Source organism: Pan troglodytes, chromosome 1, assembly GCF_028858775.2.
Source record: "Pan troglodytes isolate AG18354 chromosome 1, NHGRI_mPanTro3-v2.0_pri, whole genome shotgun sequence".
In the NCBI taxonomy this organism is placed as follows: domain Eukaryota; kingdom Metazoa; phylum Chordata; class Mammalia; order Primates; family Hominidae; genus Pan; species Pan troglodytes.
This window is the reverse complement of record NC_072398.2, coordinates 183,821,033-183,965,211: the sequence shown is the minus strand read 5'-3', so window position 1 is coordinate 183,965,211 and position 144,179 is coordinate 183,821,033. Positions and strand designations below refer to the sequence as shown.

Below are 144,179 nucleotides of genomic sequence, written 5' to 3'. Positions count from 1 at the left end.
CACAAGAGGGAAGAGCTGCTACAGCTGGAGTGTGGTTTCTCTCTCACTTGATCTCCCTAGAATCACCTCCATCTTGTCAGGGTCATATAATAGGAAGTGAACTTTGCGCCCCCCACAGCAAGTGAGAACAGGATCACAGAAATCTCTCTTTGGGTAGATTCAGAAATCTACCCATTTCTGAAATTGTTTTAGCTCCTGGTCTGTTGGTTTCTCTGTCACCAAGAGAAACACAGATCAATGAAAACTTTCATTTAGTTCTCATCATTGGATTGGAGTAAAGGGCAATTGATCACAGGGAGATCATTCTGAATCAATCAGCAGAAGTTAGAAATTTGGAACTGTTTCTGTGGACCTGGAAAGTGATCCAGGCTCCTGCTATCTCCCGGCACTTAACTTGAGCCAGAAATTGTCCCCATATTGGGTGAACTGTATGGCTCAGAGGAGCTACCGGTGTCAGAAACCACAGGTCCCTGCAATTTCCATCTCCTCTTAATTGTTGGATTAGGCCATTCTTGAATTACCATAAATACCTGAGGCTAAGAGTAATTTATTTTTAAAAAATATTTAATTGGCTCATGATTCTGCAGGCTGTACAAGCATGATGCCGGCAACTGCTCAGCTTCTGGAAAGACCTAAGGGGGTTTTTACTCATGTCATAAGGCAAAGTGGGAGCAGGCACATCATAGGGCAAAGCCAGGAGCAAGAGAGAGAGTAGGGTGGGGAGGTGCCACACTTTACAACAACCAGATCTCACAAGAACTTACTCACTATTGTGAGCACAGCACCAAGCCGTGAAGGATCTGCCCCCATAACCCAAACACCTCCCGCCAGGCCCCACCTCCAACACTAGGATATTTCAACATGAGATTTGAGCAGAGATAAATATCCAAACGATATCATTCTACCCTTCCCTCCCCACCGTCCCCGCCAAAAAATCTCAGGTCCTTCTCACATTACAAAATACAATCATGCCTTCACAACAGGTAGCTAACAGTCTCAACTTGAGCCAGGAAAATGGGGTCTGGAGACAGAGAACATAAGGCTAATTCATGCTGGCTTCCTAGAACTAAATCAAATGGAAACACTTCAGCTATGCTAGGAAATATCTTCTCCATTTACATAGGGTGTACATCTAGTAAATGTCTTTGTAACTTTATCCTCTTCATTTACATAGGGTGTATACCAAGTAACCAATGGAAACCTGTAAAGGGTATTTAAACCCCAGAAAATTCTGTAACGGGGCTCTTGAGCCCCTATGCTCGGGGCCGCTCCCATCTTGTGGAGCGTACTTTCATTTTCAATAGATCTTTGCTTTTGTTGCTTCATTCTTTCCTTGCTTTGTGTGTTTTGTCCCATTCTTTGTTCAAGACACCAAGAACCTAGACACCCTCCACCAGTAACATATTCTAGTGAGGTAAGCCCAAAGTTTGGGATTTATTTTTCACCTTTTCCTTTCTGCTTCATACAAAGGAATCTCTCCCTCTCTCTCTCTTTTCCTTTCCAACTCAGGACCCTTGGTGGGCAGCACCTAAACCCAGAGGCAACTGCAGATGTCTGGCCATGGCCAGTGAAATTAAGAGGTTTCCAGGTGGAGGTGCCTAGCTGCAACTGCCTGTTAGCTTAAAGGACCTGAGTCTTTTTGCCTTTTTTTTTAAAATTTATTTATTTCTTTTTCTGTCTTTCAGCTGCTGTTTCTAGTAGCTCCTTGGAAATTGAGGCCACCTGGCTGCAGCCACTCTTTTGTGTTGCCTGAAAGCCAAGGAGTAAATGCAGATAATTGCCCTGGCTGGAAGGAGGAAGGACTCTTTTCTATCTTTTCCAGTGTGGTGCAGCTCAGCGCAAATGTGCACATGTTTCAGATTATTTAAACTTTGTTTTCTTACGCTAAATTCTTCCCTTACCCTACTTGACTGGCTAAGGACAAAAGAAACCCACCCAGCCTCCAGTTCCTATATCACTAGTGGAATGGGAAGCCACAAATTATAAGGTGGCTAGAAGTTGAGGCCTTCATCCAGGGACAAAAGGAAAGCTCATGGTAGGCCATCACCTCTGGAGGGAAAACATGTAATTGGCACCAGTGTCCACCTAAGGTCAGAGACATCTGACACTCTAAGATTGGACCTCAAAGGGGGATGCCCTGAGGAATCCTCTGGACCTCAACCTCTCCAAAGGGGATGCACTCAGAAGAGGTTCTGAGGTCTAGTACTAAGCAGTCCTTAGAATTTTCTCTTGGAGTTGCAATACTGTTTGGCCTCAATATTGCTTGGAATCTAGAGTTTACCACTGAATGGGAAAGTGGGATGGTGTTGCATGTATCCAGACTTATGTGCTGCTGTCCCAAGCAGGGGGCTTGGTTAATGTGTGATGCTCTCCTTCGGTGATGTTTGGCCCCAGTGCTCTTTGGAGTCTGGGGGTTTGGCCTTTAAAAATCAAACTGCCATGGAGACTGCTTTACCCAAAATTTTGGATCACAGTCTTTATTGGATTATCTATTGGGGGCAAAGTAAAGCCGGTGAGCTTTATTGCTATCTCATGGCTAGCATTCCAAGCTATTGGATCTTCATTTATATGTGTGTATACAAGTCTAGATGTGTTTATTTGTATGTACACTTATTGTTATATGTTGTGACTAGCAAATTGGCTTATAAGTAAAAGAGTGGTCATATATTAAATGATTAAGTGTAAGCAATTTTCAAGTTCAGGTAACCTAACTATAACTTTACTAAAAAAGTTGGCTTTAAAATTATCGGTGGAACAAAACCAGAAATGCCTTCAGAATTGTCAGCATACATTTTGTCTGAATTTTATATTTGTCTTTGCTAGACATTTTGAGATGTCAGTGTTTGCCATAGAAAGTTATAAAACTATAAGCCCAGTCAAAACAAAATGATTTGACTTGTGTGCCTTTTTTGACAAATGAGAGTAATTTAATGTTAGCTAAATCTCCTGAGTTATTGGCAAAAATACCTATGTATTTAACTTTGAGACATGTACTTAGGTTTAGGTGAGCACCTGATGTTCACTGGCTATTAGAAACATGGTTAACAAGGGAATCACTAACTTTAAAATGATAGTGTCTAATGTCTCAGTTTACAGAAGTAATCTAGATAAACTGTTAAAAGTGAAAGAATCGAGTCCAGTGAATGGGGTAAATGTTTTACATAAACTTTTTGTGTAAATTAAAATCTTAAAATTATTTTTGATACTCATTTAATATCTGGGTCATTTCCAATGAAGAAAGGTTTGTGATATAAGGAAATATGGTTCTAAAAACTGTGGAATTGTTCTTATCTATAAGTGCCCACATCTGATAGTTCAGGATTTCTTGCTTTTTGGGATTTCACTAAAGTTTTAGGTTGCCAAGCATAAGAATTCTAGTAGACACATAATTCTGTATACAAAATGTCCCAGAAAGCGTTATGTTATTAGTGAGAAAAAGAATAACTTTGTCTGATTCAGAAGTTATCTAAGAGAGGTGGAGCCAAGATGGCCGAATAGGAACAGCTCCAGTCTACAGCTCCCAGTGTGAGCGATGCAGAAGATGGGTGATTTCTGCATTTTCAACTGAGGTACCGGGTTCATCTCACTGGGGAGTGTCAGATAGTGGGTGCAGGACAGTGGATGCAACACACTGAGCATGAGCCAAAGCAGGGTGAGTCATCACCTCACCCAGGAAGTGCAAGGGGTCAGGGAATTCCCTTTCATAGTCAAAGAAAGGGGTGACAGATGGCACCTGGAAAATTGGGTCACACACACTCTAATACTGTGCTTTTCCAATGGTCTTAGCAAACGGCACACCAGGAGATTATATCCTGCTCCTGGCTTGGAGGGTCCTATGCTCATGGAGCCTCGCTCATTGCTAGCACAGCAGTCAGATCAAACTGCAAGGCGGCAGCGAGGCTGGGGGAGGGCACCCAAAACTGCCCAGGCTTGAGTAGGTAAACAAAGCGGCCGGGAAGCTCGAACTGGGTGGAGCCCACCACAGCTCAAGGAGGCCTGCCTGCCTCTGTAGACTCCACCACTGGGGCAGGGCATAGCCAAACAAAAGGCAGCAGAAACCTCTGCAGACTTAAATGTCCCTGTCTGACAGCTTTGAAGAGAGTAGTAGTTCTCCCAGCACGCAGCTGGAGATCTGAGAACAGACAGACTGCCTCCTCAGGTGGGTCCCTAAACCCTGAGTAGCCTAACTGGGAGGCACCCTCCAGTAGGGGCAGACTGACACCTCACACGGCCAGGTACTCCTCTGAGACAAAATTTCCAGAGGAACGATCTGGCAGCAACATTTGCTGTTCACCAACATCCGCTGTTCTGCAGCCACCGCTGCTGATACCCAGGCAAACAGGGTCTGGAGTGGACCTCCAGCAAACTCCAACAGACCTGCAGCTGAGGGTCCTGACTGTTAGAAGGAAAACTAACAAACAGAAAGGACATCCACATCAAAACCCCATCTGTACGTCACCATCATCAAAGACCAAAGGTAGATAAAACCACAAAGATGGGGAAAAAACAAAGCAGAAAAACTGGAAACTCTAAAAATCAGAGTGCCTCTCCTCCTCCAAAGGAACACAGCTCCTCACCAGCAATGGAACAAAGCTGGACGGAGAATGACTTTGACGAGTTGAGAGAAGAAGGCTTCAGATGATCAAACCACTCCAAGCTAAAGGAGGAAGTTCAAACCCATGGCAAAGAAGTTAAAAACCTTGAAAAAAAATTAGACGAATGGCTAACTAGAATAACCCAATGCAGGGAAGTCCTTAAAGGACCTGACAGAGCTGAAAACAATGGCACGAGAACTACGTGATGAATGCAGAAGCCTCAGTAGCCAATTTGATCAACTGGAAGAAAGGGTATCAGTGATGGAACATCAAATGAATGAAATGAAGTGAGAAGAGAAGTTTAGAGAAAAAAGAATAAAAAGAAATGAACAAAGCCTCCAAGAAATATGGGACTATGTGAAAAGACTGAATCTATGTATGATTGGTGTACCTGAAAGTGATGGGGAGAAGGGAACCAAGTTGGAAAACACTCTTCAGGATATTATCCAGGAGAACTTCCCCAATCTAGCAAGGCAGGCCAACATTCAGATTCAGGAAATACAGAGAATGTCACAAAGATACTCCTCGAGAAGAGCAACTCCAAGACACATAATTGTCAGATTCACCAAAGTTGAAATAAAGGAAAAAAGGTTAAGGGCAGCCAGAGAGAAAGGTCGGGTTACCCACAAAGGGAAGCCCATCAGACTAACAGCTGATCTCTCGGCACAAACTCTACAAGCCAGAAGAGAGTGGGGGCCAATATTCAACATTCTTAAAGAAAAGAATTTTCAACCCAGAATTTCATATCCAGCCAAACTAAGCTTCATAAGTGAAGGAGAAATAAAATACTTTACAGACAAGCAAATGCTGAGAGATTTTGTCACCACCAGGCCTGCCTTACAAGAGCTCCTGAAGGAAGCACTAAACATGGAAAGGAACAACCAGTACCAGCCACTGCAAAAACATGCCACATTGTAAAGACCATCAAGGGCAGGAAAAAACTGCATCAACTAATGAGCAAAATAAACAGCTAACATCATAATGACAGGATCAAATTCACACATAACAATATTAACCTTAAATGTAAATGGGCTAAATGCTCCAATTAAAAGACACAGACTGGCAAATTGGATAAAGAGTCAAGACCCATCAGTGTGCTGTATTCAGGAAACCCATCTCATGTGCAGAGACACACATAGGCTCAAAATAAAGGGACGGAGGAAGATCTACCAAACAAATGGAAACAAAAAGGCAGGGGTTGCAATCCTAGTCTCTGATAAAACAGACTTTAAACCAACAAAAATCAAAAGAGACAAAGAAGGCCATTACATAATGGTAAAGGGATCAATACAACAAGAAGAGCTAACTATCCTAAATATATATGCACTCAATACAGGAGCACCCAGATTCATAAAGCAAGTCCTTAGAGACCTACAAAGAGACTTAGACTCCCACACAATAATAATGGGAGACTTTAACACCCCACTGTGAACATTAGACAGATCAACGAGACAGAAAGTTAACAAGGATATCCAGGAATTGAACTCAGCTCTGCACCAAGTGGACCTAATAGACATCTACAGAACTCTCCACCCCAAATCAACAGAATATACATTCTTTTCAGCACCACACCACACCTATTCCAAAATTGACCACATAGTTGGAAGTAAAGCACTCCTCAAAAAGAACAGAAATTATAACAAACTGTCTCTCAGACCACAGTGCAATCAAACTAGAACTCAGGATTAAGAAACTCACTCAAAACCGCTCAACTACATGGAAACTGAACAACCTGCTCCTGAATGACTACCTGGTACATAAAGAAATGAAGGCAGAAATAAAGATGTTCTTTGAAACCAACGAGAACAAAGACACAACATACCAGAATTTATGGGACACATTCAAAGCAGTGTGTAGAGGGAAATTTATAGCAATAAATGCTCACAAAAGAAAGCAGGAAAGATCTAAAATTGACACCCTAACATCACAATTAAAAGAACTAGAGAAGCAAGAACAAACACATTCAAAAGCTAGCAGAAGGCAAGAAATAACTAAGATCAGAGCAGAACTGAAGGAAATAGAGACACAAAAAACCCTTCAAAAAATCAATGAATCCCAGAGCTGGTTTTTTGAAAAGATCAACAAAATTGATAGACCACTAGCAAGACTAATAAAGAAGAAAAGAGAGAAGAATCAAATAGATGCAATAAAAAGTGATAAAGGGGATATCACCACCTATCCCACAGAAAGACAAACTACCATCAGGGAATACTATAAACACTTCTATGCAAATAAACTAGAAGATCTAGAAGCAATGGATAAATTCCTCGACACATACACCTTCGCAAGAATAAACCAGGAAGAAGTTGAATGTCTGAATAGACCAATAACAGGCTCTGAAATTGAGGCAATAATTAATAACTTACCAAACAAAAAAAGTCCAGCACCAGATGGATTCACAGCCGAATTCTAGCAGAGGTACAAGGAGGAGCTGGTACCATTCCTTCTGAAACTCTTCCAATCAATAGAGAAAGAGGGAATCCTCCCTAACTCATTTTATGAGGCCAGCATCATCCTGATACCAAAGCCTGGCAGAGACACAACAAAAAAAGAGAATTTTAGACCAATATCCCTGATGAACATCGATGCAAAAATCCTCAATAAAATACTAGCAAACCGAATCCAGCAGCACATCAAAAAGCTTATCCACCGTGATCAAGTGGGCTTCAACCCTGGTATGCAAGGCTGGTTCAACATACGCAAATCAATAAATGTAATCCAGCATATAAACAGAACCAACAAAAACCACATAATTATCTCAATAAATGCAGAAAAGGCCTTTGACAAAATTCAACAACCTTCATGCTAAAAACTCTCAATAAATTAGGTATGGATGAGACATATCTCAAAATAATAAGAGCTATCTATGACAAACCCACAGCCAATATCATACTGAATGGGCAAAAACTGGAAGCACTCCCTTTGAAAACTGGCACAAGACAGGGATGCCCTCTCTCACCACTCCTATTCAACATAGTGTTGGAAGTTCTGGCCAGGGCAATCAGGCAGGAGAAGGAAATAAAGGGCATTCAATTAGGAAAAGAGAAAGTCAAATTGTCCCTGTTTGCAGATGACATGATTGTATATCTAGAAAAACCCATCGTCTCAGCCCAAAATCTCCTTAAGCTGATAGGCAACTTCAGCAAAGTCTCAGGATACAAAATCAATGTGCAAAAATCACAAGCATTCTTATACACCAATAACAGACAGAGAGCCAAATCATCAGTGATCTCCCATTCACAATTGCTTCAAAGAGAATGGAATACCTAGGAATCCAACTTACAAGGGATGTGAAGGACCTCTTCAAGGAGAACTACAAACCACTGTTCAATGAAATAAAAGAGGATACAAACAAATGGAATAACATTCCATGCTCACGGGTAGGAAGAATCAATATCGTGAAAATGGCTGTACTGCCCATGGTAATTTATAGATTCAATGTCATCCCCATCAAGCTACCAATGACTTTCTTCACAGAATTAGAAAATACTACTTTAAAGTTCATAGAGAACCAAAAAACAGCCCGCATTGCCAAGACAACCCTAAGCCAAAAGAACAAAGCTGGAGGCATCATGCTATCTGACTTCAAGCCATACTACAAGGCTACAGTAACCAAAACAGCATGGTACTGGTACCAAAACAGAGATATAGACCAATGGAACAGAACAGAGCCCTCAGAAATAATACCACACATCTACATCCATCTGATCTTTGACAAACCTGACAAAAACAAGAAATGGGGAAAGGATTCCCTATTTAATAAATCGTGCTGGGAAAACTGGCTAGCCATATGTAGAAAGCTGAAACTGGATCTCTTCCTTACACTTTATACAAAAATTAATTCAAGATGGATTAAAGACTTAAATGTTAGACCTAAAACCATAAAAACCCTAGAAGAAAACCTAGGCAATACATTCAGGACATAGGTATGGGCAAGGACTTTATGACTAAAACACGAAAAGCAATGGCAACAAAAGCCAAAATTGACAAATGTGATCTAATTAAACTAAAGAGTTTCTGCACAGCAAAAGAAACTACCATCAGACTGAACAGGCAACCTACAGAATGGGAAAAAATTTTTACAATCTACCCATCTGGCAAATGGCTAATATCCAGAATCTACAAAGAACTTAAATAAATTTACAAGAAAAAATCAAACAACCCCATCAAAAAGTGGACAAAGGATACGAACAGACACTTCTCAAAAGAAGACATTTATGCAGCCAAAAGACACATGAAAAGATGCTCATCATCACTGGCCATCGGAGAAATGCAAATCAAAACCACAATGAGATACCATCTCACACCAGTTAGAATGGCGATCATTAAAAAGTCAGGAAACAACAGGTGCTGGAGAGGATGTGGAGAAATAGGAACACTTTTACACTGTTGGTGGGACTGTAAACTAGTTCAATCATTGTGGAAGACAGTGTGGCGATTCCTCAAGGATCTAGAACTAGAAATACCATTTGACCCAGCTATCCCGTTACTGGGTATATACCCAAAGGATTATAAATCACGCTGCTATAAAGACACATGCACATGTATGCTTATTGTGGCACTATTCACAATAGCAAAGACTTGGAACCAACACAAATGTCCAACAATGATAGACTGGATTAAGAAAATGTGGCACATATACACCATTGAATACTAAGCAGCCATAAAAAAGATGAGTTCATGTCCTTTGTAGGGACATGGATGAAGCTGGAAACCAGTATTCTCAGCAAACTATCACAAGGACAGAAAACCAAACACTGTATGTTCTCGCTTATAGGTGGGAATTGAACAATGAGAACACTTGGACACAGGGTGGGGAACATCGCACACCAGGGCCTGTCGTGGGGTGAGGGGAGTGGGGAGGGATAGTATTAGGAGAAATACCTAAGGTAAATGACGAGTTAATGGGTGCAGCACACCAACGTGGCACATGTATACGTATGTAACAAACCTGCACGTTGTGCACATGTACACTAGAACTTAAAGTATAATAATAAAAAAACTATCGATATTCAAAAAAAGAAAAAACCAGACTGAAAAAAAAAAAGGTCTGGCATAGATGTGAAGTAATACACATGCCAGTCCCTTTGCAACAGCTCCCAAGAGCCCACTGATCCAGGGACCAAGGTTTTTTAGCTTATTTGTCCTTATTTGTGAAATGAGGCTTATACTGCCCTGTATTTCACAGAGTGGTCTGGAGGACTGAAAGATAAAAGATATGTAAAAGTGACATATTAGGTAAGCTCTTATAGTTTCCACTTCCTCGTACTTGGGAGTGAGTTTTTAAAAAATTACAAGTCTAGGAGTCAGTTGCCCAAAGTCGCATTGTCTCTAACAAAAAATAAAGTCCTTTACTTAGTCTTCCTACTTATTTCTATACATTTAAACATTTTTTTCCTACGTTTTGTTGTTGTTGTTTTTCTGTATCAGCACATAAATAAGTAGTTACCAGCTTTCAGCTTCACTCTAGGGAAAAGGTCACCATACCGTTTTCTCGATGGTAGGCTGCTGTGGCTGGTTCATTCCGAGTTTGTTGGTGGTGGTGTTTGCTTTTAAAGTGAAAGCAAGTTTATTGGGAAGGTAAAGGAATAAAGAATGGCTACTCAATAGGCAAAGCAGCCCCAAGAGCTGCTGGTTGCCATAAATTTTGGCAAATTTATGACTCACTATATATGTCTGCGTAATGTCAAAAAGTGGTAGGGGAGAGGTCTTAGGATGCATTGGAGGCACAGTGTGATACAGAAGACAGACTTTGGGAGCCACATATGACCAAGGTCAAGTTATTTCGTTTCTCAGGCTTCAACTTGCTCATTTGTAAAGTGGAAATAGTGAGGCCTACTTGGGACAACAGAGATAGCACATGTAAGATTCCTGGCACATAGTAAGAGTTCAGTGTTATTTGATATTATTATTATTCCAGATAAGAGTCTTACTTGGCAGAAGCTGATGTGTCAGTTACACCATAAGTTACATTACTTATGTGATGTTCAAACAATATTATTATTTTTGAAATACACCCAAGTTGGACAAATATGAGAATTGCTTAAGGCATTTGACTTACTATTGAGTAAGTTAATTGTTTAACTTATTATCCAAAATAGCAATTTATTTAATTTGATGTTAAGCAAATAAACCCTTTCATCAGATGGGGAAGGTGAAGTTTAAATGACTTTAGTTGACCTCAATATACTCTTTTTTTTTTTTTTTTTTTTTGAGATGGAGTCTTGCTCTGTCACCCAGGCTGGAATGCAGTGGCACGATCTCAGTTCACTGCAATCTATGCCTCCTGGGTTCAAGCAATTCTCCTGCCTCAGCCTCCCAAGTAGCTGGGATTACAGCTGGGATTACAGGTACCCACCACCATGTCTGGCTAATTTTTTTATTTTTAGTAGAGATAGGGTTGCTCCAAGTTGGCCAGGCTGGTCTCAAACTCCTGACCTCAGGTGATCTGCCCACCTCGGCCTCCGAAAGTGCTGGGATTACAGGTGTGAGCCACCCCACCTGGCCCTCAATGTACTTTTAAATTTAATAATTTTGAGTTGGCCCATTTGTATTTAATAAGGAAAACAGATACTGGATATTGACATTGTAAAATTAAATAATAGTAGTATTCAAAACTGTCTATGACTGGAAATATTTAATGAGATTTTATACAATTTGCATTTTGTGTTATACTGTGTTGTGGTTTAAAGTACTATAAAATGTGAAACTCTACATCTGCCCCAACCTTTTCTTCCTCCTACCTTCAAGGCCAGTGACTGCACTAGGAATCCCAACCTCACTTACTAGGAATTGGGGGTGAGGTTGGGGTAGGAAATAGAGAGAGGAGGAGAAACCTTAACCTTCTTTCACTCTCAAATCCCTGAGATCCCCATCCAGAAACATTCCAACTCTCCTTTCACAGTCAAACTCTTCAAAGTGGTTGACACTTCTCCATACCTCCTTACTGCCCTCCTAATTTCTTCTCAACCCACTTTATTTTGATTTCTGTTTCTATCATTTCAACATCTCTTCCCAAGTTTACAACTGACTTCCATGATATGAATTCCAATAAACACATTTTAAACTTTGTTTTGTAACTCATCACTCATCTTTCATTTCAAGTGTCTCAGCCTCTTTCTTTGTATCTCACACTGGATGATCCTGGTTTCCTTCACACCTCTCTGCTTGCCTCTTTTCCATCTCCTCTGGAGGTTCTCACATCTCCACCAAACATTTTAAAAACTGGGTGGAGAAGTATGAGCCTTCAGAGGAGATGAAACAGAGTAACACTGTTGGATACATTTAAGATTTCACTGCCCTGTCCTTCAAAGGAACTGGAAACATCAGCACAGGTCGTATAGCCCACAGGTCACATGGAGAAAGGAAAAGTGACCTTGGAATTCTCAGTCTGGAGAAAAGGAGGTTAGGGGTAGTCTTTTTTGTTTTTTGGTTTTTCTTTTGGACTTCATTTCCCTATCTGTAAGATAGGACTAGATCCAGATAACCCATATGGGTCTGTGCAGTTGTAGCATGAATCCGTTTTACCATAACACTGCTTTCCATATCTATCTGTCTTCTCCACCAGATTGTGTGTTGGCCTACCTTTGATACAGTTTTGTATCCTGGTATTTCCCAGCATTGGCAGAGGGACAGTGCAGAACAGTGAGAGTAGGAACTGGTTCTATGCTTCCTTACTGAAACTTTCCATTGTCTTACCTCCAGGATGTTGACTGGAGAAAATGATGGAACCATGTGCTAGTGGCCTTTTGCGTGGAACTTACTATGTAAATTCTACTGGTTCCTAAGTCTTTTAACAGCTTGCTTGTCAATGCCCCCAGCAATAACCATAGCAGCTGTTCTGAATCCCTGCCCCTGCCGTGGCAGAAGATGCCTCAGGATTCTCTAAAAAAAACTCAGGTTATCCAGCATTAGAGATACAATCTGCCTGTTTCCTCTTCCCATTCTTTCTCTTATGCTTATGTGCTTGTCTTCCCAGTTTAACCCCTTCAAAACCAAAACTACTGTGTTAATTAGGGACAGAATGAAGTGATCACTTCCCAACCTTGATGCATCCATAAAAATATCTAGGACTACTCAGGAGGCTGAGGTGGGAGGATCACTTGAGCCCAAGAGGTTGAGGCTTCAATAAACTGTGATAGCACCACTGTACTCCTGCCTGGGTGACACAACAAGACTGTCTAAAAAAATGGCTAGGACTGGCTATCTATGAAGTTTCTGTACCTCGCCCCTTCTGGCTCATCCATTCTATTCAATGCCCCATTCATCCCCTTCAGCCTCCCCGGCCATGTGTTTTCTCTCTTACTGCCCCTCTCTTAGAATCTTCTATCCTTCCTATTAGTGCCACCTCCGTGAGGAAAAACCAACAGGCTCCCTGTCTTGAGAATAACCATCATTTTACTTTACTCATCTTCTATTTATCTACCTTCCCACCCTCTAGCTTCTACTTATTCTCTTAATAGAAAAAATTCTTGACCTGGGATATCTCCATTTCTTCATTGTCCACTTGCTTTGTAGGTCATTGCTCTACATTTCTCACCCTGCTGTTTCTTAAAACTCCCTGACCCCTGGTTGTCTCCTTAGTTCAAGTGAAATAAATGTTTATAAAACATTTATTGTGTGCCCAGCTCAAAGACGGGCTCCAGGCAGAATTCAAGAAATTAAAAAAAAAAGTTTAAACCATCATGGTGTTTTAAAGCCTAATTAGGAAGATAAGCTGAATATGCAAAGAGATACAGAAGGAAGCTGTACAGGATTTTTTTTAATTTTTTTTTTTAATTTCTTTTTTTTGAGATGGAGTCTTGCTCTGTTGCCCAGGCTGCAGTGCAATGGCGCTATCTTGGCTCCCCACAAGCTCCACCTCCCAGGTTCACACCATTCTCCTGTCTCAGCCTCCCAAGTAGCTGGGACTACAGGGGCCCGCCACCACGCCCAGTTGATTTTTTGTATTTTTAGTAGAGACGGGGTTTCACCATGTTAGCCAGGATGGTCTCAATCTCCTGACCTCGTGATCCACCTGCCTCGGCCTCCCAAAGTGCTGGGATTACAGGCGTGAGCCTCTGGCCACATAGTATGTGTATATATATATGGGGTACATGAGATGTTTTGACACAAGACATGCAATGCATAATAATCACATCAGATAAATTGGATTTATTATTTGTGTTACAAATAATCCAATTATACCCTTTTGTTATTTTTTAAAGTACAATTAAATTGTTATTGACTACAATCACCCTGTTATGCTATTAAATACTAGGTCTTATTCGTTCTTCCTATTTTTTTGTTCCTCCACATCCCCAACTGGTAATCATCCTTCTATTCTCTATCTCCATGAGTTCCATTGTTTTGATTGTTGGATCCCACAAGTGAGAACATGTGATGTTTGTCTTTCTGTGCCTGATTTATTTCACTTAACATAATGACCTCCAGTTCTATCCATATTGTTGCAAATGACAGGATCTCATTCTTTTTTATGGCTGAATAGTACTCCATTGTGTATTTACACCACATTTTCTTTATCCATTCATCTGTTGATGGACACTTAGTTTGCTTCCAAATTCTGGCTATTGCAAACAGTGCTGCAACAAACATGGGAGTGCAGATATCTCTTTGATATACTGATTTCCTTTCTTTGTGGTATATATCCTGCAGTGGGATTGCTGGATCATATGGTAGCTCTATTTTTAGTTTTTTGAGGAATCTCCAAACCATTCTCCTAGAATTTCTGATTGTGGAATGAATGACAAATGAAAACAGGGATGAAATATCAAATGAGAGGCATAAAAACCAAGACTTTAATTGTTCATAAAATAGATTCCTGTAGGCTGGTGGTTAAAGAAATATTTGAGAAACAGATAGAAATTTTTTTTGAGGAACACTTTGACAAGGGCAAAAGACACATAGGGCAGGGGGTGGAGATGGGGGGTGGGATTGGGGAAGATAGATTCTTCTTGCCTTTTCTATCTCAGTGAAGAGAAACTATGAAAGGAAAATATGCTGGGCCCCCAAATCACTAAGCTAAAGGGAAAATTCAAGCTGTGAACTGTTTAGGGCAAACCTGCCTCCCATTCTATTCAATGTCGTCCCTCTGCTCAGTGAGATAAATGCGTATCTAATTGCCCCCTTTGGAGAGGCTAATCAGAAACTCAAAAGAATGCAACCATTTGTTTCTCACCTACCTGTGACCTAGAAGCCCCCTCCCTCTGGCAAGTTGTCCCACCTTTCCAGACTGAACTAATGTTCATTTTTAGATACGTTGATTGATGTCTCTCTCATGTCTCACTAAAATGTATAAAACCAAGCTGTGCTCTGACGACCTTGGGCACATGTCATCAGTGCCTCCTGAGGCTGTGTCATGGGTGCGCATCCTCAACCTTGGCAAAATAAACTTTCTAAATTAACTGAGAGCTGTCTCAAATTTTGGGGGTTCACATAACATAGGGATTGTCCTAGACTTTCCTACTATGCCTACATCCAGTCACCAACTCCCATCAAAAACACACCCCAATATCTCCCCCATTCATTCTTGCTTGCCTGTACCACTGTTCCTGGACCAAACTGAGGGTCAGGCTGCTTATTCTTGTGACCTAATAATGAGATGCAGATGAACTGGGGAGGAAGAGAGTTTTTATTTCTTTAACTGGTTACAGGGAGAAGGCCTAGGAAATATCACCAGACAAACTCAAAATTACAAAGATTTTTCAGAGCTTATGTACCTTCTATAAAACTCTTGGTGGGCTTTTGTTACGTTCCAGCCTTTGTATAAGAGTACTGGCTCTATCAGTTTTTAATATGTAACTTAACCATTCAGTCAGTGCTGAAACAGTTGTTACAGAAGCCTATGTTAGTGAGACCTGACCTGCCACAATCTCCACTGTCAATTTCGGCATGATTTCTGTCATGCTTGTATATTTAGTCATCATGAGAATTTTAGTGAGATGGGGTGTAGTGATCTTTCTGGCTACACCCTGATGAGAGGGAGTCACCATTATGGGGCACCGAATGCAGCGCTGGAGTGGAAGAGGTTGACCTGTTCCCAGTAGTACTCTCTGTTTCAGGGGCTTAGAGGCAACACCTGCTGAAACATAACAATATGTAACAGCAACACATATAAATAGGTTGCTGCTGTTTTCTTCTGAAGTTTAAGTTGTCTAGTCTTCAGTTTGCAGGGCTTTAATAAAGCATGGTTTAGGTTTCAGTGAGTTCCAATTAGGAAAAACGGGGAAAAAGGAAAAAAATTGAAAACATTATCTTGGAGACTTGTAGCCAGAAAAATCAGAATTCAATCCAAACTGTAGAAAATGCAAGCCGCTGACCATTGAAAACAGCTCCATCCCAGTGGCTCCTGGCTGCCTCACCAAATTTGTTCCCAGACCAAACCGAGGGTCAGGCTGCTGCTTATTCTTGCAGCCCAATAATGAGATGCAGATGAACTGGGGAGGAAGAGAGTTTTTATTTCTGCAACTGGTTACAGGAAGAAAGCCTGGGGAATATCACCAAACTCAAAATTACAAAGTTTTTTCAGAGATTATATACATTCTAAGCTATATGTCTACGTGTAAGTGTGCATTCATCTAAGACATATGTGATTAACTTCTTTTAATCTATAACTAAGAGCTGAGTCCTGAAGACCTTCCTCTGGAGCCTCAGTAAATTTACTTAATCTAAATGGGCCCAGGTGCTGCGGTGATTACCCTTATCTTGTCTCCTGCTAAATCATGGAGGTTTGTGGAGTTCCTTCAGACCCCCAATAAACTTGTTTGTGGAGGTCTGGGGAGTTTCTTCAGATTCCCAATAAAACTTGTTTAATCCTAAACGGGTCCTGATAAGAATTCCTTCATTATCTTGTCATGCTTCAAAGCCCAGGAAAGGCCTAGGCAAAACTCTTGCTGGACTTTTGTTACATTCCAGCTTTTGTATAAGGGCACTGGCTCTATCAGTTTCTAATATTTAACTTAACCATTCAGCCAATGCTGAAACAGTTGTTATGGAGGCCTGTGTTAGTGAGACCTGGCCTGCCACACCACTGCAACACCCCAGTCCGGGCCACCATCATATCTTATCTGAATATTGCAATAGCATCAGAACTGATCTCCCTAGTTCTAGTCTTACCACTACCTTCCCCATCCCAATTTATTCTCATAAATGTTAAGGTCTCAGGACCTAGAGTTAGACTGTCTGACACCATTTTTTACTCTCTGATGTCCTTGGACAAGTTGCATAATCTGTGTCTCAGTTTTCATACAGGTATGGAATAATGGTAACATCTACCTTGATTATTATGAGGAAGAAATAACTGAGTACATACAAATCACTTTAGAATTGTACTTGGCACTTAGTGAGGATACAAAAACTATTTAGCTGTCCTTATTATATTTCAAGTAGCTTTCAGAATAATCTACTACTTAAGTATGTCATTTTCCACCTTAAATCCTTTCAGTGGATTCCCACGGCCTTAAGTAAAGCCTGAATTTCTTAACTGGGCCTACCAAGCTCTCATGGTCTGACTTTCACCCTATAGGTGGTCTTAGCACCCATCCTTCTCTCTGAGACTTGAAGCTCTAGCCATGCTAAAGAGCTCCCACAGTCCAGTTAGCTCAGGCCATTTTATGCTCTGTTCATGCACTTTTCCACCATGTAGAATGCCCTTTCCTACTTTGTCCACATGAAAGACACTTTCTGACATTTTAAGACACAGCTCCACTACACCCTAAGCCACATGAAGGCAGGGCCATGTTGATTTTGTTCAAGGCCACATCTCCAGTGCTCAGGGCGATACATGGCACATGATCAGTTCTCAATAAATATTCACTCAGTAAGTGAATGAATGGATAAAAGCATCTCCTCAGCTACAAAACTTTTTTCACATTTTCTCCTCACCTGCATCCCCCCTAGCCTGGACAGATTTCATTACTGGCTCCTTTGTCTGGCAAGGATATCAGCATCACTTTCTGTGATAGCTACCTTAAAAGTACTTAAGCAACCCTTGTCTCCCCAGTGCATTGAGCCCCCAGCATGTGCCCAGCACAGGGGCCTGGGACACAGTAAATGTTCAACCCATGTTTACTAGCTGAGCACATGAGCAAATCAGAGAGCAGTGAATCTCTGGAATCCCACATTGGTGGGCTGCAATGCTATCCTGGGATACAGCTCCACAAACGTCTAGACTTTTATCCCCATGGTTCCATGCTCTTAAAATTAATTTATTATTAAGTAATAATATACTTCCACATTTTAATGGATCAAAAATATAGATTGCCATACTGAATTATTATAATTTCGGTCAAAGGTTAGTTACCTTGCACTGCCCTGTTTGTAGACAAATGTATGGTTTTCTTTGGGCTGTGTGTAGGATTGAAGCAGCTCCTCATTGGCCTTCATTTCTTGTCTCTTGTGTCTGAGATGGAAGGAGCCATCAGATGAGCATTGGGAGAGGCACAGGCCTCCTTCTGGGAGTCTCATGGGGCTTATTTCCATCTAGAGGCACCGCTATCCAGGTTGATGGGATTTTTTTTTGGTATCTCCAATTCCCTGTACTGTAGCCAAGAAAATTCAATTCAGTAGATATTTGTGCAGGAATGCCAAAAAAAAAAAAAAAAAAAAAAGGAAGGAGGCACTGCTCTGTTTTTGGCCTCCAGACTCATATTTTTGAGTTGTAGCAAGTATCAAAAGCCAGTCTTTGGCCAGAATAAATAATTTTCTAAATTCCTTTCTCTCCCATTAGCCTGCCCTGTTGGAGTAGATTACAGAACTTTATTCTCCACCAGGGATAGCAAAAACACAAGCAATAACATAAGGATATTTTCTACCACATGAAATGGAGGTTGTGGGGAAAACCCACCTCTTGCAGCCTGGCGGACTGAGGCAAAAAGTGGCAGAGGTCGGGTGGTCAAGAGAGTATCTAATTATCCCCCTCTAGGCTAAAATCCTGGGATTGGGGTTTAGATAGAGTGAAGGGAAAGTTGAGAGCACAGGGAATTTTACCTTGCATCTTTTTTTGGAGAAACCAGAGTGAAAATGGCAGTGAAGCAGAGAAGGCCTGAACTTCAAGCCTCTTCAACACCTTCAAGCCTCTCTTAGGCTCCTAAATATAGTGCAAAAAGTTCCAGAGTTCCTTCGTTACCCATGAAAGCACATGGAACGGTGCTGGACAGGGGCAACTGGCCCTGGAGCAGAGGAGTAACTGCATGGAACTGTCCAAGCCTCAGAGGGAGTCACACCACCAGCAAGAACCTGGGTGGGAGTAGGTGAGCCAAGGGGTTCCCAGGCTCTGACCCTGCCAAGAGAACTCATTAGAAGGTCACCAACCACACATACTATTCCTCAGTCTCACAAAGAACCCAGGCACCAGACCAGGCAAGATATTACAAAGCTGAAACCAGCTCTGGGGCAGAGCATGGATCTGAGGTCTTCAGCCCTACCACCATGCGATCATATGAGGGCCATCATACAACCATCATGATTTGGGGAAGGAATAGGGCATAGAGGAATCATATGAAAAGCTGAAATGCCATGAGTTACCCAGAAGAAGCTGTGTAAGCCAGAGGATTCTGAGACCCTGTCAAATAACAACATCTAGTTGAGGGTTGGAGTTAGGTAGGAGGTAGGGAAGTCTGGGAAAGAAGGAGCTGAAACACTTGCTGTGTGTGGCTTAATGGAACATGCAAGGGGCCGGGACGAACTTGGTCCAGATGAAGTCACCACCCCTGGGGCCTGTCTTTTTTTTTTTTTTTTTTTTGAGACGGAGTCTCACTCTGTCACCAGGCTGGAGTGCAGTGGCGCGATCTCGGCTCACTGCAATCTTTGCCTCTCGGGTTCAAGCGATTCTCCTGCCTCAGCCTCCTGAGTAGCTGGGATTACAGGCGCGCGCCACCACGCCCAGCTAATTTTAGTACTGTTAGTAGAGACGGGGTTTCACCATCTTGGCCAGGATGGTCTTGATCCCTTGACCTCGTGATCCGCCCGCCTCGGCCTCCCAAATTGCTGGGATTACAGGCGTGAGCCACCGCGCCCGGCCCCCTGGAGCCTGTCTTAATCACTTACCCGCCAAATAAAATCTGGCTCCAGAGAGTGGAGCGTAGGCTTAAGGAATGGGGGATGGAGGGGCGGGGAAGGTGGGGGAGGGACAGTGATAGGGAGAACAGGGAATTGTAGCAGAAACTGGGTTTATTGTTCAGAGCTGTCAATGAACACTTACCATATGCCTGTCTTAGCCTAAATCAATGAATAAATGAATGAATAAATAAATGAATGAAATGTGGGCAATGCCTATAAAGATTGCTGGGACAGGGAGGTTGGGGGAGACACCAGCTTGGGAAGTCAGGCCTGTTAGATCCTAGTTCACCACCTGATACGTTACAAATACTAAAACCATCACTTTCAAATTATTTTTACTACATTTTTCTGTTATCTGTACTCGAGTTTATTTATGTTTCTGGCATCTAGAGTCAGCCCTTCATGGACAAGAGACCCAAGCAGCCACACGAGGCTCTGAACCCAGAAGGGCATATGCTCGGTTTAATGCTCTGTCATCTTGGAATTGTTAATAAAGTTTTTATCCCACATTTTCATTTTGCACTGAGATTCATAAATTATGTAGCAGGCCCTGACTGTACCTGTATAGTGGAATTACTATATGATGGTGCGCTACTGTGCATATCTTCCCCGTTCAGTGTTCAGTGCCCTCGTATCGGCAGCTTGAACTAGCTCATGGTACACGCTGGGAATCAGGGTGGGAATCAGTTGTAAACCATTTACCGGAACACCACTAGGCAGGCCACAGGATAAAGGAATAATGATGGTACACCTCCCTCTACCTCTACCACCTGGGAATTTTGGTAGAATGCCAGAATGGAAAAGAAAATCTCTTGCATAGCCATTTATAATTTGTGATAAGGAAGAAAAACAATGACCTCAGCTTTAGCATTATTTTACAATATAAATTCAGATCCCGTGACTGAAAACTGTTGGACTTAAAAGAGGACGCTCCAGGAGCGCAAAAGCAGTTGGGCCGAACGAAGCGTGCGCGCTTTGATAACCGGCTAGGAATCCCGCACGCGCGCCTGCCTCCTCTCCCCAGGCCTGAGCTGCCCCTCCCACTGCCTTTCCTTCTTCCCGCGAGTCAGAAGCTTCGCGAGGGCCCAGAGAGGCGGTGGGCTGGGCGACCCTACGCCAGCTCCGGGCGGGAGAAAGCCCACCCTCTCCCGCGCCCCAGGAAACCGCCGGCGTTCGACGCTGCGCAGAGCCATGGAATTCTCCTGGCTGGAGACGCGCTGGGCGCGGCCCTTTTACCTGGCGTTCGTGTTCTGCCTGGCCCTGGGGCTGCTGCAGGCCATTAAGCTGTACCTGCGGAGGCAGCGGCTGCTGCGGGACCTGCGCCCCTTCCCAGCGCCCCCCACCCACTGGTTCCTTGGGCACCAGAAGGTAGATGGGAGGGAGGAGGGAGGAGGGAGGGGCGGAGGAGGATGCGGCAGAGGAGCCCAGCCGGCAGAGAGACGCCGCTTTCTTCCATCCCTGGGGACCCTCCGGCTTGCACTGGCCTTTCCAGCCCGGCCTGTGGCTCTCAGCATCATTTTTCCTTGCTCTGGAGAATTGCTTTCCCGCAGCCCCACAGAGAAAGGTGACTAAAGAGGAAGCTTTGGGGGCTGGGAGAGAGCTATTTAAAGAACCTGAATATGGAAAAAGAAAGCGAGCTGTAACTCAAGTCTGTCTCTCATTGCTTCACCAAGTCTTCCACATGTGTTGCTTTAAAAATAGCATGTTATTCTAAATAACTTATTAGTTGCAGAAAATATGCAAAATCTATCCCAATCGTTGGCACCCTTAGTCCATTTTAACAAGAGAAAATTTTCTTTTCCTAAGATTCTTGTGAAGTAAGGAGCAGCCCCAGCCAGCCACTCGAGAAATACTGATTGATGGAAATTTGTAAAGGGAGACTGTTAGCTTTTGGTCTCTCCCTTTTTTAAAATCCACTCCCACCCCTAATTAAGGTTTTTATTCATTCAACCGACCCTGAGTGGCAATTGTGTGATAGGTACTAAGATTACAAAGAGAAGCTAAGTCCCTCCCCTGCACCACCCAAGTCAGGTGCAGACTTAGGCCACAGAGAGAAAATGAAAATTTAAGGCAATGGGTGCTTTACTAGAGGCCTAGAGACAAGGGAATATCTGTCGGAGGAAAGTATACATCTCCGCCTAGAGAAGGAAGGAAAGTCTGTGAAGGGCTGAGCCGAGTCTTAAAGGATGGTTGGGTGGTGTGGGGAAGGCATTCCAGCAGAGCTACTACACGATCCTTTGGTTTCCCCACTTTCTAGTCTTTCTTATATAAAGCAACCACTTTCAACTCTTTTATCGGTTTCTTCTGGTATTTAAATACTTATTTGTAAAATAGTATTACCATATTGCATCTATTAATTTAATAAGTTTAGACATCTGCTGTGGTTTAGATATGGTTTGTTCGTCCCCACCAAGCCTCATGTTGAAATTTGATTCCCAATGTTGGAGGTGGGATCTGATGGGAGATCTTTGGGTCATTGGGATGGATACCTCATGAATGTCTTGGTGCAGCTATCTCCTTCATAAGTTCTCACTCTCTTAGTCCCTCTTCAACCCCCAGAACTGATTGTTGAAAAGAGCCTGCCACCTCGTCCCCTCTCTCTTCCTGTCTCTCACCATGTGGTCTCTGCACACAGCTGCTCCTGTTCACTTCCACTATGAGTGGAAGCAGTCTGAGATCCTCCGCAGATGCAGATGCCAATGCCATGCTTCTTGTACAGCCTGCAGAATTGTCACCCAAATAATCCTCTTTGTGAATGACCCAGCCTCAGGTATTCCTTTACAGCAACACAAATGTACTAAGACAACATCCACCTATGAACTTCTTTATGACAGGCAATCACTTACACTTCATCTTCCACTGTCCCAGTAACTATATAGTATTGTATTTTTTAAATAGAAAAACTATTTGTATTATTTTTATTATGCAAATGTTATTTACTGCTGATCTAAATGGTCCTCTTTCATTTTATTTCTTTTCTCATAGAACTTTTCCCCACCCCCACAGTATTGTTAACTTCTTCCTTTTCTAATCTGCTTCATTTTTCAATATCTGTCACTGTTTTTTCCCAAATGCTCTAATAGATCTGTCAAACACATCTAAATAATATTTCCAAATATGCAAACATGCCAAATCTGTTCGTTTTTCTGGAGATATTTTTGCCACAGACCTCTCCTCCTGTTCCAGTCTGGACTGGTTGTTCTTTAAGCTTGGTATGCAGATATTGTTCTAGGACTCCCCATTGATGCTATCCTGTGTTATGTATCTCTACTGTCTCATGGATGCTATGTCGTCTGTTGTTTCAATTGAATTGTTTAGGCATCCTTGTCAAAAATCAATTGACCGTAAATGTCAAGGTCTATTTCTGAGTCTTCAATTCTAATCCATTGATCTATATGTCTGTCCTAACCCATGGACACAGAGAGTAGAAGGATGGTTACCAAAGGCTGGGAAGGATAGAGGGGAGCTGGGGGAGGAGGTAGGGATGGTTAATGGGTACAAAAAAAAATAGAAAGAATGAATAACACCTACTATTTGATAGCACAGCAGGGTGGCTATAGTCAATAATAACTGTACATTTTTAAATAAAGAGTGTCATAGGATTGTTTGCAACTCAATGGATAAATGTTTGAGGGGATGGGTACCCCATTCTTCATGATGTGCCTATTTCACATTGCATGCCTGTATCAAAAACATCTCATTTACTCCATAAATATATACACCTACTATGTATCCACAAAAATTAAAAATTATAAATAAATAAATTATATATCTATCCTTATGCTAGTACCACACTGCCTTACTGTTGCTTTGTAGTAAGCTTTGAAATCAGGAAGTATGAGTCCCCCGCACTTTGTTATTTTCCAAGATTATTTTGGCTGTTTGGAATCCTTGAGTTTCTATACAAATTTTAGACTCAGCCTATCAATTTCTACAAGGAAACTAGCTAGGGTTCTGCTTGGGATTGCACTGAATCTGTAAATCAGTTTGGGGATTATTGCCATCTTAAGAATATTAGGTCTTCTGATCCATGAACACAGAAAGCCTTTGCATTTAGTTAGGTCATCTTTAATTTTTTTGTTGTTTTTTTTGTTTTTTGAGACAGAGTCCTGCTCTGTCGCCCAGGCTGGAGTGCAGTGACTCAATGTCGGCTCACTGCAACCTCCGCCTCTCGGATTCAAGCGATTCTCCTGCCTCAGCCTCCCAAGCAGCTGGGACTACAGGCACACGCCACCACACCAACTAATTTTTGTATTTTCAGTAGAGACGGGGTTTCACCATATTGGCCAGGCTGGTCTCGAACTCCTGACCTCGTGATCCACCCGCCTCAGCCTCCCAAAGTGCTGGGATTACAGGCGTGAGCCCCCACTCCCGGCTTTCTTTAATTTTTTTTAACGATGTTTTTGTATTTTTCAAAGTATACATTTTGCATTTCTTTTGTTAAATTTATTTCTGTTTTGTTCTTTTTAATTTCATTTCAGACTATTTATTGCATTCATAGTGTTTTAGAGTCCACATTCCCTCTTGACTGTCACTAAGTTTTTTTTTTTTCTGTTTTTGAGAGGTTTCTATCAGAATTTTGCAGATCAGAGATGACGGACATGTCAAACTGTCTAATATTACCAACCCTCCCCATTTACTCAGATCAGGATCCTTTTGGTGATTCACCATGCAGGAAGTCACAAGGAAATCTAGTATCTAAGGCTCAAAAGGTGATACTATTTTACATAGGCGGTAACATTTTATTGCTACATAATAACTGTACATATTTATGGAGTACCTGTTATATTTTGATACGTGCATACAATGTGCAGTGATCAAATCAGGGTGTTTAGGGTATTCATCACTTCTAACATTTATTATTTATTTGTGTTTGGAACATTTCAAGTCTCTTCAAGCTCTTCAGAAATATGCAATAAATTATTGTTAACAGTGCTATTGAACACTGGAACTTATTCCTTCTATCTAAAGACAGTAACATTTTAAGTATAGTCATAAGGTTACAGAAGGATAAAGTGTGTATAGGGAAAATTCCCTGCAAGATGAGAAATTTCATTCCTTACTCTTAGTAATACAGGTCTTCAAACATGCCAAGGATATTCCTCCCTTGGAGCTTTGAACATGCACGTCTGTGGTTATATTGCTCTCCCTGCAAATTATTCCTAAAAGAGGCTTGCCTTGACCATTCAGACTAAAATAGCACCTCTAGTACTCTCTATCTCCAACCCTATTATTATTATCTTGGCCCTTATCACTCTCTGACACTATACTGTATACTCTTTTGCTTGTTCGTTTATTATCCACCACTAACTACAGTATAAAATCTGTGAGAGGTAGGATCTTTGTTTGCCACTATAAACCTAGTGCATGGTACAGTTCCTGGTGCATAATAGGTGCTCAATAAATCCTTTGTTGAATGCATAAATATGTTAGGTGCTGAGAAAATTTATTTATTCAAAGATCAATTTACTGCATAGAATAGGCCAGGTGGTTTGACATTTATTCAATAGCCAACATATGGGACCTAGGATGTACATATGCAAGTGTGTGTGCATCTGCATGTGTACTTGGATGTACTGCAGAGAACATCTATGTAGCTAAGTAGTATAAAGCACTTGGGCTCCAGAGTTAAACTGGAGTTTGAATCCTCATTAGTGGTTGCCAGCTGTACACACTTGGGCAGATCATTTAACCTAGTCTGTAGGGCTCAATTTCCTCATCTCTAAAGTAGGGATTCTAATTATATCTACTTCATAGGGTTCTTGATGTAAATATTAAATAACATAGAACATGGAAGGCATTTAGCAGCACCTAGTTCATAGCAGTGCTTGATAAATGTTAGCTGTTGCTATTTGGGGGCACTATGCATTTTCTGAACATTTCTGAACAATGTTTACTAAATATATGTAGTACCCGTTTTCAAGTGTATTTAGATGCTTCTCTGGGGATGAAGAAATATAAATTAAATATAGTACAGTATTCACAACAGTTTTCTGTCCTTTTTGTCTAGTCAGGAGTTACAAAAAGTATAATGAAATACTTTCATGTGGCTGGGGTGTTTATGAAAATTTTTTACCTAAACAAACGATTGTCATATTAGTTTATAATATTCATGAGGGCAAAGACCTTGTCTTTCTTATATTTCTCTGTATCTCTACCACCTGGTACGTGTGATAGACAATAAATACTTGTGTGTTTATTGTTTGTAAATGAATAAATGAAAAAATATTCACATTGTTGAAAACCACTACTCTGGATAGTCAGTGGGTGCTTATCACTGGCTTGAATATGGCAACATTAACAAAAAAGAGTGCAGTATTTTAGAAACTAGGTTTCAAGACTCTCAACCTTTCAGTGGCCTTGAACTATCCAGAGAACACTTTATGGGTTAAAATTGCTAAATGATAACAGAGAAAAATGGGAGCCAGAGTTGTCCACCTCTCCAGAGGATGAGAGCAAACAATCCTGCAGCAGATACCGTGTGATTGGTCACACGAGGAAAAATCTGGCAGCCTTAAGATTACTTTGCAGCTGGGGACTCCCACCATCATGCTCAAGTGTGTAGATGGGCACACCAAAACACACACATGCAGGTGCCCTCCACTTTACACAAGAAGCAAATGTAAATGAATCTTGTTTTCAGTGATTTAGAGAAACAATTTAAGTGAGCCATTACTCATCTGCTTCTAAAAGCAAAAACTCCTTCTCTGGTGGTAGTATTTGCACTCTCATTTGTAAATGTTGGAAGCTGAAAGTTTTGTATTTGAGTTGGCTTTAAGATTCACACATCTGTGTAAATGGACCTTCTGTTGTTGGGGGGAGAATTTGGATTTTCTTTATAGATAGAGTTGGCAATTTTTTAGAGAGAAGCATTTACTGCTAAGCCATGGGAAATAATCACTGGTGCATAATTAGAGAGAGGAACAGGGAGAAGAAATGGTGAGCTGGATGTAGGGTCATGCCCCATTTAGTAACTGTTAGTTTCCCACTTAGGAAATACTTCTTTTTAGCTTCCAGATCCCACTCCAATCTGAGTGTGTGATGTTGGCAAGTGAGGCAGAGAGTGTGACTCGGCTCACCCTCTATTGGGACAAGAGTTCACAGTAAATGTCCTTCAACAGTGACTTGGTCTGGGGGTACACGATATATTAATATCGAGAAGATAAATACACTAACTTTGTTTAGAGAATTATCCCCCAAGCTTAGAAGTCCCAAAGAAAGCATGTTATGTCACTTCCAGAAAAGTCTCAGGCTCCTCTGCTTGTGTGACCTTATCAGGTCCTGAACTCAGCTTGTGTCTATAAGAGGGGACAGGTCCAGCTTGGCTGGCTAATTACTTTTACTTTTTCCACTGCAGTTTATTCAGGATGATAACATGGAGAAGCTTGAGGAAATTATTGAAAAATACCCTCGTGCCTTCCCTTTCTGGATTGGGCCCTTTCAGGCATTTTTCTATATCTACGACCCAGACTATGCAAAGACACTTCTGAGCAGAACAGGTAAGAAGAGGGGGAAAGCTCTGGGACCTATTCCTCCTAGAAGTGAAATGCATAAAACCCACAGGCAAGATTCCAAAGCAAAGATTGGTTTGGGGCCTTTAAGAGACACAGGAGCAAGTATGGGGAGGTGACAGGTTTCCTACCAATACTGAAGGGGATTCCCATATCCTCCCCAGTCCCTTGTCTTGTTCAGGTATGCATGGGCACGTTGAAGTCGGTATAACTTAAAGCCTAGCTGGCATTACCAGACTTGCCAGGCAAGGCTTCCCTTGGCCTCTGTGGGTTTTATGACTTCAGTGTCAGCAACACTTCCCACTCCTACCCCTGGTCTCGAGCATAAGTCTCAAGAGGGTGGGAAATCAGCAGTAACTCTACCTCTGCTGGTTCAGTATGCAAGCCTGAATGCTAGATCATTAATTTACCCATCGGACCTCTTGATAGTGATCCAAATTTTAGCTTTCCTCTCCACATATTTCTCAACTATGTCCCCTTTTCAGGTATGAGTCATCTACTTCCCCACCCAATCCTTTTTTAAGGCTTTCATTGTGGATTATTTCATAGCATAATACTAAAATGTCCAGTTTTTGCCCTGCCAACTTGGTAAAATGAAGGTTTTTATATTCCAATCTTCCCTGTGCATTGTATCCACCACTCCTAATAAAACCTAATGAAAGAAAGAGCCTTGCCCTGACTATCTCCATGTTTCCAGTCCCCCTGCTCTGATTTGTGTCATGAGACTTATGCTCAAGACCAGGGGTAGGAGTGGGAAGTGTTGCTGACACTGAAGTCATAAAACCCACAGAGGCCAAGGGAAGCCTTGCCTGGCAAGTCTGGTAATGCCAGCTAGTCATGTTCACCTGTTAAGGACAAGAACAGTAGAACACCTCCACTTTGGGGTTCACAAAAACACCAAGAGGCATTGACACCTCAATACGTGGTGTCTACTGGCCTCTGCTCTGATCGTTAATTTGCCTTCTGTAAAGGATATGTGTTGTCCCAACTACGGTTATGGAAACTTTGCAACCCTCAGGCAAACTCTGTTCTTGTTGGAGGCAGTGTAAACAAGGGAATAATCAGGGTTTCTGTACTTGTCTGCCTCATAGGGCTTGCTGTTCTCTGAAACTGAGCCAAGACTAACACAAGTCTTTCCCCAGGCTGCCAAAGGCAGCAGGAAGTAAGCCCTGGGCTCTCTTTTGCTCACTTTTTGTGGTTGGTGCAGAAATGCAGAAAACCGTCACCAACTTGAACTGATAATGAATGCTCCCTCTAATGATGTCTTTTGTTTCCTCTGCTTGACTCTGCAGATCCCAAGTCCCAGTACCTGCAGAAATTCTCACCTCCACTTCTTGGTATGTATGTGCAAATGAGAGGTATAACCCACTCTCATTCAAAGTCCCCTTTCCATAGTAGAGCATGCCAAAGAAACTGAAATCTGAATTCAAAAGCACAAAGAGTGCAGGTAGAGCTATACTGAATGTTATCTAGGGGAAAGATTGAAGGGGAGCTCTAAGGTCAACACACCACCACTTCCCAGAAAGCTTCTTCATCCGTTTCTCTCCCACAAAGTCTTATTCTCAAGGCAGCAGATACGTGAATCTGTCCCCTCTCTCTTTAAAACTGCAGCCTTGGCCAGGCACAGTGACTCAATGCATGTAATCCCAGCACTTTGGGAGGCCAAGGTGGGAGGATCACTTGAGGTCAAGATTTCAAGACCAGCTGGGCCAACATGGTGAAATCCCATCTCTACTAAAAATACAAAAATTAGCCAGGCGTGGTAGCATGTGCCTGTAGTCCCACTACTTGGGAGGCTGAGACATGAGAATCGCTTGAACCCAGGAGGTGGAGGTTGCAGTGAGCTCAGATTGTGCCACTGCACTCCAGACTAGGTGACAGAGCAAAACTCTGTCCGCAACCCCCAACAACAACAACAAAAAAAACCCAAACTGCAGTCTCACCATCCCTATTCTTGTTTTCTTTATCCTTTTCTCGTTTTCTTGGATGTTTTCCTTTCTTTTTGGAGTTCCTTTATTTCCACATGCGAGTCAGTAAAATTTTGCTCTAGAGTTTGGCAATATTCTGTCAGCAGATAAACTAAGCTCTTTAATTACATAATTGGTATTTATGTTAAACAAGACATGAATGAAAGAAAAGAATATAGGCTTGTATTAGGAACCATTTAAATTTGAATCTTGCCCCCTCCTGCATTGACTAGTTAAATATGATCTTGGGGAAGTCATTTAATCTCTTCCTATCTCAGTTTTCTCATCTTTGACAATAAGGATGAGACTCACATTGCTGGGCTGTTATGAGGATTAAATGAAATACATATTTTTAGCACTACATGTAATGGCCACCATTGTATGAGTGACAGATCATGCATCATGAGCCTAGAATGTTGTAAGCATTCAATGAATGGTATCAATTATGTATTAATAAACTTTAAAGTCCTTTTAAAGCCAAATCCTAATGACCAGTCTGGCAATAGAAGATTGTGAAGCATTAGCCTTGGTAAGTATTTCCACATAGTATCATTCATAGACCTGGGCTCAAGGAGGAAATATCAGGGGACAGAGTGGACACTCTTGTCTCTTTCCTTGTGAATTTATGTTTATCATATAGTTTATGGATTGGTTTGGAGTGGAAAGGAATTCACTTGCTCTGTTACTAGTGTGAGCTAGGGAGTAGGTTGACTACCTTATGTATTCACTTTCAGTTAACCTCCACAGCAACACAGGGAAAAAGGTATTTAGTATCATAGTTCATTATTGAGAAAACTAAACCTCAGGAAGATTGAGTCACTTATTCAGTTACTACATAGGTAGTAACTGGTGATTTCAGGATTAGCGTGCTCATCTTATAAGGCTTTGAAATTTATTAGACTTTGAAACTGTTTCTCACAATATTAAATACATCCATCCCAGAGGTAAGCTTCTAAATTCACCTTCATCTATTAAATTGCATTGCACATTAATACGAGTACTACTTTGATACTCCACTGTTGCATGACTGCCTGTGGGTCATGGTTACTCCACGCTGCCTGTGTTCCTCATCTATCCTTCATCTCATCTAATTAAATGGCATAAGGTTTTCTGCCTTTTATTTCTCAAGGAAAAGGACTAGCGGCTCTAGACGGACCCAAGTGGTTCCAGCATCGTCGCCTACTAACTCCTGGATTCCACTTTAACATCCTGAAAGCATACGTTGAGGTGATGGCTCATTCTGTGAAAATGATGCTGGTAAGTAAAGGGGGAAAGTGCTCTGTGCATTGCAAAATGCTCCCAGCAATGGACAGTATTAGGTATGTGTTTTGTGGGCCATGAAAATAAAAAATCAGTTTCTAAAAATTTAACCAATGTACAAGTACTTATTGAACAATAGGTGTCTGTAAAAAATTTGTTATGTTCTTTGAGTGATAATATTAATAAAAAGATCTGGTCCTCTGTCTTAGATATATTTTGAGATTTTATGGCAGCAAACCAAGTACCAAATGGTGATAGTTAGATAGTAAGTGCTGCAGATGTGTTTCATGGAGGGCAGGTCTGTACAAACCTACCCCAAAGTCTGAGGAAACTGAGAGGCTGAAGAAAAAGGCTGACAGTTTCTTAAAAAGAAACATTCAATAGAGGCTTTCAAACAAAAACCATGGCTGTTTCACACAGTTGTGAGACAAGATGGTGGATCCCTGTGCCATTACCCTCCAGACCCAGGAATTATAGACCATGGGGAGGGGCATACATGCTTCAGAGGAAATTATTAATAGTAAGAACTTGCCCTAAGGGCAAGATTTATGGTAAGTACACGCTCTTACACAAGGAACAATAGATAAACTGGAAATCTCAGAGCATTCCTGGAACTAGAGTTAATTGGAAGTCAAGATGGCAGATTAGCTTCCAGTATGGAGTTGCGTTAACTTCCACAAGGTGACAGGTAAGGATGGCGGGAGCAGCTATAACAGCTTCAGATTCAGAGGAAACTCAAATTTCCCGTGAAATATAAGCTGGACTTGAATATGTAGGTAATATGGATGAGAGTATTCGAGGCAGAGTGAGGGAGCATGAACAAAGGTTTGGAGATTGGCATGGACTTGCCCAGTGGCTATAAAGGAGCAAGCAAAAGAGAATGTCTGTATTAAAGTTGCAGAAGTGAATTTCCTCTTGTAGATAGTGGAGGATCATTAGGCCCTGACCTACACCTTTCAAAGGGGCCGAAGAACATTCCTGTGAGCGGTCTCTGATTTATAAACGAGTTCTATTCCAAAACTCTATTTGTACAATGGCTTTAATTTTTAAATCATATTTATTTTGAAATAAGACAAGTAATTCACTAATACACTTTCATCATAGACACCTCAAACACCACAAACAAAGACAAAGTTTTCCTCTCACTTCATGTGCAAACCCATCCCTGTTCCCATACAAACCTCTGTTACCAGCTCAATGATTGGGTTCTCAGCCAAACTCACAGAAGCAGTTTGAACCCGAAGTCAGCCAGGATTGTGGTAAAAACATCAGTGTGAGTTCTCAAGGCAGAGACCCAGAGACTGTGCAGTGCAAGCTAGTGAGAGAGAACAGCATCCTTTTGTGACTCTAGTGCTGTTCAGGTGCAGCACAGTTTCAGATCCTCCAGTGACTGCACTGGAGTTGCATTGGAGTTTTCTCTCTATTTCTCGGAGCGCTTCCTCCCCTCCTCATTTCTCAGCCACATATTTCTCCGGGATTTTTCTCACACTTCCTTCCTCTGCTGCATCATTCCAGAGTTTCTCAAGCTTGGAAGCCTCCCTCCTGTTCTCATTTCTTCTACATTTACCATTTGTTCTTAGTAAAACTTACATAATTGAGAAAAAGCCTCTTTGACTAAACAATTTGCACTTAGGGAAAAGTTTTTAAAATTCTCTTTGCCTTTGTGGTTGCCAAGTCTCTGAAATTTTAAAAGTTCAGGTTGACTGATAGGTCTTAAGCTAGGGGCTAGGTGCTTAAGACCTATCGGTCGACCTGAACTTTTAAAATTTCAATTTATTTTAATTTTTACACAAAGTATGCTTATTGTACAAATACATTTTCAACCAGGGACCTTGTGACAGTTTTAAAATGTCAGGCAAAGTATTTCAAGCAGTATAAGTAGGTCTCTTTGTGGGGAAGTTAAGCCAGGTCAGGCTTTACTGGGGGCAGCTCCCTGCAGCAGCTCCTCTCCACACTTGCTCTGTTTCTCACTTTTGAATCCAAATGTTTTTGAAAATGTTCTGAGTTTATTTTAAATGTGGCTATGGTGGTTGAGAGCAGTGGCAGGGCACCTAGCAAGTTTGGAATTGAAGTTGGAGGAAGCCCTGGGGTAAACCCCTTGTAATTATGGGTCTTGTGTCAATGATTGCTTTAATGGAACTCTGGTCTGTTTGAAAGCAGAGTTATGGTAATAATTGAAAAGCCACAGATCTTTAACTCAGCCATTTACCATATATGCAGTTTTCTCCATGCTCCTTCTCACTCCGCTGGGTGTATTTTTCCCTTCCTTGTGCCCTGTGTAAGCACATGGCTTATTTACTCATGTGATCTTTGGTTCCTGCTGGGTCAGGGTTGTCTCCATTAGATCATAAAAACAGGGCCAGGCAGGAGCCTTCAAATGAAGGCAATTTGGTCATGGTGGTGGTGATGATGTTGGTCTTGACCTCCTGTGCCAGGATAAGTGGGAGAAGATTTGCAGCACTCAGGACACAAGCGTGGAGGTCTATGAGCACATCAACTCGATGTCTCTGGATATAATCATGAAATGCGCTTTCAGCAAGGAGACCAACTGCCAGACAAACAGGTCAGTGGTGGGAGAGCAAAAAAGATATTTCTTCACATTTTCTAAGTTGTTTATTAACACATTATCCCAACTTTCTCTTCTAGCACCCATGATCCTTATGCAAAAGCCATATTTGAACTCAGCAAAATCATATTTCACCGCTTGTACAGTTTGTTGTATCACAGTGACATAATTTTCAAACTCAGCCCTCAGGGCTACCGCTTCCAGAAGTTAAGCCGAGTGTTGAATCAGTACACAGGTATTTGTTGGGTTTGGGTTGCCCACGTCCATACGCTGCCATGATTGTACTGTGTCTGTCTAGAGGGATAAACCTTAATATGACAAGAGAAGGAATCTTTGTTATTAATGGAGCTTTTATATAGACACTGCTCCAAAGAAATTTGACTTGAGTCCTTTATAAGACTTTGCTTCAACCATAGCAGTAAGTATTATCAAAATTTATATATATATATATATATATATACTATTTTTATTATGGACAATTATTATTAATACAAATATATGTAGGCACTTAAGAGTTCCAGACATACATGGAATATGGCTTTTTGCACAGCGATTGCAGTAATAATAATGACAAGCTAGAAACATTCATGCAACATAGGAATGGAGAGTGGAACAGAGTAAACATGGACATGCACCCGAAAGAATCTTGATTCAAAAACAGTTTTAGCAAGCATAAACACAAAAGTTGAAATAGATTAAGCTTTTTAAGCAATTCAACATTACTTGTCATGAATGCCATAATGGAGAATCCTTATCAAGCAGTGAATTAATCCTTCATCAGCTTCACCACTTACTAGCAGTTACTAGTAAGTTACTTACTGCTTTGTTTCAGTGTCATCTATAAAATGGAGATTAAAAAAGAACCTATCTCATAGATTTGTTGTTACGATGAGTGGGTTAATATATATAAAGCATTTAGGACAGTGCCTGGCACTGAATAGATGTTAAATATAAAGTATAGTTATGTCAAATGTCTTTGCTTCCAGGAATTTTGCAAGACACACCAACATATGCACATTTACACATACATATATGCATACATGCACATAGATATTATAAAGAGGACACTCAGAGAAGCAGGTTATAAACAATTTAAGGCATAAATGGGCATTATAAATAGCAGCAGTTCCCAAGTCTTTCTGCATCATTGCACACACAGAAAATGTTAATGTTTTTGTGCTTCATTGGAGTAAACAGGAATGGATTTGGGGGAAGCTATACAGAACTTTGTAAAAAAAAATCTTTACTTTTTAAATATTATACAATTATGATGAAAAAGCAAAATGCAAAGTGTTAGGGAAAATATTAGATGTTAAATTTATTCAAAACTTAAAACCTTTTCAATTTTTTTTTTTTTTTTTTTTGAGATGGAGTCTCTATCACTCAGGCTGGAGTGCAGTGGTGTGATCTCAGCTCACTACAACCTCCACCTCCCAGGTTCAGGCAATTCTCCTACCTCAGCCTTCTGAGTAGCTGGGATTACAGGCACTGCCACCACACCTGGCTAATTTTTTAAAATTGTTTATTTTTATTTAGTCAAATATATCAATATTTTATTTTATTGCATCTGGATTTTTAGTAATCACAAAAAGCCATTCTCTATTCCAGGGTTTCTCAACCCTCAGCACTAATGGCTTCTTGGATTAGATAAGTCCTTGTTGTCAAGATGTGTGCATTGTAGGATGTTTAGCTACATCCCTGACATCTACCCACTCGATGTAGTAGAGCTCTGATAGTTATAGCAACCATAAATAACTCCAGACATTACTGAATGTTCCCAGGGCCAAAGTTGCCCCCAGATGAGAACCACTGCCCTGTACCCAGGTTGTAGAGAAAATTATTTATGTTTTCTTGTGGTACTTGTATAATTTCATTCTTTTCATATTTAAATCAGAGATCTAAACTCCATTTAGAATTTATTCCTATATATGGTGTGAGGTATTGATCTAATTTTTCCAAATGTTTATCCAGTTGTCCCATCACCATTATTTAAAAGTTTATCTTTTCAAGTGATTTGAGATAACCATCACATTCTAAACGGATACATGTACTGGTATCTGTTTTGGATGAGAGTATATTTGGATGTTCTCGTGTATTCCATTGATCTATCTACCAATGTACTAGAATCACACTGTTTTAATTAAGGAGATTTTGTGGCTTTTTTCAACATTAATAGACCTTATTTTTAGAAAAGTTTTAGGGTTGCAGAAAAATTCAGCAGAAAGTACAGAGAGTTCTCATATTACCCATGTAACAAACCTGTACATGTACCCCTGTATCTAAAATAAAAGTTGAAATTTTTTAAATAGTAAATAAATATTACCTCTGTTCCATATTTTTGTTTTGTTTTTTTCTCTCAGCTTCTTCAATTATAAATATATTGGCATTTCTTTGCCTGTCTTCTATTTCATTCCATTTTATTTAATAACTTTTCCGTGAAGATAAAATATTAGACTGAGGAAGAAAAGAATAATTGGTCACTTGCATCTAAACTTGAAATCAACTTAATTTTATTGCCCACATACTGATGGAAACTATGTTTTTTATTTGCGTTGTTTATCTTTGGAGCTTTAATCAAAAGTCCCTTTGATGAGAAAATAAACCATCTGTGAAAATTAGATCTATTTAAACGTCTGGAAATCAGGCAAGATTTGAAGCTATTCAGTAACCATGGCTTGCTTTATAATTTATTTGACTTTGCCGTCACTTTGGTAATTGGAAACTATTTTTCTACCCAGATACAATAATCCAGGAAAGAAAGAAATCCCTCCAGGCTGGGGTAAAGCAGGATAACACTCCGAAGAGGAAGTACCAGGATTTTCTGGATATTGTCCTTTCTGCCAAGGTAAATCTTCTAAATTTCTAAGCCTGCTCAAGTGACCAGTTAATTATGTAAGTAGGTGGGTAAGTGGGAATGGGATGGGGAGACAAGAATAAAACCGATTGACTAAATTTAACTGTACTTTGAATTGATGAGTAGCTTCATGCAATTTCAGACAAAGAGAGAATTCTGCAACTCTGTCGCTAGAGGAGGGTTAGTAAAGACTAAACGAACGATTTGACAAGATTTGAGGATTGTCATATGGATACATGGATTTTAGGGCATCATGAAAAAATGGTCACATGGATAAACGTAAAAATTGTGATGATAAGGTCCTGGGAAATCTGGGAGTTTGAAGAGAATTTCTAGGGCCTGTTGATCGAGGGCCCTTTGTGCACGGCCTGCTTTTCTTATCTAACCTTGGTTCTCCTTTATGCTTTAGGCAGAATATGGTTTATACTACATATTTGTTGAACTGAATTAAAATTTAAACCCCTATTTAAAACTCTGATTTTTCCCCTAAAATCATTATTGTGGTCGTATCTCCAAACATTTGTAAACTGGCATTTTATTTAAAATATTTGTATTGTACTTTCTAGGATGAAAGTGGTAGCAGCTTCTCAGATATTGATGTACACTCTGAAGTGAGCACGTTCTTGTTGGCAGGACATGACACCTTGGCAGCAAGCATCTCCTGGATCCTTTACTGCCTGGCTCTGAACCCTGAGCATCAAGAGAGATGCCGGGAGGAGGTCAGGGGCATCCTGGGGGATGGGTCTTCTATCACTTGGTAAGATCTGCACCCCTAAATTTTCCTCCTAGTTTTCCCCCTGAGATTTTGCTTTATTTTTTGCACTGGTACCTTAGTGACCCTAGTGCCTCAGGATATGTGTAGGTGAAACAGAAGAAGTAGGCTACTTTTCTGTTCTTTCTAAAGAGAGCTCCAAATTATTCTCTTGTCTTTCAGGAAAAAAAAAAGTTTATCCATAAATTGTCCGTCATTGGTTTTCTAATCAATGGTGTGTGAAATGTCTTATTTCTTTATTTCACCTTGGCTCTGATGCATTGGAAATGAGGACTTGATCCCTGTGCTGGCACTTAGAACTTAAACAATAGGGTCCAAGTGGAGCTCCTCTTCTGAGAGAGCTAAATGATTAGCTGCATTATTTAAGGCTCATTTTAGACATCTCCCAGCCGCTTGTCACCAATTTTATTCCTCAGGATTGATTTTAGACTTCAGACATAATATTCGATGATATATACTATAGTTAAGTTTAGCAAATATGGACTGAGGACATTTTAAATACTGAGACATTTTTTATGACTACAATTTATTGTGGGCCCTGTCTTTGATGAGCTAATGGTCTAATACAGGAGACAGGAGACAGACCTCCAAATTGCAGTGTAGCATAATGAGGGCAATGATAGAGATATGTGCTGGCTAACACAAAGACATAGAAGACAGGTACCTACCCTGGCATGGGAGCTCAAGGAGACTTCCTTGACATTTACACTGACTGCAGGATAAGTAGGAGTTAGCCAGGTGGAAACTGTCATCTCTATCTTGCTAGACTTTAAGCATATATTGCTGTTAATAAAGCCCAGGTTATGCTGTTTGCAAAGATAAAATGTGTTCCTGACATAATCTGGTCAAAGGGACAGAAAGACAGAAATGCTAAGGACAACTCAGCAGCATGACCAGATAAAAAACACCATATTTCATATGCAAAAGTCAACTCAATTGAAACATTTGTAAAACCAAATTTGACATTATAAAAGTATATTAGAGATCTCATTTTATAAGGAAATAGAAGCCCTTTCCTACCATAAACTAAAGATTTAATCTATATAGCACAAAATACAATGTTGAGTAATCATTTTTAATTTATTTTTAACTGACAAAAATTGTGCGTATACATGTTATATACATATATATGTATGTGTGTATATATATGATGTACAACATGATATTTTGATATATGTATACATTGTGGAATGACTAAATCTATCAATGGACATGTTCATTAACTCATACTTATCATTTTTTTGTGGTAAGGACATTTAAAATCTACCCTCTTAGCAATTTTCAAGTATACAAATTGTTATTAACTCCAATCACATATTGTACAATGCATCTCCTAAACTTATGCCTCCTGTCTGACTGAAATTTTGTATCCTTTGACTAACATCCCTGTAATCCCCCATTCTCCCACAGCCCCTGGTAACCACTGTTCTACTCTCTGCTTCTTTGAGTTTAATGTTTTAGATTTCCACATGTGAGATCATGTGGGATTTGTCTTTCTGTGCCTGGCTTATTTCACTTAGCATAATGTCATCCAAATTCATCTCTGTTGTCATAAATGACAAGATATTTGTCTTTTCTATGGCTAATTGTTAGTCCATTGTTTATATATATACCACGTTTTCTTTATCCATTTATCCAGTGATGAACACTTAAGTTGATTTCTATATCTGGGCTATTGTGAATAATGCTGCAATGAACATGGGAATGTAGATGTCTCTTCAACACACTGATTTCATTTCGTTTGGTTGTATATCCAGAAGTGGAATTGCTGCATCATATGGTAGTTCTATTTTTAATTTTTTGAGGAAACTCCATACCATTTTCCATATGGCTGTACTAATTTACATTCCAACCAAAAGTGTATAAGGGTTCTGTTTTCTCCACATCCTCACCAACATTTGTCTTTTTGGTAATAACCATTCTAATGAGCATGAGGTGATGTCTCATTATGGTTTTAATTTACGTTTCCCTGATGATTAGTGATGTTGAGCATTGTTTTAAATACCTGCTGGCCATTCATGTCTTCTTTGTAGGAATGTTATTTTAGGTTTTTCTCATTTTTAAATCTAGTTATTTGTTTTCTTGCTTTTGAATTGTGTGAGTTCCTCATATATTTTGAATATTAACCCCTTATCAGATGTATCATTTGCAGACATGTTCTCCCATCCTTTAAGTTGTCTCTTCACTATGTTGATTGTTTCCTTTGTTGTGCAGAAGCTTTTTAGTTTGCTGCAAAACCATTTATCTATTTTTTCTTCTGTTGACTATACTTCCAGAGTTGTATCCAAAAAATCATTGCCAAGAATAATATCAAGAAGCTTTTCTCTATGTTTTTTTCTAGTAGTTTTATAGTTTCAGGTCATATGTTTAAATCTTTAATCCATTTTTAGTTGATTTTTGTATATGGAGTGAGATAAAGGTCCACTTTTATTCTTCTACTAGTGCATATCCAGTTTTCTCAACACCATTTATTGAAGATACTGTCCTTTCACCACTGTATGTTACTGGAACCTTTGTAGATCAGTTGACAATAAATGTGTGGGTGTATTTCTGGACTCTTTATCCTGTTTTATTAGTTTATATGTCTCTTTTTTTAGAAGCTCTATGCTGTTTTGGTGACTAGAGCTCTGTAGTCAATTTCAGATCAGGTAGTATGATGCCTCCAGCTTTGCTCTTTTTGCTCAAAATTGCTTTGGCTATTTGAGTTTTTTTATTCCATACGAATTTTAGGGCTTTTTTTTTTTCAATTACTGTGAATAATGCCATTGGAATTTTGATGGAGATTGCATTGAATCTTTGGGTAGTATGGATATTTTAACAGTATTAATGCTTCCAATTAATGAACACAGGGTATTTTTCAATTTGTGTTTTCTTCAATTTCTTTCACCAGTGTTTTTTTCTTAATTTAATTGTTTTATTTCCATAGGGTTTGGGTAACAGGTGGTGTTTGGTTACGAGTAAGTTCTTTAGTGGTGATTTGTGAGATTTTGATGCACCCATCACCTAAGCAGTATACACTGTACCCAATTTGTAGTCTTGTATCCCTCACCTCCCTCCCACCATTTCCCCCAAGTCCCCAAAGTCCATTGTATCATTCTTATGCCTTTGCATCCTCATAGCTTAGCTCCCACTTATGAGTGAGAACATATAATGTTTGGTTCTCCATTTCTGAGTTACTTCATTTAGAATATTGGTCTCCAATTCCATCCAGGTTGCTGCGAATGCCTTTATTTTGTTCCTTTTCATGGCTGAGTAGTATTCCATGGTATATACATCCCACAATTTCTTTATCCATTCTTGATTGATGGGCATTCGGACTGGTTCCATGTTTTTACAATTGCGAATTGTGCTGCTACAAACATGCAGGTGCAAGTGTCTTTTTCATATAATGACTTCTCTTCCTCTGGGTAGATACCCTGTAGTGGGATTGCTGGATCAAATGGTCGTTCTACTTTTAGTTCTTTAAGGAATCTCCACACTGTTTTCCATAGTGGTTGTACTAGTTTACATTCCCACCAACAGTGTAGAAGTGTTCCCTGTTCACTGTATCCACACCAACATCTATTATTATTTGATTTTTTGATTATGGCCATTCTTGCAGGAGTAAGGTGGTATTGCACTGTGGTTTTGATTTGCATTTCCCTGATCATTAGTGATGTTGAGCATTTTTTCATATATTTGTTGGCCATTTGTACATCTTCTTTTGAGAATTGTCTATTCATGTCCTTTGTCCATTTTTTGATGGGATTATTTGTTTTTTTCTTGCTAATTTGAGTTCCCTGTAGATTCTGGATATTAGACCTTTGTTGGATGTATAGGTTGTGAAGATTTTCTCCCACTCTTTGGGTTGTCTGTTTACTCTGCTGATTATTTCTTTTGCTGTGCAGAAACTTTTTAGTTTAATTAAGTCCCACCTGTTTATCTTTTCGTTGTTGTTGTTTTTTGGGGTTGTTTTGTTTTGGCTTGGTTTTGCATCTGCTTTTGGGTTCTTGGTCATGAAGTCTTTGCCTAAGCCAATATCTAGAAGGGTTTTTCTGATGTTCTAGAATTTTTATGGTTCAGGTCTTAGATTTAAGTCCTTGATCCATCTTGAGTTGATTTTTGTATAAGGTGAGAGATGAGGATCCAGTTTCATGCTTCTACATGTGGCTTGCCAATTATCCCAGCACAATTTGTTGAATAGGGTTAATATTTAAAGCTTTATATATTTAGGTGTTCCTATTTTGGGTACATATTTATTTACAACTATCATATCCTCCTGATGGATTGACCCCTTTCTCATTATATAATGGTCTTCTTGTCTCTTTTTACAGTTTTTGTCTTAAAGCCTAATTTGTCTGCTAAAAGTTCAGCTACCTTTGCTCTCTTTTGGTTTCTATTTGCATGGAATATTTTTTTCCAACCCTTCACATTCACTCTATGTGTGTTCTTAAAGATGAAATGAGATGCTGTAGGGGCATATGCTTGGGTCTTGTTTTATTCATTCATTCAGCCACCCTTTTGATTAGAGAATTTAATTCATTTGTATTCAAGGTAATTATTGACAGACAAGGACTTACTACTGCCATTTTGTTAATTGTTTTCTTGATGTTTTATAGATCTTTTGTTCCTTTCATCCTCTCTTACTCTTTTCCTTTGTGATTAGGTGCTTTTCTCTAGTGGTGTACTTTGTGATTTTTACTTTTTATCTTTTGTTGCTCTACTATAGGTTTTTGCTTTGTGGTTACCATGAGGGTTACATAAAGCATAGTTATAAAAGGCTATTTTAAACTGATAACAGCTTAACTTTCAACACTTAAAAAAACTATACACTTTTACTCTACCAACTGCCCTCCATTTTATGTCTTTGATGTCGTAATTTACCTAGTTTTGGAGATGTGTCCCCTTATTGTGTATCCCTTAACAAATTATTGTAGCAACAGTCATTTTTAATAGTTTTGGCTTTTAACTTTATACTAGAGATAGAATTAATTAACATACCACCACTACATTATTAGGGTATTCTAAATTGACTATGTATTTACCTTTATCAGTGAGATTTTTGTTTTCAATTTTCATGTTGTTAATTAGTATTCTTTCATTTCAACTTGGAGAATTCACATTAGCATTTTTTGTAAGATGGGTCTAGTAGTGGTGAACACCCTCAACTTTTGTTTATCTGGAGATGTCTTTACCTCTGCTTCATTTTGAAATATAACTTTTGTTCCATGATTGAAATGGACAAAATTGTTTTTTTAATTATGCGAAGTGCCAGGGTAAGCAGAATTACTCTTTTTTTTTTTTCCTGAGACCGAGTTTCACTCTTGTTGCCCAGGCTGGAGTGCAGTGGTGCAATCTCTCAGCTTACCGCAACCTCTGCCTCCTGGGTTCAAGCGATTCTTCTGCCTCAGCCTTCCTGAGTAGCTGGGATTACAGGCATGCACCACCATGCTCGGCTAATTTTGCATTTTTAGTAGAGGCGGGGTTTCTCCATGTTGGTCAGGCTGGTCTTGAACACCCGACCTCAGATGATCCGCCCACCTAGGCCTCCCAAAGTGCTGGGATTGCAGGTGTGAGCCACTGCACCTGGCCAGAATTACTCTTATTTATCCTGAGCTTGAGGAAGAAAGAATTCAAAATTAAAATTTCACATTACCTAATGGCCAAAGCCTGCATTCAAAATAAGTAATCAGAAAAACATATAAAAACACAATAAGATAAACAGACTAAATATATGCAGTCATTTTATGGAACCAATCTGACTAGATTGGATGCAGACTAGGTAGGATGCAAATTAAAAAAAAACTTTATTCTTCTTCCACTTATAAACTTTAAACCTGCTTTGTGGAGCAAGTTCTTTTTATCTCTGGGGAAAGATCCTGAGTAAGTCTCATAGAGTTCTCACTCATTTAAATCACAAGAACAATCTTATGTCAGTAATTAAACTATCTGGCCCAGTGTAATACTGAAACTTTCAAATACTTATCCACTTGAGCTCTTCTTTCCATCCCAGCTTGGTACTTCTTTGGTCCTAGAAGCCAGCAGTGGGCAAGGGGTTTATCATCGACTTATTCTTACTGACTAGCTCCCCAATACCCAGTAGCTGCTGTTTCTGGCCCCTCCAGGAATGGTTTTAGGAGGAAAGGGGATAAGGAGTAAAGGGCTGGTACTATTGTGATCATGCCAAAGGGCTTGGTGGATATTCATGCTTCCCTTTCTCTCAAGAGGAAACTCCCTTTCTTGGAGACTCTCTCACTAGAACTTTCCAGTGGTGATTCAGGGGACAAGAGAATAATTGTCCTTAGGCAGAATCTTTTTCAAGCTGGTCCCAGAGCTTTCCCTCTTGCCAGTTAATTGGTTTAAGGACACAGTTGCACATCCTTGCCTTGCCTCTGCTGCTGTCCTCTGCCTTTCTGTCTGTTCTGAGTTATAGCCTTTCACATCAGTCCTGTACTCCCCAAACTCCAAGGAGCACAAGTCAGATCATCTAAGTGATCCTCTTGAAGCCTCTTGTTTAAGATGGGGGAAGCACCCTTCCTTTTCCATGGCACTCTGGCGTTCCAACAACACTTTAGATAATTTTTTCTCTCAAAATTCTTAAGCCTCTCCTCTTTAATCCTTCGCCATTTTTATGTATTATTACTTTATATGATGAGCTAAGAGTTACAAAACTGGTTTTTAGAAATCTCCTTAGCAAATGTTTTACTGGTAGTTTAGCAGCTCACTTTATAATAAGGATATATGATATATTTCTTTGGTTCCTCTGCCTCTGGGACCTCAGCTCATCCTGAGGCAGAGAGTCCCATTTTAACATTCTGTTACATAAACCAGTGGCAAAATGGCTTTAACCTGAGGGTAATAGTTACCAGGAACAAATAGAAAACAGAAAAAAAGTAAACTGGTTATGATATCTGAGTCCCTTCCCTCCCTCATCCTCACAGGGACCAGCTGGGTGAGATGTCGTACACCACAATGTGCATCAAGGAGACGTGCCGATTGATTCCTGCAGTCCCGTCCATTTCCAGAGATCTCAGCAAGCCACTTACCTTCCCAGATGGATGCACATTGCCTGCAGGTCTTTACATTCTTTTCCTAAGCAGTTCTTAGAGGCTGTGGGATCCTGGAGACCACAGTGACAAAGATTAGTGAGTCTCTTAGCACTTGGAGAAGACAAAAGATAATGCTAACACGTGACTTAGGTTTTATCACCTATGAGGAGCTCAGAGGATAATGCTTTGGTCAGACATGAATTTCAATTACTTTCCCAAAGGCACATAGCCAGTTGCAGCAAAGCTAAGCCCAGAATCCATGTCTCTGGAATCCCAGCCCAGGGTCTCTTCCATTGTGGGACATCATTTCTAAGATAATCTTTGTTTGGCTGAGTTTGAGACCGAGCTGAAACTTCATGGAAAATAGCACCAGTATCTTTATCTGAAAGACCAAGGGGGATCTTTGGCCTCATCATCATAATATCACCCTTATAAATATACAACATTTAATAGTTAATATAGAGCCTTCAGACCCATTATCTCATTTTTCCCCTTGGAATCCAATGTTAACAGACGCTTATACAATGATTTACAGTTCACTGAACACTTTTAAATACTTTCAATGTGGCCCAAAATCCAGAGGCAGCCCCAATGTGTAGATGACATTAACTGATGTGAGCAGAGCTAGAACTCGTGCGGAGACCCTGAGTCTGGAGCCTAGAGCTCTTCGGAACAACACAGGTTTCTGAGCAGGGCTTATAGGAAGCAGAGGGGTCATGTGAGACATATTATCTGATTCAATGTTCTATTAATTCATGTCTTAGGAAGCAAGCCAACAGGATTGCTTCTGGCAAACACCTACAGCCTGTTACTGTAACTTTGCTGACAGACCCAGAATTAATTTCTGGAAGCTAGAATTATTTCTGGAAACCAAATAACCCTCACATTCTCTCTCCTTTGTTTTGTACTCTCTTTCTCCCCAAACCACATGCATATTTGCCAAAATTCTCCACTTTCCATATGTGAATAGCACCAATGGAAATTTGTCATGGCATCTGCATGACAGAATCACAGTTCTGTGTGTGTGTGTGTGTGTGTGTGTGTTTTCCTCTCGAGACAGAGTCTTGCTATGTAGCCCAGACTGGAGTACAGTGGCGTAATCTCGGCTCACTGCAACCTCTGCCTCCCAGGTTTAAGCAGTTCTCCTGCCTCAGCCTCCCGAGTAGCTGGGATTACAGGTGCACACCACGCCTGGCAAATTTTTGTATTTTTATTAGAGATGGGGTTTCACCATGTTGGCCAGGCTGGTCTCAAGCTCCTGATCTCGAGACCAGCCCTCCTCAGCCTCCCAAAGCGCTGGGACTACAGCCATGAGCCACTGCGCCCAGCCAGTTCTGTGCTTTTATACCTAAATTGTCTCCAGGAGTGCTTAATAGTCCATTAATAGGTATTTAGGCCAGGCACAGTGGCTGACGCATATAATCCCAATATTTTGTGACGCCAAGGTGGGAAGACTGCTTGAAGTTAGGAGTCTGAGACTAGCCTGGGCAACATAGGGAGACCCTGTCTTTACAAAAAAAAAAAAAAAGAGAGAGATAGCCAGGCATGGTGTTGCATGCTTGTATTCCTGCCTACTTGGGGGACTGAGGCAGGAGGATCACTTGAGCTCAGAAGTTCAAGGTTACTGTGAGCAATGCTCACGCCACTGCTCTCCAGCCTGATTGACAGGCCAGACCCTGACTCTAAACAAAAACAAAAAACAAATATTTAAGTAATTTCCAAACATAGCAGAAAATATAAGCATGGTTTATCACTTTGATATGACACCAACAGCTACTTAAGATAGAATCATGAATTCAGTAAATTGTTGTGTGGAAAGCTAAGGTGCCAACCCAAGCCGCATCTTCTTAGGTGCTCCTCACTGTTGTCATCAGCTACAGCAGGCAGAGCATTGCCAGGAGCTAGCTCTTCCCTTCAAGAACAAAAGTCTTGTTTAAGAGCAGTATAACAGTAGCCCACAACTTGCTCTTTCTCCTGCAGTCTCTTTCATTTCCCTCCTTTCTCAGGGATCACCGTGGTTCTTAGTATTTGGGGTCTTCACCACAACCCTGCTGTCTGGAAAAACCCAAAGGTATGATTCTCTCTTGTACATAAATACTTCCAAGAACTAATGCTGTGCAAGTCACTTTTTGGTAGCTAAGCACAGAAGTGGCTATATAATTAAGGGAAATGACACAAATTAAACGAAAATAAACATAAAAGCCAAAAGAAACGTAAAACTATTCTGTGTTCTTGAAACACTCCTGATGCGTATCAGTGATTTCTTTCATATAAGCCACTAAGGTTTAAGATCTGTTACTTGTAACAGGAAGCTGGAGTATATGTCTCTGTAATAATTGGCCACATCATCATTTTGACTTGATTTCTAAGTGGATGCACATCCATTTCTAAGTGGATGTATCTCCATAGTGAAAATAATACCACTTGCCATAGTATTTTTGTTTGCCTGGGTATCAGACAAATCAGCTGTGAAGCTGCAAGGTCTGCAGGTCTGAAGGTACACTGCCCAGTGTAGTAGCCACGGGCCACATACGGCTACTGAGCACATGACATGTGGCCAGTTGGAATTGAGTTGTGCTGTAAGTTTAAAATACGTGCTGGATTTTGAAGACATAGTACCCTAAAAAAATGTGAAACATTTCCTTTTAGTAATTATTTATATTGATTACAGGTTGGAATGGTAATTTTTGGTTAAATAAACTCTATTAAGATTAACTTCACCTTTTAAAAATGTGACCACCAGAACATTTTAAATTACACATGTAGATCACATTATATTTCTATTGATCGGTGCTAGGTGGTAGGTGAAGAAATGTGTTCATGTTGTTTGGGGGATGGTGTTGGGGTTGTCCTCTCATTTCAGGTCTTTGACCCCTTGAGGTTCTCTCAGGAGAATTCTGATCAGAGACACCCCTATGCCTACTTACCATTCTCAGCTGGATCAAGGTGAGAACAATTTGAAGTTGCTGAAAGTACCCAAAGATGTTTACTTGAGAGTAGTTTATTCCTTTCAGCTCCTCAGCTCTATACATTCTTCCAGGGAACCGTAGATCTTGGTGCCTATTTGAGCCCCAAAGGATCAGTTAGTTTTACAAAGGACAATCCTATTCTCTGTCACATCCTTTTTGGCCATGCCTCAAAAGCAGTCCCACAATGTAAGCTACTGCTCATAGGCTCAATGCAGTCCACCTTCAAAGCAAGAGAAATAATTTCATGAGTAACTCTAACTGCCACCTTGTTGTAGGGAAGGCATCATGTTGGAGCCTCCCAGCTCAAATTCTCACAGTGAACAATTTAAGTCTAAAGTTCAACAGTTTCAATGGCATTTGGTGGAAAAATATCACTTTACTGTGTACTTCAGACTTCTTGTACTAGTATTTTACTATAGTCAGAAGAAACATCATTTTTTCAAGTATCACTTTCTTTCCCTCTTGTCTTCAGGAACTGCATTGGGCAGGAGTTTGCCATGATTGAGTTAAAGGTAACCATTGCCTTGATTCTGCTCCACTTCAGAGTGACTCCAGACCCCACCAGGCCTCTTACTTTCCCCAACCATTTTATCCTCAAGCCCAAGAATGGGATGTATTTGCACCTGAAGAAACTCTCTGAATGTTAGATCTCAGGGTACAATGATTAAACGTACTTTGTTTTTAAGTTAAATTTACAGCTAATGATCCAAGCAGATAGAAAGGGATCAATGTATGGTGGGAGGATTGGAGGTTGGTGGGATAGGGGTCTCTGTGAAGCTACACATGATCCAAAATCATTTCTAGGTACACAGTGTGTCAGACTAGATCTGTTTCTATATAACTTTGGGAGACTTTCAGATCTTTTCTGTTAAACTTTCACTACTATTAATGCTGTATACACCAATAGACTTTCATATATTTTCTTTTGTTTTTAAAATAGTTTTCAGAATTATGCAAGTAATAAGTGCATGTATGCTCACTGTCAAAAATTCCCAACACTAGAAAATCATGTAGAATAAAAATTTTAAATCTCACTTCACTTAGCCTACATTCCATGCCCTGACTAATCCTACTGCTTTTCCTAAAAACAGAATAATTTGGTGTGCATTCTTTCAGACTTTTTCCTATACATTTTATATGTAGAAATATAGCAATGTATTTGTATAGATGTGATCATTCCTATATTGTTATTGATTTTTTCACTTAATAAAAATTCGCCTTATTCCTTATCATGGCTTTATGGTATTCTGTAATATGAATGTACTATAATTTATTTAACTATTTTCCTTATTGGGCATTTAAGTTATTTCTAGTTTTAAAAACATGCTTGTCAATGGCAACAAAAGCCAAAATTGACAAATGGGATCTAATTAAACTAAAGAGCTTCTGCACAGCAAAAGAAACTACCATCAGAGTGAACAGGCAACCTACAGAATGGGAGAAAATTTTTGCAACCTACTCATCTGACAAAGGGCTAATATCCAGAATCTACAATGAACTGAAACAAATTTACAAGAAAAAAACAACCCCATCAAAAAGTGGGCGAAGGATATGAACAGACACTTCTCAAAAGAAGACATTTACGCAGCCAAAAGACACATGAAAAAATGCCTATCATCACTGGCCATCAGAGAAATGCAAATCAAAACCACAATGAGATACCATCTCACACCAGTTAGAATGGCGATCATTAAAAAGTCAGGAAACAACAGGTGCTGGAGAGGATGTGGAGAAATAGGAACACTTTTACACTGTTGGTGGCAGGAGAATCACTTGAACCTGGGAGGGGTAAGTTGCAGTGAGCTGAGATGGCGCCACTGCACTCCAGCCTGAGCGACAGAGCAAGACTCCATCTCAAAAAAAAAAAAAAAAAAAAAAAAAAAGGACACCAAACTTCTCAATCTTAATGTTGTCATCTATGTGGTATCTTCCATAATCTCTCCCAGACAGAGTCATCTTTTGCTGATATGATCTCACAGTATTTTTTGTTTATACCATTATAATCTCATGAATTGCAGCAACACAAATGACAAAAGACAACTGATTTCTCCCCTTGGATGATCTAATTTGCTTTCACTCTTCCATCATCACTTACAACATGATGATTCTCAAATTCATCTACCTAAAATCTATATATAAAAAAATCCCTCCCTTGAATTCCAGATCCTTGGAGACAAACACACACGTCTAAAACCAAATTTGTTTAACACTGGACCAGTCGTCCTGTATGACTTTCCATTTTGTCACTATTTTGTCAGCTGGTATACCAATATCCACCCAGTTAAACAATATTTCCTTGTTTTTTTCTGGTACAAACCCAAATAAATTACAAACATCAATAAAAGTAAAATTCTAAAATAACTCACTTTCTCTATATATCTCCTTCTTGCTGGAAAAATGGGTTAGGTTAGTTCTTTTAAAAGCACGCATGATAAATTGTACTGAATACAATATTCAGGTGTGGACATACTAGGTATAATTATCTGTGTCTCTGGGGTCTTACCTATTTGGGGTCAAAATAAACTTAAGTTTATTAAGCTTATTAATATTCAATTTCATTATCTTCTTTAACAATTATGTTCCCTGATAGTTTCATTGCCAATAATTTATTTGTCAGGTTGCCAGGTGCTTCTAAACTTCTCTGTATTTTTTCATGTCCAATTTTACTTTAAATATTTTTATGAAAAGTCTGTTAAATTTCCTAATAATTATTATATTATTGTTTTTTCACTGACATTTTGTGAATTGAAAACCCTTAAAAATATGAAATCATTTTTTCCAAATATGTACCACAGACAATTTTGTTAAATAAATAAGACAGAAACAGGGCATTATCAAGAGATAAATATTCAATGTACCTTATATTTCTGTCACACATTTTTATACCAACTGTGCCAAAAATGGTATATCATATAAATGATAACAAGTTCACAAAGGCATTCCTTTATCCCTTAACTCTCAAATTAGAAACTTTCATAGGTAGGAAGTAGGGGAAGCATATATTTCCTTTGAAAGGCACAAGAAAATGTCATTGGCATTGACCATGGTACTCTTCAAGCTTAAAAAAATGGGCTGCAAAACATTTACAAACATAGCCTATTTATTGGGTACCTTTATGTTTACATAAATATTGAACATATCTCACATACCTCTTTCAATCAAATTATCTCACTGACATTTATTGACCACTTTCTATGGGGAAAAAAAATTGTGTTTGCCCTAGAAATCTTTGGAACTCAGTTCTTGAATAAAAATGTTCTCCTAAATAAATAAATAAATAAATAATAAAATAAAAACTTGTTGGCCATTTATGTTTATCTTTGTTTTGTTCTCTGTGATTTGTCTGTACACTGTTTACGCTTGTTTTTCTGTGGAATTGTCTATTTCTTTTTCTTTTTTAATTTTATTATTATACTTTAAGTTTTAGGGTACATGTGCACAATGTGCAGGTTTGTTACATATGTATACATGTGCCATGTTGCTGTGCTGCACCCATTAACTCGTCATTTAGCATTAGGTATATCTCCTAATGCTATCCCTCCCCCATCCCCCACCCCACAACAGTCCCCAGTGTGTGATGTTCCCCTTCCTGTGTCCTTGTGTTCTCATTGTTCAATTCCCACCTATGAGTGAGAACATGCGGTGTTTGGTTTTTTGTCCTTGTAATAGTTTGCTGGGAATGATGCTTTCCAGCTTCATCCATGTCCCTACAAAGGACATGAACTCATCCTTTTTTATGGCTGCATAGTATTCCATGGTGTATATGTGCCACATTTTCTTAATCCAGTCTATCATTTTGGACATTTGGGTTGGTTCCAAGTCTTTGCTATTGTGAATAATGCCATAATAAACATACGTGTGCATGTGTCTTTATAGCAGCATGATTTATAATCCTTTGGGTATATACCCAGTAATGGGATGGCTGCGTCAAATGGTATTTCTAGTTCTAGATCCCTGAGGAATTGCCACACTGACTTCCACAATGGTTGAACTATTTCCCATTTACACTCCCACCAACAGTGTAAAAGTGTTCCTATTTCTCCACATCCTTTCCAGCACCTGTTGTTTCCTGACTTTTTAATGATCGCCATTCTAACTGGTGTGAGATAGTATCTCATTGTGGTTTTGATTTGCATTTCTCTGATGGCCAGTGATGATGAGCATTTTTTCATGTGTTTTTTGGCTGCATAAATGTCTTCTTTTGAGAAGTCTCTGCTCATATCCTTCGCCCACTTTTTGATGGGTTGTTTGATTTTTTCTTGTAAATTTGTTTGAGTTCATTGTAGATTCTGGATATTAGGCCTTTGTCAGATGAGTAGGTTGCAAAAATTTTCTCCCATTCTGTAGGTTACCTGGTCACTCTGATAGTAGTTTCTTTCACTGTGCAGAAGCTCTTTAGTTTGATTAGATCCCATTTGTCAATTTTTGCTTTTGTTGCCATTGCTTTTGGTGTTTTAGACGTGAAATCTTTGCCCATGCCTATGTCCTGAATGGTATTGCCTAGGTTTTCTTCTAAGGTTTTTATGGTTTTAGGTCTAACATGTAAGTCTTTAATCCATCTTGAATTAATTTTTGTATAAGGTGTAAGGAAGGGATCCAGTTTCAGCTTTCTACATATGGCTAGCCAGTTTTCCCAGCACCATTTATTAAATAGGGAATTGTTTCCCCATTTTTTGTTTTTGTCAGGTTTGTCAAAGATTAGATAGTTGTAGATATGCGGCATTATTTCTGAGGGCTTTGTTCTGTTCCATTGGTCTACATCTCTGTTTTGGTACCAGTACCATGCTGTTTTGGTTACTGTAGGCTTGTAGTATAGTTTGAAGTCAGGTAGCGTGATGCCTCCAGCTTTGTTCTTTTGGCTTAGGATTGACTTGGCGATGCGGGCTCTTTTTTGGTTCCATATGAACTTTAAAGTAGTTTTTTCCAATTCTGGGAAGAAAGTCATTGGTAGCTTGATGGGGATGGCATTGAATCTATAAATTACCTTGGACAGTATGGTCATTTTCACGATATTGATTCTTCCTACCCGTGAGCATGGAATGTTCTTCCATTTGTTTGTATCCTCTTTTATTTCATTGAGCAGTGGTTTGTAGTTCTCCTTGAAGAGGTCCTTCACATCCCTTGTAAGTTCGATTCCTAGGTATTTTATTCTCTTTGAAGCAATTGTGAATGGGAGTTCACTCATGATTTGGCTCTCTGTTTGTCTGTTATTGGTGTATAAGAATGCTTGTGATTTTTGCACATTGATTTTGTATCCTGAGACTTTGCTGAAGTTGTTTATCAGCTTAAGGAGATTTTGGGCTGAGACGATGGTGTTTTCTCAATATACAGTCATGTCATCTGCAAACAGGGACAATTTGACTTCCTCTTTTCCTAATTGAATGCCCTATTTTTCCTTCTCCTGCCTGATTGCCCTGGCCAGAACTTCCAACACTATGTTGAATAGGAGTGGTGAGAGAGGGCATCCCTGTCTTGTGCCAGTTTTCAAAGGGAATGCTTCCAGTTTTTGTCCACTCTGTAGGATATGGGCTGTGGGTTTGTCATAGATAGCTCTTACTATTTTGAGATACATCCCATCAATACCTAATTTATTGAGAGTTTTTAGCATGAAGGTTGTTGAATTTTGTCAAAGGCCTTTTCTGCATCTATTGAGATAATCATGTGGTTTTTGTCTTTGGTTCTGTTTATATGCTGGATTACGTTTATTGATTTTCATATGTTGAACCAGCCTTTCATCCCAGGGATGAAGCCCACTTGATCATGGTGGATAAGCTTTTTGATGTGCTGCTGGATTTGGTTTGCCAGTATTTTATTGAGAATTTTTGTATCAATGTTCATCAAGGATATTGCTCTAAAATTCTCTTTCTTTGTGTGTGTGTCTCTGCCAGGCTTTGCTATCAGGATGATGCTGGCCTCATAAAATGAGTTAGGGAGGATTCCCTCTTTTTCTGTCGATTGGAATGATTTCAGAAGGAATGGTACCAGCTCCTCCTTGTACCTCTGGTAGAATTCGGCTGTGAATCCATCTGGTCCTGGGCTTTTTTTGGTTGGTAAGCTATTAATTATTGCCTCAATTTCAGAGCCTGTTATTGGTCTATTCAGAGATTCAACTTCTTCCTGGTTTATTCTTGGGAGGGTGTATGTGTCGAGGAATTTATCCATGTCTTCTAGATTTTCTAGTTTATTTGTGTAGAGGTGTTTATAGTATTCTCTGATGGTAATTTGTATTTCTGTGGGATTGGTGGTGATATCCCCTTTATCATTTTTTATTGTGTCTATTTGATTCTTCTCTCTTTTCTTCTTTATTTGTCTTGCTAGCGGTCTATCAATTTTGTTGATCTTTTCAAAAAGCCAGCTCCTGGATTCATTGATTTTTTTGAAGGGTTTTTCATGTCTCTATTTCCTTCAGTTCTGCTCTGATCTTAGTTATTTCTTGCCTTCTGCTAGCTTTTGAATGTGTTTGCCCTTGCTTCTCTAGTTCTTTTAATTGTGATATTAGGGTGTCAATTTTAGATCTTTCCTGCTTTCTCTTGTGGGCATTTATTGCTATAAATTTCCCTCTACACACTGCTTTGAATGTGTCCCATAGATTCTGGTATGTTGTGTCTTTGTTCTTGTTGGTTTCAAAGAACATCTTTATTTCTGCCTTCATTTCGTTATGTACCAGGTAGTCATTCAGGAGCAGGTTGTTCAGTTTCCATGTAGTTGAGTGGTTTTGAGTGAGTTTCTTGGTCCTGAGTTCTAGTTTGATTGCACTGTGGTCTGAGAGACAGTTTGTTATAATTTCTGTTCTTTTACATTTGCTGAGGAGTGCTTTACTTCCAACTATGTGGTCAATTTTGGAATAGGTGTGTGGTGCTGAATAGAATGTATATTCTGTTGATTTGGGGTGGAGAGTTCTGTAGATGTCTATTAGGTCCGCTTGGTGCAGAGCTGAGTTCAATTCCTGGATATCCTTGTTAACTTTCTGTCTCATTGATCTGTCTAATGTCGACAGTGGGGTGTTAAATTCTCCCATTATTGTGTGGGAGTCTAAGTCTCTTTGTAGGTCTCTAAGGACTTGCTTTATGAATCTGGGTGCTTCTGTATTGGGTGCATATATATTTCAGATAGTTAGCTCTTCTTGTTGAATTGATCCCTTTACCATTATGTAATGGCCTTCTTTGTCTCTTTTGATTTTTGTTGGTTTAAAGTCTGTTTTATCAGAGACTAGGATTGCAACCCCTGCCTTTTTTTGTTTTCCATTTGCTTGGTAGATCTTCCTCCATCCCTTTATTTTGAGCCTATGTGTGTCTCTGCACATGAGATGGGTCTCCTGAATACAGCACACTGATGGGTCTTGACTCTTTATCCAATTTGCCAGTCTGTGTCTTTTAATTGGAGCATTTAGCCCATTTACATTTAAGGTTAATATTGTTATGTGTGAATTTGATCCTGTCATTATGATGTTAGCTGTTTATTTTGCTCATTAGTTGATGCAGTTTCTTCCTAGCCTTGATGGTCTTTACAATTTGGCATGTTTTTGCAGTGGCTGGTACTGGTTGTTCCTTTCCATGTTTAGTGCTTCCTTCAGGAGCTCTTTTAGGTGAGGCCTGGTGGTGACAAAATCTCTCAGCATTTGCTTGTCTGTAAAGTATTTTATTTCTCCTTCACTTATGAAGCTTAGTTTGGCTGGATATGAAATTCTGGGTTGAAAATTCTTTTCTTTAAGAATGTTGAATATTGGCCCCCACTCTCTTCCGGCCTTTAGGGTTTCTGCCGAGGGATCAGCTATTAGTCTGATATATATATATATATATTCTGCTTCAATATTACTGTCTTCTCTTTTGGAGACTTCAACTACATGTATGTCAGATTATTTGATATTGTCCCACAGGATCCTAGGACTTGGTTAATTTTTTTTTTTAGCTTTTTTCATTTTGTTTTTTAGATTGCATATCTTCCAATTATATGTCTTTAAAGTCACTGAATTTTTCTTTTGCTCATCCAGTGAGTTTCTAAATTTCAGATATTGGACTTTTCATTACTATACTTCTAAGTTCTAGACTTTTCATTTGATTTTTTCTTGTAGTTTCTATTTAACTGCTGAGATTTCCTGTGTATTCACTCATTAAGATGATATTTTCCTTTAAGTCTTTTTAAAAATCATTTGTAAATATTTATAATCACTGAAAATCTTTGTCTGCTTAGCCTTATGTTTGGACCAGCTCCAGATTTGTTTATAGTAACAACTTTATTTTTCTTGACTGTGGGTCATTTTTTCCTGTTTCTTTGTATGGCTAGTGGGTTTTAATTGAATACTGGACATGGTGAATAATATAGAGACTTTGGATTCTAGTTTTCTGAAGAGTGTTAATTCTTATCTTAGAAGGCAGTTCAACTACTGGTTGATCACCATGAACTTGTGCAACTTTGGTTTTACATTTTGCTTGTGCAAATTCTTTTTTAAAAAAAACTATTTATCAAAAAAAACTTTACTTGGTTCTGAATCAAATTAACTTACTGGGTGAGATCACATATCTGTGCCATCAAAAGCTTTTCATCTCCTGAATCAGGGCATCATATTTTCTCTCTATGAAATAAATTAGGTCAAAGCATTTCATTTCCTCTAAATATTTTGGCTTCTACTACAAAGTTGTTTTCACAGTTGAATAAAATTATGTGAATTTGCAGATAATTATTTTTATTATAATTATAATTTTTCACTTTTAAAATGGTGTCCTTGCTCCAATAAAGACCTTCAGGCTGAGGTAGTTTGCTGGTATGATTCCAGGCTCAGAAACATTTTCTGGTTCCCCTACACTCTGGCTAAGCTGAGTGTTGCACTTAGGACATCCTCGATCACCACCTCACTTTGTGAGTGTTTTTCAATTAGTTCTTAGAATTGTACTTTATAAATTTGAGGTGCTAAGTATCCCCTGCATGGCATGCTTTCCTGCTTTTACTGCTTATTCAGTGCCATCCCAAAGGACCTATGGGCAATCCTTGACCCTAACACAATCCTAATTCTGTTTCCAGAGCACTGGAATATGGACTCACATTTCTTCTCTCTCCTTTTCTTTCTCTCTTTCATACATCACACCTGTACACGCATGTATATTCCTGACTACTACCAATATTTTTGCCCTCTGCCAGAACCACATAAGTGGTTCCAGTATGTAGTGCTCTTTCTTGTCCCTACTCTACTCAGACCTATGTAGAGTCCTTTCTGTAGTAATAGACTACCACTCTTTACCTCCACAACCCTGGCAGGGACAGGCAGAGACAGGGGCCTATGAATATTACTTAACTATTTTTTGGTAGCAATATCATTATTTATCTTTCATGACAAGTAGATTCACTGTGGTGTTCTGGTTCTTTATTTTTGCAGTTATTTATTTGAATACAGATATACATCTTAATAGTATTGTATTTGCCCAACTTATAAAAGCCAGTGAAGGATAAAGGCTAATATAATACAATGTAAATTAAATCATGAGAAATATTTACAAATTAATCTAAATTTTAAATAGAACAATTTGCAAGTATACATTTTTGAAACATTGCCTGAGATTCATAAGAACAAAGTAATCAAAGATACTAGCATATTTTGGCCAATAAATTTTATTAACAATTTTATACTTACATAATATTTTTATATGTCCCAATGCCTTCATAATTAATTCTGAGACATTTTTGCCCAAACCCTGAGGTTAACATTTTACATAAAGCAAAATAAGTTGCAGCTATAGAAGGTTACCATATAAATAGCCAGATAGTTAAATGAAAAACAAACAGTTCATTTTGTGTTCTGTGGTTGAATATATAATCAAGGTAAAATGAAACACAAAGTTACTTTCTTTGTATCCTGAAGTCACTTAGAGCCTATCCAAATTTGGAAGATAGTTTAATAAAATCTAAATGGGAGATCAGCCATTCATTTCCAGTTGGACCCATGTGAAAACAATAATTTGCAACAGGCTGGCCAATAATTTCCTAACTCTGCCCATGTAATCTCCTGGAATTTGGCTACGTAAATATCATGTCTGGTTTTGGCATACCTGCTGTACTTCTCAATTTTCATGTCTAAACATCACCTGCTTGCATGTAGGAAAACCCAAAAGGCTTTCTCATACTGTGTATGAGAAGAACCTGATGAAAGAACATTTAATTTCCCTAATTTAGGTAGCAAAGAAAGCTGGGCTGTTTCCTAAGCATCCCCTGGGACGGAGGCTGATGGTCCCCTATGGGGCACTTTGCTTTAAGCAAGCATTTATCTGATCGTGCACCTTCAGCCTGACTGTGAGTTTTAGAAAATTCTGCTCCCACCCTTTTCTCCTGTCCCCAAGACTTTTACTTGCTCTTTATGTGAAGTCCAGGGCACTCTGCAAACATAAATATGATATCACTCTTTTCTCGTTGAAAATTTATTTCATGAATCAATATTAAGTATGGCCAAGTTATGCTTGCATCATGTATTGGGAAATATCCTAGTTTTGTCTTGTATTCATTTAATAGATTTATTTATCTGATAAGCAGAAATTCATTTACATTTTTAAATATTTGTTAGACAAATTCACTTCATTTCTATGATCCCTTTCCAATGTTTGCTCAAAACTTCTTGTAAAATACTTTTCATATATTTTTTAAAAAATTAATAGATTATTGAATGTAAATGGGCTAAATGTCCCACTTAAAAGGCAGAGTGGCAAGCTGGATAAAAGAGCAAGACCCAATGGTATGCTGTCTTCAAAACACCCATCTCAAACATAATGAGACTCATAGGTTCAAAATAAAGGGATGGAGGAAAATCTACCGAGCAAATGGAAATTAAAATAAAAGCAGGGACTGCAATCCTAATTTCAGACAAAACAGACTTTAAACTAACAAAGATCAAAAAAGCTAAAGAAGGGCGTTACACCAAGGTAAAGGGCTCTATTCAACAAGAAGACCTAGCTATCCTAAATATATATTCATCTAATACAGGAGCACCTGGATTCATAAAGCAAGTTCTTAGAGACTACAAAGAGACTTAGACTCACACACAATAATAGTGGCAGACTTCAACATTCCACTGTCAGTATTAGACAGATTATCAACGCAGAAAATTCACAAAAATATTTAGAACCTGAACTCAACAGGACTAAATAGATCTGATAGACCTCTACAGGACTCTCTATCCCAAAACAGCAGAATATATATTCTTCTCATTGCCACACGACACATACTTTTAAATCAGCCACATAAGAGAACATAAAACAATTCTCAGCAAATGCAAAAGAACCAAAATCATACCAAACACACTGTCAGAGCACAGTGCAATAAAAATAGAAGTCAAGATTAAAGCAATCATTCAAAACCATATAATTACATAGAAATTAAACAACATGCTCCTGAATGACTTCTGAGTAAACAATGAAGTTAAGGAAGAAATCAAGAAGTTCTTTGAAACTAATAAGAACAAAGGTAGAACATACCAGAATCTCTGGGACAGAGCTAACAGTGTTAAGAGGGAAGTTCATAGCATTAAATGCCCACATCAAAAAGGTAAAAAGATCGCAAATTACCAATCTAACACCACAACTGAAAGAATTACAGAAGGAAGAGCAAATCAACTCCAAAGCTAGCAGAAGACAAGAAATAACCAAAATCAGAGCTGAGCTGAAAGAAATCAAAACACAGAAAACTATTCAATGTTTGCTTTCTGAAAAACATAATAAGATATATAGGGCATTAGCCACACTAATAGAGAAGAAAAGAGAGAAGATCCAAATAGACACAATTAGAAATAACAAAGAGGATGCTACCACTGACCCCACAGAAATAAAAATAACCATCAGAAACTACGATGAACACCTCTATGCACACAAACTAGAAAATCTAGAAGAGCAAAATAAATTTCTGGACACATACACCTTCCCTAGACTGAACCAGGAAGAAATCAAATCCCTAAACCGACCAATAATGAGCTTCAAAATTGAATCAGTAGTAAATAGTCTACCATCCCAAAGAAGCCCAGAACCAGATTAATTCATAGCCATATTCTACCAGATGTACAAAGAAGAACTGGTAGCATTCCTACTGAAACTATTCCAAATAATTGAGGAGGAGGGACTCTGCTCTAGCTCATTCTATAAGACCAGCATCATCCTGATACCAAAACCTGGCAGAGACACAACAAAAAAAGAAAACTTCAGACCAATATTCTTGATGAACATTGATGCAGAAATCTTCAACAAAATACTTGCAAACCAATTTCAGCAGCACATCAAAAATCTAATCCATGATGCTCAAGTAGGCTTCATCCCTAGGGTGCAAGGTTTGTTCAACATACACAAATCAATAAATGCGGATCATCACATAAGCAGAACTAAGTATAAAAGTCACTTGATTATCTCAACAGATGCAGAAAAGGATTTTGATAAAATTGGACATCACTTCATGTTGAAAACTCTAAATAAACTATGTCTTGAGGAACATTCCTTAAAATAATAAGAGCCATCTATGACAAACCCATATTAGCATCATAATGAATGGGGAAAAGATGGAAGCATTCTCCTTGAAAACCAGCACAAGACAAGGATGCCCTCTCTCACCACTCCTACTCAACACAGTATTGGAAGTCCTGGCCAAAGCAATCAGGCAAGAGGAAGACATAGTTTGAAGATGACAGATAGCAGGCAGAACTAGCTTGCAGCTCCCACTTGGACAGAACAGTGTGTGAAGACTCACATCATGAACTTTTACTCCAAGAACCACTGCAGGAACATACCGGGAAAGCTAAGAGAATCTACAGACCTTTGAAGTAACTGGATTACTGCTGCAGGCTCCCTGAGAAGCCAAAAACTGTGATTCTGCTTCCTTTCTCAATGAGGAGGTTCGTGGTCTGGAGCAAGTTCTCAGCCCTGGTCACTGGCTGCCTGGAAATAGACTCATTGCAGCTGGGGAGGGCACAGTAGGAGTGAGACTGGCCTTTAGGTCTCCAGGCTGTGTGGGAGCAGGGTGAGCCCTCTGACTACGGGCTTTCCCCCACTTCCCTGGTGACCTGTATGACTTACCAGAGACAGCCATAATACCCCTGGGAATATAGCTCCATTGGACTGGGAACTACACCCCCATCCCCCAAAACAGCTGCAGCAAGCCCCGCCCAAGGAAAGGCTGAGCTTAAACATGCCTACCCTGACCCCACCTGGTGGTCTTTCTCTACCCACCCTGGTAGCCAAAGACAAAGGTCATAATCACTTGGGAGCACTATGGCCCTGCCCACCACCTGAGAAACCTGAATACATAACCAGGTGTCTCTACGGCAAGTTTGCATCCTTCCTATAGGACCACAGCTGATGCACTCTTGAAAGTTCCATTTCCTGGCTGGAGGCCAACCAACACAAAACCAGTGCACCAGTGCACAAAACCAAGGACCCTTACAGAGTCCACCCCACCCCTCTGCTACCTCCACTGGAGCAGGCACTGGTATCCATGGCTAAGAGACCTGAAGATGGATCACATCATAAGACTCTTTACAGACACTACCCAGTAGCAGCCTAGAGCCTCGTAGCTCTGCTGGGTGGCTAGACCAAGAAGAGCAAAAATATCACTACAGTTTGGCTCTCACGAAGCCCCACTCCTAGGGGAAGGGGGAGAACATCACATCAAGGGAGCACCCCTTGGGACAAAAGAATCTGAACAGCAGCCCTTGAATCCCAGATCTTCCCTCTGACATAGTCTATCAAAATAAGAAGGAACCAGAAAAAAACAATTCTGGTAATATGACAAAACAAGGTTTTTTCACACCCCCAAGAGATCATATCAGCTTACCAGCAATGGATCCAAACTAAGACAAAATCTCTGAATTGCCAGAAAAAGTATTCAGAAGGTTGATTATTAAGCTAATCAAGGAGGCACCAGAGAAAGGTGAAGTCCAACTTAAAGAAATCAAAAACATGATACAGGATATGAAAGGAAAATTCTTCAGTGAAATAGATTGCACAAATAAAAAACAATCACAACTCCTGGAAACTGAACACACACTTAGAGAAAATGCAAAATACACTGGAAAGTCTCAGCAATAAAATCAAACAAGCAGAAGCAAGGCCTTAACAGCTCAAAGACAAGTCTTTCAAATTAACCCTATCCATCAAAGACAAAGAAAAATAATTTTTAAAAATAAACAAAGCCTCCAAAAATGTGGGACTACGTTATATGTCCAAAACTAAGAATAATTGGTGTTCCCAAGGAAAAAGAGAAATCTAAAACTTGGAAAACATATTTGAGGGAGTAATCAAGAAAAACTTCTCTGGCCTTGCTAGAGATCTAGACATCCAATAAAAGAAGCTCAAAGAATACCTGGGAAATTCATCACAAAAAGTTCATCACCTAGGCACATAGCCATCAGGTTATCTGAAGTCAAGATGAAGGAAAGAATCTTAAGAACTGTGAGGCAAAAGTGTCAGGTAACCTGTCAAGGAAAACCTATCAGATTAACAGCAGATTTCTCAGCAGAAACCCTGCAAGCTAGAAGGGATTTGGGTCCCCCTTTTTTTTTTTTTTTTTTTTTTGAGATAGAGTCTCACTCTGTTGCCCACATTGGAGTGCAGTGGCACGATCCCGGCTCACTGCAACCTCTGCCTCCCGGGTTCAAGTGATTCTCCTGCCTCAGCCTCCTGAGTAGCTGGGACTACAGGGCACACCACCACGCCTGGCTAATTTTTCTATTTTTAGTAGAGATGGGGTTTCACCATGTTGGCCAGGATAGTCTCGATCTCCTGACCTCGTGATCCACCCACCTCAGCTTCCCAAAGTGCTGGGATTACAGACATGAGCCACAGTGCCCAGCCTAGGGTCCTATTTTTAGCCTCCTTAAACAAAACAATGGTCAGCAAAGAATTTTGTATCCAGTGAAACTAACCTTCATCAGTGAAGGAAAGATAGTCTTTTCCAGACAAACAAATGCTGAGAGAATTCACTACTACCAAGCCAGCACTAAAAGAACTGCTCAAAGCTCTAAATCTTGAAACAAATTCTCAAAATACACAAAAATAGAACCTCCTTAAAGCATAAATCTCACAGGATCTACGTAACAACTCAATAAAAAAAAACAAGGTTATTCAGGCAACAAATAGCATGATGAGTAGACTAGTACCTCACATATCAATACTAATATTGAGTGTAAATGGCCCAAATGTTCTACTTAAAAGAAACAGAACAGCAGAATGGATAATAAATTACCAACCAAATTTCTGCTGTCTTCAGGAGACTCACCTAACACATAAGGACTGACATGAACTTAAGGTAAGTGGAAAAAGATATTCTATGCAAATGGACACCAAAAGTGAGCAGGAATAGCTGTTCTTATACCAGACATAACAACTTTAAAGCAACAGCAGTTTAAAAAGACAAAAGGGGACATTATATAATGATAAAAGGATTAGTCCAACAGAAAAATACTGCAATTCTAAATATATATGCATCTAACACTGAAACGCCCAAATTTATAAAACAATTACTATGCGATAAACAACACCACAATAATAGTGGGGGACTTTAATACTCCATGGACAGCACTAGACCGGTCATCAAGACAGAAAATCAACACAGAAACAATGGACCTAAACTATACCCTACAACAAATGGACTTAACAGATATTAACGAACATTCTACCCAATAATTGCAGAATATACATTCTATTCATCTGTACATAGAACATTCTCCAAGATAAACCATATGATAGTCCACAAAACAAGTCTCAGTAAATTTAAGAAAATCAAAATTATATCAAGTACTCTCTCAAACCACAATGGAAAAAAAATTGGAAATCAACTCCAAAAGGAACCCTCAAAATCATGAAAATACATGGAAAATAAATAACCTACTCCTGAATAATTTTGGGGTCAACAATGAAATCAAGATGGAAATTTAAAAATTCTTTAAACTGAACAATAATAGTGACACAACCTATCAAACACCCTAAGATACAGCAAAAGCAGTGCTAGGAGGAAAGTTTATAGCATTAAATGCCTATATCAAAAAGTCTGAAAGAGCAAAAATAGACAATCTAAGGTCACACCTCACAGAATTGGAGAAAGAACAATCAAAACTCAAACCCAGCAGAAGAAAAGAAATAACAAAGATCAGGGCAGAACTAAATGAAATTGAAACAAAAAAAAAATACAAAAAATAAATGAAATGAAAAACCTGGTTCTTTGAAGAGATAAATAAAATTGATGAACCATTAGTGAGATTAACGAAGTAAACAAGAGAGAAGATCCAAATAAGCTCAATTAGAAATGAAACAGGAGCTATTACAAACTGATACCAGAGAAATACAAAAGATTATTCAAGACTTCCATGAATGCCTTTACATGCATAAACTAGAAAACCTAGAGGAGATGGATAAATTCCTGAAAATATACCACCCTCCTAGGTTAAACCAGGAAGATATAGAATCGCCAAACAGACAAATAACAAGCAGTGAGATTGAAATTGTAATTTTTTTTAATACCAACAAAAAAAAGTCCAAGACCAGATGGATTTACAGTTGAATTCTATCACACATTCAAAGAAGAAGTGGTACCAATTCTATAGACACTATTCCACAAGATAGAGAAAGAGAGCATCCTCCCTAAATCACTCTGTGAAGCCAGTATCATCCTAATACCGAAACCAGGGAATGACATAACAAAAAAAGAAAACTACAGACCAACATCTTTGATGAACATAGATGCAAAAATCCTCAATCAAATACTAGTGAGCTGAATCCAACAGCATATCAAAAAGATAATCCACCATAACCAAGTGGGATGCAGGGATGATTTAACATACCCAAGTCAATAAATGTGATACACCACATAAACAGAATTAAAAACAAAACCACATGATCATCTCAATAGCTGCAGAAAAAGCATTTAACAAAATCCAGCATCCCTTTATGATTAAAACTCTCATCAACAAAATTGGCATACCTTAAGGTAATAAAAGCCACATACAATAAACCCACAGCCAACATTATACTGAAAGGGGAAAAGTAGAAAGCATTCTCCTTGAGAACTGGAACAAGAGAAGGAAGCCCACTTTCACCACTTCTATTCAACATAGTACTGGAAGTCCTAGCCAGAGCAATCAGACAAAAGGAAGAAATAAAGGGCATTCAAATTGGTAAAAAGGAGGTCAAACTGTCACTGTTTGCTGATGATATGATCGTATACCTAGAAAACCCTAAAGACTCATCCAAAAAGCTCCTACAGGATGCAAAATTAATATACACAAATAAGTAGCTCTGCTGTACACCAGCAGCAACCAAGCTGAGAATCAAATCAAGAACTCAACCCCTTTCAAAATAGAAAAAAAAAAAAAAACTTAGGTATATACCTAAGATTTTGGGTGACAATAATGTGTCATTGTAGGTTCATTAAATGTAACAAGTGTTATACTCTGGTGGAGGATTTTGATAATCAGGGAAGCTGGAAGGGAAGGGTGATATATGGGAACTCCCTGAACTTTCTGCTTAATTTTTCTGTGAACCTGAAACTTCTCTAGAAAGATAAATTCTATCAGAAACATAAACAAAAAAGAACAGAGAATGAGAGTGGGGGAGATTTTTTACAAGAATGTATAGAGGTGCTACAAAGGATGACTAGATGGGAACTTTTAGATTCTGGAAGGGGACAGCAGTGCAGCAAAGCTTTCATATGGGTGTGAGCTGTCATGCACATGGCTCCTATCTGAAAATCTAGTTCTTCTAGAATCCAGGTCTGCTGGCCAACATCTCAGCAGTTTTCACCCTGCAGACTTAATTAGGCTTCCTCTTCCTTATGTCCCCTCCCTGAATATGGCATTTTGAAAGCCCAGTGTTGCCCAGGGGGCATCTCCTTTGTGTTTATGAGAGACCTGCATTCTCCCTGGCTCAGTTCTCTCAGGCTCTCCAGAGCTCAGGAGCTTTGAGAAGAATGGAGCCCTCCTGGCTTCAGGAACTCATGGCTCACCCCTTCTTGCTGCTGATCCTTCTCTGCATGTCTCTGCTGCTGTTTCAGGTAATCAGGTTGCACCAGAGGAGGAGATGGATGATCAGAGCCCTGCGCCTGTTTCCTGCACCCCCTGCCCACTGGTTCTATGGCCACAAGGAGGTAAGAGGAGAAAATTAGTTGGGGAGGTTAAGGGACAGAAAGATGAGGTATTAAAAAAAAACAGCACAGACTGGTGGGGCATTATGTAATATGCAAAATGCTTTCACACCAATCTCATTGTGATTTTTACAAAAATTCTATGATATGGGGAGGAAAGATATTGTTATTCCTATTTTACGGATAAGAAAACTGAAGCCTAAAATAGAAATGCAACTTTCCTGTGCTACCCACCTCATAAATGACAGAAATGAAACTTGAACCCTGGTCTTCTGATTCAAGGCCAAGGTCTTTACTATTCTCAGGACACTGGGTGTTCTAGAGAGAAACAGACCAAGCCAATTGTTCACAGGAACTATACAAAGATGCTACAGCTTCTAATGAAGCTGGAAATAGGAAAACATTTAGCAAATTAGAAAGGAAAGTTGAAAGATGAGCAGCAACCAAAAGGAGTAAAAGGCATGTGAGACTTCGCTGCTTTGGAGGCAGATAAAGCATGAGTGGGTATATCCAGAGCAAAGATGAGGTAGGGAATCAGTGGTTACTAACGGTTTACCTTGTGCCAGGAATTTTATGTTTATAATTTCACGTAATTTTCATGGCAGCTTTGTAAAATATATTTGGTCTTCCTATTATACACGTGAGGAAATCATGGCCCTGATGACCTAGATAATGAATAAGTGTCAGATTGGGATTTGAACTTAAATCTCCAAAGTTGACGCTGGAGTGAGAAGACCAATCACTCAGCAACAGGTCCTGAGCACTTGCCCTGGGCCAGGAAGATTCTGTGGAAGTGCTGGAGACACATGGAGAAGAAAACTTGCCTTCAGCAGATGTGAACCTGTCTGATGGGGTGGTGTCCACAGACCCTCAACTTAGCACATGGTCCATCTGAGGGAAAGGGATCATCCTGGGGTGACAACCTTTACTAACCAGTCATGACTTATCTTATGACAGTTTTACCCAGTAAAGGAGTTTGAGGTGTATCCTGAGCTGATGGAAAAATACCCATGTGCCGTTCCCTTGTGGGTTGGACCCTTTACGATGTTCTTCAGTGTCCATGACCCAGACTATGCCAAGATTCTCCTGAAAAGACAAGGTAAAAACCAAGAGGGGCTCACAGTACACAGCAGCAACAAAGAGGGTCTCAGGGTGTCTGTGGCACTAGGGAAGGACAGGTTGAAGCATTTTTAAGGGAAATCCATCATTTGATATGTTGAAGGGAAGATTCCATGTCCTCCTCGACATCATAGTCAGGACTCTATTGAGGGCTGTTGTAGAGGATTCTCTGATCCATTTCCAAGCAATCTCCTCTCCCTACATGACAAATTTTTTCTGATGCTTCCATCACATTTACTTACCTCAGACCCCCAGGACTACCACTTACCACCACTGTGAACATACAGTGGGTTGGGCATGCAGTGGTGGTTTGCTTACAATTGGCTTAACGCCAGTGCTGCACAGAGATGAGTGTTCCCCATAGATGCTTTGCCTACTAATGATGCCTGTCCTCTGGGAATGGCCAGTGCCAGGTTGGAGGCTCTCGCAAGTGGACACCAGTTCTCCATCTGGTCCCTAGTGTCGGAATTCCGTGGAATTGCAGAGCTGCTTCTTGGCCGTGGCAAGATGTGTGTAGGATTCCCCCACTGGGCTTTCCTCAACTGCCTGTTGGCATATAAGGCTGGCCTTCGCCTCACTCTCCCAGCTACCTGCATGAGTCATTCAGTTATAAAATGCCTCCATACCACTCTTGGTGCTTCTGAAAAATTTCAAGCAGCCTGTGGCTCTCTCATTTCACAGGGCACTCTGCCAGAATCACCATCTCAGCTTTCTTCCTGGTAATGGTGCAAGAAATGTCTGGGTATCCAGTTTCAAACTTTACTCTGCTCCCCTTTATGCTCTGCTCTCACCTTTGGACCTTTGCCCAAAAGGGATGAAAGAGGAAAGTGATTGTTTCTCCTTTGGAGTTATTTTCTCTTCTTTATCTACAGATTCTCTCTTCAGTGTGTTCACTCCCTTGAGGAGGGAGCCTTCGTTTCTGGCTGTTTTTCTTTTTTTGTGGTTGGTTGTAAGGGCATCTGGGCAGGCCATACAGGGAAAGCCATCCTTCCTGTTCATATTTTCTTCAGTCCCCGTTGTCTTCAACGCACAACCTTAGCTCCTTCCCAGAGAAGCCAAGAATTTCTCTCCCTCTCTTGCTTTTTTTCTCTTACTGTTTTGTTTTCTTTTTCTTTGGTTTGTATTCCCTGCTGGTGCCTAAAATTGTCTCCTCCTCAGAGAAAAGGATAATTTTATGCCTTGAAGTGTGATAACTGTACAGTTACATGAGAAAAGAGCAGAATAATATACAGAGTATGGGATGTTAAGTCATTTATCTGCCACACATCAGTACTTCTTTTTGAGTCCCACTGCAGAAGCACGGTGGCCAAAAAAGGAGAGCTGAGAATCCTGCTCTTATTATTTCTGGCCAGACCCACCCAAATCATCTTATCCCCAGCTTTTTTTTTGAAAATTTTCAACCCTACAAGAGAAATTTTGAACACCCATTGTACCCTTCTCTAGTGTCATTAATTGATATCATATTCCCATATGTGCTTTTCTTTTAATTACATTCATTTTATTGTGGTAAAATATACATAACCTAAAAATTTACCATTTTAAATCACTTTTAAGTATACAGTTTAATGGCATTAAATACATTTACATTGTTGTGCAACTATCACCGCCATCCATCTTCAGAACTTTTTCATCTTCCCAAACTGAAACTCTGTACACATTAAACTCTAACTCCCCATTTTCCCCTCCCCCCAGCCTCAGGCAACAACCATTCTACTTTCTGTCCTTTTAAGTTTCCCTATTCTAGGTACCTCCATAAGTAGAACCATACAATATTGTCCTTTTGTAACTGGCTTATTTCATGTAGCATAATGTCCTCAAGTTTCATCCATGTTGTAGCATGTATCAAAACGTCCTTTCTTTTTAAGGCTGAATTTCCATTGTATGTATGTACCACATTTTGTTTATCCATTCCTCTGACAATGGACACTTGGATAACTTCTATCAGTTGGCTTTTGTGAATAATGCTGTCATGAACATGCATGTACAAATATCTGTTTGGGTCCTTTCAATTATTTCAAGTTGATACCAAAAAGTGGAATTACTGAGTCACATGATAATTCTATATATAATTTTTTGAAGAACTGTGATAGCATTTTCCACAGTGGCTGCACCATTTTACATACCCACCAGCAATGCACAAGGGTTCCAATTTCTTCACATTCTCACCAACATTTGTTATTTTCTGGGGATTTAAAAAATAATAATAATAGCTACCCCAGCTGGGTGCAATGGCTCACACCTGTAATCCCAGCACTTTGGGAGGCCAAGGCAGGCAGATTACTTGAGGTCAGGAGTTCAAGACCAGCCTGGCCAACATGGTGAAACCCTGTCTCTACTAAAAAAAATACAAAAATTAGCCAGGCGTGGTGACACACGCCTGTAGTCCCAACTACTTGGGAGGCTGAGGCAGGAGAATTGCTTGAACCTGAGAGGCGGAGGTTGCAATGAGCTGAGATAGTACCACTGCATTCCAGCCTGGGTGACAGAGCAAGACTTTGTCTCAAGAAAAAAAAAAAATTAAAAATATGTTGTATTATTTAAACTAATACTAATAATAGCTATCCTAATGGATGTGAAATGGTATCTTATGGTGGGTTTTATTTGTATTTCTCTAATGATTAATTATGTTGAACATCTTTTCACATGCTTACTGGCCACTTATATATCAACTTCGGGGAAATGTCTATTCAAGTTTGCTGCACCTTTTTCAATTGGTTCTTTGGTTTCTTTTGTTGTTGAGTTGCAGGAGTTCTTTATATCTTCTGGATATTAATCCTTATCAGATATATGATTTGTAAATATCTTCTCCCATTCTGTTGATGTCTTTTTTACTCTGTTGATAGTGTTCTTTGGTGAGAAAAATTTTTTTATTTTATCAAGTCCAGTTTATCTATTTTTTCTTTCACTGCCTGTGCTTTTGGCATCATATCCAAAAAATTATTGCCAACTCCTATGTCATGAAGTTTTCCTTATGTTTTCTTCTAAGAGTTTTAAGTTGTAGCTCTCACATTCAGTTCTTTGATTCATTTAGTGTTAATTTTTTATATGGTATAAAGTCTGCATTTGCTCATAGATCGATGGATGATAGATAGATAGATAGATAGATAGATAGACAGACAGACAGAGCCAAACAACTTTTTATGCATAAGTTTTATCTGAGTTAATAGAGGTTAAAAAATAGGGATTTTCTATTTCTTCTCCATTTTTCAGCTTTCCCTATCTATAATGAGGAACTTTCCTCCTCTCCCCACCCCCATCTGCCTTTCTCTCACTGTCTCACTTTCTGTCCCTCTGTTTCTCTGTCTTTCTGCATACCAGTAAGGATTCATGGATTGTTAAGAAATCAGTGTATTGAATTTCATTATCATCATTATCTTTTTTGATGGCCAAATTGTCCCAGATATGGAGAAGGAGACAAAGCAAGAGAAGAGGCTGGTAGACATGGGCCCAGTCATTCAGAACTTTGTAGGCTGAGTAATGGTGAGCCTCAAAGGAGAGAAGTACTGTGAATATCTGTGTGTTTTGCAACATCACTCAGACAGCTGTGTGATGAATGGCTGGAGGGAATCAAGGCTGGAGACAAGGAATCCACCTTATCCTACTGCACTGTCCAAAGGACAGATGATGGAGGCCTGGACAAAGGTAGAGGGGTGGAGGTGGAAATAATTGTATGAATTCAAGAGATACTAATGAATGTACCAATATTTTTGACATGGGGGTATCAAGCTGTCAAGCAGTCCCTAAGCTACTTAGCTGGTTCACTGCACATTCATAAATTCAGTCAGCAAAAAGCCAGCGGGCCTGAATGGATTTAGACTGTTTATTACTCATGGCATAATAGGTATCATGAGCTTCACATTAACATCGGCCCCACTATCTCCCTAAGTCCTATAGGGGCAATGGAGAGCAACTCAGGTTAGTACTGTGCACACCAGGGTCTGTGTTACATTTGAGGAATTCAGACACGACAAGATCCTGACCATATATAGGGGCTATTGCCAAAAATGCTCTTCCTCACCCCTAGAAATAGGCATTGTCTTTTATGTGTGTGTGGCAAAATACACATAAGGTTTGCCATTTAACCGTTTTAAAGATCCAATTCAGGGACACTAAGTATATTCACAGTGCTATCCACCTATCATCTCTGTCTAGTTCCAGAAATTTTCATCAGTCCAGACAGAAACCTCATACCCATTTTAAGCAGTTATTCCCCATTCCTCCCTTGCCCCAGTCACTGGCAACTACTGATCTGCATTTTTGTCTCTATAAATTTACTTATTCTGGATTTTTCATATAAATGGAATCACACAATATGTGACCCCTTGCATTTTGCTTTTTTCACTTAGCATAATGTTTTCAAGATTCATACATTTTGTAGCATTGTTTCTTTTCATGAATTATATTCTACTGTATGAATATACCACATTTTGTTTATCCATTTATCTGTTAATAGACCTTTGAATTGTTTCAACTTTTGGCCATTATGCATAATGCTGATTTCATAAAAATGAAAAGCTTTTGTGTGTCAAGGGCCACTAAAAGCAACCTGTGCCTCCTGGGTTCAAGTGATTCTCCTGCCTCAGTCTCCCAGGTAGCTGGGACTACAGGCGTGCACTACCAAACCTAATTTTGTATTTTTAGTTGAGATGGGGTTTCACCATGTTGGCCAGGCTGGTCTCAAACTACTGACAAGTAATCCACCCGCCTCAGCCTCCCAAAGTGCTGAGATTACAGGCATGAGCCAACGCACAAGGCCAAGACCAATTTTATTTTAATTTGCATTTCCCTAATGACCGAATATCATCTTATTGTTTGCCCATTGATGCTGAATATCATCTTATTTGTTTGCTGGCCCATTGTTTATCTTTGGAGATGTCTATTCAAGTCCTTTGCCCATGATTAATTGGGCTGTCTTTTTATTGTTCAGTTGTAATAGATTTTAAATATATATAGTACCCAAGTTTTTTTTATCAGATATATGATTTGCAAACATTTTCTATTATTTTGTGGTTTGTCTTTTAACCCTTTTAGTGGCCCTTGATACACAAAAGCTTTTCATTTTTATGAAATCTAACTTATTTATTTTTCCTTTTGTGGCCTGTGCTTTTACTATCATTTTAAAGAAACCATTGCCCAGTCCAAATTCATGAAGACCCTCCCCTATTTTTTCTTCTAAGAGTTTTATAGTTTTGACTCTTGTACATAGGTCTTTAGTCCTTTTTTTGGGTGAAAGAAGCCTAAAGTAGGGGCATTTGTTTATTTATTTATTTATCTTTTATTTTAGATTCAAGAGGTACATGTGCAGGCTTCTTACCTGGGTATACTGCATGATACTGTGAAGTTTGGGGTATAAATGATGCCATCACCCAGGTGCTGAGCACAGTACCCAACAATTAGTTTTTCAATCCTTGCCCCCTTTCCTTCCTCCCCCACCCCAGTAGTCCAGAGTGTCTATTGTTGCCATCTTTATGTCCATGAGTACTGAATGTTTAACTCCTACTTAAAAGTGAGATCATGAAGTATCTGGTTTTCTGTTCCTACATTAATTCACTTAGGATAATGTCCTGCACCTGCATCCATGTTGCTGCAATGACGTGATTTCATTGTTTTTTTTTCCCCTTTGGTACATTTTTAGTTAATTTTTGTATATAGAGTGAGATAAAGGTACACTTAATTATTGTGCCCATAGGTATTTAGTTTTCGCAGCACCATTTCTGAAGAGACCATTCTCCCCATTGAATGGTATTTGCATCCTTGTTGAAAATGAATTGACAACAGATGTATGGGTTTATTTCTGGACTCTGATATCTACACTTAATGCCAGTACCACTTACCGCCACTGTGAACATTGACTCTATTGAGGGCTGTTGTAGAGGATTCTCTGATCCATTTCCAAGCAATCTCCTCTCCCTACATCGCAAATTTTTTCTGATCCTTCCATCACATTTACTTACCTCAAACCCCTAGGACTACCACTTAACTGTAAACATACCATGGGTTGGGGATGGAGAGGTGGTTTGCTTACAATTGGCTTAATGCCAGTGTTGCACCGAGATGGGTGTTCACAATAGATGCTTTGCCCACTAACGATGCCTGTCCTCTGGGAATGGCCAGTGCCAGGTGGAGGCTTTGGCAAGTGGACACCAGTTCTCCATCTGGTCCCTAGTGTCGGAATTCCGTGGAATTGCAGAGCTGCTTCTTGGCCGTGGCAAGATGTGTGTAGGATTCCCCCACTGGGCTTTCCTCAACTGCCCGTTGGCATATAAGGCTGGCCTTCACCTCACTCTCCCAGCTACCTAGATGGCTCACTCAGTTATAAAATGCCTCCACACCTCTCTTCATGCTTCTGAAAAATTTCAAGCAGCCTGTGGCTCTCTCATGTCACATGGCACTCTGCCACAATCACCACCTTTGCATCCTTGTTGAAAATGAATTGACAACAGATGTATGGGTTTATTTTTGGACTCTGATATCTACACAATGGCAGTACCACATTGTTTTGGTGACTATAGTTTTGCGGTAAGTTTGAAATCAAGGTGTATGAGTTCTCCACCTTTGGCAGGCTTATCATACATCAGGTCAAACTTGTGGTCCAGGCAAGCCCAGGCCTCAGCAACTGCTGTGGTGTTGCTCAGCATGCACACAGGTCTCTATACCTTGACCAGGTCTCCACCAGGTACCTCATTGGGGGGCTGGTAATTAATACCAACCTTAAAGCCAATGGGATGCCAATCCACAAACTGGATGGTAGGCTTGGTCTTGATGGTGGTGATGGCAGCATTGACATCTTTGGGGACCATGTCCCCATGGTACAACAGGCAGCAAGCCATGTATTTACCATGGCGAGAGTCATATTTCACTATCTGGTTGGCTGGCTAAAAGCAAGCACTGGTGATCTCTGCTACAGCAAGCTGTTCGTGATAGGCTTTCTCAGCAGAGATGATGGGGGAATATGTGGCCAGAGGGAAGTGGATGCAGAGACAGGGCACCATTTTGGTCTAGACTTCTGTCATATTAACTTTCAGGGCTCCATCAAATCTGAGGAAAGCAATGATGGAAGACACAATCTGGCTAATAAGGCAGTTAAGGCTAGTATAGGTTGGGCATTCAATATTGAGGTTTCTCCACAGATGTCATAGATGGCCTCATTGTCTACCATGAAGGCACAATCAGAGTGCTACAGGGTGGTATGGGAGATGAAGATAGAGCTATACAACTATAGCTGTGGAAATATGGGGGGTTGGGTATGCAGAGAACTCCAACTTGGACTTCTTGCCATAATCAACAGAAAGAACATTCCACCAGCAGAGAAGTGAACCCAGAACAAGTCCCCTCACCAAAGCAGTAAAAAACCAAGAAGTTCTGAAGACCTGTGCACTAGTCAACCAGCTTGCAAATTCAGTCCAAGATGAGGTCAATATAATCCCCTTGCCTATGCAATAGTGCCCTCAAGTATAGTTATAGGCAGCATCTTCCTTGCTTGTGATGAGCTGCCCAGGGTGGAAGAGCTGGCAGTAGGTGCCAGTGTGAACTTTGTCAATGACTCTGGGTTCAACATCTACAAACACTGCCCTAGTCACATGGTTGGCAGCACCTGTCTCACTGAAGAAGGTATTGAAGGAGTTATTTCCTCCCACAATAGTCTTGTCTCTTGGCCTTGCCATCAGGCTAGAGGCCATGTTCCAGGCAGTAGAGATCCTAGCAGGAACTGCCAATCTGGACATCAGCCTAGCCAACATGGAGATGCACTCACATATGACAGGGACTTGTAAGGTTCTGCAAGGCTGAAGGAGGTGAAGGGACAGCAACAAGGATCTCCCACTAACAGACCACCACGGAGTCCAAGGGAGTAGTCCATAGTGTCCTCTTATAATCCTTTTATTATCTGTAATAATAAGTTGATAGTAATGTTCCCACTTTCATTTCTGATTGTAGTAACTTGATTCTTCTCACTTTTCTTCATAGTTTATCTAATTAAAGTTTTGTCAATTTTGTTAATCTTCTCAAAGAAATAACTTTTTGTTTGTTAATTTTTTTCTATTGTTTTTCCTGTTTTTATTTTATTTACCTCAGCTCTAACCTTTATCATTTCCTTCCTTCAGTAGCTTTGGGTTTCATTTGCCCTTCTTTTTCCAGTTCATTAAAGTGTACAGTTAGGTTATTGATTTAAGGAATTTATTTTTTAATGAAGACATTTAAGCTATAAAAATCTCATTAAGCACTGCTTTTGCTGAATCCCATAACATTGGGTATGTTGTTTTCATTTTCATTTGCCTCAAAATATTTTCTAATGTCTTTTATGATTTATTCCTTGTCCCTTTGGTTGTTTAAGAATGTCTTGTTTAATATTCATGTTTTGTGAATTTTCCCATTTTACTTCTGATATTGATTTCTAGTTTTATTCTATGGAGAGGTATTTTTGTATGATTTCAATCTTTTTAAATTTATTGAGACTCTTTTTGTGACTTACCATACGATCTATGCTAAAGAATGACCCATGTGTACTTGAGAAGAACATGTAATCTGCTGTTGTTAGGTGGAGCTTTTAGAACATGTCTGTTTGGCATAATTATAGTGTTGTTCAAGTTCTCTATTTCCTTATTAATTTTTTGTATCATTGTTCTGTCCATTATTGAAAGGGATGTAGTGAATTCTCCAATTATAATTTTAGAACTGTCTATTTCTCCCTTCAATGCTGTCAGCTTTTGCCTCATATACTGTGGGGTTCTATTGTTAGGTATACATTTATATATTATAACTGTTATATCTTCTTGATGAATTGACCCCTTAACAATATATAATGTCTTTCTTTGTGTCACAATAAAGTATAGTTAACTGATAATCACCCAGCTCTCTTTTCCTTACTGTTTGCATAGAATACCTTTTCTACCCTTTTACTTTTAACCTCTTTGTTTCTTCAGATCTAAAGTGAGTCTCTTGTAAGCAGCATATTAATGGATCCCATTTTTTTAGTCCATTCTGCCAGTCTCTGCCTTTTAATTGAAGCTTAATCCATTTACATTTAAAATAATTACTGATAAGGAAGGACTTATTTCTAACATTTCACTGTTTGTTTTTTATATGTCTTTTTTTTTTTTTTTAGAGACAGGGTCTTGCTCTGTCACCTAGGGTAGGGTGCAGTGGTGTCATCATAGCTCACTGCATCCTCTAGCTCCTGGGCTCAAGTAATTCTCCCACTTCAGCCTCCTGAGCAGTTGGAACTATAGGCCTGCACCACTATGCCTGGCTAATTGTTTCTTTTGTAGAGACAAGGGTCTCACTATGTTGTCCAGGCTGGTCTTAAGCTCCTGGCTTCAAACAATGCTTCCCCCTCAGTCTCCCAAAGTGCTGAGACTACAGGTGTGACCCACTGTGCTCAGCCTGTCATATATATTTTATGTTCCTCACTTCCTCCATTACTGCCTACTTTGGTGTTTAATTGATTTTTGGTTTTTGGTATGGTAACATTTTTATGTTACTCTTCTCATTTCCTTTCCTGTATATTTTCAGTTATTTTCATAGTGATTAACGTGGGATTAAAATCAACATCTTAAAGCTATTGGAAATTTTCAACCATTATTTCTTCAACTTAGTTTTCTCTCTTGGCTCTTCTGGGACTCCAATTATGCATATGTTAGTATGCTTGATGGTGTCCCACAGGTCTCTTAGGACCATTCATTTTTTCATTCTGTTTTCTATTTCTGCCCCTCAGATTCAACAATCTCAATTGACCTATCTCCAACTTTGATAATTTTTTCTCTGCCTGCTCAAATCAACTGTTGAAACCTTATGAACTTTTTATTTCAGTTACTGTATACTCCAGTTCTAGAACTTTATTTGTTTCTGTTTACAACTTATATGTCTTTGTTAATATTCTCTATTTGTTCATACATGAGTATTTTGGTTTTGTTTCATCTTTGGCCATGGTTTATTGTAGGTCTTTGAGCATATTGAAGACAGTTGATTTAAAGTTGTCTAATAAGTCCAACGTCTATGCTTCCTCAATAACATTTTCTTTTCATTTCTTTTTCCTGTGCATAGGCCATACTTCCTTGTTTCTTTTACATGATTTGTAATTTTTTTGTTTAAAACGGAACATTTTAAATGTTATGTAAGAAAAAAAGGAATAAAAGAGAAAAAGGTAGGAAAGAATATAAAAATACTCTCCAGGTCTTTCCTGGTTGGTTCTGTGTTGGGGCACACATCTAATATTTAATCAGGGCATTTACAAGTTTGCCTTAGCTTTCTCTTTCTTCTTGCACTTTGTGTAAGGACTAGTCAAAGTTGAAAGCCTGTGGTCTTATCAGGTCTTTTCCAAGCATGCATCCTACCCTGGGTATGTGTAGGTTCCCTGTTATATGTGAGAACTTTTTAAAGCATTGATTCTAAAAAAAAATTCTCATTCCCAGCTTTTCCTTCTAGATTTTGGTGTGTTTATTATTGCCTCAATTGTTCTTTTTTGTCCCAGGAATCAGTGCTAGTTCTTTTGCCTCTCAATGTTTTTGAGGAACACTTCCCTGCCCTGAGAGAATTCTGAGTTAGGTAAAACATAGGAAAGCCCCTGTCCTTCAGAAAACCCACACAGAAGTCAAAACAAACAAAATTCCTTGAGAACAAGGACCACTCTGCTTTCTCTAGGATCCAGGAATCAGAACCCACTGAGAATGCAGGCTGCCATCTTCAAGATTGCCATGGTACTGGAGAGGGATGTGGGGCAAGGCTAAATTGCAATGCCACCAATCTTTTCTGTCCTTTTTCAGTGGCCTTTCTTCTGATTAAGTGTGCACCTGGTTGCTGTAAACAATTAACTGTGTTCCAGAAATCTGCTAAAGTTGACTATAACAGTTTTTGCCAGATAATTTTTGGTTTTGCTTTGGGAAGGGATGGCCCTGGACAGTTCCTAATCCACCATTTTTGCTGATGTCACTCCTGGACATTATTTTTTAGGACCCTGGAATGTCTAGAGTAGAAAGGCTCATGCTTATTAGCCTTAAATGTAGACATACATACATTCTTTCCAAAATAGTTTTGGAAACATCCTTAACAATTCTATCAATCTCTTTTACCCATTTCTGAAGAAATGCCAGAATGATCTTCCAACAAGTAGATTAAGAGGATGAGAAAGTGGAATTAGTGAAGAAGGGGTCCCAACTTTTGGTAGGGAAAATAGGGAATACAGTTGTGCCTTTAAGTGGATAGAGGAAGAGGAGGCTATCTGGTAGTGAAGGGATGGATCAGATTTGGATTTGCTGGGGTCCTGAGGTGTCTGTGTGGTAAACAAAGGAAAATGTCTAGAGGGCAGTGGTTTTATATTGAAGTCTATGGACAGAGAGAGAGAGAGAGAGAGAGAGAGAGAGAGAGAATACACTAGGGACTGAGAGAGTGAATGCCATAAGATATCTTCTTACCCTTAGAACTCAAGGTATTTTATAGGTTCATTTCACCTGGACTTTTGCAGAAAGTGAATCTCATGTTAACAATCCTCTCTTTTCCTAGATGTTCATATATTTTCTCCCCCATTTTTATTTCCCTGTCTTTATCCCACATAAAGATGTTGATGGAATGAATAAAGCACACTAATTCTTGTTTTCCCAAAACTGTAAAACCAAGGTTATCTCCCCTATCTTTTCTTCTGATTCATTTATATACATCTTTCTCAAACAAATCCAACAAGGGTAAAATCTACAATTTATCTCAAAGTCATGTTCCTGTGTCTAGCTGTACATGTCTATGTGAAAAGGAACTGGAGCTTTAAAATGTTGTCGAGTTCCCCAACAAAAACAAATGTATTTTTTCAACTTATCTTGAAAGAAAATTATGCTCTGAAAATTATACAAAGGAAATTATGCTCTGTTTTCCACTGCTATTGACCTCGTAGCACCAAGTGCTGTGGAAAAAGAATAAACAAGTTCTCATTCTAATTCTGTGGCTTCCCTGGGACTCTCAGTACTGAAGAACTAGCCTCCAACCACCTTGCACACTAGCTATTTGTGTTACCCACAAGAAATATGGAAACATACAAAAATTTCCTCTCATTTTAACTCGTGATTTTCACTTAATGCCATCTTTTGCCTCCTTTGTTCTGTTTTACAGATCCCAAAAGTGCTGTTAGCCACAAAATCCTTGAATCCTGGGTTGGTATGTGTATTAGTCCATTCTCATTCTGCTATAAAGACATACCTGAGACTGGGTAACTTATAATGAAAAGAGATTTAACCAACTCATGGTTCTATTGGCTGTACAGGGTTCTGCTTCTTGGGAGGCTGCAGGAAACTTACAGTTGTGGTGGAAGGAAAAGGAAAAGCAGGCACACCTTCACGTGGCCACCAGGAGTAGGGGTGGAGTGTTACACACTTTTAAACAAGCAGATCTAGGGAGAATTCTATCACAAGAACAGTAAGGGGAAAATCCACCCCCATGACTCAGTCACCTTCCACCAGGCCTCTCCTCCAACAGTGAGGATTACAATTTGACATAAGATTCAGGTGGAGGCACAGAGCCAAACCATATCAGTATGTGTGTCTGATCCTTTCTCGTCTGAGCCTGGTGGAGGTGGAGGTGGGGGGAGAAATTACTTTCCTGATAGACACTAAATGCTCCTGTCTCCCTCATCTTACCACAACCTACACTTGCTTTTGCTTCAGAAACCTGAGCTCAATCTTGCCTTGTCCTTCATAGCTTCTCCTCTTATTCTACCTGTTTGGGACTGGTCCTTTATTTCTGGTGTAACTAGGGGTAGGGGTGGAGGAATAAGAAGGGGCCTGGGGGGTTGTATGCTCTCCTCCTCACACCAACTGATGTCACTATCCCAGGTAGTCCCCACTTGAGGATCATGGAAAGAGAAGGAGAGTCCCTCAGCCTGCTAACATGGACCTTACTGAGAATGGTGCCCTGGAAGAGGTTGCCGTTGTGAAAGTTGCTTAAGATCATTCTCTCTCCTTTTCCCTCCACACTTCACCTCCCTTTTCTGGGCAACCTGCCTGTGCAGCTAAGCAAGTTCACACCAGAAGATTCAGGATCTGGGTAGTAGCCCCAGATCCCTGGATCAAATGTGCATGGGCACCTTCTCTCCCTCTCCTTAGATTTTCCACCTTACAGAGAATTTAAAATATTATTCACCACAAATTTCATTATCAGTTTTCCACAATCTAATTGCCCCTGGAAAATCTTGCTCTTGAGGATCCCTTTGAAAGAATCCACTCTCATAAACTAAGTCTTTTATGAACTCAGTGGAGATCTCAAACCCACTTGTCCAGCAGGAATGATAAAGAAAAGCCCCTTTAGTCCTCCATCATTGATCCTCAGCCTGAAGAGAAGCACAAAAGTGATGGAAAGAAAGCAGCACCTCTGCTTCAGTCTGGAACTTTGTGCCAGTCTAAGGCAGTATTTCTCAAAGTGTGGACCTGAACTAGCTGGGACCCTTGTCATAACTCAAAAGTCCTTGATTCTACTTCAACACCTAGGAATTATTGGCTCGGAAGGATTAAGCCAAGGAATCTGCCTCTAGCAAACACCTCGGGTAATTCTCACCCACCCTAAATTTGAACTCTTATCAAGAGGCTGATGAATCTGACCATCAAATAGGATAGGATGGATCTTTCTTTGAGTTCATTGTATAAACAAATTTTCTGATTTGGACTTAATTCCCAAAGGGTTAGGTCTACTCCTGCTCATTCACTCTTTCAAAGCTCTGTCCACTCTAGCTTTTCTCCAGTGTCATAGATAGGGAATTGCTCGCTGCCTGCCTAGTCTTTCTTCACTTACCTGGCCTGTGATAGAAACAGTTGCCCCTCTCATTTCATAAGGTCGAGGACTTGTGACCCTGGATGGTTCTAAATGGAAAAAGCACCGCCAGATTGTGAAACCTGGCTTCAACATCAGCATTCTGAAAATATTCATCACCATGATGTCTGAGAGTGTTCGGATGATGCTGGTAAGTGGAGAAGAGAGCATTCGTACCTGGCCTCTGAAGTGAGGTGCTGCCAGCCGTATGGTGTGGGAGACTCTGAGTTCCCTCAGAACCATGTTCACAGCAGTTTATATGGGGTTATTTGATGTTTAGACCATGACCATCATCATCAGGGCAAGGACCCTGTCTTGTATACCCAACACTTCTCACAGGGATGGACTCAGGGTAGGTGCTCAATGAGAAGTAGCTGAATGAATGAGTGAGTGAGTCCAGTAGACTCACTACATTTGGAGAACACAAGGCAGAAGAGCAAAGACACCCATAGGAGTAGCCATGCCAACATAGAGAAATGTATCATGTTCAGGAGGTCGAGTCAGGAAAGACTTCCTAAGAAAGGTGACAGGAGCTGAGTCTTGGAGAATGGGGAGGATTTCTAGAGATGGGGACTCAGAGAAAAGACGGCCTTGTGGTCAAGGAGAAAAGGGAGCTTTAGCTTTGGCTGAGGCAGAAGAGGGTGCAGAGATTTCACAAGACAATCTAAAACCCATAGAGAAGACACAGTTGTATGTCTCCACACCTGTCCTCTTGGAGTTTGGATGGCAAAGACATGCCAGGTGGTTTTGAGTACACCTAAGGTCTGTTTCAGGGGTCCTGAATGAGGTGATTGCGACAACTCAAAGACTAAGTTTCTAAGATCCCAGGCATGGAGTAAAGCAATTCTATACACAGGATCTCAATCCTAGTCACAAAGACTTCTTAATGATACAGGGGCTCAGAGACATGGGTTCCCCTAAACACGTCAGCTTGGATTCATACTGGCCCCATATTTTCCAGTGTGCCATGCTGTTATCCTTTATGACCCTCGTCACCATGCCCAGGTCCCACTCCAAAATAAAAATCAAAGCAAAACATATAAATATAGTGACTGCAAATACTTTTTAAGCACTTACTATGCATCAGGCTTATTATATCCTTTTATACTACTACAGTCTTACAATTTTGCTGTATTATCTCCATTTTGCTAGTAAGGATATTGAGATGCAGAGATTAAGCAGTTTGTTCAAGGTCACAAGGCAGGTCAGGTGCAGTGGCTCATGCCTGTAATCCCAGCACTTTGGGAGGCCAAGGTGGGTGGATGGCTTGAGCCCAGGAGTTCAAGACCAGCCTGGCCAACATGGCCAAACCCCATCTCTACTAAAAATACAAGATCATAAGGCAGATTAGGGGAAGAGTTGAGTTCAAACTCAAGCCTCCTTGAGTTGGAAGAGCACACCCTGAACTGATGCACCTCTCTTCGAGTCTAAGGCTCCTTCCTGATGATGCCCCCTTCAGCCTGCTCCAACCAGTGCCTCTCCTTGCAATGCCCTTACCCACATCCAAACAGACACCACCCCCATTATCACCTACCTCTTGCTCTTTCTCTACTCTTCTTGGCTCCATGACAGTTGCAATCTTTCAGAACATCAGATTTTAGTAACGTGTTTGGAAAAAAGCTTTCAAATTGAATTAATTAATTAATTCACATTACAGAGTTAATAACAGCTTAACAGGGTATAAATATTTATATTGAAATGGAGAACTTCGTCTCAATAAACATTTGGCTTTTGACAAAGTGAAATTTTCTGGGATATTGGCAGGTATGTCCAAGGGGGTAAATACATCTGAATTCTAATATATAGTTGAGGGTTTTCTGTCTTGACTCTTAACTGCAAACTCTTTGAGAATAAGAACTATCCTATTTCTCCACATCCTCTCCAGCACCTGTTGTTTCCTGACTTTTTAATGATTGCCATTCTAACTGGAACACTTTTACACTGTTGGTGGGACTGTAAACTAGTTCAACCATTGTGGAAGTCAGTGTGGCGATTCCTCAGGGATCTAGAACTAGAAATACCATTTGACCCAGCCATCCCATTACTGGGTATATACCCAAATGACTATAAATCATGCTGCTATAAAGACACATGCACACGTATGTTTATTGCGGCATTATTCACAATAGCAAAGACTTGGAACCAACCCAAATGTCCAACAATGATAGACTGGATTAAGAAAATGTGGCACATATACACCATGGAATACTATGCAGCCATAAAAAATGATGAGTTCATATCCTTTGTAGGGACATGGATGAAATTGGAAACCATCATTCTCAGTAAACTATCGCAAGAACAAAAAACCAAACACCGCATATTCTCACTCATAGGTGGGAATTGAACAATGAGATCACATGGACACAGGAAGGGGAATATCATACTCTGGGGACTGTGGTGGGGATGGGGGAGGGATAGCATTGGGAGATATACCTAATGCTAGATGACGAGTTGGTGGGTGCAGCGCACCAGCATGGCACATGTATACATATGTAACTAACCTGCACAATGTGCACATGTACCCTAAAACTTAAAGTATAATAAAAAATAAAAAAAAAATAAAAAAAAAAAAAAAAAAGAGAATAAGAACTATCTCTAATTCCTCTCTAAATTCTCAATGGATCTGGGAAAAAACTTATCAAGTACTAAATATTTTTAGGGATCTTTTCCTAGAATCAAAAACCTCTGTTTATTTATGCTCTCTACAGATGTTTTTGAATTCTTATTTATTTTTTATTCCATGTTTTGTCAGCTTAGTTTTTCCATGATAAAAGTCATATAAATTGTACTAATGAAACTTGAAAAAGAGGGAAAAATAGCTATTTCCCCGCCCTTACAAAGTCACAAATAGCATCTAAGGCACAGTATCATTTTCAGTACTGACAAGGTGTTTTATTTTATATGGTTGTCATAATAAGGCAAATTCATTTTGTATGCTTTATATTTTCAAACCCCAGCAAGCTCTAAAAGGGACATAAAATAACTTAGAAATTGGGAAAAGATGGGCATGTGTATGATCATGATATTCATCTCCTGCCCCAGAACAAATGGGAGGAACACATTGCCCAAAACTCATGTCTGGAGCTCTTTCAACATGTCTCCCTGATGACCCTGGACAGCATCATGAAGTGTGCCTTCAGCCACCAGGGCAGCATCCAGTTGGACAGGTCAGTGACAAAAGGAAGGTAATTGTTTGCCAATAACTGTGTCACCCACTAACATGTTGTTCCATCTTCCCTATTCCAGTACCCTGGACTCATACCTGAAAGCAGTGTTCAACCTTAGCAAAATCTCCAACCAGCGCATGAACAATTTTCTACATCACAACGACCTGGTTTTCAAATTCAGCTCTCAAGGCCAAATCTTTTCTAAATTTAACCAAGAACTTCATCAGTTCACAGGTTAGTCCTGGGATTTACATGGCCAGAGTCCACTATGAGACATCTCATTGTCTGAGACATAGACTCTGGTTATGGCTGCTTCTACTATGGACATATGGCATGGTCATCATTCAGAAATGCTAATTTGTACCTCTTAAATGAATGTGCTACATAAATGCTATGTAGAGGGTATTATACTATTGACTATATATAGCTGCATTTTAATGTTTGGAGTTAGAACTAATACAATAAGCAAAACATCTGTCTATTTTGCTTCATTTCTTATGGAGCAGCTTCAGATGTGAAGAAAAGTAAAAGTGAAAGGAAGTACATTTCTGTGGGAAGACAGAGCAGGACATCTGAGCAAGTACTGAACATGAGTGGGTACTGCCTACTATGCACAGCTCATCAAACAACACAGCACACCACTGAGTATTCCTTTTGCATGGGTTTTTGGGGACTTAGGACATAGATAACTTTGAGGGACCATAAATCTACCTATGACAATAGCCATTTACAATTGGAATATATTTCTGATTTATCATTTTATCTTGATAAAATCGGTCTCTTTTTCTCTAATAATGCTTCTAGTCTTAAGATCTACTCTATCTGATACTAGTATGATAACCTCTGCTTTCCTTTGGTTAGTATTTTGATAGTATATTATTCCATACTCTTTTTTTTCCATTTCTGTGCCCTTATATTTGCGGTTTATGTCTTTTTTTCTTTTTCTTTTTCTTTTCCTATTTTTTATTATTATACTTTAAGTTCTAGGATACATATGCACAACGTGCAGGTTTGTTACATATGTATACATGTGCCATATTGATGTGTTGCACCCATTAACTTGTCATTTACCTTAGGTATATCTCCTAATGCTATCCCACACCCCTCCCCCCACCCCACAACAGGCCCCAGTGTGTGATGTTCCCCTTCCTGTGTCCAAGTGTTCTCATTGTTCAGTTCCCACCTATGAGTGAGAACATGTGGTGTCTGGTTTTTTGTCCTTGTGATAGTTTGCTGAGAATGATGGCTTCCAGCTTCATCCATGTCCCTACAAAGGACATGAACTCATCCTTTTTTATGGCTGCATAGTATTCCATGGTGTATATGTGCCACATTTTCTTAATCCAGTCTATCATTGTTGGACATTTGGCTTGGTTCCAAGTCTTTGCTATTGTGAAAAGTGCCACAGTATACACATGTGTGCATGTATCTTTACAGCAGCATGATTTATAATCCTTTGGGTATATACCCAGTAATGGGATGGCTGGGTCAAATGGTATTTCTAGTTCTAGATCCTTGAGGAATCGCCACACTGTCTTCCACAATGGATGAACTAGTTTACAGTCCCACCAACAGTGTAAAACTGTTCCTATTTCTCCACATCCTCTCCAGCACCTGTTGTTTCCTGACTTTTTAATGATTGCCATTCTAACTGGTGTGAGATGGCATCTCATTGTGGTTTTGATTTGCATTTCTCTGATGGCCAGTGATGATGAGCATTTTTTCATGTGTCTGTTGGCTGCATAAATGTCTTCTTTTGAGAAGTGTCTGTTCATATCCTTTGCCCACTTTTTGATGGGGTTGTTTGTTTTTTTCTTGTAAATTTGTTTGAGTTCTTTGTAGATTCTGGATATTAGCCCTTTGTCAGATGAGGAGATTGCAAAAATTTTCTCCCATTTTGTAGGTTGTCTGTTCACTCTGATGGTAGTTTCTTTTGCTGTGCAGAAGCTCTTTAGTTTAATTAGATCCCATTTGTCAATTTTGGTTTTTGTTGCCATTGCTTTTGGTGTTTTAGACATGAAGTCCTTGCCCATGCCTATGCCCTGAATGGTATTGCCTAGGTTTTCTTCTAGGGTTTTTATGGTTTTAGGTCTAACATTTAAGTCTTTAATCCATCTTGAATTAATTTTTGTGTAAGGTGTAAGGAAGGGATCCAGTTTCAGCTTTCTACATATGGCTAGCCAGTTTTCCCAGCACCATTTATTAAATAGGGAATTGTTTCCCCATTTCTTGTTTTTGTCAGGTTTGTCAAAGATCAGATGGTTGTAGATGTGTGGTATTATTTCTGAGGGCTCTGTTCTGTTCCATTGGTCTATATCTCTGTTTTGGTACCAGTACCATGCTGTTTTGGTTACTGTAGCCTTGTAGTATAGTTTGAAGTCAGGTGGCGTGATGCTTCCAGCTTTGTTCTTTTGGCTTACGATTGACTTGGCAATGAGGGCTCTTTTATGGTTCCATATGAACTTTATAGTTTTTTCCAATTCTGTGAAGAAAGTCATTGGTAGCTTGATGGGGATGGCATTGAATCTATAAATTACCTTGGGCAGTATGGCCATTTTGACGATATTGATTCTTCCTACCCATGAGCATGGAATGTTCTTCCATTTGTTTGTATCCTCTTTTATTTTCTTGAGCAGTGGTTTATAGTTCCCCTTTAAGAGGTCCCTCACATCCCTTGTAAGTTGGATTCCTAGGTATTTTATTCTCTTTGAAGCAATTGTGAATGGGAGTTCACTCATGATTTGCTCTCTGTTTGTTATTGGTGTATAAGAATGCTTGTGATTTTTGCACATTGATTTTGTATCCTGAGACTTTGCTGAAGTTGCTTATCAGCTTAAGGAGATTTTGGGCTGAGACAATGGGGTTTTCTAAATATACAATAATGTCATCTGCAAACAGGGACAATGTGACATCCTCTTTCCCTAATTGAATGCCCTTTATTTCTTTCTCTTGCCTGATTGCCCTGGCCAGAACTTCCAACACTACATTGAATAGGAGTGGTGAGAGAGGGCATCCCTGTCTTGTGCCAGTTTTGAAATGGAATGCTTCCAGGTTTTGCCCATTCAGTATGATATTGGCTGTGGGTTTGTCATAAATAGCTCTTATTATTTTGAGATACATCCCATCAATACCTAATTTATTGAGAGTTTTTAGCATGAAGGGCTGTTGAATTTTGTCAAAGGCCTTTTCTGCATCTATTGGGAAAATCATGTGGTTTTTGTCTTTGGTTCTGTTTATATGCTGGATTACGTTGATTGATTTGCATATGTTGAACCAGCCTTGCATCCCAGGGATGAAGCCCACTTGATCATGGTGGATAAGCTTTTTGATGTGCTGCTGGATTCCGTTTGCCAGTATTTTATTAAGGATTTTTGCATCAATGTTCATCAGGGATATTGGTCTAAAATTCTCTTTTTTTGTTGTGTCTCTGCCAGGCTTTGGTATCAGGATGATGCTGGCCTCATAAAATGAGTTAGGGAGGATTCCCTCTTTTTCTATTGATTGGAATAGTTTCAGAAGGAATGGTACCAGCTCCTCCTTGTCCCTCTGGTAGAATTTGGCTGTGAATCCATCTGGTCCTGTACTTTTTTTGGTTGGTAGGCTATTAATTATTGCCTCAATTTCAGAGCCTGTTATTGGTCTATTCAGAGATTCAACTTCTTCCTGGTTTAGTCTTGGGAGGGTGTATGCGTCCAGTAATTTATCCATTTCTTCTAGATTTACTAGTTTATTTGCTTAGAGGTGTTTATAGTATTCTCTGATGGTAGTTTGTATTTCTGTGGGATTGGTGGTGACATCGCTTTATCATTTTTTATTCATCTATTTGATTCTTCAAATGTGACTATTTGATTCTCCAATTTTTTTTGTTTTTTGTTTTTGTTTTGTTTTGAGACAGGGTCTCACCTTATCACCCAGGCTGCAGTATGGTGGCACTATCTCAGCTCACTGCAGACTCAACCTCCTGGGTTCAAGTGATCCTCCTGCCTCAGCCCCCCAAGCAGCTGGGACTACAGGTGTGTGCCACCACACCCGGCTAAATTTTGTATTTTTTTTACTAGAGGCAGGGTTTCACCATTTTGTGCAGGCTGGTTTCAAACTGCTGAGCTCAAGCAATTTGCCTGCGTCAGCCTCCCAAAGTGCTAGGATTACAGGCGTGAGCCACTGTGCTCAGCCAAGGTTTATTTCTCATATGCAGCATTTATTTAGATTTTGTTTATGTAGTCTGAAAATCTTTGTGCTTTGGTTAGAGCATTTAAACCACTTATATTTAATGTAATCACCAGAATATTTGGATTTCAACATGCCGTGTAACTATTTGTTTTCTATTTAACCGATTTTTATCCCTTCTTTTATTAATTGCTGGATCATTTTATATTATTATTTTTTCTGTTTTAGATCATAAGTTTAGTTTTCATGGGTATGCTAGAAATTACAACATGTAGTCTTTATTTATTAGAATCTAACATATGTAATTACATTAAATACTTCCCTGAAAATGCAAGGATCTTACACCATTTGAACCTCTATTTACTACTTCTCATATTTTTAAATATTGTTGTGATGGGTTTTTTTAATAATTTTTTTTAAGTTCTGAGGTATATGTGCAGGATGTGCAGGATACGGATAATAATTAGGCAAAATATTACAGCAATTAGAATTTTACAACCAGAATTCCACACTGTGGAAGTTATTCTCTAATGACAAGTCAAGGGGGAAATGTATGCTTTTCTTAAGGAAAATGTTACTTTTATGTTAATGTTTCTGGTAATGCACAGCGACACCTAATGGAGGGAAACCAATATTGCAATCCATTGGTGTAACAGGTATCAAACTCTGTTATGGCCTATAGGATCCCCATTAACAGTGATACTCTTAATACTCATATTCTAACCCTATATTTTAAACCTTCTTGTAAAGTTTATCTCTTTTCACCTAGAAGCAATCAAACTCCAAACAGTGCTGCAGGCAGAACCACACATGAACAAGCTATTTTTTTGAGAACGCTTAGAGCAACCTCAGGAGGAGGCCCAACTGCTGTTCTCCCACACAACGCCCCTTTTCAGCAGGCAGCAGCCAGAAAGAATTGTCGTCCAATGCCGCTTCACAGCAGTTAGGTTTGCTTAGAGAATAAGTTCAGGCTTAGGCCATTTTTATAACTTGCAATATGATTGGGAGAAATATGATATTGGATGCTAAAACAACTTTAGCGTTAATCTCACAATTCCTTTCCTTTAATTATTAATTTTTTCTGACTTTCATAGACCCTCTTACAACACACTTAAACTTTCTGACATGTCCTAAACATTCTTCCTTTAAACAACCAGTCATCTTTTTTAGGACAAGTATTTACCATACAAAATCCTTTCTTTTATAAAATCTTCTTTATAACCTTCTCTTCATAGCTTAAAGTGGATTATATTATGAACCTTCAGTAAAAAGTCCTATTAAACTTAATGATAGTAAAATTTTCATACTTGTTTCTTATCCATAACTATTACTCCTGCCATAAGCAAAACAACCTTGACTAAATCTTTCCTGCAATTATTAATCCTGTTATAAGGATAATAATTAGGCAAGATATTACAGCAATTAGAATTTTACAACCAGAGTTCCACATTGTTGGTGCTACAGTGTATAGTTCTTTTGCAAATAGTAGCATGACTATAACAATTCCCACAAGAGTGGCATAGTAAATAATTTCCTTTGAAAAGTTTACATAACATTTCCCTTTGGGGATTTACAAAGTTACAAATGCGATTCTATGAATAATTAAAATCTCCCTGCAAATATGCATTAAAAAGAAGTTTTAGTATCTGGTGATGATCTTTGAGAGGAAAGGTTAGAAAGAGTGAAAAGTATCTGGTGAGGTAGGAGAGGGACTGCGTAAGATAAGTAGCCGTCACTCAGTTACTTATCTTTTATGATTTTCAGCTTAAGATCCTCTGTTTCTTCACGTTGATATGGAGACATTCCTCTGAGCTGTCAGGGGTTGCTCCCTCAGCTCTTCAGGCTTTGACTTGAGTGTGATGTATCCAGGAGTTGATTCCTGTAACTTTTACTGCTGAGGGGGTTGAAAGAAGAACAGTGTAGGGCCTTTTCCAGCTTGACTTAGGGAAGGAGAAAGAGCTGAGAGTTTTCACCAATACCAAATTTCCTGGGTTAAATAAAGGTGTTTCTATTTCTGGGATTGGGTTCTTGCTAGTTGTGTTATCGTCTGTTGGAAGTGAGCTAGAGAGTTTACATGCTTAACCAATTTAGAGGTTTCCTGCCTGAAACAATCTCTGAGCACATTGATAAGTTTTTGTCCTTTCCCAAGTGAAAAGCTTGGCAAAGGATTTTAAGGACTCTCCATTGGCTGGAGGCTGGCAAATAGAGTTTGCCATCCTGACTGTAACCATCCTGAGAACTGAAAAGTATGCCCTTGAGAAGTGGCCTATTTTATTTCTGCAGGGGAATACTGGGGTTTAATTTCTCTTATGAAGCCTTCCTAAATTAGAAGGGGCTTGAAGCATGTTGATGTCCTGAGGCTTCCTTGCCTTTGATTTAGCTGCCTGATCAGCTAACCTATTTTCTTCGGCTATCTTATTTGTTCCCTTTTGATGTCCCCTACAATGCATCCCTCCTATTGCTCATGGAAGAAAAACTGAGGGTAATAACCTGCTAACTTTGTGGTGATATTTTATAGGAGGTCCATTGGCGGTTTTCCTTTTAAATGGCAGCATGAGCATGGAGAGCTAAGAGAGCATACTTGGAGTAGGTATAAATGTTAGCTACCTTTCCTTGCTTAATTCAAGTGCTCTTGTAAGAGCTATTAGCTCCGTCAATTAAGTGCTTGTGCCTGGGGAGAGACATTATTTAGAGTGACTACTGCTTATCCTGCCTTATGTACTTCTTGCTTTACTGGCTGTTTGTTAACTAAGAGCTCCCCCTACAGGACAGTGATAATGCCACATCATGTGGAGTGTAAACAGTTAAATTATTTCCTGGAGGCTTTTTTTTCTCTAGTAGAGCTATTATGACGATGGTTTGGAAACACGTGTAAACAATAAGTTCTAACTGCAACTAAGGTTGAGAAAAATATTGGATTAGAGTTTTTCCTGATATGCCCCTTCCGGTCGTGCTATGGGAAGAAGGGAGGCCTGGAGTTAAAGGGGAGAAAGGAGACTGGCTCTAATGTTCAGAAGGAGGTCTGCTTTCCTTCCTTGAATTTCCAGAATCACCCAGGGCTCCCGTGCTGTAATAGCAGTTTGAGCCACTGGAGTCGGCATTTGAGTCCCAGGACCCATCAGTCCTGCTGGACCATCTGTGAGAGTGGTCCTGAACCCAGTGACCTCCACCTCTGGGGGCACTTCCATCTCCAGTGATCTCTGCCACAGGCTGGACAGGGTCACGCTGGCTTTGTCTTGCTGCCTGGGCACTCCTTCTTAAAATGCCACACTGATAGAAACTAGCGGATGCAACTTGGGGATCCTGGACTTTGCAAGCCTGCAAAGTTGCTGCTACCGTCTCTCTCCTTCTCCTGAGCTTTTTCTCTTTCTTTTGGGCCTCCCCCTGGTCCCTATTATAAAAGACCAAAGTGGCCACCTTCAGGAGGTTCTCTAAGGTGCTATCTGGTCCTATAGCTTGCTTCTGTACTTTCCTTCTAATATTGGGGTTCTAGTACAGCCTCTCTCAGCCTTTCTGTAAAGGCTACGGAATTCTTATCTGGCTTCTGGTCTATTATAGACAGTTTAGAGTAATTGAGAGGGTTGGTCCTGGTTTTCCATAGGCCTTCTAAAATGCATATTAAAAAGTGCCTCCTTTTCCATTTATCTTCTGAGTTATTGGGGTTGCAATTAGGGGTGTTTACCAGAATTGCCTCTCTCCCAATTGGGAATGGTGTTTTTGCTATTTCTTCACTTTCCCTATCTGCTTTCTTCCCTTTTGCTGTATTATAGGAGATATATTGCTCATCTCCAACATTTTCTGTTGCTTGCAGAGCTGCCTGCTTTTTAGCTGCTGTGAGGGTCTGGTTTAGGAGCAGCATAACATCCCTCCATGGGAGGTGAAATACCTGAGTTAAATTTTGGAAAGCCTCTAAATACCTATCAGGGTCATTAGAAAACTGGCCTAAGTCTCCATTTATTTGCCTAAGGTCCTATAATGAGAAGGGAACTTGAAGGGGCCCCAAATAAGGGGAATCCTCAGATGGTTTCCCTGGAGGTTACTTCTCTAATTTGGGGGAACTATTCTTTTTTGGGCCTGCCTGATAAGATTGTTAAAAGAATTGGGTTGACCTTACAATGTTTGCAAGGGTTTAGTAAACATGCCATGCACTTGTGCAAAAGAAAATGAGTTGCTTTTCTTTTTGAAGTCCTGAGGTTAAAGTTCCAGTGTTTCAGAGTGCACTCCAGAGGGGTGCAAGCTGAAGATAATCTGTTACCCATCTAGAAAAAGATGTGAGAGTTCTTTTAGTCTCCTTCCTTTCCGTATGACCCAGGGTGAAGGACAAGACAGGGGAGCATCCTTCTGGCTGTTTTCTCTCCCTGGTTCTTGGGTCCCGGCACCCTGTTAAATATGCCACCTATGGTCGAAGGCGTGGTCCTCCAAGCTATGGAACCAGATGAACTAAGTGATGCTTTACCCACACTACCTTAGCTTATCCACCTTGTGTCATTCCTCTTTTCACTTCCTAAACCTGTGTAATCTGCCCGGCTCCCCAAAAAATGAGAGACTGTGTCATTTTTGGGCAAGCCTCCTTTAATGGAGGCAATGTGCCAAATTGCCTGCTATTATGGCCCATGCTAAAGCATTTACCTTAGAAAAATGGTTCCGGTTAACTTCCAAACTTAGAATCCCCTTACTAAGTACCATTTTAATAGGAAACAGATTGGATGTCTTAAAAGAACATAGGAACTGAGGGGCTATTTTCATGCTGGTGGGACAATATGGAGACTAAAATTTGGCTATGGAAGACATTTTACTCCTAACTGCTAAAGGCAGAACTTTCCTGTTCACAGAAGTAGCTTAGAGCCTAGTTTCCAGTAGAAAAGGCACAAAAAGGAAACGTTGGAAAGCCACAATGTACTGCAGAGAACCAACAATGTGTGTTATGGAGAGAATTTCTATTTCCACTAGTCATTTATCAGTTCCAGGAGCCTTTTGGCAGAGTCTTCAGGGTTTTCCAGGCATAGAACTTTGTCATCTACAAAGAGAGAAAGTTTGATTTCTTATTTTCCTATTTGGATGCTTTTTATTTCTTTCTCTTGCCTGATTGCTCTGGCTAGCATTCCCAGTACTACGTTAAATAGGAGTGGTGAGAGTAGGCTTCCTTGTCTTGTTCCAGTTCTCAAGGGGAATATTTTCAGTATTCCTCCACCACTCAATTTGAGCACCAGTCTCTACCATGAGATATGACATCTCATCTTTTTCTTTAAAACCAAAGCCTAGGTTGTACAAATTAAGCTCAGCGATTGGTAACAGTACCCTACATCACAAACAAATTTTACAACCTTTGAATTAAATTTATGTACCAAGCACCTCTAAGCATATATGTCAAACACCTCCAACCTTTACAACAACCCTGTGTGATACATTTGAACATCCTTATTTGAAGGAAGAGAAACTGTGGCTAAAAGGTGAAGTACCTGTAGGTCAGGGATGGGACCATTTTTTTAAAAAGACAGCTAGTGGTACTGTCCCTTACCAACTCAGGAACATTGGGTGGGGGGCAGCCAGGGGCTACCGATAAAGCACCAGCTTCTCAGAACTACATTTGGCTTTGATTGACTTTCCAGTAACCTTGATAATAACAAAGATCATAATTTTTCCATCTAGAGAAAGTAATCCAGGACCGGAAGGAGTCTCTTAAGGATAAGCTAAAACAAGATACTACTCAGAAAAGATGCCGGGATTTTCTGGACATACTTTTGAGTGCCAAAGTAAGTCTTCTAAACTTCTGAACACATTCGACTCAATAATTAAATAATAAAGAACTAGGCCAGGCACAGTGACTAGCACCTGTAATCCAGCATTTTGGGAGGCCAAGGTGGGCAGATCACTTGAGGTCAGGAGTTTGAGACAAGCCTGGCCAACATAGTGAAACCTGGTCTCTACAAAAAACACAAAAATTAGCTGGGCATGGTGGTGCATGTTTGTACTTGGGAGGCTGAGGTGGGAGAGTCGTTTGAACCCAGGAGGTGGTAGAGCATGACTCTGTCTCAAAAAATAAATAAATAAGTAAAATTAAAATAACAAATAAATAAATTAGAAAAACTTACTTATATGATAACTGATACATATTGAACTTCCCTTGTGAAGATTTTCCTGCTTGTCCTCCCAGGGCTTTCCTTCATGCCTCCAGTGTCACATTTTAATTATCTGGGCACTTGTCTGTCTTTTTCCAAGCCCACAAGCTGCTGAAACCTTCTTCCTCAACATGTGGTCTATAGACCAGCAGCATTGGTAAAACCTGGGAGCTTGTTAGAAATGCAGAATCTCAGGCCCTACCTCAGACCTAGTGGGTTAGAATCTTCATTTCAACATATCCCTCGGTGTTTCATTTGCAATTAAAGTTTGAAAAACCCCATCCTAGAAGACTAGGATCATATTTTATTCCTATTTCCCTAGTGATTAGCACAGTGCTTGGTGACTGTCTCATGAGGTGTCCATGTGATGTTCATGAGAAAAGTGAAGGACTTGGCAATCGACAGTCACTCAATATATGACAACTATTGTTGCACACCAGGCTAGCAATCCTGTAAGGATAAAATTAGATTATATGTGTAAAGATCCTGACATGTGGTGAGAAAAACAATATTTTTATTTTATTTTGTAGTTATTATATATTTTAATACATATTTATTCATAATTTTTGCTTATGTGCCAAGCATCTTCAACCTTTATTATAACAACCTGTGGGGTACTTATAAATATCTTTATGTAAGGAAGAGAAATTGTGGCTCAAAAAGTGAAGTGAACTGCTCAAGATGACATACCTAAAACTAACAAAGCCAGGATTTAAGACAATTCTGGTTTGGTCCAAATCTCATGCCATTTCCGTTGTACCAAATGGCACCATGTGAACATAATTTTCCATCATCATCTCCAAGTGTCCAATAAATATTTGCTGAATTTAATTGTGCTGAATTATTTGAGGGAACAAAAATAAACAAATACTCTGTGAGGGAACAAAAATAAATAAATACTCTGTGAACTCAACTTTCATTGTGTTGGCTACCTTGATCATGTGAAACACGACTCTTCCTAAACCAGGACTACTAAGAACAGGGCACTGCAAAATGAGGTGGATTTGGAAGTGAAATAGAATTGCCAGGAACTAATGACTTGTTTAAAAAAAAATTTAATTTTCTGCTGAGCATGGTGGCTCATACCTGTAATCCAGCGACTCAGAAGACAGAGGCAGGAGGATCACTTAAGGCCAGGAGTCTGAGACAAGCCTGGGCAACATAGCAAGACCCCAACTCTATAAAAAATTTAAAAATTATCCAGGTGTGGCAGCACTGCTTGTAGCCCTAGCTACTCTGGAGACTGAGGTGGGAGGATCACTTGAACAGGAATTCAAAGCTAATCACACCACTGCACTCCAGACTGTGTGACAGGGCATGACATCGACTCTAAAAATAATAGTAAAAAATAAAATAACATTTGCTGATTGGAAAAATAGTACACACTGTTTTTATTTTGAGTTAATACCTTTTTTCTTTTTGATATCCAACTCTTAAGTTCAGGGGTACATGTGGAGGATGTGCAGGTTTGTTACATAGGTAAACATGTGCCATAGTGGTTTGCTGCACAGATCATCCCATCATCTAGATATTATGCCCAGCATTCATTTGCTCTTCTTTTTTTTTTTTTTTTTTTTTTTAATGGAGCCTCACTCTGTCGCCCAGGCTGGAGTACAGTGGCACGATCTTGGCTCACTGCAAACTCCGCCTCCCATGTTCAAACGATTCTCCTGCCTCAGCCTCCCAAGTTGCAGGGACGACGGGCATTGCCACCACGCCTGGCTAATATTTTTGTATTTTTAATAGAGACGGGGTTTCACCATATTGGCCAGGCTGGTCTCAAACTCCTGACCTCAAATGATCTGCCCGCCTCAGCCTCCCAAAATGCTGGGATTACAGGCGTGAGCCACTGTGCCTGGCCTCATTAGCTATTCTTGATGCTCTCCCTCCTCCCAGCCCCCACCCTCCAACAGGCCCCAGGGGTATTGTTCCCGCACCACGTGTCCATGTGTTCTCATCATTCAGCTCCCACTTATAAGTGAGAACATGTGGTATTTGGTTTTCTGTTCCTGTGTTAGTTTTCTGAGGACAATGGCTTCTAGCTCCATCCATGTCCCTGCAAACGACATGATCTCATTCCTTTTTATGTCTGCATAGTATTCCATGGTGTATATGTACCACATTTTCTTTATCCCATCTATTATTGATGGGCATTTAAGTTGATTCCATGTCTTTGCTATTGTGAATAGTGCTGCAGTGAACATACATGTGCATGTATCTTTATAATAGAATGATTTGTATTCCTTTGGGTATATACCCAGTAATGGGATCGTTGGGTCAAATGCTATTGCTTTTGACATCTTTGTCATGAAGTCTTTGCCCATGCCTATGTCCTGAATGGTATTGCCTAGATTTTTGTCTGGGGTTTTTATAGTTTTGGGTTTTACATTTAAGTCTTTAATCCATCTTGAGGTGATTTTTGCACATAATGTAAAGAAGTTTCAATTTTTTCCATATGACTACCCAGTTCTCCCAGCATGGTTTATTAAATAGGGAATCCTTTTTCCATTGCTTGTTATTGTTGACTTGGCTGAAGATCAGATGATTATAGGTGTGCAGTCTTATTTCTGGGTTCCCTATTCTGTTCCATTGGTCTCTGTGTCTGTTCTTGTACCAGTACCATGCTTTTTTAGTTACTGTAGTCTTGTGGTATAATTTGGAGAGGCCTCCAGCTTTGGTTTGTTTGTTTGTTTGTTTGTTTGTTTTCTTAGGATTGTCTTGGCTATTCAGGCTCTTTTTGAGTTCCATATGATTTTTTTTTTTTTTTTTTGAGACTGACTCTCTGTCACCCAGGCTGGAGTGCAGTGGTGTGCTCCTGGCTCACTGCAACCTCCACCTCCCAGGTTCAAGTGATTCTCATGTCTCAGTCTCCCGAGTAGCTGGGATTACAGATGCCAACCATCATGCCCAGCTAATTTTTGTAATTTCAGTGGAGATGGGGGTTTCACCATGTTGGCCAGGCTGGTCTTGAACCCCTGAACTCAAGTGATCCTCCCAACTCGGCATTCCAAAGTGCTGGGATTACAGGCGTGAGCCACTGCACCCAGCCCCATATGAATTTTAAAAGTTTTTTCTAATTCTATGAAGAATCTCAATAGTAGTTTAATGGGAACAGCATTGAATCTATAAATTGCTTTGGGCAATATGGCCATTTTCATGATATTGATTCTTCCTATCCATGAGCATGGAATGCTTTCCCACTTGTTTGTGTCATCCCAGATTTCTCTGAGCAGTGGTTTGTAGTTCTTCTCGAAAAGGTCCTTCACTTCCCCTGTTAGATGTATTCCTACATATTTTATTCTTTTGTGGCAGTTGTGAATGGTAGTTCATTCATGATTTGGCTCTTGGATTACCTGTTGTTGGTGGAAAAAATAGTACATATTAATTGTTAAACAAAATTAAATAGACACTAAAGAAAACTAAAACTGCCTGCAATCCCGTTTGGTAATACTACTATTTTCCTTCAATATTTTGTCTATTCAACTTGTATATTTTTAAATTACTATTAACTCACATATTCATATGTAATACATTTCTAATACTGCTCTTTTCACCTAATAATAAATCATGAGCTTTCCCTTTATCATTAAGAAGTTATTCAAAGACATAATTTTAGTTACTACATAGTGTCCCATTTTATGGATGGTCCATAATTTATTTTACCTTTCCCTATTTTTGGCCACTTGCGGTCTTTCCTTCTTTTGACTATGGTATTAAACATTCTTGTACATAATAAACATTTTCTTAGAGTTTATTCCTTTAAGTAAAATTAATAAATCATAAAATATGAACGTCCATAGGACTCTCGATTTATTCTGCCCAGTTGAATTCTGTTGAGTCATTTCTTTTTACATTGCCTGGTGTTCTGTTAAGGTTTGAAAAAAGTAAAATAGAAAAATATATGCCAAATTAGTTGTATTAATTTTGAATTTTACAACATTAATCTTTTTGTATTATCATTGCTACAATTGAAAAAGATAACAATCCATAGCCAGCTTTGGATAAAGATCATCACTGTATTTTTTAGAGTGAAAACACCAAAGATTTCTCTGAAGCAGATCTCCAGGCTGAAGTGAAAACGTTCATGTTTGCAGGACATGACACCACATCCAGTGCTATCTCCTGGATCCTTTACTGCTTGGCAAAGTACCCTGGGCATCAGAAGAGATGCCGAGATGAAATCAGGGAACTCCTAGGGGATGGGTCTTCTATTACCTGGTAAGATCTGTATTCCTATTTCATCCTGAATTTTCTCCTTATACATTTGATTATTTCTCTCTTCCGGTATCAGTGAGTTATTGTGCATTGAGATAGTCTGTATGCATTTGGAAGGGTAAAGATGCAGGCTAGAGTCCTACGTTATTTAAAGATTATCACTAGTTTTTATATAGAAAAACACTGTGTCAATCACAGTATTCAGTACGCCCTATTTTATTACTTTCCTCACTTCAGGCAATAGTACAACTGCGGAAAGAATAGTCTGCCTACCTTTTTTATGTCACGGAAGGCAGGAATATAACAAACCCCTCTTTCTCCAAGATGTAAATGGACTTCTTAGGACTCCAGCTTTTACCACCTTAGATTGCCCAAGTAAGATGTTCAATCACTTGACATGAAAGAGAATTCACACCCCTCTTCCTTATCACCATCTCTGAACCTTAAACACTGCCACCCCACAATGATGATTAACCTTGAGCTGCTGGGTATTTCACGGTGTTAATAAAACCAAACTGATCATGTTTTAAAAACTTTTAAAATGGTGAAACATAGAACACATTCAAAAAGTACAGGGAACAGATGTACAGCTTAAAATGTTGTCTAACAAACAGCCATATAGTTGCAATCCTGGTTTAAAAGAAAAATTGCTCATTACCAGCACTGCTAATAACCTCGTGCCTGCCTTCCCATCACAAACCCCTTCTCTTTCTCCAAGATGTAAATGTTTTCCTAACTTTAATAACATTCATTCTTTGTTTTGTTTATAGTTTGTTGGCTAAGCATGCAACTTTAAATACTAGAGTCTAGTTTATCTTCTGTTTGAAGTACATATGAATAAAATCATACATTCTTTTGTTTGGCTTCTTTTGCACAGGATTCACTCATTTTTTAGAGGAGCTTCTTTTCGGTCATTTTCATTCCTCTATGGAATTCCGTTATGTATAAATCATGAATCCTATATCCATTCTAGTGTTGATGAACATTTAGGCTATTCTCAGGTTTTGTTTTGGTTTTGCTATTACAATAGCGCCCTCTTGTCTGTGATTTCACTTTCCATGATTTCACTATCCACAGTCAACAGCAGTCCAAAAGTATTAAATGAAAAATGCCATAAACAACAATTTATAAGTTTTAAATTGATGCCATTCTGAGTAGCATGATGAAATCTCCTGCCATCTCCCTCTGTCCCATCAAGGATGTGAAGCATTTCTTTGTCCAGCGTATCCACACTGTATATGCTACCTGCCAGTTGGTCACGGTTGGTGTTGGTTATCAAATCAGTTGTCATGGTATCACAGTGCTTGTGTTCAAGTAACTCTTATTTTACTTAATAACGGCCTCAAAGCACAAAAAGCATCTATGCTGGTGTAGTGTTATAAACTGTTCTATTTTATTATTAGTTATTGTTATTAATCTCTTACTGTGCCTAATTTATACATTAAACTTTATCATAAGAATTTATGTATATGAAAAAACAGTATATACAAAGTTCAGTACTATCCATGGTTTCAGGCATCCACTGGGGGTTTTGGAACGTATTCCTCACGGATAAGTGGGGACTACTGTATAAATAATGCTTTTAAGAACAACCATCCAGTCCTGGAATTTTCTTTGTTGCAAGACTTTTTGTTACTGATTCAATCTCACTACTCATACTGGTCTGTTCAGGTTTTCTATTTCTTCCCAGTTCAGTCTGGGTAGGTTGAACGTTTCCAGGAATTTATCCATTTCTTCTAGGTTTTCTAGTTTGTTAGTGTATAGTTGTTCATAATAGTCTCTAGTGACCTTTTGTACTTCTGTGGTATCAGTTGAATGTCTTCTTTTTCATTTCTGGTTTTATTTGGATCTTCTCTCTTTTTCTCTTCATTAGTCTAACAGTGGTTTATTGATTTTACTTATCTTTCAAAAACCAACTTTCATTTTATTGATCCTTGCATTGTTCTTTTAACCTCTATTTCATTTAGTTCTGCTCTGATCTTTGTTCTTTCTTTCCTTCTACTAATTTGGGGTTTGGCTTGTTCCTGTTTTTCTACTTCCTAGAGGTGCCTCATTAGATTGCTTATTTGAAATCTTTCTAGGTTTTTGCTGTAGGCACTTATGACTATAATTTCCATCTTAGCACTGCTTTTACTGTATGTCATAGGTTTTGGTATGTTGTGTTTCAACTTTCATTTGTTTCAAGAAATTTTTTAATTTCCTCTTTAATTTCTTTCTTGACCCAATTGTTGTTCAGGAGAATGTTGTTTAATTTCCATGTATTTGTACAGTTTCTAGAGTTCGTCTTATTATTGATTTCTAATTTTAGTCCTTTGTGGTCTAAGAAGACAATTCATATGATTTTAATTTTTTAAAAATGTGTTGAGACTTTTGTGTCCTAACATACAGTCTATACTGGAAAATATTCCATGTGCTGATAAGAAAAATATGTATTCTTCACCTATTGGACAAAATATTCTGTAAATGTCTGGGAGGTACATTTAGTCCAACGTGCAATTTAAATCCAATGTTTCTTTATAAATTAATAAATTTATAAAGAAATTTGTCTAGATGACTCGAATAAAGCTGAGAGTAGGGGGCTGACGTCTCCAATGATTATTGTATGAAAGTGTATCTCTTTAGATCTAACAATATTTGCTTTATATATCTGGGTCCTCCAATGTTGGATGCATACATGTTTAGACTGTTATAGCCTCTTGCTAAACTGATCCCTTTATCATTATATAATGACTTTCTATGTCTTTTTTTTATAATTTTTTACTTTTTCTCTGATATAAACATAGCTCCTCCTACTCATTTTTGGTTTCTGTTTGCATGGAATATCTTTTTCCATTGCTTTACTTTCAGTCTATATGTGTCTTTACAGGTGAGATGAGCTTCTTGTATACAGCATATAGTTGGGTCATGTTTTTCAATCCATTCAGCCAATGTATACCTTTTAAGTGGAAATTTTAATTCCATTACATTCAAGGTTATTACTGATATGTGATGGCATATTCCTGTCATTTTATTAATTGATTTCTGGTTGTTTTGTATATCCTTTGTTCTTTTCTTTCTCCCATCATTTAGCATTGTGGTTAGGTTGTATTCTGTAGTGGTAACATTTGAGCTTTTTCTCTGTCTTGTCTGTGTGTTAGTTCTACCAGTGGTTTTTATATTTTCAAGTATTTTCATTATGGCAGTTATCATTCTGTTACTTCTGGGTGTAGGACTCCCTTGAGCATTTCTCATAGGTTAAGGCCAGTGGTGATGAATTCCCTCAGCTTCTGCTTGTTTCTCCTTCATTTATGAAAGATAACTTTGCTGGGAATAGTATCCTTGACTAACCATGGTTTTCTTTCAGCACTTCAAATGTATCATCCCATTCTCTCCTGGCCTGAAAGGCTTCTGCTGAGAAATCTACTGTTAGCCTAATGGAGGTTTCTTTATAAGTGACTAGTGACTAGACACTGTTCTCTTGTTGTTTTTAGCATTTTCTCTTCATCTTTGACTTTTGACAGTTTGACTGTAATACGCTGTAGAGAAGACCTTTTGAATTGTATCTACTTGGGGATTTTTAAGCCTCCAGTATGTGGACATGTAAATCTCTTATTAGACTTATGAAGTTGTTGTCTATTATTTTATTAAATGGGTTTTCTAACCCTTTTGTTTCCTCTTCACCTTCTGGGACACCAAAAATTTGAATATTTGATCATTTGATGGTGTCTTATATGTCACATAGGCTCTGCTCATTCTTTTTTATTCTTTTTTTAAAAAAATTATATAACTGGGTTATTTCAAAAGACCTGTCATCAAGGTCTGAGATTCTTTCTTCTGCTTGATCTACTCTAATTGTTGAAGCTTTCAAATGTATTTTGTATTTCATTCAATAAATTTTTCAGTTCCAGAATCTCTGTTCAGTTCCTTTTTTTTTTTAAGAGAGAGAGTCTCACTCTGTTACCCAGGCTGGAGTGTAGTGGCATGATCATAGCTCACTGCAGCCTCAAACTCCTGGGCTCAAGCAATCTTCCTATTTCAGCCTTCCAGGTAGCTGGGATTACAGGCATGTGCCACCATGCCTGGCTAATTTTTTTTTAATAGAGATAGGATCTCACAATGTTGTCCAAGATGGTCTTGAACTCCTGGCCTCAAGCCATCTTACTGCCTCAGCCTCTCAAAGTGCTGAGGTTACAGGTGTGAGCCATCTTTTTCTATGATATCTATCTCTTTGGTGGATTTCTCACGCATATCCTGAATTTCTTGTCTGACTTCTTTGTAGTGTTTTTCTGCATTCTCTCGTATCTCACCTTCTTCTTTTTTTTTCTTTTTTCTTTTTTTTTTAGACAGAGTTTTGCTCTTGTTGCCCATGCTGGAGTGCAATGGCACAATCTTGGCTCCCTGCATTCTCCACCTCCCGGGTTCAAGCAATTCTCCTGCCTCAGACATTTGAGTAGCTGGGATTACAGGCACATGCCACCACAACCAGCTAAGTTTTTTTATTTTTAGTAGAGACAGGGTTTCACCATGTTGGCCAGGCTGGCCTCAAACTCTTGACCTCAGGTTATCCTCCTGCCTCTGCCTCCCAAAGTGCTGGGATTACAGACATGAGGCACCACACCCAGCCTCACCATGCTTCTTTAGTGTCAATATTTTGAATTCTTTTCCCAGGATTTTGTAAATTTCTTTTTGATTGGGATCTGTTGCTGGAAAATTATTGTGTTGTTTTGGAGGTGTCATATTTCCTTGCTTTTCATGTTTCCTGTGTTCTTACATTGGTATTGTGCATCTTGTGTAACAGTTGCTTTTTCCAATTTTTTGAATTTGCTTTCATAGGGGAGGGCTTTTCCTGAAAATGTATGCATAGTGTTCATTGGGTAGGATGCTTTGGCTTTGATTCTGGGCATGTGCAGTAGTGTAATCGCTGTATGATTTCTTCAACTATAAACAGCATCATTTTTGTCTGTGATTTACTCAGTGGCTTAGCATGCATTTGTTAGTGGAAGCTGTGGTGAAGTTTTGTTGGGGAATGGGATACATGGGCCAGTCTTCGGGTCCCAGCAGTGGCTACAGTAGGCTGAGCATGCCCGTTCTTGGGCACCAAGGTGATGTATACTAGCACCAGTGTTAGCTGCTCCAGGCAGGCCAATTCTTTCCAGGTGGCTTGCCTGGGTTCTGGAAATGGCAGTGGTGGGCCAGGTAGGTGGGTGAGTTCTTGAGCACCTGGGCATCAGGCATGTCGGACAACCTGCTCGATACTAAGCAGTCCACGCTGGTATTGGTGGTGGCAGTGATGGGCTGAGCAGGCCAGTCCCCAGCCCGCAGTTGACACATGTGGGTGGATACCAGCTGTGGTGGTAGCAGCAGATTGAGTGAGCCCAACCTCAGACCCCAGGAGAAGTGCTCAGGTGCCAATGATAGACTGGGCAGGGCAGTCTCTAGGGCCCTAGACAGCATGCTCAGGTACTGGGAGGAGTGGAGCCAGCCTGAGCAGATCTGCCCTCAGACCCCCCAGTAGTGTATGCAGGTGCTGGCTATGGTAGGCAGGGACAGGGTGATCCCCAGGCTGCTAGAAGAATGCTCAGATGAGAATGGCAGCAGCTGAGCTATGGCCCTGCTACTGGAGAGGGAGGGGCTGGGGCTGCTTTTTTTTTTGAGACGGAGTTTTGCTCTTGTTGCCCAGACTGGAGTGCAATGGCATGATCTAGGCTCACCACAAGGGAGGTGCTGCTTTCATTTGGAGCAGCCATAAGCAAAAGGCTTTTGTGGGATGAGGGTGACTCATGATTTGCTAGCACCTTGGCCCTTGCAGCTACAGTTACAGGCAGTGGAATCTGTCCTCAGGGTGCATGAAAATGTGTGCCCACCCCTCTGCTGGGGGTGATAGGGTCACTGGCAGTGGCTCCCACCTTGGCACCAGCAGCAGCAGCCACAGCAGCTGTGGTGGGGAATGTCATTGGGGCTTCAGGGATGTGGAGATGTAGAGGCTGTTGAACCCCAAGGCAAGACACAGTCTGATGGAGGCTGCACTCTCCAAATGATGCCACACTGCAGCTGCTGAGGACTCAGGGGTTTGTGGGACCTAGTGTGAGCTCTCTCTCTGGAGTAATGTCTTCATGCAATCTCCAGGCAGCTCCTTATGTTAGTCTCAGGGCCCGCAAAGGTTAGTGGGCTCTTCCATAGCTAGTATTGTAGGAGTCCATGGTGGGAACGTGGATCACTGGAGGGCTCTCACTTATCCTTTTCCCAAATTAAAGAGCTTCTCCAGACTCCCAGTTGATCCCCGCCAAACAGGCTGCCTCACTTCCCTCTCCTTCCTTGCTTTTGGTGCTTTCCATCGCTTCTCTGTTGAATTCCAGCGTTCTCCCTTAGATGATCTATTTGAAGTGTAATTACCTACTTGCTATGTTGGTTCCTGTCTGTGGAAGAGGCGAGTACCAGATGCCGCTAGTCAGCCATCTTAGAGCCACATCCCTATTTTATATTTTTTTACAATTCTAAAGAGGCAGAAATACTTATTCATTCATAGAAGAGGCACTCTGGATATAAATACAGTCTCTACCATATAAATACATGTCTCTACCAAATTTTCACAGATGTGTGATACTGGTCACAGGAGCCCTGGAATAAGTATGTCTCAGGATAAGAGCCCTATATCTGCGGGGGGGAAAATCACTTACAGTTACATGTGAAAAGTGGTAGGTGTTAACATTTAGCTTTTCCTAAGACATACTTATACATCTGAAGTCCTCCTTTGGGTAAAGAACAAAATCATTCTCAGTTACAAAAATGGAGAAAAGCTGGGCTTTCAGTGCAATGCCTAAGTGACTACTCCTCCTTTTCCTTTCCTCCTGTGCTTCTACCCAGGGAACACCTGAGCCAGATGCCTTACACCACGATGTGCATCAAGGAATGCCTCCGCCTCTACGCACCGGTAGTAAACATATCCCGGTTACTCGACAAACCCATTACCTTTCCAGATGGACGCTCCTTACCTGCAGGTCTTAAAACTTTTTTTTTTTTAACAATGCAGCTGTGCTGGATTGAAATGTCTTAACACACTCAGGTCTTTAACAGTTATTTATCCTTAGACTCTGTGGAACCTAGGGCCATTCTTATTTCCCAGAGAGGGAGAAAGAGGATAGAGCTCTCAGGACTATCCAAACAGGCACAGGATTATCAAGGTGCAAAGATACAGAATCCTGCCATCTGGACTGAGGAGTGGGTGAGGGGGCCTTCATGAAGCATCATGGCTTTAACGCTGAACCTTAAAGGACTAGATTTATATCAGCAAAGATGAGAGAGGCAGTATTGTGGGCAGAGAGAAGAGCAGACACAAAGCAGCAGGCAGCCTGCCTTCTCCCTTCCCTCAGGCACACCAGCAGGGCATGTCACTGGAGCAATTGCTGTAATCCACCGACTCCAGGATTCACAGAGGGAAATTGTGGGACTATACCTGGAGGCATGATGTAGCCAGATCATAGAGTTTTCTGAAGGCCAACCTTTGTGTTCAGCCTTTCTCAATCAAGCAGCAGACAGATTTAAGACGTCTAAGCTGGGTGGCATGATTATAGTTATTTTTTAGAAAGATTAATACATTGGTGGAATGCAAGATGGATTGAAAGGCAACATTAGAGACACAAAGGAATGAGCCAGAATTTATCTTTGACCTATGTCGAGATGTGTTTCTACAACTTCCTCCAATTTAACTGTCTTTCAAATATTGGATTTGATTGGGCAGTCTAATTAAATGTAGCAATATTTAATTGCTACTGTGCTACCATAGTTGCCCAATAGCAATTAAATATTTGTTTCCTACAAAATCAACTTTACTATTGTAATAACAAAAACAAAAACTATTTAGTACTTACTAGGGACTAAGCATTGTTCCATATGTTTTGCATGTATTAACTCATTTTATCCACCCATCCTCCTGCCCCCCAGTTCTGCTGTGGAAATACTAGTGTTATGCACATTTTAGACAAACAGGAACAAAAAGGTAAAACTTCATCTCTGGTAAATGGTGGAACTAGGACTCGAACCCAAGTAGTGGGACTCTAGAGTGTGCTCGTAACTACTACACTAAAGCAACAACTTAAGCTTTCTCTGGGATCTCTCCAGAGAAAGATCTTTGCTATCATGGGGATCTTTGCAATCATCTAGCATCTAAAGAAGTTTCCTCTTTTTAATTCAGTGTTATTTTTCACATAGTATTTATTGTAATATTTATTACCTACATAATATTGCATCTATACACATAATATTCCACCCACCTAGTTGCTCCAACAAAACAGCTCAGAGTCAACTTTTACTACCTTTTCCCTTAACCTTGCATTTCAATAATACCTAAATCCTGTCAATAAGCTCTGGTTTTTTTCAACATCAGTAAAATGATGATTTATTGCTGCCTTCCAACACAAGAAAATTATTTTCTCTACTTCCATTCTAGATCACCTAAGCCCTGTAATCCACAGAATCTTAAAATCCCCCGACCCATACAAAAGCTACATGTTGAAAATGTGAGAATCAGCATGCCTTTTAATTTTTCCCATTCAGGTCCTTTCTGTTTCATGTTCCTTTCACTTTCCTGATCTTGTGGCTTTTGCAGCTGCTGCGGGTAACTTTCTGGGCTTCAGACAATTCTGTTGAGATCCGCATGGATGTTGGTGGAAGAGCTGGCTCCACCCGGCTGACTCAGTTTTAGGCGACTTATACGTCATCTCTGGTCTCCTGCAGTCTCTGCCCTTTCCTCCAAGTGCCTTCAAGGGCTGCACCTTAATCTCCCTCAAGCTACAATGAAGGGACAGGAAGTGCACACGCAGAGTTGCCTTCACCTCACTTTACATTCCTTTCCGCCACACCTTCTTGCCCTCCAGAGCTTTCAGGCCTTCACTGCACCTCACGTGCTCATCTGTCTCATTTCCTGTTACCCTGCTTTCCTTCCTGCCCCCTCTCATACACACAGGTACTCCACAACTTCACTTTCTTCACCCCAGGCTTGGATGCCTGGATTCATCACTCCAACTTCCCCTTTGGCAACGCCATCAACTTCCTTGAATATTTTCCCTTTCTCTACTGTCACTCATCAGTAATTCAACCAGCATTAAATTCTTCTATATGCTTTCTCTGCTCTGCTAATGGGCCCTTGAATGCAGCTATAGCACAACAAAGCATGTGCAAATGGATGCCTCATATCCGCCAGACCCACCTCTTCCCCTGTATTACCCAGAAATCCTGTTTATTTCTAAAAAGAAACATGTTTATGATGCCTGCTTTCTCTCCCACACCTCACAATATCACTTACACATTGTCATCACTCTCTACCTGTGCCTGTGCCATGGTCCCATTCACTCTTGGCAAAAGACCTACTACATTATGTGTGCCCTTCTCTTCATTTGTTGGCCCAACAAGTGCATATTAAACATCTGCTCTAGGCACTTTGCTTTGTTCTGAGCATACTACGATGTGCAAAATGTCCAAAAGAAAGCATGTCATCTACCTCCTTCCCCTAAACCTGTTCCTCTCCTGGATTGCTACATTAATGAATGGCACCACTGTCTGTGAGTAATTTTAAGTGAGAAAGATAGAAGTCATCCTCACGCCTCCACCATCTTCCTTACCCAGACAGTATCCAAGTCCTAGAATATCAGCTATTTCCTTCTCAACAACCTTGCTTCCATGGTCTCAGCTATTGCCTTTGTCAATCTTCATCTGCCAGAGTCCCCTAATTTTTATATTTCCATACTTAGCTATCTACAAACCAATCTACTTATAAAAGATAAATCATAAGTCTAGGTAAATTCTAAGTTCCAACTCAAGAAAGCCACTTGGGAGATTCTGTTGCCACTTGTCCCTCCTAAGATCCTACTTATACACATACACTGAAATGCAAAAAGAAATAATCCCATAAAAGTGAAAAGAATGGAAGGAAGGTATTTAACAAACAAAAAGAGAGAGAGAGATTTTAATGAATTTATGAAATTAAAAAAGAAGGTAGGATTGGGCTGCCAAATTAAACAAGAAGAGAAATTCCCAGTTTTAAAAGGCAATGAGAGGGTGGCTGCAGAAAGACTTGCAGAGAGTAGAGGGTGGCTCTACTTTTTAATCCCATAGAAAAGGTTTAGAAATTGTGGTCTTAATAAGCTTAGTAAGGCTGAGCTACTTCAGGAAAAGTGTATATTAATCACCTAAAAGAAATAGTCAATCCTAAAAATTATATTTTATCTTTTAAAAGTTAACTTTTAATTTAGAGCTTAGGGTACAATTAAAGACTCTTTATTCTGGCAGAGAAAAGGGGATGTCCACTCTGCTGACAGATTGAGACTCAAATGATACACAGATTCCTGGGAGAGCAGTCATTTTTTCTGGACAATGCAGATCCCTTTTCACTAATCTTATTAAGAGATATTTTGAGCCTTGCTCAGAATTACCTAGATTTGTGGAACAAAGAAATTGGAGTTAGGAAGACAGATTTAGAGAGAGGATGAAGATAAAATCAGATCAGTTGGAGGCAGTCATTAATCTGCTTTTCATAAGTTTTTTTCCAGGGAATCTTCACTGACATTGACTTAGAGTCATTGAGGTGTTTTCAGATTTTCTACATGGCCAAAAAAAAAAAAAAGATGACAATCCACCAAAAGTTATGAATTCTATTTCCTTTTTGCCCTAAGGCTCCATGGAGATTTAAGACCTCAATAAAGTAGGAAATTTTCAAATTATGTCTTTTTCTGACGTATTCTTGGTTTAAAAATATAATTTTGTTAGATAATGTGCATGCTTTTTTATTATAATGAATATACTCATAAGGTGTCAGTTTGATTCCCTGGATTAATAAAACCCATGCCAAAAAAGAAAAAAACAACATATTCCCTCAATAGCCAATAATAGACCTATCAATGGCCTAGTGTGTGCCATGAATCTGATGGTCCAGTAAGCCTCAGTGGAGAGGGACATGGCCCAAAAAAATGGGTGTTCCATGAAATCGCCTAAATAATTCACAATCACTAAATAGAACAAAACACAATGGGTTTTGTGCCACTCATGGGAGAGATCCATGGCAATCAACTAGACACTGGCTGTAAGCTAGAGCAAGCAGAAACTCCTAAGAAAGACAATAACAAACTTAGGAAATCAAAAATATCTCATCTGAGGACACTGGCATGTGCCTGTAATCCCAGCTACTCAGGAGGCTGAGGTGGGAGGATCACTTTAGCCCGGGAGTTTGAGGCTGCAGCAAACTATAATCACACCACTTCCCTCCAGCCTAGGCAACATAGTGAGACCTTGTCTCAAAAAAATTTTTTCATTGACCATAATTTGAGACTCACCCAAAGGAGCTAATAATTGATGAGCCTGTGAATCATACTTCTTAGGTATTAGCTACTACTGAACTTCAATGGGCAGTCTGTTCTGATGATCTTGGTGAGACTTCCAGAAACCGTTTAAAAGAGAACAAGGCTTCTGGAACCAAAAATTGAAAAATGAAAGAATGTGTACTGCCAGGATATAAACCTAATCCAACCATAGAAGTTAGACCCTATGATTGAGGCTTGGGAGAGTTAAATAACACTGGGTTTTTGAAGCGCTAAACTTCAAAATCTCTGACCCATGTTAAGAAAGCAAATTTCTTGAATGTCCTTGATTAGCTAGCAATATGTGGATTAATCACTTAGGAAGAATTCGTTAACGGTGACCTGGCCATTTGTTTTTTGAAAGTGATCTTTGCTGTGTGGATGCAGCACTGTTATGGTGTCCCAGTTGCCATTCTAACCCAAATTAGGTCTTTACCTCAGTCAGTAAGCTAGCTGGCCATGTCAGGATTGGTGAAGTTCAAAAATTAGTCTTCATAATGTTAAAAGCCACAATTCATCATGAACATAAGACAGCTATCGATACCTACCTATGTATCAAGTTACACATCTGCAATTTTTTTTTTTTGATGGAGTCTTGCTCTGTTGCCCAGGCTGGAGTGCAATGGTGCAATCTCTGCTCCCTGCAAACTCTGCCTCCCAGATTCAAGCAATTCTCCTGCCTCCACCTCCCAAGTAGCTGGAACTACAGGCGCATGTCACCATGCCTGGCTAATTTTTTGTATTTTTAGTGGAGACGGGGTTTCACAGTGTTAGCCACGATGGTCTCAATCTCCTGACCTTGTGATCCACCCGCCTGGGCCTTTCAAAGTGCTGGGACTACAGGGGTGAGCCACTGCGCCCAGCCCTGCAATTTTTTAAAGCAAACTATAGGAAATGAAAAGGAAAACAGTCAAAGGCACCCTACTAACAGATTTTAACTGCCTTTCAAAGACCTACGCAAACCAAACAAAGTATACAGACGATCTAAACAATGTAATTAATAAGATAGACTTTATGAGTACAATATTAAACTTTTTCCCCACTAATAGAGGACAGACTTTCAAGTACACCAGCAACATTGCTTAAAGTTGACTGTATACTAGAGCACAATAAAAAAACTTAATTACTAAAAGAGAAACATTACAAAATAGTATTCTTTAAATGAAGACAATAAAAATGGAAATAGGTAACAAAAATTTTTCAAAAAGTTTCATTCATCTGGAGTTTCTTTTTTAATCCATTAAAAACTCTTGGGTTAAAGCAAAATTACAAAATAAAATCATGACCCTGAAAACTCTACATATAAGAATTAATGGTCTGCCACTAAAGCAGCATTCAGAAGAGAAGTTATAATATTAAATGCTAAATATTTTTATTAATAAAAGAATTAAATTAAACATTGATGTCGAAAACAACTGGAAATAAATCAGTTGGGAAAAGAATAAAAGAGTAAACTAAAAGGAAACAGGTGAATTAACAAAGGGGAAAGCAAAAGGTAATGGTATGGAAAGCAGAACGGTTGCAAAACTAGTCAAAAAATACAATAGCCAATGGGGGAGGGGCTGGTCAACAAAGAGACACACCACTAACTAATATTACACAAGTCTATGCACAGAGACTTGAAAAACCAGGAAAAAAACTAGATAATTTTATAATACATAATTTACTAATACTGATACTGGTAGAGATAAATAGTCTAAGCATGCCAATTTTCACAGGACTAGAGAAAAATCGTAGAGCCCCTGAAAAGGAACCAGACCTATGCAGTTTTTCACAAATTTTTTCAAACCTTTAAAGACCATATAATCCCAGTAATACTTAAAGTTGTCCAGAGCATAGAAAAATAAAAACTTAGAAAGTTATTTAAGGAAGTATCACATTGATAACAAACCTACTAAAAATTGCACAAAAATATATTTAGATAAAAATCACTTATGTATATAAATACAAAAATTTTAAATAAAATATTAGTACACATAATCCAATAGCTCATCGAAATAAATGTATTGGCTGGGCAGGTGGCTCATGCCTGTAATCCGAACACTTTGTGAGGTCAAGGTGGGAGGATCGCTTGAGTCTGGGCAACACAACAAGACCCCATCTCTACAAAAAGATAAAATAAAATAAAACAGTGCATCATGGCCAAGTAAGTAGGTCATATTCCAAAACTGCAAAGACTGTTCAATATTAGGAATCCATTAATATAATTTATTATATTTATAGGTTTCAGGAGAAACCCATATCATCTCCACCCTGATCAATGGATATTCCATAACATGATAAAACATTACTTCAGTGCCATATTGGCACTATATCCCATATGGTTCTATGGCTCCAAAGTATAATACAATCTCCCAAGTAGCTGACTAGGAAAGGAAAAAAGACAATACTCTCACTCTCTGCTTAAACTTCTCGGTGATCCATAATGTTTTCAACCTAAAATCCTTAGCATGACCTCTTTCCCATTTTAAGGTACAAGCCCAGCCAACCTCCACAGGCTGATCTATGGACACTTTGCTCCCTGAATCCTGTTATACAACCTCCCAGTCGCCCAAATTTCTCATGCTTTCTCAAGTATTAAAGCTTGGCTTCATGCTTTTTTATCTGCCTCAAATTCCTTTCTGAACATTCTTCTCTTTACCTGGTTTTCCCCTACCGATTTCATTATACTCAGCTCAGCATGCCTCGCCTGGGCCTTTTCTCTTGCATACATCCAAAGGCTCTATACATGAGGTTCCCCTCTCAATTCCCCAAGCATCCCAGGCTTCCTTCTGACTTATTACCATGTGTTGCAATTGCCTGTCTCTTCCAATGGACTGTGAGCTCCTTGAAGGCTAGAGTAGATCTCACTGATCTTCACAGCACCCATTTAAGTGTCATCATAACAGACGCTTCTTAAATGGTTAACGAAATTATGATTGTAGAATTCTCTCCTTGGTTATGAAATCTATGAATAGATGTGAAAGAATCTTTGCACGTATTTTATTGAGGATCACAAGCATTCTTATACAACAATAACAGGCAAACAGAGCCAAATCATGAGCGAACTCCCATTCACAATTGCTTCAAGGAGAATAAAATATCTAGGAATCGAACTTACAAGGGATGTGAAGGACCTCTTCAAGGAGAACTACAAACCGCTGCTCAAGGAAATAAAAGAGGATACAAACAAATGGAAGAACATTCCATGCTCATGGGTAGGAAGAATCAATATCGTGAAAATGGCCATACTGCCCAAGGTAATTTATAGATTCAATGCCATCCCTATCAAGCTACCAATGACTTTCTTCACAGAATTGGAAAAAACTACTTTAAAGTTCATATGGCACCAAAAAAGAGTCCGCATCGCCAAGTCAATCCTAAGCCAAAAGAACAAAGCTGGAGGCATCATGCTACCTGACTTCAAACTATACTACAAGGCTACAGTAACCAAAACAGCATGGTACTGGTACAAAAACAGAGATATAGACCAATGGAACAGAACAGAGCCCTCAGAAATAATGCTGCATATCTACAACTATCTGATCTTTGACAACCTGACAAAAACAAGAAATGGGGAAACGATTCCCTTTTTAATAAATGGTGCTGGGAAAGCTGGCTAGCCATATGCAGAAAGCTGAAACTGGATCCCTTCCTTACACCTTACACAAAAATTAATTCAAGATGGATTAAAGACTTAAATGTTAGACCTAAAACCATAAAAACCCTAGAAGAAAACCTAGGCAATACCATTCAGGACATAGGCATGGGCAAGGACTTCATGTCTAAAACACCAAAAGCAATGGCAACAAAAGCCAAAATTGACAAATGGGATCTAATTAAACTAAAGAGCTTCTGCACAGCAAAAGAAATTACCATCAGAGTGAACAGGCAACCTACAGAATGGGAGAAAATTTTCGCAACCTACTCATCTGACAAAGGGCTAACATCCAGAATCTACAATGAACTCAAACAAATTTACAAGAAAAAAACAAAAAACCCCATCAACAAGAAGGTGAAGGATATGAACAGACACTTCTCAAAAGAAGACATTTATGCAGCCAACAGACACATGAAAAAATGCTCATCATCACTGGCCATCAGAGAAATGCAAATCAAAACCACAATGAGATACCATCTCACACCAGTTAGAATGGCGATCATTAAAAAGTCAGGAAACAACAGGTGCTGGAGAGGATGTGGAGAAATAGGGACACTTTTACACTGTTGGTGGGACTGTAAACTAGTTCAACCATTGTGGAAGTCAGTGTGGCGATTTCTCAGGGATCTAGAACTAGAAATACCATTTGACCCAGCCATCCCATTACTAGGTATATACCCAAAGGATTATAAATCGTGCTGCTATAAAGACACATGCACACGTATGTTTATTGTGGCACTATTCACAATAGCAAAGACTTGGAACCAACCCAAATGTCCAAAATGATAGACTGGATTAAGAAAATGTGGCTCATATACACTATGGAATACTATGCAGCCATAAAAAAGGATGAGTTCATGTCCTTTGTAGGGACACGGATGAAGCTGGAAACCATCATTCTCAGCAAACTATCGCAAGGACAAAAAACCAAACACCGCATGTTCTCACTCATAGGTGGGAATTGAACAGTGAGAACACATTGACACAGGAAGGGGAACATCACACACCAGAGCCTGTTGTGGGGTGGAGGGTGGGGGGAGGGATAGCATTAGGAGATATACCTAATGTTAAATGACGAGTTAATGGGTGCAGCACACCAACATGGCACATGTATACATATGTAACAAACCTTCATGTTGTGCATATGTACCCTAAAACTTAAAGTATAATTAAAAAAAAAAAAGTAAAAGAGAAAAAAAAAAAGACAGAATCTTCGCTCATGCACTTACCTGCTTTTTCTTCTGTTTACTCAGGAATAACTGTGTTTATCAATATTTGGGCTCTTCACCACAACCCCGATTTCTGGGAAGACCCTCAGGTATGATTGTCCCAACTGCACCCAGTGGCATCTAAGTTAGCACCAAGAGGGAAGAGAAGCATCTTCACAGTTGAGAGAGCAGTTAGGATAACGATCTGTCATATAGAAAAGAACAAAACAGAACAAAAACCCTATGCTTTTAAGAGAAAACTACATTTGCATTTATAATCATCACCAGAGTTCCATGATGACGCCTTATCAACAGAAGCATATCATCCCCTGGGAAGTAGAGGGGTGTGATTAGTCAACTGACATTGCACTGTTTAACCACCTTGCTCTCTGCTTTCGTTCATGTCTGTAGTCAATCTAGTCACAGACTTGGGAAGTGTATTGCAAATCTCTTGTTACTTGTCATAATTAAAGTAGCAAGATTATGAACTCTTTGCTTTTTTTAAGATTTGAGCATATTTGAAGTTAGTCTCTAGGAATATCACTCTCCTTCACACTCAGTGCTAACCTGAGAGTGAAAGGGAGAGGGGGCCTGGGAGAGAACAAGCACACTCCTGGGCTGCAAACCAGCACTCAGACCAACCCCACAGCCCAGGAGATACTAATCGGCAGCCTCTCACAGAGACGCTTGGGCAGAAGTTGAACAACTTCAGCTTGTGACTTCAGCTTGTGAATTGCCACCCCTTTTTTCTTTGCCCAAGTCACTGGCTCAGTCCATTTGGAAACCAAGACAAATAGAAAGATAATAATTTGATTCTTTGCCCATTTTTATATGACAGAGGCACGGGTTTACTATGAAGGGAAAATAATGAAGTCACTATTTGCTCAAGTCAGATTGTCTGGATGATTTGCTGCTGCTTCTTACTATCGGGGCCTGTTTAATCTATCACTAGGTTATATAGCCTCTGCTTTCTTGGGATATATTTTCAGTGGTAGGCTTTTGGGGAACATCAAGCAGGACTTGTAGTCTCCATACATTGTAAGTTCCTAAAATTAGCTTTGGAATTCTGTTAACAATATCTATGGATTTTGTTTTTGTTTTTGTTTTTTGTGGGGGTGGGCTGGAGGGAGTAGGACTGGGATCTTCACTCTCATTACAGGTCTTTAACCCCTTGAGATTCTCCAGGGAAAATTCTGAAAAAATACATCCCTATGCCTTCATACCATTCTCAGCTGGATTAAGGTAAAGACTCAAGCTGGTGAACTTGATGGAAATGTGTAATAGTGCTTACCTGACAAGTGCTTCTTCCCTTTGGGCCTTCAGTTAGCTGACACTGCTGTTGCTCCCCATCATTTTACCTGACTTGTCTTCTCTTGTGACCAGTGCATTCAGATGGTACCCTTTTGAGCCCCCAAAGGGACTGGTTAATGTTACAAAGAACAACTCTGGTCCTTGGCATATGGGTGTGGATTGATGAAGGCCATCCTCATGACAGGCCCAAAGACTACACTTAAACTTGCAATGGACAAGTGTTGGGAATGCCACCTTGTTATAGGAACAAGGCAACATTGGCACCTCCCAGCTCTTGTTCCTACAGAGAGCAATGTTGTTCTAAAGTCCAAGTTTCCCTTTGGTTTGGTATGAGAGACACCCGATTTACCAAATGACAACACAATCCACTGAGTATGCCAGGTTATTGTTCTTATGCCTAAGGCTTCAACTGCACAGCCTCTAAATAATAGTAAGAAGTAGCTTTTCCTTATCATTATATAAGGAAGGTTTTCAAGTTACGTGGACCCTGCAGAATCAAATGTTGATAGAACTCACTACCGCTTATTTGTAAGATGGGCCCCAAAATAATAGAGCCACAGTTTGCAGGTCTTGACATTAATGGACTTTCTGATTGGGGCTTACTTAACTTAAAATAAAACACTTGCTGGATTCTGCCACATTGGAATTTGTTTAAAACATGGATCTTAGCTGGGTGCGGTGGCTCTTACCTGTAATCCTAGCACTTTCGGAGGCCAAGGTAGGCGGATTACTTGAGATCAGGAGTTTGAGACCAGCCTGGCCAACATGGTAAAACCCTGTCTCTACCAAAAATACAAAAATATTAGCTGGGCATCATGGTAAGCACCTGTAATCCAGCATGGATGACAGAAGAAAAAAAAGGATCTTGTTTCCCTACAAAAGTTGTCATATATAAAAAGATTGGTGTATGTTGTTAATAATATATAAATTCATTAGATGCCATTTTTTCTTTCTTGGTATCCCCAGGAACTGCATTGGGCAGCATTTTGCCATAATTGAGTGTAAAGTGGCAGTGGCATTAACTCTTCTCCGCTTCGAGCTGGCTCCAGACCACTCAAGGCCTCCCCAGCCTGTTCGTCAAGTTGTCCTCAAGTCCAAGAATGGAATCCATGTGTTTGCAAAAAAAGTTTGCTAATTTTAAGTCCTTTCATATAAGAATTAATGAGACAATTTTCCTACCAAAGGAAGAATGAAAGGATAAATATAATACAAAATATATCTATACGGTTGTTTGACAAATTTTATAACTTAGGATACTTCTGACTGGTTTTGACATCCATTAACAGTAATTTTAATTTCTTTGCTGTATCTGGTGAAACCCACAAAAACACCTGAAAAAACTCAAGCTGACTTCCACTGTGAAGGGAAATTATTGGTTTGTGTAACTAGTGGTAAAGTGGCTTTCAAGCATAGTTTGATCAAGACTCCACTCAATATCTGCATTACTTTTATCTCTGCAAATATCTGCATGATAGCTTTATTCTCAGTTATCTTTCCCCATAATAAAAAATATCTGCCACCTTCTGAGTCCCATAGTCTCTCATTATACCCTGTAGGGAATGGATAAATTGATGACAATGTATTAGAAAGCCTAGACACTTAAGAGGAATTCCGAATACAGAAAAGTCTGATATATGAATTCCCATTTGGAATATTTAGAGGATACCGCGCAGTACGGAACTCTTGCTCAACATGGAGTAACATAGCTACGGAATGTTTCAGCAGAGACGGGGTCCAGATAGAACAACCTAATCCCCCATGCTGGTGTGTGCTATAATAGAGATACAGAAATTCCCATATATCTGCAGTGGAAAACACAGAATCGTTAAGAGAGCCAAGAAGCATCACAAGAGAGCCAAGAGGAATCATTAATCCAGGAGTGAGTGACTGAAATTAAACTATGCTAAAGTCCATGCATCTTTTGAGGTTGTAGGGTGGGCGGTGGGGGAGTGGTTAAAATACCAAATAACTTTAGACTTTATGAAGCATGAAAAATCAAATTCTCAAACATAGTAACTAAATAATAGAAATAAAATGTATAAATTTGAAATCTGTAGAGGAAAATACAGAATAAGAAAAAATAGGATATAAAGAGCCAAAAAAAAAAAAAAAAAGGGCAATACATACTCCCAAAAAGAAGGGGGAAAAGAAGCATAGAAAAGGAACCACAAAGTAAAATAGTAGAAACATATGCAAATACATCAATAATTAATGAGTAGAAGATAATCAATGGATAGACGAACTCACAAGTTAAGATGCAGAGGTTGTCAGATTGGATTTTTTAAAATTCCAGACATTACTAAAACGTAAGACCATGAAATTATTGAAAGTAAAAAGGTGGTATATATACGCCAGAAAAATACTAATGGAATCAGAGTAACTATATTATATTAGATAAAATAGATGAAATAAAAACAAAACATTATCAGTGATAGTCACTATGTGTGATTCACTATATAAACAGAATTAAAAACAAAAACCATATAATCATCTCAGTAGATGCAGAAAACGCTTTTGATAAAATCTAACATCTCTTCATGATAAAAAACCCTCAACAAACTAGACATTGAAGAAATATACCTCGAATTAATAAGAGCCATCTATGACAAACCCACAGCCAACATCATACTGAATGGGAAAAAGTGAGAAGCATTCCCCTTGAGAACTGGAACAAGACAAGATGCCCACTCTCACCACTCTTATTCAACATAGCACTGGAAGTCCTAGCCAGAACAATCAGGCAACAGAAAAAAATAAAAGACATCAAAACAGGAAAAGAGGTCAAATTATCTCTCTTCATGGATGATATGATTCTATACCTTAAAAACCCTAAAGACTCTGCCAAAAGGCCCTTGGAACTGATAAATGACTTCAGTAAAGTTTTGGGATACCAAATCAATGGCCAAAAATCAGTAGCATTGCTATATACCAATACATCCAAGCTGAGATCCAAATCAAGAACACAGTCCCTATACCATAGCTACAAAAAGAATAAAATACCTAGGAATATATCTAACCAATTAGCTGAAAGGTCTCTACAAGGCGAACTACAAAATGCTGCTGAAAGAAATCAGAGATAACACAAACAAATGGGAAAATATTTCATGCTCATGAATTGGTAGCATCAAAATTGTTAAAATGACCATACTTCCCAAAGCAATCTACAGATTCAGTGCTATTCCTATCAAGCCAGCAATGTCCTTTTTCACAGAACTAGGAAAAAAAAGAGCCTGAATAATCAAAGCAATCCTAAGCAAAAAGAACAAAGCCAGAGGCATCACATTACCCACTTCAAACTACACTACAAGTCTACAGTAGCCAAAATAGCATGGTACTGGTACAAAATAAACACATATACCAATGGAACAGAATAGAGAGCCCAGAAATAAAGCCATACATCTGCAACCTTCTGATCTTCAACAAGCTTGACAAAATAAGCAATGGGGAAAAAGACTCTGTATCCATTAAATTGTGCTGGGATAACTGGCTATCTATACGCTGAAGAATGAAACTGGACCCCATCTATATGCTGAAGAATGAAACTGGTCCCCTTATACAAAAATTAACTCAAGAGGGATTAAAGACTTAAATGTAAGACCTCAAACTATAACAATTCTAGAAGAAAACCTAGGAAATAACCTTCTCCATTTCAGCCCTGGCAAAGAATTTATGGCTAAGTCCCCAAAAGCAATTGTGACAAAAACAAAAATTGGTAAGTAGGACCTAAGCAAACTAAAGAGCTTCTGCACAGCAAGAGAAACTATCAAGAGAGTAAACAGACAACCTGCAGAATGGGAGAAAATATTTGCAAACCATGCATCCGACAGAGGTCAAATATCCAGAATCTATAAGGAGTTTAAACAAATCAACAAGCAAAAAGCAAAGAACTCCATGAAAAAGTGGACATGCATGTCTTTTTTTCTAAAGAAGAAAGAAGACACACATGTGGCCAACAAGCATATAAAAAAAAAGCTCAATACACTGATCATCAGAGAAATGCAAATCAAAACCACAATAAGATACCATCTCACACCAGTCAGAATGGCTTTTGTTAAAAAGTCAAAAAATAACAGATGTTGGTGAGGCTGTGGAGAAAAAGGGACACTTCTACACTGTTGGTAGGAATGTAAATTAGTTCAGCCACTGTGGAGAGCAGTTTGGAGATTTCTCAAAGAACTAAGAGCTGAACTACCATTGGACCCAGCTATCCCATTACTGGGTATATACCCAAAGGAAAATAAATTGCTCTACCAAAAGGACACATGCACCCAATGTTCATCATCATGCTATTCACAATAGCAAAAGCATGGCATCAATGCAGATGCCCGTCAATGATGGATTGGACAAAGAAAATGTGGCACATATATCCAATGGAATACTATGCAGCCATAAAAAAGAACAAAATCATGTCCTTTGCAGCAACATGGATCTAGCTGGAGGCCATTATACTAAGCTAAGTAACACATAAACAGAAAACCAAATATGACATGTTCTTACTTATAAGTGGGAGCTAAATATTAGACATATGGACACATGGACATAAAAATGAGAAATAGACACTGGGGACTATTAGAAGGGATAGAGAGAGAGTGACACAAGGGCTGAAAAACTACCTATTGGCTACTATGTTCACTACGTGGGTGACAGGTTCTATCATACCACAAACCTGAGCATCACACAATATACCCAAGTAACAAACATGTACTATACTACAAGGCTACAGTAGCCAAAACAGCATGGTACTGGTACAAAAGTAGACACGTAGACCAATGGAACAAAATAGAGAGCCCAGAAATAAATGCATACACCTACAACCTTCTTTAATTTGACACTAAATAAAAGTGGACCCACAGGAAGAAATAAAGACTATCAGATGCATACATACATGCATATAAACAAGTGTGTATGTATATATACATATACATAGAATATCTTTTAAATCTTATTTTCTTAATTTCATTAAACAATATATGACTTTAAAGAAAAAATCAAACTGTATTATTGGGCTTATTATATATGTTTATATATAATATAATATGTAATACTTATATATTATATAAATATATTATGTATATTTATATAATATATTATGTATATTTATATATAATACAATATATTATGTATATTTATATATAATACAATATATTATGTATATTTATATATAATACAATATATTATGTATATTTATATATAATACAATATATTATGTATATTTATATATAATATAATATATTATGTATATTTATATATAATATAATATATTATGTATATTTATATATAATATAATATATTATGTATATTTATATATAATACATTATGTATATTTATATATAATATAATACATTATGTATATTTATATATAATATAATACATTATGTATATTTATATATAATATAATACATTATGTATCTTTATATATAATATAATACATTATGTATCTTTATATATAATATAATATATTATCTATCTTTATATATAATATAATATATTATCTATACTTATATATAATATATAATGTATATTTATATATAATATGATATATTATATTATGTAAATTTATATATAATATGATATATTATATTATGTATATTTATATATAATATGATATATTATATATAAAATATCACCAATAATAGTAAGGATATGAAAAAGGGGAAATGGAAATATACTTTTGCAAGGTTGCTATATTTTACCTGAAATAAATTAACATAAACTTAAAGAAGGTTTAAAACCAGTTAAACTGCATATTGTAATCCCTAAAGCAACCACTAAAAAGTAATCCAAAGAGAGAGAACTAATAAATCAGCTGACACATTAAAATGAAATATTGAATAATACTTGATTAATACAAATAATGGCATGAAAGGATAAATAGGGAAATATATAATAACCAGATGAGACGAACAGAAAAAAATAGCAAAATGGCAGACCTGAATTCAACCACATCAATAATTACATTAAAGATTACTAGACTAACCACTCCAATCAAAGAAAGAGACTGATGAACTGGATTTTTTAAAAAGCAGGGACTGACAGCCTGTGTGTTATACTGAAGAGATGAACTTCAAATAGAAAGACAAAAATAGCTTTAAAATAAAAACAATAGAGAAAGCTATGTTATGCAAACAGTGAGCAAAAGAAATAAGGAGTAGCTATACTATTATCAGACAAAATTACTACTGATAAAGAATATTATCAGAGACAAGGAGGAACACTTCATGATAACAGAGGATCAATGCATCAGGTAGATTATGTGCTTCATAACAGAGCTTCAAATTACATGCAGCAAAACTTTCAGAAATAAGGAAATAAATACACAAATTCAAAATCATAGATGGAGAATTTAGCATGTCTTTAGAAATCGATATACAACTAACAAAAATATAGTAAGAACACTGAATATCTGAATAACACTACCAATCACCTTAGTCTAATTGACGTTTATAGAACATTAAACACAACTGTAGAATACACATTCTTTTCTTTTTTTCTTTTTTTCTTTTATTTTATTATTATACTTTAAGTTTTAGGGTACAGGTGCACAATGTGCAGGTTAGTTACATATGTATACAAGTGCCATGCAGGTGTGCTGCACCCATTAACTCGTCATTTAGCATTAGGTATATCTCCTAAAGCTATCCCTCCCCCCTCCCCCCACCCCACAACAGGCCCTGGTGTGTGATGTTCCCCTTCCTGTGTCCATGTGTTCTCACTGTTCAATTCCCACCTATGAGTGAGAACATGCTGTGTTTGGTTTTTTGTTCTTGCAATAGTTTACTGAGAATGATGATTTCCAATTTCATCCATGTCCCTACAAAGGACATGAACTCATCCTTTTTTATGGCTGCATAGTATTCCATGGTGTATATGAGCCACATTTTCTTAATCCAGTCTATCATTGTTGGACATTTGGGTTGGTTCCAAGTCTTTGCTATTGTGAATAGTGCTGCAATAAACATACGTGTGCATGTGTCTTTATAGCAGCATGATTTATAGTCCTTTGGGTATATACCCAGTAATGGGATGGCTGGGTCAAATGGTATTTCTAGTTCTAGATCCCTGAGGAATCGCCACACTGACTTCCACAATGGTTGAACTAGTTTACAGTCCCACCAACAGTGTAAAAGTGTTCCTGTTTCTCCACATCCTCTCCAGCACCTTTGTTTCCTGACTTTTTAATGATCACCATTCTAACTGGTGTGAGATGGTATCTCACTGTGGTTTCGATTTACATTTCTCTGATAGCCAGTGATGGTAAGCATTTTTTCATGTGTTTTTTGGCTGCATAAATGTCTTCTTTTGAGAAGTGTCTGTTCATGTCCTTCGCCCACATTTTGATGGAGTTGTTTGTTTTTTTCTTGTAAATTTGTTTGAGTTCATTGTAGATTCTGGATGTTAGCCCTTTGTCAGATGAGTAGGTTGCGAAAATTTTCTCCCATTTTGTAGGTTGCCTGTTCACTCTGATGGTAGTTTCTTTTGCTGTGCAGAAGCTCTTTAGTTTAATTAGACCCCATTTGTCAATTTTGGCATTTGTTGCCATTGCTTTTGGTGTTTTAGACATAAAGTCTTTTCCCATGCCTATGTCCTGAATGGTAATGTCTAGGTTTTCTTCTAGGGTTTTTATGGTTTTAGGTCTAATGTTTAAATCTTTAATCCATCTTGAATTAGTTTTTGTATAAGGTGTAAGGAAGGGATCCAGTTTTGCTTTCTACATATGACTAGCCAGTTTTCCCAGCACCATTTATTAAATAGGGAATCCTTTCCCCATTTCTTGTTTTTGTCAGGTTTGTCAAACATCAGATAGTTATAGATATGCAGCGTTATTTCTGAGGGCTCCATTCTGTTCCATTGATCTGTATCTCTGTTTTGGTACCAGTACCATGCTGTTTTGGTTACTGTAGCCTTCTAGTATAGTTTGAAGTCAGGTAGCATGATGCCTCCAGCTTTGTTCTTTTGGCTTAGGATTGACTTGGCAATGCGGACTCTTTTTTGGTGCCATATGAACTTTGAAGTAGTTTTTTCCAATTCTGTGAAGAAAGTCATTGGTAGCTTGATGGGGATGGCATTGAATGTATAAATTACCTTGGGCAGTATGGCCATTTTCACGACATTGAGTCTTCCTACCCATGAGCATGGAATGTTCTTCCATTTGTTTGTATACTCTTTTATTTCATTGAGCAGTGGTTTGTAGTTCTCCTTGAAGAGGTCCTTCACATCCCTTGGAAGATGGATTCCTAGGTATTTTATTCTCTTTGAAGCAATTGTGAATGGGAGTTCACTCATGATTTGGCTCTCTGTTTGTCTGTTATTGGTGTATAAGAATGCTTGTGATTTTTGCACATTGATTTTGTATCCTGAGACTTTGCTGAAGTTGCTTATCAGCTTAAGGAGATTTTGGGCTGAGACGATGGGGTTTTCTAGATATACAATCATGTCATCTGCAAACAGACACAATTTGACTTCCTCTTTTCCTAATTAAATACCCTTTATTTCCTTCTCCTGCCTAATTGCCCTGGCCAGAACTTCCCTCTCTCACCACTCCTACACATTCTTTTCAAATGCACATGGAACATTGATCAAAATATGCTGATCTTTAAAAAAAACAGATTTCAAAGGGTTGAAATTTTTAACTGTTACCTGAGAAGCCCAGAAACAAATTAAAAAGCAATAAAAACAAGATATCTGGAAGAGCTTAAAATATGTGAAAATTTTATTTATTTTTGGATAAATAATTGATATTTATTAATTGATATTGAGATAATTGGCTAACTAATCACTTGAGGAAAAATAAGTTTCATTTCCCACCTATTTGTATGTAGATAAATAAGCAAATAAATTCCAGGGGAAATGGTTTAAAACTTACGTTTTTATGTATTGAACACCCTGGTACACATTTGCTTTTTTTTATCTTTTTTAATTCTACTGGAAGTTTTAGGGTACATGTGCACAACGTGCAGGTTTGTTACATATGTATACCCGTGCCATGTTGCTGTGCTGCCTCTCTCACCACTCCTATTCAACATACTGTTGGAAGTTCTGGCCAGGGCAATCAGACAGGAGAAAGAAATAAAGGGTATTCAATTAGGAAAAGAGGAAGTCAAATTGTCCCTGTTTGCAGATGACATGATTGTATACCAAGAAAACCCCATCATCTCAGCCCAAAATCTCCTTAAGCTGATAGGCAACTTCAGCAAAGTCTCAGGATACAAAATCAATGTGCAAAAATCACAAGCATTCTTACACACCAATAACAGACAAACGGAGAGCCAAATCATGAGTGAACTCCCATTCACAATTGCTTCAAAGAGAAGAAAATACCTAGGAATCCATCTTACAAGGGATGTGAAGGACCTCTTTAAGGAGGACTACAAACCACTGCTCAATGACATAAAAGAGTATACAAACAAATGGAAGAACATTCCATGCTCATGGGTAGGAAGAATCAATATCGTGAAAATGGCCATACTGCCCAAGGTAATTTATACATTCAATGACATCCCCATCAAGCTACCCACGACTTTCTTCACAGAATTGGAAAAAACTACTTTAAAGTTCATATGGAACCAAAAAACAGCCCACATTGCCAAGTCAATCCTAAGTCAAAAGAACAAAGCTGGAGGCATCATGCTATCTGACTTCAAACTATACTACAAGGCTACAGTAACCAAAACAGCATGGTACTGGTACCAAAACAGAGATATAGACCAATGGAACAGAACACAGCCCTCAGAAATCATGCTGCATATCTACAACTATCTGATGTTTGACAAACCTGACAAAAACAAGAAATGGGGAAAGGATACCCTATTTAATAAATGGTGCTGGGAAAACTGGCTAACCACATGTAGAAAGCTGAAACTGGATCCCTTCCTTACACCTTACACAAAAATTAATTCAAGATGGAGTAAAGACTTAAATGATAGACCTAAAACCATAAAAACCCTAGAAGAAAACCTAGGCAATACCATTCAGGACATAGGCATGGGCAAGGACTTCATGTCTAAAACACCAAAAGCAATGGCAACAAAAGCCAAAATTGACAAATGGGATCTTATTAAACTAAAGACCTTCTGCACAGCAAAAGAAACTACCATCAGAGTGAACAGGCAACCTACAAAATGGGAGAAAATTTTTGCAATCTACTCATCTGACAAAGTGCTAATATCCAGAATCTACAAAGAACTCAAACAAATTCACAAGAAAAAAACAAACAACCCCATCAAAAAGAGGGCGAGGATATGAACAGACACTTCTCACAAGAAGACATTTATGCAGTCAAAAGACACATGAAAAAATGCTCATCATCACTGGCCATTAGAGAAATGCAAATCAAAACCACAATGAGATACCATCTCACACCAGTTAGAATGGCACTCATTAAAAAGTCAGGAAACAGCAGGTGCTGGAGAGGATGTGGAGAAATAGGAACACTTTTACACTGTTGGTGGGACTGTAAACTAGTTCAACCATTGTGGAAGTCGGTGTGGTGATTCCTCAGGGATCTAGAACTAGAAATACCATTTGACCCAGCCATCCCATTACTGGGTATATACCCAAAGGATTATAAAACATGCTGCTATAAAGACACATACACACATATGTTTATTGCAGCACTATTCACAATAGCAAAGACTTGGAACCAACCCAAATGTCCAACAATGAAAGACTGGATTAAGAAAATGTGGCTCATATACACCATGGAATACTATGCAGCCATAAAAAAGGATGAGTTCATGTCCTTTGCAGGTACATAGATGAAGCTGAAAACCATCATTCTCAGCAAACTATCGCAAGGACAAAAAACCAAACACAGCATGTTATCACTCATAGGTGGGAATTGAACAATGAGAACACATGGACACAGGAAGTGGAACATCACACACCAGCGCCTGTTGTGGGGTGGCGGGAGCGGGGAGGGATAGCATTAGGAGATGTACCTAATGTTAAAAGACGAGTTAATGGGGGCAGCACACCAACATGGCACATGTAAACATATGTAACAAAACTGCACGTTGTGCCCATGTACCCTAAAACTTAAAGTATAATTTTAAAAAACCCACAAATCAAATCCCTGAGCTGATCTACCCACAGGAGTAACTGCTTCAAGATGCCACCAAGGGCATCTTGGTGTTCCCTCCTCTGCCTTGGCTTGCCTAAACACCGAATCAGGAAATATCCAGCAACAAATATATCAGTTTCATTTTTACAATGTGGCATTCAAAACCAAACTGGAGTCTCTTCAGGATGGTGATATAACCAGTTCAAAGTTTTGCTTTTTCCAGCTGTCACTCATTGATTCAATCAGTAGGTATTTCTTGGGCATCATCAACAGACACAGTCATCTGCATCATGCGATGGGAAGCAAAGGACATAGCAGCTGAGTTACCACCTTTCAGGAGTTTTTGTGGAGGTATCTGAGTAGTAAATAAATGGGATAGGCCAGACTCAGTGTCTCAAGCTGGTAATCCCAGCAATTTGGGAGGCCAAGGTGGGCAGATCGCCTGAGGTCAGGACTTTGAGACCAGCCTGGCCAAAATGGTGAAAGCCTGTTACTACTAAAAATACAGAAATTAGCCAGGCATGGTGTTGGGTGCCTGTAATCCCAGCTACTCAGGAGGCTGAGGCAGGAGAATCACTCTAACCTAGGAGGCTGAGGTTTCAGTGAGCTGAGATCATGTCACTGCACTCCAGCCAGGTCGAGAGAGCAAGGCTCTGTCTCAATAAATACATGAATAAATAAATAAGTGGGATAGATGTATACTTTTTAATAAGTCTTGACAATCACAAGCACACTTTTCTAAGAGTTACATTCATAGAGCCGTATGGCTCTATGTTCTACTTTTATCACTTTCCCACATGCTTTACTCATATCATTAAACATTCTCCATAAACATTGCTTTCAATGACTACGCTACACCTAGCCCCATGATTGCCATTCAGGTTCTCACAGGAGCTGCCCTGGATAGTGAGACTTGCATTTATGCCAATATGGGGAGTTCATAATCTGACACATCTTCCTGCAATTTGAAAATAATGAATCAAACATAGCAAACATGAAATGACCCCTGGAAAGTTCAGGGGCTGCCATCTGGACTGGAGGCTCAACTTAATCATGACCTCGTTTAAATGAATGGTTAACAGCAAAGTCTCTGGAGCCTGACTGCCTGGGTTACAATCCTGGCTGTACCTCTTACCAACTGGGGGATTCTGGACAGGGAACTACCCTGTTTGCGCCTTAGCTTTCCCACCTATAATATGAAGATTTTTTTAAAAATCTCTTTTGTAGAGTTTTTCTGGAGAAAGCATGTAAAGTTTTGGCTTCATGGCCAGAACATAACAAGTGCTCACTAAATGTTGGCCATTACCACATTATGAGCCCGACTCTAAAGAAATTGAGAATCTAGGGAGGGGGAAAAAAAAGCACAGTGAGAATTCAAAGCCAAAATCTCTGACTTCAGAGCTACTGTTGCCCATGCTATGGGAGGAAAACAGGTGCTGATCCAAGTAGGGAAAGAGTCAGGGTCCAAGGGTCCCCAGTCGGGGTTAGGGAGGCAGTGATGGCTGGTGGAAAGTAGCCACAGAACTAGGGGAGGTTGGGTGGAATGAAGTGTAAATAGTTACATGTCCCTACTCTTTGGTTTGGATAGGAGCCCAGGATTTGAGGCAGAAAGAAAAGAACTCTGACTCTCTGGGTTCTCGAATGTGTCACCTGCCATGAGTGGGGCAAAGGAGGAAGGTGTTGGGCATAAGAGTTTAGATGGATTAGGGAGCAGGAGGAAATGGGGCCCCTGGGAGAGCTGACTTCCATGGAATTCTTTTGGAAATCTATTGATTTATGTTCTGAATTGATGACCTTTGGTGTGACCTTGTGGGGCTAATTATGAAAAAAGTGAGAGGAGTGGTAATTTGAAGAGGAGCTGGTCCCATTTCTGCTCTTTCATGTATGATCTCCATGAATCTGCCAGTGCTTTTTCCTTTTTCTAGTATTTACCAACTGGTAAACTCCTCTTCGTCCTTAAAGACCTCTTTACTTATTTATTTTCTCTGTCTCTGAATGGCCCAAGCCCACGATTTATTCCTTCAGTACACCCTCTATAATGTTTTAACACAATAATTTATTTTCCTTCCTTTAGCTACTAAACGGTGAGGTTAAAAAAACCTTTGTTTTTGAATAAATAAATGAGTGAATAAGTGAATAATTCTATGAGATATTCAGAGAAGTGCCTGTAATCGCAGCACTTTGGGAGGCCGAGGTGGGTGGATCACGAGGTCAGGAGATCAAGATATTCAGAGAAATGATTGTAATCCCCCCCATTTTAGTTTCCTACGGCTATTGTGAAAAAAAAAAAAATACCAGAAAGTTGGTGGATGTAGCAGTCCTGCACCTGTTTTCCCACCTTTCTTGACCACAAAGAAAGGGGTCCAGGCTGCTGGATTCTAGTGGACCTTTACCAGTGTGCCCGACATTGCGTTTGTGCTCAGGGGTGAGTCCCAGAGCTGGGCTGGGTTCCCGAGTACTTCCTATTAACCCAGGTGCCCCATCAAGATGCATTCCTACAAGCAACCGTTCTCTCTTATGCAAATTCATTTCAGAGAGGGTGTGGGTAACCTATTGAGTCAGAATTGAGACAGAGTTTTTTGATTCTGTAAGTACTTTAAGGCTTGGCTGAGTGCAAACAGCTTGCACGTTTGAGCAGACCAGTTTTTAGGCAATTTTCTTAACTCTGCTTCTACAGGACTTTCCCTCAATTATTGAATACCCATTGTGTTTTTTTCTCAATCACCTGGGAGGAACCATCTATTGTCTTGTCCTGAAGGGAGTTCCTCCTAGATCTGGTTGGGCCTTTGTATGGTAATTAAGATTTAAATCCCCTGTTAGGAAATCTGCTGGGGTAAGGGAATTTTCAATGGTTAATGTTAAATTATCTTTTTCTAACAGAATAGTCCCATACTTTAAGATTTTTGAGTTAGTAACCTACGCTTTTTGCTTTTTTGACTTAGGATAGTTCTGAACTGGTGAGGTGGGCTCACAGTGAGGTTTCCTCTAAAGGCTAATTTTCTACTTTCTTCTGTTAGCAAAGCAGTTGCTGCAACAGATTGAATGCATTTGGGCCATCCGCAGGTTCCTGGGTTAAGGATTTTGGATAGGAAGGCTACTGGTTGTCAGTGGCCTCAGTGCTTTTTGGCTATGCCCTTGTTTACACTGACAACAAAGTGGTATTGGAGAGTTACAGGGTCATGGAGAAAACCTTCATTTATCAATTATAGGTTTTAAATTTACCCTGGCTTTCAAACAAACAGGGTACACTGTTTTTTCTTTACTATTTCCATCTTTCTCTTTCTCTCTTTCTTTCTCCTTTCTGTCTTTGTAGATGCATTTTGGAAACACAGTGGAAGGATGTTCGCTCGTTGCACACATTTGCCACTGTGGCAATATGCACCTCCCTTTTATTTACTCAATTTGCTTTCATCCTGATCTATTATGTTGTTGTAGACCCTGTTCCCGTTGTTAAAGTATTAGGTTATCAGTTCTAAGGCCCTGGCAAGGGCAGTGGGGAACGGGTCCCACAATACTGCCCATGTGGAGAGCTGTATGCCTAAATTGGGAGGGACAACAGGGACAAGACTTCCTGGGTTCATAGCCCAGGGGCCTAGGGATGCAGTGTAGAGCTTCCTTAGATCCCTTTGGATATACAACCTGCTCTAATACTTGGGAGAGGAAGTGAAAGCCTGAAGCATTAGTATCTAGGAGGCAGGGATCAGAGGAAGTCGATTCAGAAGTAAGGAGAATCTTGGGGCTACACTTTCAAGAAAGTCGTGGTCAGGACCCAGGAGGTATGGGTCAGAATGAACGGTAGTGGCGCACGCATGGGAAACTGTTGAGTAGAGACTTCTGGCTGTGCCATGAAGTCAACCAGCTAATGCCAGGAGTTTGGGATGACAGCTTTCTGCCTCTAGCCCACCCTCAGCTTCCCCAGGAAAATTGAAAGCAGAAGCTGGTTCCAGGCAGACCAAAGCTCCCAACCCAGAAAAGGTTGGGGGTTGTTAGAAAGCCCTTTCCCAGACAGCCTCACACCTGAGTCTTAAGTCCAGCAGCCACACTAATCATTTTTAACCGCCCGACAGGCACCTGGTATTTTCCTCCAATTCTAAGGAAGGACAGGACAGAACAGCAAGAGAAAGTGGTCCAATGTTACTCACCGCTTTGGAGGTCCCTTCATTGTCGCCAAAATGTTGCTGGGGGGTCCTTGTTCTTAGAGCTCCCCAGATGGTGGTGGGCCGCTTCCAAGATGGCGGCAAGCCTCTTTTTCTCTGACTTCGGGTTCTTGGCCTCACAGATTTCAAGGAATGGACTCTTGGGCCATGCGGTGAGTGTTACAGCTCTATCAGAAGCCATGGGTCACGCAAGAGAACTGCGGAACCCAGCGACCAGTGTTCAGCTCGATTAGGATGAACCTGGGCCCTTAACTGTGCAGGAACAATGGCGAGCCTCTAGCCCGATCAAGAGTGGCAATGGGCACCTCACTGGATCAGGACTGCCGTGGACACCCTGCCAGATCTGGAGGGGTGGAAGTCAGTGGTGGGTCCGTGACCGTGGCAAACAGCAGTGTTTGGATGGTGACTGAAAGCTCAGCTCAAGCCATCACAAACATAGACCAGAAGAGTGTGCAGTTGCAAGATTTAATAGAGTGAAAACAGAGCTCCCATAAAATGGGAGGGGACCCAAAGGGGGTTGCCAGATTTTTTCAGTATGTAATATTATGTCATCTGCAAACAAGGACAATTTGACTTCTTCCTTTCTAATTTAGCTGTCCCTTATTTCTACTTTGCCTAATTGCTCTAGCAAGTGCTTCCAATACTATGTTGAATATGAATGGTGAGATAGAGCATCCTTGTCTTGTTGTGCTGCTTAAAAGAAAAACTTTCAGCTTTTCCCCCAATCAGTTTGTTAGCCACGGGTTTTTCATAAATGGTCTCTTTGTGTTTAAAACATTTTCACTGAGGACCTACATGTGCAGGGCTCTGTTCCAGACATCTCAGAGAGCAGAGACCGAAATCGTTCTGCCCTTTCATTCTATGGGAAGTACAGATAATAGACAGACAATTCAGCAAAATAATCACAGACAGCAATGAGTGCTGAGAAGAAACAGTGCTATGAGAGACACTAAAGGGAAGGACCTGCTTACATAGGTGATCTGGGAAGGCCTCTTGTCATAGATAAGACTTAGGGTGAAACTCAAAGGGTGGTGAGACTCTGGCTGTGTGAAGCACAAGGGAGGAACATTCAGTGTGGGAGGAACAACAAGCACAAAGGCTCTGGGGTGGGAAAGATCATGGTGTATTTTAGGGACTGCCCCATGGTGAGACAGTCCACCTGGGAAGAGGTTGAAGAGATCACACGGATGGTGACATGTGCCCTATATCAGGGTATGATAAGAATGAGGAAAGATAATGGCTAAAAACATTTTGCTCCCTGCCCAGCACCTAGCAAGTATTATCCTAAGGAAATGATACTCAGATATTAGCAAAACTGAAGTTAGGAATTTGAAATGATGATCCTGACACTCACACTCACATGCTTTGTCATCTGAAAGTCACTTAACATCTCTGGGCCTTGGTTCACCTGTCTGTAAAATAAGGTTAATATTAATGACACCTAGTAAATTAAGGAGTAGCTGTGATTGTGCTTAGCAAACGTTAAGCACTCACCAAATACAGAAGAGATATTTTGAGGCTTAATGGCATGCTGGCACTGTGCAAGCTACTGAGGTAAGAAAACCTCCCTTTCTCAGAATCACCTCTGCCTCTCATTGCAGGAAGGAAGTGATGATACCGAAGGTCCTCAGGTAAAACTAAACATATTTCTGTGCCTTCCGTCAGACTAGAAAAGCAAGCAAATATTTAAGTTTTAAAGGTTTGTGCCTGGAAGATACAGTTTTATACAGGAGTAAAAGTAAACAGGAAATGTAAAGTTACATCAGCATCAAACTCACCTGTATCAAAACCCAGAAATCAACTCCCTGGGCTGATCTACCCACAGGAGTAACTGCTTCAAGATGCCACCAAGGGCATCTTGGTGTTCCCTCCTCTGCCTTGGCTTGCCTAAACACCGAATCAGGAAATATCCAGCAACAAATATATCAGTTTCATTTTTACAATGTGGCATTCAAAACTGCACTGAGTCTCTTCAGGATGGTGATATAACCAGTTCAAAGTTTTGCTTTTTCCAGCTGTCACTCATGGATTCAATCAGTAGGTATTTCCTGGGCATCATCAACAGACACAGTCATCTGCATCATGCGATGGAAGCAAAGGACATAGCAGCTGAGTTACCACCTTTCAGGAGTTTTTGTGGAGGTATCTGAGTAGTAAATAAATGGGATAGGCCAAGCTCAGTATCTCACACCCGTAATCCCAGCACTTTGGGAGGCCAAGGTGGGCGGATTGCCGGAGGTCAGGACTTTGAGAACAGCCTGGCCAAAATGGTGAAACCCTGTCACTACTAAAAATACAAAAATTAGCCAGGCATGGTGGTGGGTGCCTGTAATCCCAGCTACTCAGGAGGCTGAGGCAGGAGAATCACTCTAACCTAGGAGGCTGAGGTTTCAGTGGGCTGAAATCGTGCCACTGCACTCCAGCCAGAGCAACAGAGCAAGGCTCTCTCCGAATAAATAAATGAAGTAATAAAGTAATAAATAAATAAATAAATAAGTGGGATAGATGTATACTTTTTAATAAGTCTTGACAATCACAAGCACACTTTTCTAAGAGTTACATTCATACTCTACATATGGCTCTATATTCTGCTTTTATCACTTTCCCATATGCTTTACTCATATCACTAAACGTTCTCCATAAACATCGCTTTAAATGACTATGCTACAGCTAGCCCCATGATTGCCATTCAGTTTCTCACAGGAGCTGCCCTGGATAGTGAGACTTGCATTTATGCCAATATGGGGAGTTCATAATCTGACACATCTTCCTGCAATTTGAAAATAATGAATCAAACATAGCAAACATGAAATGACCCCTGGAAAGTTCAGGGGCTGCCATCTGGACTGGAGGCTCAACTTAATCATGACCTCATTTAAACGAATGGTTAACAGGAAAGTCTCTGGAGCCTGACTGGCTGGGTTACAATCCCGGCTGTATCTGTTACCAACTGGGGGATTCTGGACAGGGAACTACCCTGATTGTGCCTTAGCTTTCCCACCTATAATATGAAGATTTTTTTAAAAATCTCTTTTGTAGAGTTCTTGTGAAGAAAGCATGTAAAGTTTTGGCTTCATGGCCAGAACATAACAAGTGCTCACTAAATGTTGGCCATTACCACATTTTGAGCCCAACTCTAAAGAAATTGAGAATCTAGGGAGGGGAAAAAAAAAACCACAACGAGAATTCAAAGCCAAAATCTCTGACTTCAGAGCTACTGTTGCTTATGCTATGGGAGAAAAACAGGTGCTGATCCAAGTAGGGAAAGAGTCAGGGTCCAAGGGTCCCCAGTGGGATTAGGGAGGCAGCGATGGCTGGTGGAAAGTAGCCACAGAACTAGGGGAGGTTGGGTGGAATGAAGTGTAAATAGTTACATGTCCCTACTCTTTGGTTTGGATAGGAGCCCAGGATTTGAGGCAGAAAGAAAAGAACTCTGACTCTCTGGGTTCTCGAATGTGTCACCTGCCATGAGTGGGGCAAAGGAGGAAGGTGTTGGGCATAAGAGTTTAGATGGATTAGGGAGCAGGAGGAAATGGGGCCCCTGGGAGAGCTGACTTCCATGGAATTCTTTTGGAAATCTATTGATTTATGTTCTGAATTGATGACCTTTGGTGTGACCTTGTGGGGCTAATTATGAAAAAAGTGAGAGGAGTGGTAATTTGAAGAGGAGCTGGTCCCATTTCTGCTCTTTCATGTATGATCTCCATGAATCTGCCAGTGCTTTTTCCTTTTTCTAGTATTTACCAACTGGTAAACTCCTCTTCGTCCTTAAAGACCTCTTTACTTATTTATTTTCTCTGTCTCTGAATGGCCCAAGCCCACGATTTATTCCTTCAGTACACCCTCTATAATGTTTTAACACAATAATTTATTTTCCTTCCTTTAGCTACTAAACGGTGAGGTTAAAAAAACCTTTGTTTTTGAATAAATAAATGAGTGAATAAGTGAATAATTCTATGAGATATTCAGAGAAGTGCCTGTAATCGCAGCACTTTGGGAGGCCGAGGTGGGTGGATCACGAGGTCAGGAGATCAAGATATTCAGAGAAATGATTGTAATCCCCCCCATTTTAGTTTCCTACGGCTATTGTGAAAAAAAAAAAAATACCAGAAAGTTGGTGGATGTAGCAGTCCTGCACCTGTTTTCCCACCTTTCTTGACCACAAAGAAAGGGGTCCAGGCTGCTGGATTCTAGTGGACCTTTACCAGTGTGCCCGACATTGCGTTTGTGCTCAGGGGTGAGTCCCAGAGCTGGGCTGGGTTCCCGAGTACTTCCTATTAACCCAGGTGCCCCATCAAGATGCATTCCTACAAGCAACCGTTCTCTCTTATGCAAATTCATTTCAGAGAGGGTGTGGGTAACCTATTGAGTCAGAATTGAGACAGAGTTTTTTGATTCTGTAAGTACTTTAAGGCTTGGCTGAGTGCAAACAGCTTGCACGTTTGAGCAGACCAGTTTTTAGGCAATTTTCTTAACTCTGCTTCTACAGGACTTTCCCTCAATTATTGAATACCCATTGTGTTTTTTTCTCAATCACCTGGGAGGAACCATCTATTGTCTTGTCCTGAAGGGAGTTCCTCCTAGATCTGGTTGGGCCTTTGTATGGTAATTAAGATTTAAATCCCCTGTTAGGAAATCTGCTGGGGTAAGGGAATTTTCAATGGTTAATGTTAAATTATCTTTTTCTAACAGAATAGTCCCATACTTTAAGATTTTTGAGTTAGTAACCTACGCTTTTTGCTTTTTTGACTTAGGATAGTTCTGAACTGGTGAGGTGGGCTCACAGTGAGGTTTCCTCTAAAGGCTAATTTTCTACTTTCTTCTGTTAGCAAAGCAGTTGCTGCAACAGATTGAATGCATTTGGGCCATCCGCAGGTTCCTGGGTTAAGGATTTTGGATAGGAAGGCTACTGGTTGTCAGTGGCCTCAGTGCTTTTTGGCTATGCCCTTGTTTACACTGACAACAAAGTGGTATTGGAGAGTTACAGGGTCATGGAGAAAACCTTCATTTATCAATTATAGGTTTTAAATTTACCCTGGCTTTCAAACAAACAGGGTACACTGTTTTTTCTTTACTATTTCCATCTTTCTCTTTCTCTCTTTCTTTCTCCTTTCTGTCTTTGTAGATGCATTTTGGAAACACAGTGGAAGGATGTTCGCTCGTTGCACACATTTGCCACTGTGGCAATATGCACCTCCCTTTTATTTACTCAATTTGCTTTCATCCTGATCTATTATGTTGTTGTAGACCCTGTTCCCGTTGTTAAAGTATTAGGTTATCAGTTCTAAGGCCCTGGCAAGGGCAGTGGGGAACGGGTCCCACAATACTGCCCATGTGGAGAGCTGTATGCCTAAATTGGGAGGGACAACAGGGACAAGACTTCCTGGGTTCATAGCCCAGGGGCCTAGGGATGCAGTGTAGAGCTTCCTTAGATCCCTTTGGATATACAACCTGCTCTAATACTTGGGAGAGGAAGTGAAAGCCTGAAGCATTAGTATCTAGGAGGCAGGGATCAGAGGAAGTCGATTCAGAAGTAAGGAGAATCTTGGGGCTACACTTTCAAGAAAGTCGTGGTCAGGACCCAGGAGGTATGGGTCAGAATGAACGGTAGTGGCGCACGCATGGGAAACTGTTGAGTAGAGACTTCTGGCTGTGCCATGAAGTCAACCAGCTAATGCCAGGAGTTTGGGATGACAGCTTTCTGCCTCTAGCCCACCCTCAGCTTCCCCAGGAAAATTGAAAGCAGAAGCTGGTTCCAGGCAGACCAAAGCTCCCAACCCAGAAAAGGTTGGGGGTTGTTAGAAAGCCCTTTCCCAGACAGCCTCACACCTGAGTCTTAAGTCCAGCAGCCACACTAATCATTTTTAACCGCCCGACAGGCACCTGGTATTTTCCTCCAATTCTAAGGAAGGACAGGACAGAACAGCAAGAGAAAGTGGTCCAATATTACTCACCGCTTTGGAGGTCCCTTCATTGTCGCCAAAATGTTGCTGGGGGGTCCTTGTTCTTAGAGCTCCCCAGATGGTGGTGGGCCGCTTCCAAGATGGCGGCAAGCCTCTTTTTCTCTGACTTCGGGTTCTTGGCCTCACAGATTTCAAGGAATGGACTCTTGGGCCATGCGGTGAGTGTTACAGCTCTATCAGAAGCCATGGGTCACGCAAGAGAACTGCGGAACCCAGCGACCAGTGTTCAGCTCGATTAGGATGAACCTGGGCCCTTAACTGTGCAGGAACAATGGCGAGCCTCTAGCCCGATCAAGAGTGGCAATGGGCACCTCACTGGATCAGGACTGCCGTGGACACCCTGCCAGATCTGGAGGGGTGGAAGTCAGTGGTGGGTCCGTGACCGTGGCAAACAGCAGTGTTTGGATGGTGACTGAAAGCTCAGCTCAAGCCATCACAAACATAGACCAGAAGAGTGTGCAGTTGCAAGATTTAATAGAGTGAAAACAGAGCTCCCATAAAATGGGAGGGGACCCAAAGGGGGTTGCCAGATTTTTTCAGTATGTAATATTATGTCATCTGCAAACAAGGACAATTTGACTTCTTCCTTTCTAATTTAGCTGTCCCTTATTTCTACTTTGCCTAATTGCTCTAGCAAGTGCTTCCAATACTATGTTGAATATGAATGGTGAGATAGAGCATCCTTGTCTTGTTGTGCTGCTTAAAAGAAAAACTTTCAGCTTTTCCCCCAATCAGTTTGTTAGCCACGGGTTTTTCATAAATGGTCTCTTTGTGTTTAAAACATTTTCACTGAGGACCTACATGTGCAGGGCTCTGTTCCAGACATCTCAGAGAGCAGAGACCGAAATCGTTCTGCCCTTTCATTCTATGGGAAGTACAGATAATAGACAGACAATTCAGCAAAATAATCACAGACAGCAATGAGTGCTGAGAAGAAACAGTGCTATGAGAGACACTAAAGGGAAGGACCTGCTTACATAGGTGATCTGGGAAGGCCTCTTGTCATAGATAAGACTTAGGGTGAAACTCAAAGGGTGGTGAGACTCTGGCTGTGTGAAGCACAAGGGAGGAACATTCAGTGTGGGAGGAACAACAAGCACAAAGGCTCTGGGGTGGGAAAGATCATGGTGTATTTTAGGGACTGCCCCATGGTGAGACAGTCCACCTGGGAAGAGGTTGAAGAGATCACACGGATGGTGACATGTGCCCTATATCAGGGTATGATAAGAATGAGGAAAGATAATGGCTAAAAACATTTTGCTCCCTGCCCAGCACCTAGCAAGTATTATCCTAAGGAAATGATACTCAGATATTAGCAAAACTGAAGTTAGGAATTTGAAATGATGATCCTGACACTCACACTCACATGCTTTGTCATCTGAAAGTCACTTAACATCTCTGGGCCTTGGTTCACCTGTCTGTAAAATAAGGTTAATATTAATGACACCTAGTAAATTAAGGAGTAGCTGTGATTGTGCTTAGCAAACGTTAAGCACTCACCAAATACAGAAGAGATATTTTGAGGCTTAATGGCATGCTGGCACTGTGCAAGCTACTGAGGTAAGAAAACCTCCCTTTCTCAGAATCACCTCTGCCTCTCATTCCAGGAAGGAAGTGATGATACCGAAGGTCCTCAGGTAAAACTAAACATATTTCTGTGCCTTCCGTCAGACTAGAAAAGCAAGCAAATATTTAAGTTTTAAAGGTTTGTGCCTGGAAGATACAGTTTTTATACAGGAGTAAAAGTAAACAGGAAATGTAAAGTTACATCAGCATCAAACTCACCTGTATCAAAACCCAGAAATCAACTCCCTGGGCTGATCTACCCACAGGAGTAACTGCTTCAAGATGCCACCAAGGGCATCTTGGTGTTCCCTCCTCTGCCTTGGCTTGCCTAAACACCGAATCAGGAAATATCCAGCAACAAATATATCAGTTTCATTTTTACAATGTGGCATTCAAAACTGCACTGAGTCTCTTCAGGATGGTGATATAACCAGTTCAAAGTTTTGCTTTTTCCAGCTGTCACTCATGGATTCAATCAGTAGGTATTTCCTGGGCATCATCAACAGACACAGTCATCTGCATCATGCGATGGAAGCAAAGGACATAGCAGCTGAGTTACCACCTTTCAGGAGTTTTTGTGGAGGTATCTGAGTAGTAAATAAATGGGATAGGCCAAGCTCAGTATCTCGCACCCGTAATCCCAGCACTTTGGGAGGCCAAGGTGGGCGGATTGCCGGAGGTCAGGACTTTGAGAACAGCCTGGCCCAAATGGTGAAACCCTGTCACTACTAAAAATACAAAAATTAGCCAGGCATGGTGGTGGGTGCCTGTAATCCCAGCTACTCAGGAGGCTGAGGCAGGAGAATCACTCTAACCTAGGAGGCTGAGGTTTCAGTGGGCTGAAATCGTGCCACTGCACTCCAGCCAGAGCAACAGAGCAAGGCTCTCTCCGAATAAATAAATGAAGTAATAAAGTAATAAATAAATAAATAAATAAGTGGGATAGATGTATACTTTTTAATAAGTCTTGACAATCACAAGCACACTTTTCTAAGAGTTACATTCATACTCTACATATGGCTCTATATTCTGCTTTTATCACTTTCCCATATGCTTTACTCATATCACTAAACGTTCTCCATAAACATCGCTTTAAATGACTCCGCTACACCTAGCCCCATGATTGCCATTCAGTTTCTCACAGGAGCTGCCCTGGATAGTGAGACTTGCGTTTATGCCAATATGGGGAGTTCATAATCTGACACATCTTCCTGCAATTTGAAAATAATGAATCAAACATAGCAAACATGAAATGACCCCTGGAAAGTTCAGGGGCTGCCATCTGGACTGGAGGCTCAACTTAATCATGACCTCATTTAAACGAATGGTTAACAGGAAAGTCTCTGGAGCCTGACTGGCTGGGTTACAATCCCGGCTGTATCTGTTACCAACTGGGGGATTCTGGACAGGGAACTACCCTGATTGTGCCTTAGCTTTCCCACCTATAATATGAAGATTTTTTTAAAAATCTCTTTTGTAGAGTTCTTGTGAAGAAAGCATGTAAAGTTTTGGCTTCATGGCCAGAACATAACAAGTGCTCACTAAATGTTGGCCATTACCACATTTTGAGCCCAACTCTAAAGAAATTGAGAATCTAGGGAGGGGAAAAAAAAAAACCACAACGAGAATTCAAAGCCAAAATCTCTGAATTCAGAGCTACTGTTGCTTATGCTATGGGAGAAAAACAGGTGCTGATCCAAGTAGGGAAAGAGTCAGGGTCCAAGCGTCCCCAGTGGGGTTAGGGAGGCAGCGATGGATGGTGGAAAGTAGCCACAGAACTAGGGGAGGTTGGGTGGAATGAAGTGTAAATAGTTACATGTCCCTACTCTTTGGTTTGGATAGGAGCCCAGGATTTGAGGCAGAAAGAAAAGAACTCTGACTCTCTGGGTTCTCGAATGTGTCACCTGCCATGTGTCCTTTGCCATGGGCAAAGGAGGAAGGTGTTGGGCATAAGAGTTTAGATGGATTAGGGAGCAGGAGGAAATGGGGCCCCTGGGAGAGCTGACTTCCATGGAATTCTTTTGGAAATCTATTGATTTATGTTCTGAATTGATGACCTTTGGTGTGACCTTGTGGGGCTAATTATGAAAAAAGTGAGAGGAGTGGTAATTTGAAGAGGAGCTGGTCCCATTTCTGCTCTTTCATGTATGATCTCCATGAATCTGCCAGTGCTTTTTCCTTTTTCTAGTATTTACCAACTGGTAAACTCCTCTTCGTCCTTAAAGACCTCTTTACTTATTTATTTTCTCTGTCTCTGAATGGCCCAAGCCCACGATTTATTCCTTCAGTACACCCTCTATAATGTTTTAACACAATAATTTATTTTCCTTCCTTTAGCTACTAAACGGTGAGGTTAAAAAAACCTTTGTTTTTGAATAAATAAATGAGTGAATAAGTGAATAATTCTATGAGATATTCAGAGAAGTGCCTGTAATCGCAGCACTTTGGGAGGCCGAGGTGGGTGGATCACGAGGTCAGGAGATCAAGATATTCAGAGAAATGATTGTAATCCCCCCCATTTTAGTTTCCTACGGCTATTGTGAAAAAAAAAAATACCAGAAAGTTGGTGGATGTAGCAGTCCTGCACCTGTTTTCCCACCTTTCTTGACCACAAAGAAAGGGGTCCAGGCTGCTGGATTCTAGTGGACCTTTACCAGTGTGCCCGACATTGCGTTTGTGCTCAGGGGTGAGTCCCAGAGCTGGGCTGGGTTCCCGAGTACTTCCTATTAACCCAGGTGCCCCATCAAGATGCATTCCTACAAGCAACCGTTCTCTCTTATGCAAATTCATTTCAGAGAGGGTGTGGGTAACCTATTGAGTCAGAATTGAGACAGAGTTTTTTGATTCTGTAAGTACTTTAAGGCTTGGCTGAGTGCAAACAGCTTGCATGTTTGAGCAGACCAGTTATTAGGCAATTTTCTTAACTCTGCTTCTACACGACTTTCCCTTGATTATTGAATACCCATCGTGTTTTTTTCTCAATCACCTGGGAGGAAACATCTATTGTCTTGTCCTGAAGGGAGTTCCTCCTAGATCTGGTTGGGCCTTTGTATGGTAATTAAGATTTAAATCCCCTGTTAGGAAATCTGCTGGGGTAAGGGAATTTTCAATGGTTAATGTTAAATTATCTTTTTCTAACAGAGTAGCCCCATACTTTGAGATTTTTGAGTTAGCAACCTACCCTTTTTGCTTTTTTAACTTAGGATAGTTCTGAACTGGTGAGGTGGGCTTACAATGAGGTTTCCTCTAAAGGCTAATTTTCTACTTTCTTCTGTTAGCAAAGCAGTTGCTGCAACAGATTGAATGCATTTGGGCCATCTGCAGGTTCCTAGGTTAAGGATTTTTGATAGGAAGGCTACTGGTTGTCAGTGGCCTCAGTGCTTTTGGGCTATGCCCTCGTTTACATGGACAACAAAGTGGTATTGGAGTGTTATAGGGTCACAGAGAAAACTTTCAATTATCAATTATAGGTTTTAAATTTCCCCTGGCTTTTAAAGAAATAGGATATACTGTTTTTTCTTTACTACTTCTATCTTTCTCTTTCTTTCTTTCTCCTTTCTGTCTTTGTAGATGGATTTTGGAAACACAGTGGAAGGATGTTCGCTGGTTGCCCTCATTTGCCACTATATGAATATGCGCCTCCCTTTTATTGACTCAATTTGTTTTCATCCTGATCTATTATGTTGTTGTAGACCCTGTTCCAGTTGTTAAAATACTAGGTTATCAGTTCTAAGATCCTGGTAAGGGTTGTGGGGAATGGGTCCCACAATACTGCCCATGTGGAGAGCTGTATGCCTAAACTGGGGGGGACACCAGGGACAAGACTCCCTGGGTTCATAGCCTAGGGGCCTAAGGATGCAGCATAGAGCTTCCTTAGATCCCTTTGGAGATACAACTTGCTCTAATACTTGGGAGAGGAAGTGAAAGACTGAAGCATTAGTATCTAGGAGGTAGGGATCAGAGGAAGTCGATTCAGAAGTTAGGAGAATTTTGGGGCTACACTTTCAAGAAAGTCATGGTCAGGACCCAGGAGGTATGAGTCAGAAGGAAAGCTAGGGTCACACACATCGGCCTGTTGTGGGGTGGGGTGAGGGTGGTGGGATAGCATTAGGAGATATACCTAATGTAAATGAGGAGTTAATGGGTACAGCACTCCAACATGGCACATGTATACATATGTAACAAACCTGCACGTTGTGCACATGTATCCTAGAACTTAACATATAAAAAAAAGAATGAAATCATGTCCTCTGCAGCAACGTGGATACAGCTGGAAGCCATTACCCTAAGCTGATTAACACAGTAACAGAAAACTAAATACCGCATGTTATCACTTATAACTGGGACCTAAACATTGGATACACACAGACACAAAGATGGGAATGGTAGACACTGAGGGCTCCAAAAAGGGATGGGATGGAGGGAGGGGGAAAGGATGGAAAAGCTACCTATTAGGTACTGTGTTCACGACCTTGGTCAAACTTTAGCATCATGTGATATACTCATGTAACAAACCTGCACATGTACCCTCTGAATCAAAATTTTAACACATAAAATTTTAAAAAAAGAAAAAAAAAGAAATAAAGCCATGCACCTACAGCCATCTGATCCTCAACAAAGTCAACAAAAATAAGCAATGGGAAAAGGACTCCCTATACAATAAATTGTACTGGGAAAACTGGGTGACCATATGCAAAAGAATGCAACTGGACCCTGACTTTACACCATATAAAAATTAACTTAAGATGGATTAAAGGGGCTGGGCACGATGGCTCATGCTTGCAATCCCAGCACTTTGGGAGGCCGAGGAGGACAGATAGCGAGGTCAGGAGATCGAGACCATCCTGGCTAATATGGTGAAACACCGTCTCTACTAAAAATACAAAAAATTAGCTGGGCATGGTGGTGGGCGCCTGTAGTCCCGGCTACTCAGGAGGGTGAGGCAGGAGAATGGCATGAACCCAGGAGGCTGAGCTTGCAGTGAGCCAAGATCGAAAAAAAAAAATGATGGATTAAAGGTTTAAATGTAAGACCTCAAACTATAAGAATCCTAGATGAAAACCTAGGAAACATGATGATTTACATCAGGCTTGAGAAAGAATTGATAACTAAGTTCTCAAAAGCAATTGCAAAAAAGTAAAAATTCACAAGTGGGACTTAATTAAAGTGCTTCTGCACAGCAAAAGAAACTATAAACAAAGTAAACAGACAACCTACAGAATGGGAGAAAATATTTGTAAACTATGCATCTGACAAAGGTCTAATATCCAGAATCCCTAAAGAAATTAAACAATTCATTTTTTTATTATACTTTAAGTTCTGAGATACATGTGCAGAACGTGCAGGTTTGTTACATTGGTATAGATGTGCCATGGTGGTTTGCTGCACCCATCAACCCGTCATCTACATTAGGTATTTCTCCTAATGCTATCCCTCCCCTAACCCCCCATCCCAGACAGGTCCCCTTGTGTGATGTTCCCTTCCCTGTGTCCATGTGTTCTCATTGTTCCACTCCCACTTATGAGTGAGAACATGTGGTGTTTGGTTTTCTGTTCTTGTGTTAGTTTGCTGAGAACGATGGTTTCCAGCTTCATCCATGTCCCTGCAAAGGACGTGACCTCATCCTTTTTTATGGCTGTATAGTGTTCCATGGTGTATATGTGCCACATTTTCTTTATCCAATCTATCATTGATGGGCATTTGGGTTGGCTCCAAATCTCTTCTATTGTGAACAGTGCCACAATGAACATACGTGTGCATGTGTCTTTATAGTAGAATGATTTATAATTCCTTGGGTGTATACCCAGTAATGGGATTGCTGTGTCAAATGGTATTTCTGGTTCTAGATCCTTGAGGAATTGCCACACTGCCTTCCACAATGGTTGAATTAATTTGCACTCCCTCCAACAGTGTAAAAGTATAGGGAAAAGAAAGAGAGATCAGACTGTTACTGTGACTATGTAGAAAGGAAAGACATAAGAGACTCCATTTTGAAAAAGACCTGTACTTTAAACAATTGCGTTGCTGAGATGTTGTTAATTTGTAGCTTTGCCCCAACCACTTTGCCCCAGCCACTTTGACCCAACCTGGAGCTCACAAAAACATGTGCTGTATGAAATTAAGGTTTAAGGGATCTAAGGCTGTGCAGGACGTGCCTTGTTAAAAAAATGTTTACAAGCAGTATACTTGGTAAAAGTCATCACCAGTCTCTAGTCTCAACAAACCAGGGGCACAATGCACTGCGGAAAGCCACAGGGACCTCTGCCCTTGAAAGCTGGGTATTGCCCAAGGTTTCTCCCTATGTGATAGTCTGCAATATGGCCTCGTGGGATGAGAAAGACCTGACCATCCCCCAGCCCGACACCCATAAAGGGTCTGTGCTGAGGTAGATTAGTAAAAGAGGAAAGCCTCTTGCAGTTGAGATAGAGGAAAGCCACTGTCTCCTGCCTGCCCCGGGAACTGAATGTCTCGGTATAAAACCCGATTGTACATTTGTTCAATTCTGAGATAGGAGAAAAACCGCCCTATGGCGGGAGGCGAGACATGTTTGCGGTAATGCTGCCTTATTATTCTTTATTCCGCTGAGATGTTTGGGTGGAGAGAAACATAAATCTGGCCTACGTGCACATCCAGGCATAGTACCTTCCCTTGAACTTAATTATGATATAGATTCTTTTGCTCACATGTTTTTTGCTGACCTTCTC

The 144,179-nt window shown here is 39.8% G+C and overlaps 2 protein-coding genes, 1 long non-coding RNA gene and 1 pseudogene across 7 annotated transcripts; 2 read left to right on the top strand and 2 right to left on the bottom strand.

Annotated features, from left to right (window-relative positions):
- Positions 1-20,694: 20,694 nt before the first annotated feature.
- Positions 20,695-47,808, top strand: CYP4X1 (cytochrome P450 family 4 subfamily X member 1). 4 transcript variants are annotated; one of them, XM_063780905.1, is made up of 13 exons: positions 20,857-21,020; positions 22,288-22,422; positions 27,010-27,151; positions 28,456-28,500; positions 30,260-30,387; positions 32,826-32,953; positions 33,037-33,191; positions 35,695-35,801; positions 36,377-36,567; positions 43,503-43,636; positions 45,617-45,681; positions 46,474-46,556; positions 47,052-47,808. In XM_063780905.1, the coding sequence occupies exons 2-13, from the start codon at positions 22,408-22,410 to the stop codon at positions 47,224-47,226; spliced, it is 1,368 nt and encodes a 455-aa protein (XP_063636975.1). In that variant the 5' UTR covers positions 20,857-21,020; positions 22,288-22,407; the 3' UTR covers positions 47,227-47,808. The 4 variants fall into 4 exon arrangements, with proteins under 4 accessions (XP_001162991.2, XP_063636975.1, XP_009455317.2 ...); XM_063780910.1 differs by having other exon boundaries at positions 20,915-21,216; XM_001162991.7 differs by lacking the exon at positions 22,288-22,422 and having other exon boundaries at positions 20,695-21,020.
- Positions 47,809-64,394: 16,586 nt separating this feature from the next.
- CYP4Z1 (cytochrome P450 family 4 subfamily Z member 1) lies at positions 64,395-116,251 on the top strand. Of its 2 annotated transcripts, XM_024345587.3 has the most exons (12): positions 64,395-64,678; positions 65,633-65,774; positions 77,888-77,932; positions 79,600-79,727; positions 82,619-82,743; positions 82,823-82,977; positions 92,560-92,663; positions 97,057-97,247; positions 104,088-104,221; positions 113,465-113,529; positions 114,579-114,661; positions 115,697-116,251. In XM_024345587.3, exons 1-12 carry the CDS (start codon positions 64,502-64,504, stop codon positions 115,863-115,865), a joined length of 1,518 nt encoding a protein of 505 aa, XP_024201355.1. In that variant the 5' UTR covers positions 64,395-64,501; the 3' UTR covers positions 115,866-116,251. The 2 variants fall into 2 exon arrangements, with proteins under 2 accessions (XP_024201355.1, XP_054538770.1); XM_054682795.2 differs by lacking the exon at positions 77,888-77,932 and having other exon boundaries at positions 64,450-64,678; positions 115,697-116,250.
- Positions 72,209-73,541, bottom strand: LOC112204366 (tubulin alpha-1C chain-like; annotated as a pseudogene).
- On the bottom strand, positions 95,583-115,698 carry LOC107976904 (uncharacterized). Its single transcript, XR_010146658.1, has 3 exons — positions 115,420-115,698; positions 113,441-113,624; positions 95,583-96,382 (listed from the first exon to the last, which is right to left on the bottom strand). It is a non-coding gene; the product is annotated as an uncharacterized LOC107976904 (long non-coding RNA).
- Positions 116,252-144,179: the final 27,928 nt, after the last annotated feature.

What these genes read in the sequence shown, in the direction of transcription:
- CYP4X1 (XM_009457042.5), top strand. Translation starts at nt 21,025, where the DNA reads ATGGGAGGGAGGAGGGAGGAGGGAGGGGCGGAGGAGGATGCGGCAGAG. An exon ending in ACCAACTGCCAGACAAACAG is followed by an intron (nt 32,954 to 33,036) that starts GTCAGTGGTGGG and finishes TTTCTCTTCTAG; the next exon opens with CACCCATGATCCTTATGCAA. An exon ending in CTGTCTGGAAAAACCCAAAG is followed by an intron (nt 45,682 to 46,473) that starts GTATGATTCTCT and finishes CTCTCATTTCAG; the next exon opens with GTCTTTGACCCCTTGAGGTT.
- CYP4Z1 (XM_024345587.3), top strand. Translation starts at nt 64,502, where the DNA reads ATGGAGCCCTCCTGGCTTCAGGAACTCATGGCTCACCCCTTCTTGCTG. An exon ending in GGTTCTATGGCCACAAGGAG is followed by an intron (nt 64,679 to 65,632) that starts GTAAGAGGAGAA and finishes ATCTTATGACAG; the next exon opens with TTTTACCCAGTAAAGGAGTT. An exon ending in AGAGTGTTCGGATGATGCTG is followed by an intron (nt 79,728 to 82,618) that starts GTAAGTGGAGAA and finishes CTCCTGCCCCAG; the next exon opens with AACAAATGGGAGGAACACAT.